General features: G+C 42.9%; 5 protein-coding genes across 10 annotated transcripts; 3 read left to right on the top strand and 2 right to left on the bottom strand.

The window, feature by feature from the left end:
• Positions 1-5713: 5713 nt before the first annotated feature.
• Positions 5714-44619, bottom strand: ZC3H7A (zinc finger CCCH-type containing 7A). Its single transcript, XM_072120699.1, has 23 exons — positions 44492-44619; positions 36957-37060; positions 34656-34695; positions 33860-34057; positions 29882-30040; positions 28808-28888; positions 28700-28738; positions 27060-27093; positions 25903-26174; positions 22591-22738; positions 22437-22504; positions 21527-21725; positions 19051-19212; positions 17882-18078; positions 16856-16956; positions 13656-13837; positions 12067-12140; positions 11684-11817; positions 11489-11594; positions 8087-8195; positions 7327-7445; positions 6896-7059; positions 5714-6047 (listed from the first exon to the last, which is right to left on the bottom strand). The coding sequence occupies exons 2-23, from the start codon at positions 37022-37024 to the stop codon at positions 5858-5860; spliced, it is 2844 nt and encodes a 947-aa protein (XP_071976800.1). The 5' UTR covers positions 37025-37060; positions 44492-44619; the 3' UTR covers positions 5714-5857.
• Positions 44620-53813: 9194 nt separating this feature from the next.
• Positions 53814-70068, top strand: NAGA (alpha-N-acetylgalactosaminidase). 2 transcript variants are annotated; one of them, XM_072120697.1, is made up of 8 exons: positions 53814-53923; positions 57423-57587; positions 62098-62272; positions 64206-64383; positions 65137-65231; positions 65321-65482; positions 65635-65832; positions 67410-70068. In XM_072120697.1, exons 2-8 carry the CDS (start codon positions 57433-57435, stop codon positions 67689-67691), a joined length of 1245 nt encoding a protein of 414 aa, XP_071976798.1. In that variant the 5' UTR covers positions 53814-53923; positions 57423-57432; the 3' UTR covers positions 67692-70068. The 2 variants fall into 2 exon arrangements, with proteins under 2 accessions (XP_071976798.1, XP_071976799.1); XM_072120698.1 differs by having other exon boundaries at positions 53814-53933.
• A 4193-nt stretch (positions 70069-74261) lies between these two features.
• On the top strand, positions 74262-94717 carry LOC140075154 (phospholipase A2-like). Its single transcript, XM_072120696.1, has 4 exons — positions 74262-74472; positions 80625-80790; positions 81896-82002; positions 93515-94717. Exons 1-4 carry the CDS (start codon positions 74436-74438, stop codon positions 93667-93669), a joined length of 465 nt encoding a protein of 154 aa, XP_071976797.1. The 5' UTR covers positions 74262-74435; the 3' UTR covers positions 93670-94717.
• A 7153-nt stretch (positions 94718-101870) lies between these two features.
• On the bottom strand, positions 101871-122601 carry BFAR (bifunctional apoptosis regulator). 3 transcript variants are annotated; one of them, XM_072120694.1, is made up of 9 exons: positions 122389-122601; positions 120757-121085; positions 116695-116902; positions 115371-115540; positions 113319-113463; positions 112524-112694; positions 109888-109932; positions 107927-108129; positions 101871-106309 (listed from the first exon to the last, which is right to left on the bottom strand). In XM_072120694.1, exons 2-9 carry the CDS (start codon positions 121008-121010, stop codon positions 106117-106119), a joined length of 1389 nt encoding a protein of 462 aa, XP_071976795.1. In that variant the 5' UTR covers positions 121011-121085; positions 122389-122601; the 3' UTR covers positions 101871-106116. The 3 variants fall into 3 exon arrangements, with proteins under 3 accessions (XP_071976795.1, XP_071976794.1, XP_071976796.1); XM_072120693.1 differs by having other exon boundaries at positions 122420-122600; XM_072120695.1 differs by lacking the exon at positions 109888-109932 and having other exon boundaries at positions 122420-122597.
• Positions 122602-126707: 4106 nt separating this feature from the next.
• Positions 126708-143386, top strand: LOC140075152 (fibroblast growth factor receptor substrate 2-like). Of its 3 annotated transcripts, none has more exons than XM_072120692.1 (6): positions 126708-126848; positions 127021-127091; positions 137346-137532; positions 139623-139736; positions 141137-141273; positions 141353-143386. In XM_072120692.1, exons 2-6 carry the CDS (start codon positions 127026-127028, stop codon positions 142184-142186), a joined length of 1338 nt encoding a protein of 445 aa, XP_071976793.1. In that variant the 5' UTR covers positions 126708-126848; positions 127021-127025; the 3' UTR covers positions 142187-143386. The 3 variants fall into 3 exon arrangements, with proteins under 3 accessions (XP_071976793.1, XP_071976791.1, XP_071976792.1); XM_072120690.1 differs by having other exon boundaries at positions 141134-141273; XM_072120691.1 differs by having other exon boundaries at positions 126788-126936; positions 141134-141273.
• The last annotated feature ends 793 nt before the right edge of the window (positions 143387-144179 follow it).

Here is a 144179-nt window from a genome sequence, read left to right as displayed (position 1 = left end):
ATTTATTTAAATTTATTTTATACAGTGATAATTTAGAGTAGTTTTGCAATTCAGCCATCAAATTAGGCAGTGAGATATTTGGTTTAGCAATTAAAAAATAATAAATCATCCGCATAGGCGGATACTTTGTGGTTCCTCTGTCCAATTTTAATACCCTCTATGTCTACATTAGCCCTGGCAGCGCACAGAAGTGGTTCAATAACCAAAGCAAATATGAGAGGGGATAGGGGGCATCCCTGTCTGGTTGAAAGGAGGAGGGCAAATTCAATCCTGTCTGGTGAACTTCATTCTGGGGTGATAGCCTGGGTGCCCACAGAGATGGCTCCGAGTGCCGCCTCTGGTACCAGTGCCATAGGTTCTCCACCACTGGCCTAGGGATTTGATCTGATCGAAAATGTGTTTCTTGTATAAGTGCTATAGAGGCTTTTTGTTTTTTGAGCAAACGTAACAGAGATATTCTTTTCTCAGGTATATTTAAGCCCTTTGTGTTGGAAGAAACTATATGTAACTGATCCATGACCATACAATATTCTTATTAAGACTGAGAGGGGACACAGCAGATGCGGGGTAGTGAGTATAGTAATGGGGGAGAAAAAGAGGGGGGCTCCAAGACAAAAAAAAAACAACACAAGACCCATTTGCCTCTCTTAGCCTTGGCTAAGTTCAGTAGGTAGGTAGCGCCAAAAAGCGCTCAACTAAAATACCAGACTAAAGGGATGATATCTCACCTAACCAACTAGAGAGGTGTATTCTTTTTGAGCGGTACCAAAATTCCATGAGTCTGAAGAGACTCGAGTCCCACCCCTCCCCATACCTCATAACCTCCCTTAGAATATCTATTATTTCATATATAGAGAGTGGGTGATTCTCCTATCAACCATAACAGTTACCACAATCTCTGAATTTCATTTGAAATGTATGGAAAGAAGGAGGGAAAGAGAGAGGAGAAGGGGAAAGAAAGGGAGAGAGAGAAAAAAAAGGGGGGGGATACTTGAGAAAGGGAGGTAGAGAGGGCAAGAGAGGAGAAAAGAAAAGAGGGAAATAAAAAAAATAAAAAAAATCTATATATATATATCCATCGAGAAAGAGAAAATCTATTTTACTTTCTCTATTTAGCTAAGCATTCATATGTGATAACCCCTTATTACAAAAGACCATGCAATCCATTTTTCCCATAAACATATATTTTCCTCTGAGTATTATACATGAAATTCATATACCCTTATTATTAAGAAACGTGTAAGGGAATCTTCTTTCCTTTTTAACCCATTTATGTTTCCCACAAATCCTACCTATTAAATAATGTGTATTTTTATACCTCCAAGATTTCTATTTTCACGGCTAATTCCGCCTTCTTTAAATTGTGTTCACCAATTCTAATCAACCTTCCCATATAGTGAGTTATACATCATATTGTTAGTTAGACATCCTATTGAATGGTTAGGGCCACCTATACTTGATGTTCGCTTGGGGTCCACTGGCAGGAAGGTCCGTCGCTAGCCAGAACAGTGGCCCATTGTCGTCCATGACTAATGAGCCTAACACTAAAAGAATATGGGGTGTGGTATATGAGGGCGGTTCAATAGGTACCCGTATTTGACAACATAGGGCGTTCCTGATGGAAGTTGGTGTTATCATCGTGTGCTGCCATCTATCAAACGACGGCAATAAGACGTGTTTCGTGATTTTAGCTAAGATGGAAAAAAAGAGCAGTATTGTTTGGTGATTCGCTTTTTGTTTTTGGATGGGAAAAAATGTGAGGAGATAGAAGCAAAGTTGGATGCTGTTTATGGGGACACTTCGCCATCTATGACCACAGTTAGATATTGGTTCAACAAATTTAAACGTGGGCGAACATCTGTTTTTGATGAGGAGCGGCCAGGACGCTCCATAGACGTGGTTACCAAGGAAATCATTCATAAAGTCCACGACATGATACTTGGCAAACGAAAGTGTGCAAAGTAGCAGAGCCCGTAGGTGTGTCGACCGGAACGGCAATTAATATTTTACATGATAAGTTGGTCGATGAAAAAATTGTTGGCCCAATGTGTGCCGCGATTGTTCATGGTAGACAACAAGCGGATGCGGCTGTTTACTCCGAAGCAGTATTTGGAGCAAAGTAAGCGAGATCCAAAGGAGTTATTGCTTCGAGTTGTCACCGTTGATGAAACCTGGATTCATCATTACACACCAGAAACTAAGCAACAATCAAAACAATGGATTTCTCCCAGTGAATCTGCTACAAAGAAGGCGAAGACGGTCCCATCGGCCCACAAAGGTCATAGCGACAATTTTTTGGGATGCGAACAGTGTCATCCTCATGGATTTTTTAGAAAAAGGATGAACGATCACTGGACAATACTACAGGGAGTTATTTGACAAAAAACTGAAGGAGACACAGCATTTGGCGAAAAAGAAAGTGCTGTTTTACCACGATAACGCACCAGCACATTCATCCGGAGTTGTCACTGCCAAACTGCATGAATTGCGTTAAGAATTGCTTCCGCACCCCCGTATTCACCCGATCTGGCTCCCTGCGACTTTTTCTTGTTACTTAACACAAAGAAATAGCTCGCCGGGAAAAATTTTGCTCAAATGAGGAAGTCATCACCGAGACAGAGGCATATTTTGGAGAGATTGACAAATACTATTTTTTGGAGGGGTTAAAAAAAAACGGCAGGAACGTTGGGAGAAGTGTATCTTTCTAAAAGGGGACTACCGTATATATTCGTGTATAAGCCGAGTTTTTCAGCACAAAAAATGTGCTGAAAAATGTCCCCTCGGCTTATACACGAGTCTAAAAAAAAAAAAAAAAATTACCTACTTAAAAAAAATAAACTTAAATACTCACCCTCCGATGTCGGCGCGGTTTACCGATGTCCCCAATGTCAGCGCATCCCGTCTTCTTTCTTCTCCGCGGCTCCTCTCCTCTCTTCTATCTTCCGTCATGGACGCGGCCATGTTTTCTTAGTGGCTGCGCATACTATGACGTCAGCAGCGGCCGCGTCATAGTATGCGCCTGCTAGAAGATAACATGGCCGCGTCCATGCCGGAAGAGAGAAGAGGAGCCGCGGAGAAGAAAGAAGACGGGACACGCTGACATCGGGGACATCGGTAAGTCGCGCTGACATCGGAGGGTGAGTATATAAGTTTATTTTTTTAAGGGCCGTGGGGGCAGGCTGGCTGTATACTACTAGGGGCTGCTGTATACTACTGGGGGCTGGCAGGTTGTATACTACTGGGGGGGGTTTGACCAATGCATTTCCCACCCTCGGCTTATACTCGAGTCAGTAGTTTTTCCCAGTTTTTGGTGGTAAAATTAGGGGTCTCGGCTTATACTCGGGTCGGCTTATACTCGACTATATACGGTATGTTGAAAAATAAAAAAAAATCTTTTTTTAAACACGGGTACCTATGGGTACTTATTGAACCACCCTCGTAGATACAAATTATACATTTGGGTCTATGTTATTTCCACAAAGCAAACAAATGACTCTGGTATATAATCATATTAGGTTTATTTACGGCCCATCAAATCGACACATACAAGATGATAAAAGGTTAATATATAAAAATACATTAAAACACTGCAGCAACCAATCAACACTTCACAGGTTATGAACAATTTGGCAAAATTTGGAAAGATACTAAAGGTTTAATGGAAAAATAAATAAGGTTTCTTAATATGTTTGGTCATTTAACTTTCAATTAAACAGTAACATATTTGTGATTTTGGCAATTATTAGTTAATGTAGGGGGTGTATATGTATATATTAATATATATATATTACATGTGGATCCCAATAGTGTTGTTAAAATACAGATGTGGTCTATGAACATCCACAATGGATTTCTAGCTTTAGATACTGTGCTGCCCGGGAAGCAGAAATACATAGCAGAACATTTGTAAATTGTATTCATGATAAGTTTGTATCTCTGCACAGCTGTCTATGCACTGCAAGAATCTATAACAACTAAGAACAGGTCCACATGCAGAGGAATAAAGAAAATCTCCTATAACAGTATCTGATAATCCTTAAAAAAGATTTCTGCCTCATCAAATCCTTTACAAACAGTGTATAACGGAATTAAAAAACAAAGAAGGAGTGATAGTTCCCTTAGGAATCCCCTGTATGGACCCTTATGGGTCCTGAAGCACCAGGTTTATTTGGCTCATCAGTAGGTGACCACTATAGTGATCATGTGTGACCCAGAGACAGGTAAACCAATAGGGGAAAGCAAGGACATGGGATTATTTTTCCTTTTGTTATTTTATCCCATTTTCTCTTTATTTGTAAGGAGCCCCCGACTGGATAAAAGTTACAATCACGAGGCCGACAATCACATGTACAGCACAGTGGAATATATTAGACACAATACATTGAATGGACAGTTTATTCAAAGGTAATTAAAAGAGAAAATATGTGTTATTCAAGCCACAATCAGAATGGTCAGAATCAGGCAGAGAACACTGAACACAACAGAATGTAAGGTCAAATAATGGCGTGAATAATAAGCACAGGATGGTGGAGAATTTATTGAAAGTAGGGGGGGGGGGTTTCAAATGCGGAACCATAATACCCCTGGGGGGGGCTCTGCTCCACTTCTAAGTGTGGGGCTGTTCCATAGGACTAATAGAAGTAAATAGAGCGCTGGCTGGGTATGCACACTGGCTGTCCATTTAATAATGTTCTCACGAGGACTCATAGACCCCCATTCTAATGATCACTGGGGGTTTCAGCAGTCTGACCACTAACGATAAAACACATTCTCAATGTAATAATTGGGAATGGCCATTTAAAATGAGGAAGATAACCATCTTCCGCACAGAAGTGTCATAAATCCCAATCCCATGCAGTGCATGTGCGGTCACTCCTCATTTATGTCTGTGTACGCTTGGATATTTTTGGCACTTCCATTGGCATGAATACAGAGTGGCCGGGCATGCATGTCAAACTCTTCAATCGTTCCAGCCAGCATCTGGTTTCAACAGATATGTGTGGGTCGTAGAAGTGGGATCGCACTTATCATGTATTTATGGCCCATCCTATGGAATAGGTTTCTGTTGGTGTAATGAACTATTAAAAGTAATGTCTCAAGCTGCACTTATACAAATCCATGTCACAAAACATTAAACGCAAGTCAAGCTCATTAACAATACAATCTTAATACAATGTCAAAAAGCTAATAGACCCCCCCCCACCCTGAGGGTGGGCTATGTTAGGCACATGCCAGGCACCTATACACTTGCAGGCAATGCAATCACTTGGTCACTGTCACAAAAGAGGTGATATGTCAATAATTAAAAATAGGAATGACGGAAATATAGAGTCCTACACGGGAGCTAACAAACATCCTGACATTAACACAGTCCCTACCAATACTGCCTGTCTCACCTCCATTTGGAGACTAAACTGAGGGGCTGAACCAGGATAATACAATTATGTTATTACGTGTGTATTTTTTTTTCATAAAAATATATGCTCCGAAATATCTGAAGATCATAATAAGAGGATTTGGCCAAAGCCAAAATATACAGGACAGTGAGAATATAATCATTAAAACTTAATCTTCAGAAATGTTCAACCCTTTCCCATTAAATGTGAGATTAGTTTACTGTAATAATCATCCATTATAATATAGTATCAGCCTGCGATGCTGACATATCAGTACACATCATTATCGCTCCTTTGCCTTCTTATTTTTTACTCTGAGACCATAATCTATTCCGTGAGATCTACATCCACAAAATGCTGTTCTGCTTGACATGAGGAGCAGGACCTGATGTTCTAACAACTCCAGGACCTTGGTAACTCTTACACCGTTTTATCCAGATGGGATTTCATTCGTCAGGCGCTTAGTTGAAATCCTTAATCAAAAAACTATATTTCCCAAAGTCATTATCATCAGGGTTAATGAGGTGATCATTGCGAGCTTTCATTAGTTTTTGGCATAAGACTTTTCTCCTCTCTTCCCATTCCAGAAGTTCAGCGTTTCCATGAGCAAAACTGCACTGGTCTCCATTGGGACAGGAACCAGATATGAACCTGATTGCAAGAAAGGTAAAAGGAGAAGGTTAATTTGATACTTAAATAAAAAAAAATTAGAACATTTTATATATATTAAATAATAATAAATAATAATAATTCCTTTATTTATATAGTGCTCACAGATTATGCAGAGCTTGCCAATTGGTACCTGTCCCCAATGGGGCTCACAATCTAATCAACCTACCAGTATGTTTTGGAGTGTGGGAGGAAACCGGAGGAAGCCCAAATGTTGACCCTAAGACTTGAACCCAGGTCCCCAGTGCTTTAAATTGCTTTAAAATAGCTCTGAGCATGTCCTGAGCTGCCTAATGCTGCAAGAAGAGTGTGAAGGTCAGATTATTAATGTACCTCCTACACCGATCCACGTATTTCCTACTGTATGGGGACCCCGGAGAGAATCTCCAATCATAATCTTCTCATTGTTCGATCGATCAGAGCAGAGAACAATTATAAACTGCTTTAATAGGCATGTTGGCACTTTCAGATAAAGCAGTGGGTCTTAGGTTGTAGTATTTGGTCTGTAAAACGTCCACCACGAGGGCCGCTTCACACGAACACGTGCAGCCCGTGTAAACGTGCTGTATTGTGGCACGATCCCGCGAGCTGCACACATAGTGGTGGACATTCCCTCTCCTGGATGTGCAGCTGCGCCCCAACTGTAATATTTTATATAGTTCTGGCGCAGAGACCCCCGTCCTATGTTGTGTGCACAGCCTGTGAGATCGTGCCGTGATACAGCACATTTACACAGACTGCACACATTAGCGTGAAGCACCCCTTACCGTTATAGGCTGAATGGATAAAAATACATTACCATTACTGTCAAAGCAAGCATGCGGACCTACCTTTTACATATGCTAAAATGGCCGGTAGGGAATCGATGTTGCCAAATGTTTTGATCATCTTCAGAGTGGAAAACCTTCTCTTTGTGCTTTTCTGATGAGATGTGCATCTTCCACTGACGCTCACTATTGCAGTTTTTACCACAAAGCCAGCAATGAAAATCAACCTGCGATAAATAGAAAGGTGGGTGATATTTGTGACCATAGCCCTATGTAACATAACAGTTACGCCAGTTTGGTGAATGGTGATGACATATTCGTTTAACAAAAACTCTCTGATATATTAGTCTCCATACAGCAATACCCTTCATTATTCTTTATTTACCTGCAGAACAACCTGCTACTTGGATGTTAACATCTAGGCAGAAATTATATTTCACTTTTTAACACTGGAAATATCTTTTGTAAAAAAATAAAACTAAATAAAAACTTACTGCAGTCTCTGCATAGTCAGTGGGCAGGTGAATTTGTTTGTTCGCTTGACTTGAAGCCTCATTCCCTTTTACAGTCTTCTTGCTGTGTAACTTGTCATACAGCTGATCCATGTCCTGAACTGACCAGAAAGTGAGAAGATCACAATGCAATCCACTGCAGTAGAACAAGCACTAAACAAAGAGCCCGCTCTGGGGTGGCAGAAAGTTTTATATATTCTTTCTTTTGTTTGTTTTTTAAGGAGGTGGTCACATGTGGCATTCAAAATAGTGTTTAGCATGCATGCTCATCCTGCCACTTCACCCATTAGTGAGAATGGGATCCCCATTCTCTGGAGAGCTGGGGGTCACGTTCTTGTGATTGGTGGGGTATCACAAGTTAGTCCCCCACCAACAACTAGTTATCCCCTATTCTGTAAATAGGGGATGACTTTTATACCTTGGACAACCCCTTTAAGCTGCTGCCGGGGGGTTTAATTACAAAAAAAACATTCAGCCAAGTCCACTGTATATGGAAACTAACAAACATCCGGCCCAAGCTATCTTATATGTATAGGATCATTTGGTCAGTGAATGCTCAGTATTGTAATAAGTTTATTAATAATAATCATTATAGGACAAATTGAACAATCTCCAATAAGGGATAGAACGGTCATGTTCTTCAAATTACTAAGTATTTGTTCTAAAGTTTTAGAGTGTCATTTAATTACCAGGAAAAACAAGCAATGAAAGTAACATTCAGGAAGCGCTTAGATTTACTTACTGCCGAGATCTTTCATGAAGGTCCAGATTTCTTTCTCCTCCTGGCTGTGAGCAAATGCACAATTTCCTATATACTGACATTTTTTGCCATTCAATATATGATGACACAACTGTGGGGAGATAAAACATACACTAGTTTATTAAGTATTGATTGAGGCTTTACTGCGATTCCCACCTTTTACATAACGTATATACTCGATTATAAACAGACCCAAGTATAAACCTAGGTATCTATTTTTTAGACAAAAAAAACTCGGAAAACCTATTGACTCGAGTATAAGCCTCGGGTGGGAAATACATTGGTTACAGCCTCCACCCAGTATATAGCCACCCAGGCCGTGCCCCCTGGTATATAGCCACCCAGGCCGTGCCCCCTGGTATATAGCCACCCAGGCCGTGCCCCTTGGTATATAGCCACCCAGGCCGTGCCCCCTGGTATATAGCCACCCAGGCCGTGCCCCCTGGTATATAGCCACCCAGGCCGTGCCCCCTGGTATATAGCCACCCAGGCCGTGCCCCCTGGTATATAGCCACCCAGGCCGTGCCCCCTGGTATATAGCCACCCAGGCCGTGCCCCCTGGTATATAGCCACCCAGGCCGTGCCCCCTGGTATATAGCCACCCAGGCCGTGCCCCCTGGTATATAGCCACCCAGGCCGTGCCCCCTGGTATATAGCCACCCAGGCCGTGCCCCCTAGTATATAGCCACCCAGGCCGTGCCCCCTAGTATATAGCCACCCAGGCCGTGCCCCCTAGTATATAGCCACCCAGGCCGTGCCCCCTAGTATATAGCCACCCAGGCCGTGCCCCCTAGTATATAGCCACCCAGGCCGTGCCCCCTAGTATATAGCCACCCAGGCCGTGCCCCCTAGTATATAGCCACCCAGGCCGTGCCCCCTAGTATATAGCCACCCAGGCCGTGCCCCCTAGTATATAGCCACCCAGGCCGTGCCCCCTAGTATATAGCCACCCAGGCCGTGCCCCCTAGTATATAGCCACCCAGGCCGTGCCCCCTAGTATATAGCCACCCAGGCCGTGCCCCCTAGTATATAGCCAGCCAGCCCGTGCCCCCTAGTATATAGCCACCCAGGCCGTGCCCCCTAGTATATAGCCACCCAGGCCGTGCCCCCTAGTATATAGCCACCCAGGCCGTGCCCCCTAGTATATAGCCACTCAGGCCGTGCCCACTACTATATAGCCAGCCAGCCCGTGCCCCCTAGTATATAGCCAGCCAGCCCGTGCCCCCTAGTATATAGCCACTCAGGCCGTGCCCCCTAGTATATAGCCACTCAGGCCGTGCCCCCTAGTATATAGCCACCCAGGCCGTGCCCCCTAGTATATAGCCACCCAGGCCGTGCCCCCTAGTATATAGCCACCCAGGCCGTGCCCCCTAGTATATAGCCACCCAGGCCGTGCCCCCTAGTATATAGCCACCCAGGCCGTGCCCCCTAGTATATAGCCACCCAGGCCGTGCCCCCTAGTATATAGCCACCCAGGCCGTGCCCCCTAGTATATAGCCACCCAGGCCGTGCCCCCTAGTATATAGCCACCCAGGCCGTGCCCCCTAGTATATAGCCACCCAGGCCGTGCCCCCTAGTATATAGCCACCCAGGCCGTGCCCCCTAGTATATAGCCACCCAGGCCGTGCCCCCTAGTATATAGCCACCCAGGCCGTGCCCCCTAGTATATAGCCACCCAGGCCGTGCCCCCTAGTATATAGCCACCCAGGCCGTGCCCCCTAGTATATAGCCACCCAGGCCGTGCCCCCTAGTATATAGCCACCCAGGCCGTGCCCCCTAGTATATAGCCACCCAGGCCGTGCCCCCTAGTATATAGCCACCCAGGCCGTGCCCCCTAGTATATAGCCACCCAGGCCGTGCCCCCTAGTATATAGCCAGCCAGCCCGTGCCCCCTAGTATATAGCCAGCCAGCCCGTGCCCCCTACTATATAGCCAGCCAGCCCGTGCCCCCTACTATATAGCCAGCCAGCCCGTGCCCCCTAGTATATAGCCACCCAGGCCGTGCCCCCTAGTATATAGCCACCCAGGCCGTGCCCCCTAGTATATAGCCACCCAGGCCGTGCCCCCTAGTATATAGCCACCCAGGCCGTGCCCCCTACTATATAGCCAGCCAGCCCGTGCCCCCTAGTATATAGCCAGCCAGCCCGTGCCCCCTAGTATATAGCCACTCAGGCCGTGCCCCCTAGTATATAGCCACTCAGGCCGTGCCCCCTAGTATATAGCCACTCAGGCCGTGCCCCCTAGTATATAGCCACTCAGGCCGTGCCCCCTAGTATATAGCCACCCAGGCCGTGCCCCCTAGTATATAGCCACCCAGGCCGTGCCCCCTAGTATATAGCCACCCAGGCCGTGCCCCCTAGTATATAGCCACCCAGGCCGTGCCCCCTAGTATATAGCCACCCAGGCCGTGCCCCCTAGTATATAGCCACCCAGGCCGTGCCCCCTAGTATATAGCCACCCAGGCCGTGCCCCCTAGTATATAGCCACCCAGGCCGTGCCCCCTAGTATATAGCCACCCAGGCCGTGCCCCCTAGTATATAGCCACCCAGGCCGTGCCCCCTAGTATATAGCCACCCAGGCCGTGCCCCCTAGTATATAGCCACCCAGGCCGTGCCCCCTAGTATATAGCCACTCAGGCCGTGCCCCCTAGTATATAGCCACTCAGGCCGTGCCCACTACTATATAGCCAGCCAGCCCGTGCCCCCTAGTATATAGCCACTCAGGCCGTGCCCCCTAGTATATAGCCACTCAGGCCGTGCCCCCTAGTATATAGCCACTCAGGCCGTGCCCCCTAGTATATAGCCACTCAGGCCGTGCCCCCTAGTATATAGCCACTCAGGCCGTGCCCCCTAGTATATAGCCACTCAGGCCGTGCCCCCTAGTATATAGCCACTCAGGCCGTGCCCCCTAGTATATAGCCACTCAGGCCGTGCCCCCTAGTATATAGCCACTCAGGCCGTGCCCCCTAGTATATAGCCAGCCAGCCCTTACCCCCTTGTATGTAGGGGGGGCCCCTAGTATACAGCCGGTCAACTCATGCTCCCTAGTATCATATTTGTGCTTAAAAACTTGCCTTATACTCAAGTATATATGATATTTCATTCAGAAAGTGTCCAAAATAACTGAGATCAAAGGCAAACTAGAAATAATACCACAAGCTATTAAAGAGTCAATCACTAGTTTTGACCCCCCTTCTGCCAGTGCTCTATAGGTGACTTTTCCTTCTCACTTCTAGGACAAGAATTACAAATGGCCTTTTAAAGTAGGCCACATTTCAGCCCCAGATGCTCACTGCCCACAGAAATCTCAATAAAACAGATAAACATAAAGAAACGGGGGAGGAGTGGGCAAATGCATAATTAAAAGAATTAAGATTCCAATCACCTCAAACTGAACCGGTAATGGCTTCTTTGTGGGACACGGCCGGATAGAAATCCACTTTTTGCGCTCATTGGACATTACAAGAACAACCTGGCGATCTTTAGACCACCTACAATACATGAATAATGCATTAATGTACATCCGGGCTTCCACAGAATTATTTATTAGTCTAGCGAATTATCCCTCATCTCTACTTACGTGTGTCTGGCCTTGGCACTACAGTATTTGCGGTTGTTGTCTGATTCAATCACTTGGCCATTTCTCCAGCATTGTCCGCAAACAAATTTGATGTTGAATTTTGGGTGTCCTGGACTATTGGCAATACTCAACAGCTTCAAACACATTTATAAAATCAAATCAGTTAAATAGAGTACAAGACCTGACAGATTATACAGAATATAGAGAAAACAAAATAACCTTGGTATGATATGGACTTAAAAATGAAAATAACATCAGTCTTTGCTTTTTTAGCTGAACCAAAACATATTCTTTCCACAAATGAGAAAGCAAATTGTATAACATAGAATATATAAGCCACATAGACAATAGTAGAAAACAAACATCAAGGCCGAAATCTTTACCTGGGGCTTTAGTGAAACGGACTCCTTTGACCAATATGACTCAGACTCCTGAACAATTCTTTCAAAGGAAATTCCTATGTATATAAAAGTAATACATATATTTGTGTGTCCATAGAAATTAATGTTGATGCAGTCATTTCAATGCACAACAAAGTGAGAGACATGGAAAGAAAGAGGCTAATGAGCCGCCAACATAAGCTTAAATTTATATCTGGATGTGTAAATAGATGAAAGCTGAGAATCCTCAGTAGTTGATAGCAAATAAAAGTTAACTAAAAAAAGGTGATAACACTTGCAAGCTTTCCAGACTACTCAGGTCTCTTCATCAGGTACAAGACAAGACAACATCCGTATAGGACACATATTTATACACAAATGGACGCAGTAATACTATGGTTGAGGAGTGATAAGCAGCAGAACAATCAATCAAGGTAGATAGAGAAGAGTAAGAGTGAGATGGTTGTATTGTTCCTTGATTGAGATCTGGCCCATGGCAGTGATGACCCCACCAGGTCTGAGGAGCAGATTCCTTAAGGCTACATTCACACGATAGTGTGCCCGCTGTACCATAGCATGGCGGGCACACGTCGGCCGCCCATTAGAAGAGGAGGAGGTGAGCACTGCTCACCCCCGCCCCTCTCCACAGCGATGTATGGCGCGTAGCGCCTTATTCCGGGGAAATATAGGACATGTACTATCTTAACAGTACAGTGCCGCTCCCGCAAGGCAAGAGCGTCCATTACCGTCTATGAGGGACATATATACGACATATATACGTTGGTAGTATATACGTCCCCCATACGGCCATGTGAATGTAGCCTAAGAGTCATAAAAAGAAATAAATCCATGTGACTCATTTATTCCTGTTCTGTGAGAGTCAAATGTTATCATAAACTTTTTTTAAAAAATTACAAGTACTGTACTTTAAAAGTTTCAACTTTGTGGTGAGGGCTGCAAAAGTGTTTTGGCACAGGAAGATCTTGTCTTTTATGCTGTGACAATGAGAGTTTATCCTTGTTCTCAGTTGTTGCCCTGTTTCCCCCATATAGAGGCTCCCAGTAGGACATCTAGCGAATGTGTCACGTGGATTTATGTCTTTTTATGACTATTAAGGAATCTGCTCCTCAGACCTGGTGGGGTCATCACTGCCGTAGACCAGATCTCAATCAAGGAACAATACAACCATCTCCCTCCCCAAGTGCTACAATATTTACAGCTAATAGTGTTACTGTGTCCATTTGTATATAAATTTGTGTTCTATTCAGATGTTATCTAGTTTCATGCATAATGAAGAGACCCAAGTAGTCTGGAAAGCCACAAAGAAGAAAGCAAATGTGTAGATTATACAGACTGCCCTTATCAATGCTCACAGCATTGCACAGGAGAGACTTTACATACCATTTTTGATATAAAAGGTACAGAATATCTTAACGTAAATTACAAATCCTTCCAACGCAGAAAATGAAAAATTTTCTAATTGATAGTTTACCATTAATGGCAATTTTCTGGAGTGCCGTTGTTCTAGTCCCCATTTTAGGGCAACATCAGCCAGGAGGATAGATATCTGGTGCATTAGTGTACAGGCTCACCTGTCTTTTCTTGTATGACCCAAACTCTAAGTTCCACCAAGCTGTGGGCATAAAAGCAATTGTCATCTCTTATGCATCCATATCGGACCTCATGTCGACAAAGATCAAGTACAAGATGTTTGTTGAATGGACGGATCTTGTAGTATTTTACAGAAGAATCTCTGAATATGTGAACAAGACACCTGTAGGAAGACATACACATGATGAAAACACTGACATTTAGCATATTCAGGCAGTCCTGGGGTTACATACAAGATAGGTTCCTTGGGTTTGTACTTAAGTTGAATTTGTATGCAAGTCAGAACTGTATATTTTATAATTATAGCTCCAGACAAAATTTCTTTTTGTCCTAGTGTCAATTGGATTTTCAAAATTTTTTGCTGTAATGGGACCAAGGATTATCATTAAAACTAAATTACAGACACCTTACAGCTGATCAGTGCAGTCTGGGACTATAGTAAAGCATCCAGAGAGCTTCATCAGGGTTCACAGTGGGCAGAGGGGTCCGTCTGTAACTAGGGGTCGTCTGTAAGTCGGGTGTCCTTAAGTAGGGGGCTGCCTGTAGTCGCGTTTATTTTATTAGTGATGAAATATGGATACAAAATTTTTTCACGTAAGAGATTTCTTATTTGGCTCATGTATTTTGCTTTCCCGCTCGAGTTATTGTAACACATAAGATCATCCAAATGGAGGGCGAGGGCTTTCTAATCACTTAAACATGGATTATATATTATGATTATTTTTATTATTATTTTATAGGTGCACAACATATATAGTAATACTACAAGAGCAGCTCAGCACAATGTCTGTATAAATGCAGATGTTACATTACTCTCCCCATCTCCTTAAAAGGGTTGTCCAAGTTTAAAAAAAAAACTATATGTGGCCGGAGCGGGCTGCCTAAAACAATAAAGCTGTACTTACCTTCCGGTGCCCTCCGGTATCCAGCACTGCTGTTGCTCCGGTCCGGGCGCCATGTAAACAAACATGGCCGCCGGAGCAGCGCTGCATTCAGCTTCCGGCCGGACCCGACAACCTTCCGGCCCCCATACACAATGCTGTGTATAGGGACGGATAGGCGTACCCGGCCACGGCCAGCCGGAAGCTGAATGCAGCGCTGCTCCGGTGGCCATGTTTGTTTACATGGCTGGATACCGGAGGGCACCGGAAGGTAAGTACAGCTTTATTGTTTTAGGCAGCCCGCTCCCGGCCACATATAGTTTTTTTAAAACTCGGACAACCCCTTTAATTTGCTTGTTTTGTTGATTTTATTTATAGTTAGATACAGTCATGTGCTATGAGATCAATGTCAAGCATTAGTCCTATTTAGTCATCCCACAGATGTATAACCCCATGCCAGCATATGATGTAAACTCCCCCCTGTCCACTGTATAAATCGGGAGGCTCTGCTGTCCTCCACGTCTACTTGTGCAAAGAATTGCAATTATATCAAGTCTTTCAAGGTTTTCTGGCATACAAGCATTGATAAATTTTCCTCTGTCAATGCGTTGACTTGTGGTGTTTGCATGACATTTACAAACGCAATTCAAACGCCAAGGCTTCTGGCCCAATCCAATCTGTTCTTTCAGTGAAACGCATGTGATTGGTAACCAGCACCTAGTGTTTTGCAGGTACACAATGCAAAACACCTGTTGCTTCTTGCTGATTGATTGGTTTCACTGGAAGTGCAGATGCGATCGGGCTGAGCCCAGCCCCCGGGCGTTTGCATTGAGTCTGAAAATGCAATGCAAACCCTGTGGATGCATTCACACGTTCAGTTTTTCATAGGCAGTTTTCAGAGTTTAAAAGCAGGTATGGATCATAGTGGGTGCATAATGGGGACAATATCATTCAGAGTTAATTTGTAATGGGTCACAGAATTTGATGGCGCTATATAAATAAAGATATAATATTGTTATTATTGCTACTCCTTTTCTTCACTCCACTCCTGGCTTGGACATCGGAAACTGTATCTGAAAAACTGAACATGTGAATGCACCTAGTTTTTGCTTGATGGAGAACGAGCTGCTGAGACTTAATGCTCTCCCCTCTCCATAGAGTTCTATGTAATCTGACCTCAGTGGCATTCTGTCTGACTGTCTACTCAACAAAGAGTAAAAAGCGGAGTAGAAAAGGAGGTGGGAAGAAGGGATCAGGGGTGTAGTCAGCTGCTACAAAGCATGGCCTGAAACAGTGTCTCTTCAAAACCAGCATGGGTCAGGATGAGTGTGAGATACTGCATAGAGAGTTCAAAATAACATCTCTCTTAAATGGGGCAGAGGGGAGAACCATAGTTTTCCTTAGGCAGCAGTGATTATCCGTTCAGCGTCTCAGTGGAAGCCATGGAAGACTAAGTGTGGACTTTCTACCTGGACTACGGCATGCTACAACCGAAGAGGGGTGAAGTACTCATGCCAAATGTGCCTTTGTTTTTATTGCTTAAACTATAAAGTGTTTTGAAACTTCACGGTGGTCTAAATTTAACTTATGTATGGAGATTATCCGTTCACCCCTTTAAGGGAGGATAATAAAAGCCAAAGGAAGAAGAGAAAGATCTTAAGATGGTATTTTTTTTGTATCAGTTTGTACCATCAGGTAATCCATCTTTATTTATGCTGAGCATGCTGTAATTTACATTCTAGAGTTTCAATTCAACCTCTAATGGCCGAAGCAGAGAAATAATAATTTTTAAAAAAACGTATGACAATAATTAATGAAAAACGAAAATAAGGAGGGTATCCGTTTTTTTTTAACTGATCTGTTAAAGGTAACTGTAACAATTTTTTTTTTAAATGATCCTTTGATATTGATGGATCTGAACGCACATATGAACTGGCCGTGTGTGAACTTATATCAGAACCCTATGTTCAAAAAAAAATAATTTTTAAAGATTTTCACCTCAATAATCACTACCACTCGTTATTCTCTGAGGTCTCCTCTGGGCAAATGACTATTTAACCAATCACTGCTTGACGCAGTCACCCCCATCAGACAGTGATTGACCTAACAGGCACATTGAGATCAGCAAGGATTTTTTTTCTTTTAACTATTGCAATTTTCCTTCATTGTCGTATGTAAAAAAATAAATGAATCATTAATCCATTGAAGCCCTCTGACTTAATGATCACTATAACAACATCTGAAGAGGAAAGCCCTGGCATTTATAGCTCAGTTTATAGAAACTCTCCTTCCATACTCACTTATTTTCTTCAAAATGATGCCTTGCCACAGGATGTGAGCAGCTAAAGGGGTTATCCTTATTTTTTTCACTAATAATCCTGGGTTTGTGGTCAAAACATTTCTGGAATAAAAATATTATCAACTAACAATATGAAACTTCAATTATCTTCAAATACTTCTGTCCATACAGTAAATGTGCTCAGGTGCTTTCTGATCTTGTAATGTTATGGATGGATGTGCGGGAAACACAATTGTTAGGGTACGGTGTCATAGACTAGGTACCAAACCTGTAGAGTGGCAGTGCTGGTGAAGAACACTTTACATGTGCTAATGTTCTATGTAGTGCTAAATATGGCTTCCTTCACATCTCAATGTTCGGTACGTTCAGTATATACGACTGGAAAGCTTCCGGTGTATACGCTAAATGTGTACACAGACATATACTGGCAGGGGGGGAAAAATTTTTACCTCCAACTTCTGAGTATGGATAGAAAAATGAAGAAAGCTATGTCTTGCCATCCGACTTCATGCTGCAGAGCGTCCCATATGATCAATGAAGGCCAATAGAGCCTATGGGGGACACTACAACTGTGTAGCATCCATTCCCAGGGAGCTCCCCAGTGATGTAACTGTCTATATAAGGACACCTGGGAGACACTTGGACAACAGCTAATCACTGACTGCTTGTCCTTAAAGCAAAAGATGTGAACCCTGTGAAGCTATAGCACCTAGGGGCTCTCTTAACACCCCCAGGAGCCCTCCAGAATGAAGGAGGCCATGGATAACAAATATAAGGGGATAACTACAGTCATGGTTCCTGGATCTATGAGTAAGTGTCCCAAGGTTATAATGCTGGTTTTTGTTTAAAGGAGTTGTTCAACAAATTGGACTTATCCGAAAGATAGAAGTGTTTGTCTGCCGAGTCTGACCATTGGGAGCCCAGAGAAGGGAGGCTCACAAATTCAAATCTGCAAACAGGGAACTAAGCACAATGTATGATGTGACCTTCCCACAGTCTGTACATAAAACATTATATCACAATTTACCTCGCACAGAAAAACAAAGGCCCCAGAGTACTCCTGCAATAGATGAGGGATAGTCAGATTGACTTTGCTGTTGCCTCCAAATATGGTTTCCCTGCAAAACATTCCTTTTCTCTCCAGCGTCCACACGTCAATCTCTTCTTGACTATACGCAAATGTGCAGCACCCTGGGTAAGTGCACTCCATGCCCTGAGCAACATCTTAATAAAACAGAAGAAACATTTACAAAAGGTAACAACTACAATAAAGAAGTTAACCTAAAAATCCCCCCCCCCCAAAAAAAAAAAATGTAAAAAAATACATGCACCAATCAGAATAGTATTTTGTGGTTTCAAGGTGATGTCACTGTGGCACAGAGTGGGTTTGAGATGCAATGTATTTGGAAGTCAACTTAAAGTGTTCTTTCTAGTCCTAAACCCATTACTGACCAATCAGTAGGCTAGGCCATGGATTCAACTTGTGTAAGTGAAGCATCCATGTGAATCCCAGTACCCCCATGTTTTCCAGAAGGGCCTCAATATGCAAGCAATGCACTCTGATCCAGTCGTCTACATGATGCTAAATTAATTGTGACCCAGTAACCTTCTTTTAGTGCTCTGTGCTCCACTTCTGATGTACCCTTACAGCTGTATACACATTTTGATTAAAGATCGTGCCTGGGTAATGGGATAACCTTTATTCACTTGCCCTACTACTTTACAGTGCTGCCCAATCAGTGTATGTCCGCTGCCCATGCTGGGTGGTTCTCCCTCGTATGGCAACCAACACTACTGGCAACAAAGTAGGTGGTTTCCTATTTAGCCATGCCAAATGTGTTTGAACATATGCCACTGGGCACAGCTTGTTATACTGGTTTCACAAGTAACTGGAAAGGAAACCACAAGAATAGACACAGACAATATAAAGATTGTACTGTATCTAGTACACGAAGAACAGAATATCAATCACACAAGACAGGAACACCCAGGGGGAGACTGGCACTGCCACAGTCTGCTCTATCATGCTGCGCAGGGCATCCTCGTCTGCTCCAGACCATACTATGGGCTTAATAACCAAACTTAAGGCCACTATCTGTACAGCGCTGCATAATCTATGTGAGCTATATAAATAAAGGAATTATTATTATTAATTATTAGCTGGGCTAGTTCAGTTATTTAGCAATCTCCAATTACCTTTACATATGTAGTATTGACCCGCGTAGTGATTCTTGATTGGTCTCGGTCTTATTCTTTTCCATGTCTCGTCTACAGGACTCTTTATTCTTCCTATGAAAATGTCTTTTTTGCATTTGTGATCCAGTTTAGGTTGATAATTATAGCTCAAAGGCTTTGCTCCTAAAAATAAAAAAGGTCAATCCAGCATATTGTATGGGAAATAAACATAAGATAACGGGGGCGTCTGGTAGCTGGTGTCTGCGGGCAGGAAAGATGTGCAACTGCTCCAAATCATCTTTCTGGTTGTATAATCTGCTGCTACCTTCTACAACACCACAGTTTCTTCAGCCATGGACTCTGTACCCCCCTCACTCTCACTACAACTAGACAACCGGAAATCCTGGCACACCGACCTCATAGAACATCTGAGCCAAAGTGCCAGGAGTGCTGAACGGCGTTGGAAGAAATCCCTCTTGAAGGAGGACCTTCTGTCATACTAGCAGGGGGTCTTCCCCTACAAATCCGCACTTGCATCTGCCAAACAAGATTACTTCATTAATCCTATATCTCACAACCCCAGACAGCTATTTTCTACCTTTAATTCCCTTTTACGATCTCGGAAACCCTCCCCAATCGCTCTCATTTCAGCTGAGGGAGTTTCAACCTTCATTCCCCTGCAACCCACCCAGGATATCCGATTCCCGTCCCTGTTAAGTAAATTCTATTCCCTTGCTGACAAGAAAGTTTCCTCCATGCTGTCAAGCCCACATCTCACTACTTGTGCACTTGACCCAATTCCATCACATCTTATACCCACCCTCACCACTGTGCTCATTCCAGCCCTAACCCATCTCTTTAACCTTTCCACATACACTGGTATTGTTCCATCGTCCTTTAAACATGCAACGGTCACACCCATCCTAAAGAAGCCATTTCTGGACCCATCCACTCCACCAAACTATCGTCATTTGCTTCAAAACTCCCGGAACAACATGTTCACCAAGAACTATCTTCCTACCTTTTGTCCAACTTTCTCCTTGACAAACTACAATCTGGTTTTTGACCCAATCACTCCAATGAGACCCTGACCAAAGTCTGTAATGACCTTCTGTCAGCCAAGGCAACACACCACCCCTCTGTTCTTCTCCTCCTTGATCTGTCCTCTGCCTTTGACACGGTTGACCATTATCTCCTGCTGCAGACGCCATGTTCTCTTTGTATCACCGACCGTGTCCTCTCCTGGATCTCCTCATACCTCTACATCCGAACGTTCAGTGCATCACTCTCACACCACCTCTTCACCTCGGCCTCTCTCTGTTGACGTCCCTTTAGGTTCTGTCCTCAGACCCCTCTTCACCCTTTACACCTCTGGCCTGGGACACCTAATTAAGTCATATGGCTTTCAATGCCACTCCTATGCAGATGACACACAAATCAATATTTCTGATCCAGATATCTCCTCTCTTCTAGACAGAATTCCAGAGTGTCCATCAGCCATATCCTCCTTTTTCACATCCCGTTTTCTAACACTTAACATGGATAAAACAGAACTCAATCTTTCCTCTTCCTACCACCTCCCTCCCATCAGACCTAACCGTCACAATTCATGGCTCTACACTCTCCCCAATCCCTAAAGTCTGCTGACCTGGACTCATCTTTGACTTTGCCTTATCCTTTAAGCTTCACATACAGGCCCTTACTACAACCTGCCATCTTCATCTCAAGAACATCTCTCGCATTCCGACCCTTCCTCAATCCAGAGTCTACAAAATTACTAGTCCATGCCCTTATTTCCCGCTTGGGCTACTGCAAGATTCTTCTCTGCTGTCTCCCAGCTAACTCCTTAACACCCTTCCAATCTATCCTAAACTCTGCTGCCCGGCCAATCCATCTGTCTTTTATGCCTCTCCTCTCTGACAGTCTCTCCACTGGTTACCCATTGCACAGCAAATTCATTTTAAAATACCAACCATGACAGACAAAGCCATCCACAACCTGTCCCCTCCATGTATCTCTAAACTCATCAGGCAATACGGCCCCACAGGTAATCTCTGCGCCTCACAGGACCTTCAGCTTTACTCTACTACCATCTGCTCTTCTCTCAACCGCATCCAGGACTTCTCCCGTGCATCCCCCAAACTCTGGAACTGTCTACCAAAATATGTCAGACTGCCCCCCACTTTCCAAACCTTAAAACGTAACCTGAAAACCCACCTGTTCAGGATCGCATTCAACACAAAATAACTGCACTGCTCTGCTCCCTCACCTCATGTCTCTATCTTCCCTCCAATGTAGATTGTGAGCCCTCACAGGCAGCGTCCTCCTTCCACTTGTCTCCTGATCTCAGTTTTTTTTTTTATTTGTACTTACTTGGATTTGTTCTGGTCTTAATGTAATGTATGTGAACCCCTACTGATTGTACAGCACCATGGAATTAATGGTGCTCTATAAATAAATAACAATAATGAATATAAATCGCTGGAAATGATCTTACCTGCTTTGGTATAACACAGCTGACAAGCCTGTCTGAACTCATGGGTATCCTCCAGCGGATTGGGGCTCCTTGCAGTGTAAGTGATATTTGTCATAGATGATGGATCCTCATTAACACCATCTAATACGTGCGCTTTCTTAGGTGCAGCCGCAAAATCTACTGGGCTTTCTGATCTCAGAAAGTATGAGGAATTATTTACCTTCATATTAAAAAAGGGGACATAATGTCATTTTAACAGTCAGACAATGACAGGTGGAAAATGTGCAATGTATATCAGCAGCCTATAACTATAGCAGAGAGAACAAGGCAATTCACTCATGGTGTCACAATCAGTATAAGATATTTATATGTAATATGTATTACTTAAAGAGGTTGTCCATTATTGCAAAACAAAGTTTCACAAATGTCATTGAAGAAAACAGTCGCTCTACAGGTCGGGGAAAAAAACATTATGGTAATTGTGGCAATTATGCATTTTAAAAGGGGTTGTCGCAAGTTTGCAGTTATCAGATAGAAGATAACCATCTGATCGGTGAGGGCCCTGGCTGCTGGAACCTCCACTCATCAGGAGATCAGACCCCACACGGTCTCACTAAAGGGTAGAGAAGGAGAACGAGCTTGTGTCATGATGCTCCTTTCAATAACATGGGAGTGTTAGCAGAGTGCTGTGCTCAGCAAATTCAATCTCTAGCACTCACTTGAATGTGAGTGGGACGGAGATAACCGAGCCCTGTGCTCAGCATTTACAACACTCCAATGGGGTGCAGGACACATGCTTTAACACAGGGCTGTGGAGTCAGAGTCATGATAAAATGGACTCCTCAAATATATAAGAAACTCTAAAAAAATATATATAAAATTCCCTTTAAATAGTTTGTTCTTTTCCTGATCTAAGACCAGGGCTACTCACAGAATAATTATTGTGGTCCACTAAACCTGACTTCTGTATTCCATTCATATGATCCAAGATGGAAACATCTAAAAAGACAAAGTACATTGTACATTTTTATACTTCCACAAGCAGAGTCATTCTTTATATTGTTCCTACAAAGGTTTGTACCTACCTCTTTGGGAGCTTGTCGCAGCCAAGGGGTTTAGAGAAAAGCTATCCAGACTGGGTGATACCAATGGAGAAAAGGCATAACTCATCAGAGATGGTTCCAGTCCTGGGAAGTCGTTCAGTATACTGGATCCACCTACAGAACTGCTGGTCTGTAAGAGAACAGGACACTTGTGTAGAGGAGATAACAAGAGATAAATAAGTTGTGATGGGAAGAATCATCACAATTCATTATTCTACAATGAAAAGTTAGTAACAGATGCTGCTCAGTCCAGGCCTGAAATGTGATGTTCAGCCAAACTCTATGCAGAGAGAATTGGTAGTTTTTGGCCCCTATTCTAACCAGGAATTAATAAGTATCAGATGGTGCGCAGCCCCCATAAAACATTGGCTGCCATAAAAGGTAATCAGTTGGATGAACATCTTCTACTCTACTTCTCCGCATGTACAGTCTGAGACATGGATAGGAACAGACACAGAAGGAGTGAAATAAGGGGTTGTCAAGTATTACAAAAACTTGGCTTCTTTTTCCAAAAACAAAATTACCCCAGTTCACATTCAGTATGATGCATGGCAGCTCTGCCCCTTTAATTCAAGCAGAGTTGTAATACCCGACACAACCTGTGGATCTAGGAGAAAGAACAAGTTTTCTAACCTTGTACAATCCCTTAAACTTCTAACATGAACCACTATTGCACCTCAAGGACCTTTAAACCTATAAAGTTGCGCAAAAATTTTTAAATAGAAGCTAAAGTTTAAAAAATATAAGCATGGCTATGTCACAGCAATGCCTTTCTTACACCCCACTACCTATCCAATGCTTGAAGTATAGTTCTGGTCACAAAGGGTCTCGCCAATAGAAACACCACCAATCACACACTGTGGCATCCTGCGTCCTCCACCACTTTAAGTGTATGGGACTGAGGAAAATCGCCACATGCTGAACTCACCAATCTCCATCAGTCTTATAGAGAATGAATAGAGCAACAGTGTGCACATGCAATCACTTCTACATTGATCACTGGGGGTCTCGGCACTGGGACCGCCCACCGGTAATGGACACTAGTTGGACAGGTCATTGGTAGTTGATCCAGGGGGCAATATCATTCACCACAGTCAATCAGCTTCGGCTACACCATGCCCCTGTAGCCTCTGATGTCTCACCTCCCGTAGCTTCTTGGCAACGTGCCCACGTATGTATGTGCCCACGACTACAGAGCACATAGCAATAGCCCCGATACCCCTGAGGATGCCACAATAGGTGATGAAAGATGTCGGGGGGGGGGGGGGGGGGGTCCAATATAGGTTTAAGCACAGTAGGAAAAAGTGTGTGATAGTGATCAATGTTGGGGAGCTAGATAGGTAGCCTTAGGTCGTAGCAATAGCTAAGTGGATGAGAGAATAAATACAGATGTAAATTAGAAAAGGTGGAAGAGGGAGACTCTGGGTAGTAACCCTATGTAATCCCTACCCTAGCTAAGGGAGGGAGGAGATACATATCTCATACAGAGAAATACGGATTGTTGTGTCCCTCCCCCCAGATAATTTTAATACACAATGGGAGTTGGGAATGCAAATTGTCATATTAGAAAAAATTGTTTTAATGAAATAAAAGGGTTAAAATAGCGAGCTTGGCAGGTTATTCCTTATGGTTTGTTTTATTTAAATTATGCTAATGAGCCTGAAGAGCTCCCTTGGGTGTAACCAGAGCCACTCTGTGCAGGAACACTTCCCCCTCCCACTGTGTGCTGCACTGAAATTACATCAGAGAGAGGGGGAAAGTTCTGAGTGAACAGAAAAGGGGGGGGGACAGTGTAACAGCCTGTGAAGCTAGATCACAAAGGGGCTCTGGTAACATCCCACAGAGCCCTTCAGGTTCATTAGTATCATTTTAAAGTTGATTTTAGAAGGAAGGAGGCCATGGGTAATAAATATGGGAAGAGTATCGCAGTCGCAGTGCCTGGTTTTGATGGTAGATTTTTTTCAATAAGTTCCCTGAACACTTACAATTATTAATAGACACACAAGGATGATCGTTCATAAAAGGAAACTTAAAGTAGGTTTAAAGGTCCCTTGCAACAATGCATAAAACCACAAGGCTCTACAAATTAATCACTATAGAGCCTGGGTGCCATATATTATTACCTCCAGATTCATGGATGACCCAGATAAGAGCAGCCTAAGGAACAGATTGCACATTTTATTTCTCACTTCTCTTTTTATACTTGCAGCTTTAAGATTAAACGTAAAAGTGAATAAATCCAAGTAACGGAGGCTCCAGCGCCATTATCTGCCAGTGAGAAATTATGTGACCATTATAAATTATATAAAATGGCTCTTCACTGTAAAGATAACAGCGCTCCTGGAGAATTACTGCAAAGGAATATTTCCATCTTTTATCATACTGTCACGTTAAGGTCTGTGCTGATTTATTTCATTAAGGGCTGTTTTACTCATACAGATCTTCAGATCCTCTGTATGGACATAAGTAATAGATCCTTGATGGGTGATGCCAGTATATAAAGAACAGCACAGGATGCCTGAAGATACTGCAGGGTTTATATGTCAGACTGCCCCATTAACAGGCTGACCACTGGATGAGCCTCACACCTTGATAATAAAGTCCTATCTTCAGGTGGCATGCTATAGAGCAGGAGAAGCAGAGCTTAGTGTACAAGTGTCCACCTGCAGGCAGCATGTTATAGAGCAAGAGGGGGATGAGCATCATGTACAGTGTCCTATCTGCAGGATGTTAATAAAGCAGGATAAAGAGATTAATCAGACTGATATATAACCTTGTGGGAAAAGGATTTAGTACAACCTTTCCTTCAGATTTCTACTCTTTGTATTGTTAGCATCTCTCGTTAAAGGGGTTGTAAACTTTCAGCAAATAATTGCTATGGTTTGTGTAAGGAAAAGTTAAACAATTTTCAGATATACTTTATGTATCAATTCCTCATGGCTTTCTAGATCTCTGCTTGCTGTTCTTCTATTGAAAGCCTCTATGCTAACTTCCAGTGGATGTAAATCTGCCCATGGCCATGAGGTGTCACATAGGTGCACAACTCATTAGTGTTACACGGCTCTGTGATATAACGAGCCGTGCACCTGCATGTCCATCACATGACCATGGACAGATTTCTATCCAGTGGAAATATACATAGCGGTGTTCTATAGCAGAACAGCAAGCAGAGATCTAAACAACCGCAAGGAATTGACGCAAAAACTATATAGGAAAATTGTATCACTTTTCATCAAATATCAATGATAGTTCGAAGCTGACAACCCCCAAGTGAAATACATTGGTTATTCTCACCATGTTTAGCCCATTGCATGATGGCACAGAATCAAGCATTCGGTCCAGTTCATCGCCAATTATTTCATCGGGAAGGCTTGACAATGGAAATAAAACAGAAGTATCACCGCTCATAAGTGCTGAAGGGAATACTCCTGCCTCAGACACCAGGGGTAAACCTGGGGAGACTGAAGGGACTGGACCTGGTGATGCTTCTCTGATGGATTCATTGTTCAGACTCAGTGTGGAGAAAAGCAGATGAGGAGTTTCCAGGTGATTAACTTCAGGCAAATCTGCAATAAAATATAGTGTCAATTATTAGTTGACACTATTATTAGTGGTCAACCCCTAATAATACGGGCACGGCAATGTAGGGGGGTGCTTAGGATAGCTAAGTCTGTATCAGTTCAGTATGGGGGTGGTCACACTGCCCAAAGCCCTGCTAAAAAAAAAACATTAAACCTCTATAGTACAACTATGCACACATAGCATCCAGGAAAAGTATTGCAAACACAGAATGTGACCATCTTTCCCTGCTGCTAATAATGAATAGTTTTGCTGGTGGTGCTAGCAGCTAATACTATATGTATGAAACGTGTGCTTGGAGTCAGAACCACCACAAATCTGTAATAGATGACCCAAGGGTGCATACACACGCGAATCCTCTATGGAAAATATTACAAACCTCCTCATGTACATTGGAATCCACAGATAGCGGTGAACACTATTCTGCGCAGTATATGGAGCCGAAAGGTGATAGCTCCTTGCACTCGGCAGTGGTGGGGCTGTGTTACTGCAGATCCTGCCACTGCACACAGTTTAGAGCAGTCTACTTCTGACTCTATCCATGCTGAACCTGAGGGACCTGAACCGATCTTATACTAATGACCAATCCCAAGGTCATAGTGAAAACAAACAGGAGGCATGGGTGTAGCTACCGGACGCTACAGGGACACAGATCAAACTGTATTTAAGTGTGTAATTATACGGCACCAAACAACTGATGTGCCTGCATGTGTATGCGCATGTATGGGCTGGGTGTCATCCCTTATGAGCATAGACCTTCATTAGTAATTTCTTATTAAAGCGTAAAATAACAACTCTTGTAACCCGCAGTCTCACTGCGGTCCATGAACAGCAGGCCTTCCTGTAACATAGTAGACATGCGGAGCACTTACCTGGCTCTATTTGATCAGCAAAACTATCAGATATCTGCAATTAGAATGAAAATGTAATATTGGTTATGAAATGATGATACATAATGCATGTTCTTCCATATAAAATATTCTTACTACGTGGCCATTTGGTAAATAACACAAGTCATTGAGCTCCACTCTCTTACCACAAACAGAAATGTAATAGGAAGTACACTGTACAATTTTCTGTGTAATCCCAAGTTATAATTCTGGAGGACTTCAACATGTATTCCACAGTAAAAAAAAAAAGTACCGTATATACTCGAGTATAAGCCGACCCGAGTATAAGCCGAGGCCCCTAATTTTACCACAAAATACTGGGAAAACCTATTGACTCGAGTATAAGCCGAGGGTGGGAAATGCATTGGTCACAGCCTCCCCAGTATATAGCCAGCCAGCCCCTGCCCCAGTGTATATAGCCAGCCAGCCCCTGCCCCAGTGTATATAGCCTGCCAGCCCCTGCCCCAGTGTATATAGCCTGCCAGCCCCTGCCCCAGTGTATATAGCCTGCCAGCCCCTGCCCCAGTGTATATAGCCTGCCAGCCCCTGCCCCAGTGTATATAGCCTGCCAGCCCCTGCCCCAGTGTATATAGCCTGCCAGACCCTGCCCCAGTGTATATAGCCTGCCAGACCCTGCCCCAGTGTATATAGCCTGCCAGACCCTGCCCCAGTGTATATAGCCTGCCAGCCTCTGCCCCAGTGTATATAGCCTGCCGCCACTGCCGGACAGATCGCACAGAAGATATACAGGGGTCGCCGGAAAGGTGAGTTTAGATATATTTATTTTTTTGACTCGAGTATAAGCCGAGTTTGGGTTTTTCAGCACATTTTTTGTGCTGAAAAACTAGGCTTATACTTGAGTATATAAGGTAAGTAAAAGTATTTGGGAGTATTTAGTTAATAGTATAACTAAAAAATTTCCGAGAGCAATGTCAAATAGGCACCACAGCCTTAGTGTGCGCTTAGCAATAAACAAGGTGAGGGTGAATAATAATAATTCTTTATTTATATAGCACCTTCAGATTATGCAGCGCTGCACAAAGCATGGCAAATCAGTCCCTGTCCCCAATGGGGTTCACAACCTACCAGTATGTTTTTGGAATGTGGGAGGAACCCGGAGGAATCCCATGCAAACACGGAGAGACCATACAAACTCTTTGCAGATGTTGACCTGGATGGAATTAGAACCCAGGACTCCAGCGCTGCAAGGCAGAAGTGCTACCCACTCAGCCACCATGCTGCCCCTAGGGCTGATGGATAAGGTACAGAGACCCAAGTCAGAACTGTACACAAGGTTTTCCTTATTGCAAATCGGAATTACTTCAATCTAGTTTGCAGTATTATAAGATCCTCTTTATAAAAGGTAGAGATTCTGATGATAGAAAATGATAGAACATACATGAATTGTGCTCATTATACCACAACGTGCACAATGCACTTCTAGCATATGGTCACCATATACAATTGTGTGAAATGGGCCTTAGTCTGAACATTTTTTTTTGAGTATAGTTTATGAGGATCACTGAAAAACAGATGCTAAGCTAAATGGATGCAAATTGGCTGTGAAAAATGTCCATTTTTCACTGCTGAGAGTCAGTTCTTCAGCGTGCATCTAGCCTTACCTTTTCTGAAAGATCCACGGCTGTGGCCCGGGCATTAGGCTGAAACAGAGAAATGTTGTTATTATATTAGAACCAAGATAATATTAAAAAAAATATATGCACACTCACCTGTGTCCTAACATACGCCTTCCTAATTTTTAGCCCCAGCTTCACAGCCAACTCGTGTGTTAATTTTACCACACTCTCATCCTGTGGAAATTGAGCAAGTACATATTTATGGAGAAATATTTCTCAATGTATCTATTCAGCAAAATAATAATCTCACACACATTGCAACAGCAAAGAACAAACACACCAGGAAAAGGATACACTGTACACATATACTGTTTTCGCTAATGAATGATAGGGCAGGTTGAGCTTCCTGGTACTCCATCCAACAGTGTGGGAGCGCTCATTAGTGAGAAAAGGATGCCTGTTCTACGAAATGATAGGGGTCCCATTCCCCATGATTTATGAGGGTCCCAGCAGTCAGACCATCACTGATCAGCTTGTCCTATACAGGGATAGGGTAGACGTTGTAACAACCCCCTTTAATATTTAAGAGTTTAGCTAAGGGCGAGTCTTTGATATGAGATCAATATATAGGAAACGCCCCTCACCAAGAAGTCATACTAAAGGACAGACCCAATTTGTGTAATGCCCAGATCACCCGGGCTAACTGTGACTTAATTCATAGTCATTCATGATATTGCAAGGTCCAGCCCGAATGCAGGACTACCGTCTTGTACTCGCAGCATTCATGGGAGTACAGGCAGTCCTCAGGTTACGTACAAGATGGGTTCTGTATGTTTGTTCTTAAGTTGAATTTGTATGCAAGTCGGAACTGTATATTTTATAATTGTAGGCCCAGCCAAATTTTTTTTGGGTCTCTGTGACAATTAAAAATGTTGAGTTGTCATAAAAACCAGGATAAACAGCTTAATTTCAGACACCCAGAGGGCCGTTTGTAACTAGGGGTTCTCTGTAAGTCAGGTGTTCTTAAGTAGGGGACTGCCTGTATGTGATAATAATGTGATATGCAATGTTACACCAGGACAAACCCCACTGACCATAAAGTCATTGCATATCCTAGCATTGCCATCACTAGATACGATGAGAAAACCAGGCAGTGCAACATTGTTTAAAAAGTATATTTTATAATAAACTTACAATTATGCATGAATTTTCTTGGACTTCACTTACCTTAGGAGCAATAATTGAGCACTTTGCGATGGCTTCATAAGCCTCCTTGTATTTCTCTAGAGTAAATAAGGCTTTGGACTTGAAATACAAGGCCCTGAGGTTTTTGTCATTAGTATGTAAAACCTCTTCACAATCTTTCAAAGCGTCCTCAAGGAAACCCTAGACAGATACAAAATATTACACTCGTTTCATGATACTTATATATATATATATATATATATATATATTTGTTAAAGCGGTTCTTCAAGATTTCAATATGGAGACCGCATGGTCGTTAATACCAGATTAATGGGGATCCGATACGTGAGACTTCAACCAATCAGCTGAGAGATGGAGCAACACAAAATGTGTCACATGGTCTTCATGAATCTGACGCCCCTGCACTGCTCTGACAGAATGCACCATTTTTTTTTTGGTGCACTTTGCTGCAAAATTGTGGCGCACTGACTAAGGAGTAACTCGCCCCTTTTGGTGCACATTTTTTTTCTCTTGTCAAATGCAGTGCAGCCGCGACACAAAACCGGCGCAGACACTTTGTAAATACAGTACAAGCAGTCTGCACGTTCTTTCTAGTGCAAAGTCAGACAGAAAACTGGCGCAAAAAACACCTTAGAAAACGTGGCCCAACGTGCACTGAGCCAAATATAAAAGTGACCGAGCCAGTTTACTGCAGCTCTAACAACTAAATTCAAGTAGCAAATGATTGATCCATAGACTGTGTCTAAGCCATGATAAACACTGTATCCCTTTGCCTCATATGTTTTCATTCATTGAAACAGATAGATTAGAATAAGAGAGCTAAAAAGAGCAAATCTGTTGCAGTGTTAATGATTTCTTTGCTATTGTGCAATGTTTTATAGTACAATGATTTGTGATTATTACTTGTATGATATATTCTCCCGCAGTTATGTGACCAGAGTAGTATGGTGTGGTGAAATGATGAATGGTTGGGGTACGCTCACCTCCATTAGGCGCAGGTAATTATACCTTTGTTAGAGGCTGCTGCGGGCCCCCGTGATCCCTATTCATCTCTGGCCACTGGGATGAGGGTATTTAGGATATGTGATGGAAAGTAAAGGGGTAGCGGACGTGTTAACACAATTGGTAAGAAGTATCCATGTGTTAAAGGGGGCATCCAGGTTTAAAGATTTTTTTATATGGCTTCTGGGCTTAACAGAGAGAGGCCTGGAAGTGATGAGCGGCAACGATGGAGAATGGGAGCAGGGAGAGAGGCAAATATATGTTCTTTATAATGTTTTAAGCCCCCTAGTCATGTATTAGGGACTAGACCGCCCCCTTGATCAGGTATGAAAGTACAAGGCAGTACAGTGTTGAGGATTAGACGTGACCGTATTGTGTCCGGACTGTGATTGTAGGTGCCAATCCAAGGTAATGGCTCATAATAGCCAGGTCCTTGGCAGAGAAAAGGGTTAAATGCATTAAAGCTGCATTGACCCATTTAAAAAAAGGGTTAGGCCACAAAACACACGGAAGTATTAAGTATATGTATAAATAAGGCATTATATGTAATGGATCAAAATGCCGGATGTAGTAAACAAACAAAAAAAAAAAAGATTACAGCTTGCCCTGAAAAAAAAACACAAAATAGCCCTCCTCCAGACATCATGAAGAAATCTTAAATTTTACAATTATTTGACCATTTTTTATACATTTTTCACCAAATTATAAAGTAAACATAATGGTGCGGTGCGACAAAATAAAAAAATGCAACTCCACCCAGAAAAAACAATCCCTTTAACATCTCATCAACTGAAAATACTACATAATAAAAGGACACATTACAGAAATACTTTCACCTTGACGCAGTTACCTGTGTATTGCAGTGCTACATTCCTGCCTTGTACATGTGGTCATACCTTGCCTGAGGTCCAAGTCTTACCTCAAGTGAAGCCTGTAAAATGCACGGCTGTCTTGTCAGTCTTAGCACCCCTGCACAGCCATTGGTTTTGAATGTGTGCTATCCATTGTTTCAACGTCTAACGCGCATCCCATGTATGCAGACAAGGATTAATGGTGATGGATTCCCCGGCCCTGTGAATGAACCGGCTCCTCGAGCCACAAATTATAGAGCATGTCCTATTCCTGCCCAGGTTTGTGGCTCAGGCAGTTGTTTCTACTGTCATCAGTGTATGAGTGGACCTCATGTGCCCATTATTTCAGAGGCTGGCAACAACGGACCATGGGTTCTTTGTTTGTGGCCTCTAAATATAAGGTATCTTTAACCCCTTACCGCATTTGGACGTTATAGCTCACGGGCTGAGCCCTCTTCATACTCAGCGGGTGTTTGCTGCACAATGGAGCAAACACTCGTTGCTAACAACCAGTGTTAACCCTTTCATTACCGCCTGTTTGCCATGACAGCCTCGGGCCACACAAAGATCAGTGGCTGTCATGTTTTAGGCTAATCGCATATTGTAATAGACTATGTGCAAAATCCCCATATACTACTATACTTTACTATGGCAGTATATGGTAGGATCAATTAGACAACTGGGGGTTAAAGTACCCTAGGGGGTCTGAAAAATAGTAAAAAATAAATGTAAAAAAAAGTTTTAAAAAAATTCAAATCAACCACCTTTCCCTAGAACTGATAGAACTATAAATAAACAGTAAAAGTGATAAACATGTTATGTATCGCCACGTCCCAAAATGTCCAATCATATATAATAATGTTTTTCCCGGCACTTAACCCTGTAACTGAGAATCTCACTTTTTTTTTAACATTTTGCAAAATGGCAAAATTTAATAAAAAGTGATCAAAACGCAGTACAGTCCTCAAAATGGCAGCACTGAAAACGTCATCAAAAGTGACAAAAATTTACACCACCCATAACTCTGTACACCAAAGTATGAAAAAGTTATTAGCGCCAGAAGAGGGCAAAATGAAGAATTTTTTTTTTTTGAAGAGTTTTTACTTTTTGTAAAGGTATAAAAACATTATAAAACCTATACAAATTTGTTATCTCCATGATTGTACTGACCCAAAAAATGAAGTAGACATGTCATTTGGGGCGCACAGTGAAAGCAGAGGAGCTAGGACGGGGTAGAGACTCCCTTCCCCTTTTCTCTTCCTCTTTTTGTCTGTTCCTAGTTGTGATGTCGGTCTGTGTGATTTCCTCTGATACTAATTTTTTTACTTTTTACCGGTTTATTCTGAGTGTATGATGAACATTTGGTATTTTTCACCTAGTTTAAGGTATTTGGATTGGGGCCTATGGCACTTAACCCCCCCATGGGGCATTTATCTGCAGACTGAACTGACATCGCAAGTGACTATTAGCTAACTTTATGTGCTAGATACTTTCCACACTCTCAATTGGATTATTTAACTGTTATTGCTTGCCCTCATGCTGTTGGCTACCCACTGGGTTATTGTCAATGTCACGCTTGTTACCTTTTCTTTTATTAATGGTTTATTCTGGAAAAATGTTGATGCATGACCTGTACGTGATAACTTTTGATCTGTTGTTGAAAATACTTTAATATAAATACTATTATTAAAAAAAAAAAAAAAAAAAAAAAAAAAAGAAGAAGTAGATTTGATGGTAGATTTCTCTCGCATCTGCCCTAATCTGTAATATATTAATCCTGGAACCAAACCCAACTTGTTAAAAACTATATTTTAGTACAATGTAAATTAACTGAAGATGCTATTGGGGCTCCACACCCCAGTTGCCTCTGCAGTTAATGTGCATAGTACATAAGAAGAAAGGAATCTACCATCAAATATACCTTTAATGGTAGGTTTCCTTTAAAGGGATCTTTAAATTAAAGAGGTTGTCCATTCACTACAAGTTAGCTGATATCCACAGGATGAGGCCACCACGGACCACGAGAACAGAGTTCCGTTGCACCCTTGATCGACCACAAAATAATGGAGTGGCCTGTCACGCATTCTGTGGATTGGGGCTTAAGATTATTAATAACTGCACCATCAGACATAATTAATGCTCGTACCGTGTCTATATAACATGCAGCGCGGTTCACATGCAGCTTCTCCAGCGTCTCGCTGCTTATGGCTATCTCTTCAGATGAGGCATAACTTGCAATGTTTAGGCCCTCCGTGTACTGATTTATTGCCTCATCTTTAAGAGCCTCTCTGTATAGGTCATTTCCTTCATTGAAAAGGTTTCTTATTAGCTTCAGGATAAAAATCTGAAAAAGAAACAATACAACATTTTTAAAGTGGGAGAAAAAGTACTAACTTGTGTTTTTTTAGACTATAGGGCATATATGGATCAATGATGCACATCCTCCACTCTTTGGTGTGTCAGGTCTGATGCTGGAGCCCCTTGACACTGTTTGTCCCAGAGCGGCTGCTATGGCTGCTACCACTGTAGTTACGCCCGTGGCTGTGGGAATAACATATATATGAGGGCCGTTCCACACAAGCCCTGCACCAATTCAAGTCTACAGGGAAGCCTCAAAAAATGCATGGCCCTCTTACATAATTGCAAGTTCAATTGATATAAAACATAAACCACATATATAAACCACATTTATAACTGATCAAGTGACTAAAAATCTGAACAAAAACTGGCAGGAAATCAGATGCAAAAAAAAAAAAAAAAAAAAAAAAAAAAAAGCTGCAACTTTGATGAAATTGAAAAAACCTGGTATACATTTCCTGTACTTTTCAATGTTACTTACATAGTACCAAGTAACTGAGTCCTAAAAATGCACATGATTGCCAAGTGGCAAATGTCCAAAAAATATGAAATATAGATCTGTCAGATCATTTTTTAATCTTTACCTCATAATCTTTCTGGGGCCCAGGGAATGGCAATGGAGACCTGAAAAAAAGATGTTTAGATAAACTTAAATTAAATTTCAATGCAAAGAGTAAATTATGCTATAAAATCCTATGGGAAGGGACATCACACATGTTTTCCAATAAATCGAGAAAAGTCATGTTTTTGATGGATTCTTTTTTGTCACAGATGTCCAGGTATGAACAGGACTGTGTGACCATTGTCATTGCTACATAATGGGGGACATTTACTCGAGTATAAGCCTAGTTTTTCAGTACAAAAAAAAAATGTGCTGAAAACCCAAACTCGGCTTATACTCGAGTAAAAAAATATAGGTTTTACCAGGTTTTTGTGGTAAAATTAGGGGCCTCCGCTTATACTTGGGTCGGCATATATTTGAGTATATACGGTACTATGGGGTTTTCACTTTATTTGTGGCGCTCCCACCACCTTTTGTCCTTTGTGGTCGGCACCAAAAAAAAAAAATATGATTTTTACTGTCAAGGAAATATTATTCTTGAATGTGTAAGATTTGTTGAACTATTGGGCAATTACAAACTTTGTAGAAATATATGGCATCCATTGAAGCGTCCAGGCCTCATTTACAACATCCTGGAGATCCTTACAACCTGATAAACTCTGACCTGCAGAATGTTCTGTGGTGACCTCAAAAGCCATATGGTCACCTCTCCTCTGCACCTACCCCCACCCCTGCATCTAGGAATTTGGAAACAAAGAACTGTTTAAATATTCCTGGACTCTCCCCCCTCATTAACACTTTGCCCAATTGTGAATGACCCTCTGGACTAATTAATGAATGGGAGGTTCTGAAATCTGAACCAAACTGTAAAGATATAAAACAATATGAAATCCAGGAATTGGTGTTCACATTTTGGGGGCTGCTTGACAAGCTGAGTGTGTTCCTTATTTCTCCCACCTCCAGGGATCAGGATTTACTTTAAGTTGTAAGTTTCTGTTATTTTTCTCCCTTTTTATTTTATAACTGTTTTGCCGTGTTGTGTGTCCTTTGTAATTCTTTTGTTTTTAATATCTTTTTATGCACTGATCAACTTTTTGTAATTAAAGCTTTTCACTTTAATTTTGGTCCCTGTATGCTCTGCGAACTCATAGCCTTGTGAAGTGTGGTTAGCTGTGTAACTGCTGGAGTGCTGAGTGTGCATGTGTAGTGGTGTGACAAAGTGACTGCTTGAGAGCAAGAGTTGATGTAGAGTGGGATACTTATTGGTCCCAGTATAAATGCAATAAGTGGTGGCAGCGGGTCTGGTTCTGGTGCTGTATGAGGTGTGATTTAGGCTCAATTTGTGTCCTGAGTGAAAGGTGAGCGCAAGTTTGAGCAGGCTAAATTAACCCGTACAGTTGCAACCCACGTCACGTGACGAGGCAGCGGCGTCCTCGCCGTGACATTTACTTTTTCTGACTCCGCTCTAAAAAGGGGCATGGTTTTCATGCTGTGGGAAATCTGACACAATACTGTACTTTCAATTCTGTGGGCGCTGAAAAGTGGCACCCAAGAAAAATGGTCTAACAGAATAATAACTGGCGCACAGGACAGAAAATTGTCCCCAGGACAGAAATATTAAATACTTACCTCATAGTCGTAAACCAAGCTAAAGGAGCTAAGGGCTCTTTATTTAAATGTCCCCCAATGTTTTTATCACCAAAAAGTCCCTCAGACACCTTTCACAGTGCATTCCTAGAGAAATATGGGGAATGTCAGTCCATCACTAAATTCTGAAAATCTTGCTCAAATACTGCCATGTGAATGTACCCTTAGATCGGCATTTGCATGTCACCAGATAGAAGCACTCCCCACCCTGTTACTAGTTAAGATTATTTGCATATGTCAGCCTGAAACTCCATTTAGGCAGTGAAACATGATGCCCGATGTCCTGATCAGTGCAGATCCCAGCAGTCATACCACCACTTATCAGTATCTTACCAACTACTATAAAACTTGGGCTAGGACCTTTGGTGTTTATTAATAATAATCATTCTTTATTTATATAGCGCACACAGATTACACAGCGCTGCACAGAGTATTGCCAAATCAGTCCCTCTCCCTAATGGGGCTCACAATCTAATCAACCGACCAGTATGTTCTGAAGTATGGGAGGAAACCGGAGGACCTGGAGGAAATGCACACAAACATGGAGAGAACATAGAAACTCTTTGCAGATGCTGTCCGTGGGAGTTGAACCCAGATCCCCAGCGCTGCAAGGCTGTAATACTAACCACTGAGCTTATTGACTGGTTTTGGACAATATACGTAAAAGAAGTCTTACTGAATGAACTCCAATCCACTCTTTATATCTTCTCGTCGGCTGCGACGGTCATTCGACGCGTAGGACATGATGTCTCTACATCAAATTGTTCAACGGTGACAAATCTGTAAAATAATATAAATTACTACAAGATATCAAGCAAAGAAATAGCAGGATAGAAACGTCAAGCAGGATCCAAAAATAATTATAGTAGAAGGTCTATTCATAGAACAATACTAGAGGTTTACCAAACAAAATGTCACAAAGAAGGACTATGAAAGACAAAGAGTAAGAAAGACCGAGACATTTACACTGCCGAATATCACTGAGGGCAGAAAGTCCATAGTCATGTGGGGTTTTATTTTTAGACTTCTCATACTAACCCCAAATACAAATACACATCCATCACCACCTGCAACATCTGGTCTGATACATACTGGAAATATTGATCCTTATTCAGATTAATATAATAATGTGCAGGGAGGATCCCCACTGCCAGGATACTAGATATATCATGAAATGGCTCTTTGCTGATGGTTGTGTGATTTTGCTGTGGTGCGGTGCTTTGTAAAGACCCGAAATGTCAGGCTACAGGGTATTCTAATTTTCAGTGTATTTTCATCCTAGAACCGGCTCTGTCACATTTTTATGCAATTCATTCTAAACCTTTCCATTCACATGAAGGGCATCTTTACACGTGCCGTTTTTTTTTTAACAGGAATTTCCCCGAATTTTTCAGATGAATAAAAAATGTTTATATACACGCCTGAATTAGTGTCATATTCATATATACAGGCTATCCCCTACTTAAGGACTCCCAACTTACAGATGACCCATAGTTAAAGACGGACCCCTCTGCCCCCTGTGACCTCTGGTGAAGCTCTCTGGATGCTTTCCTTTACTCCCTGGCTGCAATGATCAGCTGTAAGGTGTCTGTAATGAAGTTTTATTGATAATCCTTGGTCCCTGTCCAATTGTCACTGTATAAAATATACAGTTTTGACATAGAAATTCAACTTAAGAACACACCTACGGAACCTATCTTGTATGTAACCTGGGGACTGCCTGTATATAGAAAGCTATGATGCTATAAATTTGTATTTATAGCCGATTGTTTCTCATCCATAAAGCACTCTTAAAATTTCAGGTTTTCAGCATAAACCCTAGTGACGGGTTGTGCAAGCATGTGCACCGTGGTTTTTTTTATATAAAAATCCATAGCTCAGATCTAGTTAAAAAATATACATATATTTTTTTTTAAGTTGCTGGCAACTAGCCAGGAGTCACTGTGTTACTCAGCTCAACTCGGTCATCCTTCAAGAATTCTCTTCAGCGAGTCACACACAGCCAACAACTGTCTCATTACTGAGAGAGGGGGGAATTAGGGAGTGGAACAGAGTCACTGAAGAGACACCATGCTCTTTGCAACTCTGTGAGTCTCCTTGCAAGGTGGCAGGTACAATGAAAATGCCGGACTGCTCTCAAAGCTGTCCGGTGTATCCATGAGGGGCGGTCTGAGGCGTTGCTCCATAGGCCGGTGGTGACTGCCGCGCGCCATGCCCCTAAAACCGGCCCCTCATATATACACCGGACAGTATTGAGAGCGCTCCGGCATTTACATTGTACTCCGCTGCAGCTCCTAGTGCTAAAACGAACTAGAATGATAGCGTAATCGGATAACACCGCAGCGTTCGTTTTAGCACTAGAAGCTGCTTACTATAGTAAGCAGCTACTAGTGCCAAATTTCTCGGTAACAGGTCCTCTTTAACACCAAAAAGTTCAATCTTCATCTTACCAGTCTTTCATATGTTTTTTTTGCAAACGGTATGCAGCTTTCATATGACTTGCACTGAGGAGAGGCTTCCGTCGGCAGATTCTGTCATAAAGCCCCGACTATCACTATAGGTGACTTTGTTGAACTTTCTCCTATATTTCTACTGCATCTCTAGAGCTCAGCCACAGTAATCTTGGGGTTCTTCTTTACCTCCCTCACCAAAGCTCTTTGGATTTGGCTTGACAGCTAGTTTGAGGAAGAGTTGTGGTCATCCTAAGCTTCTTCAATTTAAGGATTATAAAAAGCCACTATGCTCTTATGAGCCTTGAGTGTTGCAGAAAATTTTTTGTAACCTTAGCCAGATCTGTGCCTTGCCACAATTCTGTCTCTGAGCTCCTTGGGTAGTTCCTTAGACCTCATGATTCTCATGTGCTCTGACATGCACTGTGAGGTGTGTACCTTTCCTAATCAAGTCCAATCAGTTGAATTAAACACAGCTGGACTCCAATCCTCCTCATGGAGGATCAGAAGGAAATAGACAGCATTTGAGTTAAATGTGTGTCACAGCAAAGGGTCTGAATACTTATGACCATGTGATATTTTAGTTTTCTTGTTTAATAAATTAGCAAAAATATATATATTAACCCCAAATATTATGTCACACGTCGGCTGTGGGTGTTCAGGAAGAGCTCATGGGCTCAGCCCACTCTATACATGGTGAGCGTTTGCAGCATATTGCATCGTAACACCCACAATCGGTGCTAGAAGCTTTGTCGGCAACGGTAAAAAGCCGACTGCGCTATTGTTCATCTAAAGTTAGAGATCACATGACTCTGCATCTAGAAGACAGGAATCTTCACTTTACATATCAAGACAGCGGTGCAAAACTTTTAATAGATTTATATTGGTAAATTACCTAATATCGAATATCCTACACATTACAAAAAACATGAGGTAATGTGGTGAACCCCTTCAATGAGCAAAAAATGAACTTTTTTGATCTTACCAATTGTCTGCAAAGACACAAAGAATGAAGAACTTAAAGAGGGCTGAAGACTTTCCATACACACTGTATATGATCAATCTGACTACAACTCAAAAAAAAAAAAACTATTTTCGTTATCTTACTTTCTATGAAAACTGCACAGTCATTTGTGTGTGTGACACCAGATATACAAGAGATTCCAGCTGCATGCAAACATCACATTACTCTCAACATGGATCCGGTGATCCACACAAAAATTAAAAATTCATATTTGACAAGTTTTGTCTAGTTCAAATAGTCAAGTTACAAGTATCCAAAACACAAGCTAAGAATGGAGCAAAAAGAAAGAAAGTGATAGCTATCTCCCAAATCTCTCGCTCCAGTTCTGACAAACCATGGATCTTCCTCCAAACTATTTCCTGGCGGAGCAATACAGACGGACCCCGGGTTACGTACAAGAGAGGTTCCATAGGTTTGTTCTTAAGTTGAATTTGTATGCAAGTCGAAATTGTATATTTTATAATTGTAGCTCCACACAAAAAAAAAACATTTTTTTCTGCCAGTGGCAATTGGATTTTTTAAAATTTTTAGCTTTAATGGAAACAAGATTATCAATAAAGTTTCATTAGACACCTTACAGCTGATCATTGCAGTCTGGGACTATAATAAAGCATCCAGAGAGCTTCACCAGAGGCCACAGTGGGCAGAGTGGTCTGTCTGTAACTAGTGGGCGTCTGTAAGTCAGGTGTCCTTAAGTAGAGGACTGCCTGTACACCGTTTTTAGAGGTTTTGGAAGACAACCCATCCACCATCAGAAGAGCAGCGGCAGGGGATCAGGGAGGTGTAAGTATCAATCCTTTTATTATGATGATATTATTAAAGGGGTTGTCCGAGTTTTGAAAAAAAAAAAAATATGTGGCCGGGAGCGGGCTGCCTAAAACGATAACGCTGTACTTACCTTCCGGTGCCCTCCCGTATCCAGCGCTGCTGTCGCTCCAGTCCGGGCGCCATGAAAACAAACTTGGCCACCGGAGTAGCGCTGCATTCTGCTTCCGGCCGGACCCGACAACCTTCCGGCCCCCATACACAATGCCGTGTATAGGGACGGATAGGCGTACCCGGCCACGGCCGGCCGGAAGCTGAATGCAGCGCTGCTCCGGCAGCCATGTTTGTTTTCATGGCGCTCGGACCGGAGCGACAGCAGCGCTGGATACGGGAGGGCACCGGAAGGTAAGTACAGCTTTATTGTTTTAGGCAGCCTGCTCCCGGCCACATATATATATATTTTTTTAAACTCGGACAACCCCTTTAAGGGGCCGGATGGGTCAGAAAAAAAGAGGTACAAATACAGCTATAAAATAACAAAAATTTCAGCTAAACAGGAAGACTTCAGCTTTAGCTGCTGACACGTGTATTTATCCTCAAACTTTATTATGTTTTATGATCTCCTACAACATGATTTATATTACATGTAATATAATTGGGGTGACAACTCTTAAATCATGTCCTGTTGTGTCATTCCCCAGTATTATATGGTTTTACAGCTAGCTACACATCTGCCTCGGGTTTTTACTTTTTTTTTTTTTTAAGTGACGCCATGTATAGGTGTAACATTACACAATGGATACTCCAGGCAAGGGTAAAAATAAACTTAAAGGACACCTGTCATCAGGTCTGTGTCACTTGTCCTGTCACTACTACCTGTTGGAGCAGCTCACAAGGATCCCATCCCAGCCTTTATCTAGTTATTTCATACATTATTCATTATAAAATCATCTATTTTTTATCATGTAAATGAGGCTGGTCACATGGTCAGAGGCAGTGATGTCACCCCTGTTACCCCTCCCCTCTCCTCCCCTCTCCCTGCTCATGTCTGTGTGTAATGTATAGTAAAGCATTGCTAGTGTGTGCTGCATCTGCTGACATGCTGCATCCTCCTAATATACAGGTGAGAGACACAGACATCAGCTACACATGAATCTGACATGTTCTGCTGTAACATGGCTGCAGCCTGGAGCTGCTGTATCTCTCCTATACACACACACATGCACACACAGGCTGCAGGGGGCGTGGCCACCAGCACCAGGAAGCAGATCATTATACAGCCTCACATCATTATACAGGCTGTCAGTCATGCACTGGGGGTGTGGCTGTGCCTCCCACTCATGAATAAGCTGGACAGCTTGAATATGTTAATGACTCATTGGACATTTCACAGGTCATTTGCATACAGCTTTAGGACCTCATTGCTTAGGTTTACAGGCATGTAGAGGGACAATGAAGGGATAGAGGCAATGCTCTCTAATGGCAGTTTATGAAAATATATTTAGTTTAGGGGGGGTTATTTTGCATGGCGGGTTCTCTTTAAGAAAAGCAAAAGAAAACAGCATTGGCTACATCACGTGCACCTACACAGCATAGATCCATCTTTACACACACTTACCGTATATACCTTTATATATATAAAGGAAAAAAAAAAAAGTACTCGGGGACCTCTGTTCCCATGGTCAGTGGAATCCCCAGTAATGAGAAACACCTTACATTTCGTAGATATCTCCTTAAATGTGAATATACAGGCTGTCCCCGGGTTACATACAAGATAGGGTCGGGAGGTTTGTTCTTAAATTGAATTTGTATTTAAAGGAAACCTACCACTTGGCAGGTATAAGAAGGAACTACCGAGCACCAGCTCAGGGTGAGCTGGTGCCGGAGCTTATTTTTGTTAGTGTTTTAAACCGCGGTATCGCGGTTACAGCATTCTCGAGGTATGTTTGCTTCATAATGCATCAAATGGTAGATTTTCTTTAAGCTAAAAATAAGTTATTAGAAAAAATAACTGTTTTTTTTCTTTAAAGAGTTAATATAAGTTTGCCAGTAGGGCATATGAAACCCAAAATTGTGCTATTAAAAAACTGCATTTTGCCCGTGCAAGACCCCACACTTAAAGGGGAAGAATTAATCTCTGAAGTTAATTTTACATAACTGCAAGGGGTTGGTTGTTTCCTTACACATTATGGAAGATTTTGAGACCAGGAAATGACGAAAAACATGGTTTTAAAGGTTCTAGTTCCTATTTCTCTACGTATATTTTGTCGCTATTCAGCAACTTGTGATGTGTTAGAGGTTTATGTCCTAAGATCAGAAAGTAGGAGCACTGTAGCCCTTTGTATTTCAATGACACAATGGAATCAGGTGGATGATAATGTACAGGTATACAAGGACACTGCATTGGTTTGTGATGGTACAGTCTGCTCCATTATTTTATTTTTTTAGGGAAAAGATACCCCAATGAAACCCTGACCTGTCCTATCAGGAGTGATAGTGCTGAAAACATCTCCTATAAGATTCTGATTGGTGAGGGTCCAAGTGCTAGAACTGCAATAGAGATGAGCAGAACCAAAGTTTAGGTTCGGCAGCTCTGCTTGACCCAGACGTGTTGCGAGGATAGGCAGCTTTCACCCCAAGCTACTAGGCATGGCGGTTATTGTTCAGGCACTATGTCCGGGTTTGGCGGAGCTGCTGAACTGGATGGTGTGGTTACATGTACCGCTATGTTTAAAAACACAGCTCTAGGGTACGGGGACGGGCCTCAGCCCAATTGCGTATGCATTTCTATGGAAATGCATGCGATCGGTAACCAGAACCTGTTGTCTCGCATTAAAACAATAACAGGCAACGGGTTCTGGTTAACGATAGATAGGAATATGCGATTGGGCCGAGGCCCATCCCCGTACTATACATACGTGTGAACGCATCCTCAGCTTCGGGTCCGCTCATTTCTAGCTTCCACCTTTCACCATAATAGAACCCCCAGCTATCAAGGCTATGAAAGTGTTGGAGATTGCAGAGCACAGCGCCCGGGTATCTCCAGCACTCACATACACACAAGTGTATAGTAGTGTGGGGGATAATCCATCAATGTGCTCTGCAATTTCAAATACTGCCATACACTTAAATGGAGGGGCATGCTGCTCCATGCATTAGTGAGAACGGGACCCCCATACTCTGGATCACGGAGGGGATCGGGGGGGGGGGGTTGTTTTTGTAATTGCTGGGGATAAGGCAATCACTGATCAGCTTGTTATTCTCCGTCTTGTGAGTAGTGGATAATGTGCAAACTTACTACAACCCCTTTAAGCTAATTATATACTGTACTTTTGGTAATTGTTATTCAATTAGCACCTGTATCATTATCACAAGAATATGTTCATATCATGCAGAGTCCTGAGCAGTGTGCCAAGCAGGGGCATACACTGCCCACCATTAGATGCATCATGTGTGGGTGCCATACACACCCCGGTTTGACAGGCTGGGCTGTGTTCAGACTACAGTAGTATTCCATCAGGTTTTATCCAAAACAGCTCATGATAAACTGGACAGAAGCATAACCCTGTATATAAGTGATATCCTATGGTGGGCACCCTGGTATACTGGGCACAACCAGTGCACATGCTACACATGGCCATCACTTCCCTGATGTCACCACATGCAAAATACCTTCACTATACAGCAGCTGTATACTGGAGGGACTACAACTCCCAGGCACTGCTGGCAGTAGTAGTCCCATCACAAGGCAGCGCATAGGACATAGGACTTCCTATACCACATATTGAAGGTGGTGGTGGGCACTGGGCACCATCAGGACCAGGCGCCCCCCTCCCCACTATCAGCATAGGAGAGCAGTAACAATACACAGTCCGGGAGCAGCTCACTAAATATATATACATGGCAGCCCCGCTATCCCCAGCCCGTACACCCCGCACACAGCGCACCCTGCCCGGAGCCCGCTCTCATTACCTGGCGGTGCAGGCGCCTTTCTTCTGCCACTACGAACAGTGTATACGCCGGAGCCGCCAGCGCTCACAGCGCCACCTACAGGAGGAAGGACCGAAGCGCTGCGGCACAGTACAGCACAGCGCCCCCGGCGGCCAGCATGGGTATTGTGGGATGCATCCGGGAGAATCGTGTCATAGGAAGAGCGTGGCATACTAATACTACTACTACTACTATCAGGGCAGCCATCAGGAAATTCGGGGCCCCATACAGCAAAAGTGTCTGGGCCCCAACACACCCCAAAACCGAACAAGCCTCCTGCCCCCCGCAGTGACCTTTCACAAACAGGGTTTGAGGCCTGTTGCTACGACAAGGCACACTCTTCTGGTAGATTGCCAATAGGAGTCATACTATTGAACGTCACGTGCAATTTTTCACATTTTCATAAAAAAAGCTAAATCCTGCTATTGAGGGACCTGCTCAGGTTTCAAGTCACTTTGAGAGGCCTAAATAAAGTAAAACCCCATAAATTACTCCATTATAGAAACTACACCCCTCAACGTACGTAAAACAACTTTTATGAAGTTTGTTAACCCTTTAATTGGTTTACAGGGGTTAAAACAAAATCGGATGCAATTTCGAAATTACATTTTATTTGGCTAAATTAATGTGTTTTTCATAAAATGTACAAATTCTCAGTGGATAAAATTCCAAAACGCTCCTCAAAATTTGATCCCCCATCTCTCCCGCGTATAACAATACCCCATATGTGGTGGTAACCTGCTGTATGGGCACACGCCAGGGCATTGAGGGGGGAGCTGCGCCATTCAGAGCAGATTATGCATTGTCACTTTTTATTGGCTATACAATCTTTATTTTTTTGGTAATTTGGACATTTAAGGGCTTATTTTTTGCGACATGAGATGCACTTTACAAATACTTCATTTAAGTGGGTCTATAGCTTTTCGATGAGATTTTATTAACTCTTTAATGTATGGAGGAAAAGAAAATTGTCAATTTGGGGTTTCTTTTTTTTGTATATTTTGGGGGTCGTACACCATACACTAAAAATACTATAATATTTTCATTCTATAGATCACTACGATTACGGTGATACCTCATTTATATAGTTTTTCATTTATTTTTACAATTTTACTGGAGAAAAACTAATACAGAGGAAATCTTATTTGTTTCTGCATCGCCATCTTTTCGGGACTTAACCTTAATATTTTTTGGTTGACAGAGCTAGTTTAGGGCTTATTTTTTACGTGTTGAGTTGTTCTTTCAATTGGTACCATTTTGGGGCACATAACTTTTTTTGATCACTTTTTAGAACATTTTTGTAAAGGGATTTTATGAAAATTTATATTTTTGGCGAGTTTTTCGGGTTTTGTTTTTACGGCGTTCACCGTACGGGTCCAATAATGTTTCTGACTTATTGTACAGATTGTTACGGACGCGGTGATACCAAATATGTGGGGGGTTTTGGTGATTTTCAGGTATTTTTACTTTATTAGATGTGTATAGGGAATGTTTGTGTTTAGGGGACTTTAACTCTATTTAATTAATTATTTTTATTAAAAATTGTGTTTATTCAGTGTTTTTAACTTTTTTTTCTTTACTTTTACAGGTTAGCTTGAACAAGTGATCCACTGATCACTTGTTCAAGCTATTCTTCACCTAATACAGTGTAATACAGATGTATTACACTGTATTATGTGAAACACTGAGCATGCTGCGCATGCTCAGTGTGTCACAGCCGGGTCCTGCCAGGAGGCACGGACCCGGCACCCGGAAGAAGATCGCGCAGCCCCGGGCACCGGCAGTCCCGGGGCTGCGATCAGAGCAGCGGGACCCCCCCCCCGGTAAGCGCCGCGGGGGGTCCGAATCCTGTTAAATGCCCCTAGCACGCCGCGGTCAGCGCGACCGCGGCGTGTTAGGGGTTAACACCCGCGATCGGAGAAATCTCCGATCGCGGGTGTTAGAGGAGGGTGTCGGCTATAATATATAGCCGACACCCGCAGCTTCTGGCCCCGGCTCCATTCAGGAGCCGGGGCCAGAAGTTTGACGTAATATTACCCCACCGGCCGGGCCCCATAGGGCCCCTTAGAGTCCGGGCCTCATAGGGCAGTACCAGTTGTACTGCCCTATCGGCGGCCCTGACTACTATTAATAATAATGCTACTACTACTACTAATACTACTAATACTAATGCCCACACACTGGAGGAAACGGTCTGCAGCAATGACTGCTCAACTGTGTGGCATCTCCTCTGACCACCGCCTGACATATCAGCTGGAGATAATTACTTGAGGGGGGTGCAGACGTTGCGATCCCAGCGGGGCCCAAGAGGTTAGGGGGCCCTTATGGTGTCACTTTCCCATATGAGAAGACTATTACTATAAACCATACATTATAGTCGGGGGCCTGGGACAGACTTTGCACTGGGGCCCATCAGCTTCTTGTTTTAACCACTTCCTTACCAGGCCCTTTGCAGTTTTTGTGCTTTTGTTTCTCACTCCCTCCCCAATCCATTTCTTTTTCCATTCACAGACCTATGTGAGAGCTTGTTATCTTCGGAACAAATTCAAATTCTTTGGACTAAAATTCCACATGAAGGGGAAATTACAGAAAAAAAAAACAGTTGCGCCATTTTCTTACAGGTTTTATGTTGACCGATTTTACTGTATGGTCCAAATTATACATCTACCTTATTCTCTAGGTCAGTACAATCACGGAGATTACCTATGAATAAAGTTTTGTTGTGTGTAATACGTCTACGTCATGGAGCTGTTGAGGATGTATCACAAGGTCTCACGGGCTGAGCCCTATTCATACAGAAAGACTTGCAGGCACCGATCATTGATGTTAACCTTTTAAATACCCCGGGCAAAGCTGCCAACAACATTTAAATCTTCCGCTGCACGTGGCAGCCGCCATCTTGGGAGGATTGGCGCTCCCTGTGACATCATCAGTGAGTGATGATCCATTTCAGACTCCAGGACCTGTCTGGACCTGTCGTTAGCCAGAACAATCAGACTTTATAGGGTTAAAATATCCTATGGGGTCTAAAAATACAGTAAAAAAATATTAAATAAAAGTAAAAAAATTTTAAAGTTCAAGGTATTGCCACATCACAAAATGGCCGATTTATCAAAATATAAAATTTTGCACACTCTGTAATGACTAAAAAAATCCCTATGCACAAATATGTGGTGTGACAACATTTTTGTTTGTGTATACTGTTCACAACGATTTTTGTTCTGTGAAAGCTCAGCTGTAAAGGAAATTTACCATCAAAATCTGGCATGTTAATCCAGGGGCACTTCCTTTATAGATCCAGACACTGTGACTGGGGTAATCTTCTTACATTTGTTATCCATGGCCTTCTTCCTTCTAAAATCAACTTGTAAAATTATGTTAATGAGTAAGTAAGGCTTTGGGGGACATTACCAGAGCTCTACATGCTGTAGCTTCACAGGTTGTTACACTGTACTGTACAAGAGCATTTACCCTCTCCCACTGCGCTGCTTGAGCTATTTCCAATTGTAGTTGATGTGGAGCTTTGGGGAAAGGAGATGGAGAATAAAAGGATCCCTTTTTGGTCTGACAACGAAAGTACAGTTCAGGCCGTGAACAATCTCACGTCCAGCTCTTTGCGGTTATGGCACTTCTGAGACATCTGGTTTTACGCTGTTGTCAACTGAATATAGTTTTCAGCGCTTCTGGGATTTCCACCCCTTGGTGGACCTGGAAGGGTCTCGCTGCCCCCTTTTCCTGTGGGACCTGGTGGTGCGCAGCTGACATCATTGCTACAATCTTCCTTGGTGGAGAGCACATGGAGAAGTCATGGTATGGCGTGGGGCGAGTGGGGTAGTTTGCTAACAGTGGAATGTTGGGATGGACAAACCTCAGCCCGGGTCACCACACTTGGCTACCTTGCCCGCTTGCGCTCTGAGCGCTTGTCTATTGCAGCAGTCAGGAAGCCCCTAGCCGGGTGGCCTTTGTCCTTGAGTTATGGGGCATGCAGGAGATCACTAAGGACTTCCAGATCCACTTGCTGTCTGCAGGGATTACCGTAGGCCTATATCGCTTTCGTTATCGTTTATATGCATGGCCGCTACAGAGATGTGCTCCTCACCATTTGAGGTTTTGTTGCTTCAGAGCAGTTTTGCGCTGGCATTCTTTTTACATATTAAGAAATCGAAAACAGATATATATGGCTCTGGGATTTGGTTGTCAGTGGGAAGGTTGGGAGGCCCTTTTTGCCCAGTTCATTTCCCAGCATCCAAAAGCCCCAGCTTTTTTGACCCCCTTTATCAAATTCCAGTTCATATCGCTTTTTAAGTGAACACTGTCCGTGGTGGGAGTCCCTGCGTCAGAATTTGTTAGGCATTCTTTCCGTATCGGCGTTGCAACAACTGCTGAGGCCGCAGGGCTTTCGGATGCTGACATTATGGGGCTCATTTACTAAGGGTCCGCGGTCCACACTATCTTCGGAATATCCGCCAATTTCCATTTAGAAGGCATGCGATTGAAAATGTGTTGCAATCAGTCTGGCTTTCACGTGACACAAATCGGAGGATTTAACAAGTCAAATTGTGTTGCAAGACATGCACTTACAAGCACCGGGAAGAAGGTGGTGAACTCCGGCAGACCTCAGCAAGGAAGCGACAGATGCAGGAAATCGGGCGCACGAGCTACGTGAATCGCGCCACAACGTTGGATCGTCGGACAGTCCGGATCGGGGATAGCGCGCAAGATGGGTAAGTAAATGTGCCCCTATGTGTATAGGCAGGTGGAAATCAGATTGCTTCAAACGTTATGTGCTGGACTAATTGTTTTTCTCTTATAGGTTGTCCTCAGCCTAAGGCAGTGATGGCGAACCTTTTAGGGACCGAGTGCCGAAACTACAAGCAAAAGCCACATATTTTTCAGAACGGGCCAAATGTCAATTTAAAGTAACAGGTTTCAAACGTATTGGCGTCCTGAGGACACCAATACAGGAGAAAGAAGGAGAAATTCATATTATTATTGTAGTTTCCCTCTAAAGTCCCCTTAACAGGATGAATCACAGGTACAGAGAAAGGGCTACAATGATAATCTAGCTCAGTCCAAACCTCCTTGATTCAGGTCTTGAGTCCTGAATGGAGACCTTTGTTCTGGGTGATGGCCTGGGTGGCCAAAGAGAGGGCTCCGAGTGCCACCTCTGGCACCCGTGCCATAGGTTCGCCACCACTAGCCTAAGGTTTGGCTGGTCGGCCACTCTTATATTGAGCGGCTCGGAGGGCCGCTGTCTGTCCGGGAGGATTAAATTTGGGCTTCACTACTGCACGTCTCTTCTGGAAGGCCGTCAAGTGCCTTAAGTGGCTTCAAGTCTTTGCCGAAGTGATGGCAATTAGCAAGTCTTCCCCGGGTCCTACAGTCCTCGTGTTGCATTCTGTGGTTTGCCCAGAATTATGTGAAATGGCAGCCGTTACCCTGATTCCATCAAAAGGGCGTGGCGATTGCTGAACATGTGCATCGCCAGGTTTGTGAGGTCCAGGTGTGCCGTGGTCATCCACACAGACAGCTAGAAGGTGACAACACAGGCCTCAATGATATTGGCCTCGATATTTTTCTTATTGTCACGGGTCGATAAGGGGTTAACCTCCTACATTAGACAAGTTTCTGCATATATATGTATCTGTGGCTTTGCCTCATTTGAGAGATTCAGCCTTCCCTGTTCTCACCATGCTGCCCTCTGCATATAAACACAGCTTCCTCTCTCACTGCTTCAGCCCATCCTTCTGGCATCTACTATTGTTTCTCACTTTTCACTACCTCATTGACAGACATAGGAGATGGGGGGATGGGAGCAGGATGAGTCATGAATCTCCTCTTGCAGCTTCTCTTGTTTGTCAGTGCTCACACATGTAAACAAAGAATCATGGAGAGTCTGCACACAGCACAAAAGTAAATGACAAAAGACAGGAATACTGTATCACTTGATGAACATTCAGGGATTATTACTAAGGTTGTAAAGACACCAAAAAGCAGTTGGTGCACTTTGTCAGAGTATCATGGAGAGTCTGCACACAGCACAAAAGTAAATGACAAAAGACAGGAATGTTGTATCACTTGATGAACATTCAGGGATTATAAGTGTAAAGACACCAAAAAACAGTTGGTGCACTTTGTCAGAGTAGAGCAGGGACCACCAGATTCATGAAGAACAAGCGCCATGCAGTTTGCAGTTGTTTTGATAAATGTCGCCCCTTGCATCATAATTTACTATGATGTAAGGACTCCTGTCCACTGCACTGTGCTCAGTCCATCGGATCAACACATGGGTCTGTTTCCACGGACCAAGCAGGGGGTCTAAGCATATCTTGGGGCTTGTGCACCTGAAACAAACCTGGCAGCTTGCATTTAAAGGGGTTTTCCCATGAAAGAAAACTCTCAAATTTCAATCCCCTAGTGATGTTAACACAATAAAGATAATTTTTAACCCTTTACTTCACAATTTTACTCAGTTTTATTGATTTTTTATCACTCCCTAGGCAGTAAGTCAGTGTCTGTATCAGAGTGTGAGCTCCGTCCTGGAATGCATGGGGAGAGGCAGAGAGCAGGGAGCAGAGAGAGAGAAATCTTAGCTCCAAGCTGTCAGACAGATAACCAAAATGGCTTTCCCAACCCTAAGTCAGAAGTTACTTCCAGAGTCAGACCCTCTGTACCACCGCGGGCGATGACCTAAGCTGACACCTGGGAGCGGAGTCTAAGTGGTACCTGGTTTTCACCAGAGCCCTCCACAAAGCATGTTAAACGTGTTGTGGCATGGTACCACCAGGTCGATCCACAGGCTCTACTTTGTCCACGGTCCAGAACAGGCAGCATAGGATCAGAGTCGGGGATGTAGCGGAAGGTCAGGGCTGGCAGCAAAGTAGCGTAGGCAGGGACGGAACCGGGGGGCACAACTGGAATTCACAACAGAAGCACAGGGCAACAGGATTAAAGCTTTCTCTAAGGCTAAGAGGCACAAAGATACGGCAGGGCGTAAGGGAAGAGGCTGGCTATTTATTAAGTACCAGGTGGCCAGCACCAATTAGCAGTGCGCTGGCCCTTTAAATTTTACAGAGCCTGTGCGGGAGACCCTACTGGAGCACGGAGAGGAGACGTTTCGACATTTTGGCCCTTTCTGTATAAGAACAGCACCAGCACCAACTGATGAGGCATCAACCTGTAGCCGGAAAGGTCTCTCAGTATTAGGCCAGGTTAGAACGGATGCGGAGGCAAAGGCAGACTTCAGCTTGGAGAAAGCTTCTTCAGCCGCTGGAGGCCAGAGTTTTGGATCAGCGTTTTTCTTAGTCAGTGCCACAATGGGAGACACGAGAGAGGAAAAATGTGGTATAAACTGCTGGTAGTATTTAGCAAAGCCCAGGAACCACTGAATAGCACATAGTCGTACTGGGCGAGGCCACTGAAGTACCACAGATAACTTGGCAGGGTCCATCTGAAGTCCCTTGTCAGAGATGATGTATCCGAGGAAAGGAAGACTCTTTTGGTAAAATTGGCACTTCTTGAGCTTGGCATAAAGGTGATAGAGGTGAGGCCTTTAGGCGCCTGAGAACTTGAACCCGATGGGACTCAAGGTCCGTGGAGAATACCAGGATATCGTCTAGATAGACAACAACACAGGTATATAAGAAGTCTCTAAAAATGTCATTGACAAACTTCTGGAACACAGTTGATGCATGGTGGAGGGAACCATCCTTCTTGGCCACGAAGAAGAATCCAGCATCGGCAGGAGAAGAAGACTTGCGAATAAAGCTTTTCTGCAGGTTCTCCTTCACATAGGCCGACATGGCCGCGGTTTCGGGAACAAATAGGGTATATACTGTACCCCGTGGAGGAGACGTGCCCGGCATCAAGTCTTTTGGGCAGTCATAGGGTGGATGTGGCGGCAGATTCTCAGCTGCGCCAAAATCCGATCGTGTGCGACACAATCCCCTTCTAAATACCTGTCAAAGCGGCGCAAATCCCAAAAACGTTGGGAAGACTGACGGAAATGCGATCTGCCAACCCTTAGTAAATAAGCCCCATAGTCTCTGACAGATGAGTCCCCTTGATGCAAGTTCAGTAGTGCAGTCTCAGCATAAGACGCCGGGACAGGTTCCTCAAAGAACGAACCGGAATTCAGCAAGGAACGCGGTGAGAGTAGCTGAGACCAGGTCGTTCCTGCCCTAAAGGGGGGTAGCCCGTGCCAGTGTTTTACCAGAAAGAAGGCTGATCACAAAAGCCACCATAGAGCGTTCTATAGCGAACTGTGAGGCGTCAGTTCAATATGTAAGGAGAATTGGGTAATGAATCCCCTGGGATCTCCATCATATTTGTTGGGCATGGATAATCGCAGTCTGGGTTCTGCAAAGGAGCGTACAGTAGTCAGGGACGGACCCGGGGTCACAACAGGAATTCACAACACGAGCACAGGGCATCAGTAACAAAGATCTAGCGGGGCATAAGGGAAGAGGCTGGCTATTTACTAAGTACGTGGGGACGTGTGCACCGAGCCGGTAAGTCAGACTGCAGACGGGCACGGCTGCATCGCAGGGGCACCAGTAACGGTTACAGGGTCGTGTCTAGGGGCAACTGATATTGTGTACACCAAGACTGATAGAGACAGTAGGTACTGATAACTGTGAAATACTGTATTTTTGTTAATAACATTGAATTACAGAATGTGTTATTTTGTTATCCTGAGTACATTTAATAAACTTGTCTTTGTGGGAAAACCCTTTTAAGGGCTTACTCTAAATTTAATTGTTCTCCTCATATTCACCAATATGTTAGCTGTTCTCAAAAACTGAATGACGCATGCATCCTGCCGCAATTCCATTCAATTCTATGGAAACTGTCATTTCTAATGCTCTCATAATATTCAATGGACCAATATGATAACTGTAGGGGTTCCCCTGATCAGATTGAGGGTGAACCTCTTTAATTGATTTTGCTGAAAGGTATGGTCCGGGCACGGCTGGTATATATGGAAAGGCTGCTTGTTAGGGTTTATCTAAACTTTTTCACATCAGTGCATGTATTGTGTTTGCTTGAGTTTCCTCTGGGTCCTCCGGTTTCCTCCCACACTCCAAAACATACTGGTAGATTGATTAGATTGTGAGCCGCATGGGGACAGGGACTGATTTGGCAAGGTCTGTGCAGCGTTGTGTAATCTGTGTGCGCTATATAAATAAAGGAATTATTATAAAGGAATTATTATTTCAACACAAATTGTGAAAAATCCTCAGAGTGGGTGTTATTCCACAAAATGTACAGCAGAGGGCGGCAATGCAGCACAGTATGAGGTAGAGCTCACAATAGCAGAAGGAAGTCTCTGCAGTCTTGTGATCTCTGCCTGCAGTTCCTGCTTCCTGCAGCTGAATGTGTTTCCATCTCTAGGACTTGCAGCAGCAGACATTGGTGTGTACAGGTTGGTCGTGTTTGCATGAAATATCTTTTCTACCTGTCTTGTTTGTTTTGCATTTTGTGTATTCTTTTATTAAGAATGTAATACAACTCTGCCCATGATCCTGAGGTTATACAGATACAAGTACAGTGTATATGAATGTAAAAAAAGCTATAACAAATACTATTCCCTATATTGTGGTTGTTGCACTGCTCTAATTTCTGGAGATACTGAGCATATATAACCAATACGTGTCTATAGAAGTATATATGATTGTATGTATGTACATATATAGATAGAGATGCGCATTTGGGGACCAAATCCTACAAACAACATTACCAGCTCCCATCAAACAGAGATTATGCCTTAAAGGGGTGTTCCCAGTTCAGCAAATACTAGCATTTGTATACAATTCTCCAATATACTTTATCTGTTTTCTAGATCTCTGATTGTTGTCATTAGGTAGGAAGCTTCTTGTTTACTTACTGTTAATATAAGTCTGTCCATGATCATGTGATGACACACCTTGTTATATCTCCCGCTTATGATTACTTTCGGTGATACTAAGAAGCCGCGTACCTGATGGACATCACATGACCATGGACTTATTTCTATCTGCTGGAAGTAAACACTGAAAACTGTGAGGAGTTTATATACAAAGTGTATTGGAAAATTGTACAACTTTTCATGATACAAACAGTAACGTTTGATGAAAGTGGACAATTCTCATCAAAATCCGGCATGATAAATCAGGGACACAAAGGGTGCATGTACACTAATGTATGCCCGCACGGCTACGTCCGGCACCATGGAGAGGAATAGTGATCCACAGCGCTCTGCCCAAAACACAGGGAAAGATAGGACGTGTCTTGTAACGCTCTGTGCGGCCATTGCCAGTCTATAGGGAATGTATGTATGGCCGCAAGGTTGCAGCCGTAGATACGTCCCCCTACGGTTGTCTGAATGCAACCTTACTCTTAGATCCAGACACCGGGACTGTGGTAATGTTCTGATATTTGTTATCTTTGGCCTCCTTCATTCTAAAATTAACTTTAATAATTATAGCTAATGAGCCTGTAGGGCTCCTGAGAGTGTTACCGGAGCCCATCCATGTTACATCTTAATGGCAGATTACCACATAGGCGGTATAGGCTGCGGACTGAGGCCTCAGGTTCCCTTGGGGGCCCATGGCCCAGAAAAGGGGTATTCTCATTTCAACAAGTTATTGTTTGCATGATGAAAAGTTACACATTTTCCCAATACACTTTCTGTCTCAATTTCTCACAGTTTTCTAGATCTCTGCTTGCTGTCATTCTATGCATAATCTTCATTGTTTACTTCCCTAGAATGGCAGAAAGCAGAGATCTAGAAAACTGTGAGCAATTAATACAGAAAGTATATTGGAAAAATGTCTACATTTCTCTATACAAACAATAACGTTTTATTTGCGGAAATGGGAATACCCCTTTAGTGGCCCAGATTTATTAAAACTAGTGCAATCTGTACCATGTGCGCACATTTTTTTCGTTTTGTCGAACACAGTGCAGCCACGACACAAAACTGGCACAGACACTTCTTAAATGCAAGTGCAAGCTCCAAAGATGTTTTTTCTAGTACAAAGTCTAGATCTGTGTTTCTCCAGCCTAAGAAAGTTATACGATGTCACATTTCCTTGTGTCACGCCTAGTTCACAGCCGGACAGAGCTCAGCCAACATCCTACAATGCAGGAACTAGACTAGAACATATGACTATGGTCGTGTGACTCCTTGTAGGAGCCCTATTAGTAAATAGGTAATAGTAAGTTCTTGGTGACAAAACCAGAAAGTCAGGTTTTTCTTTTAATCTGCTAATTTCCTAAGGTAAATATATTGTGGTGAAGGGCTCTTGCACAATTCTGTTTATCTGTAATATACTGCAAGTTTCAGACTGACTTTAAGTCAATGGGGGTTATTTATGGGGCTTTGGAGTTGGTAAGCCAAACCTCCCACACCTAAATTTCCATAACTCTAAGACTCCCACATACACGGAGCATGTTTAAATTATACATTTACAGTAATAATAACCAAGTTATTTAGTCAGAACATAAAAAACGTAATGGAATCCAACCTTGGGGTGCATTCATATGCCTGTTATAAGGGCAGAGATCAGATCATAGCCCCCATAGAGTCAGGCGGCCACGACGCAAACTATAGGACATGTTATGTACTTAAGCAGATTTACAACGTGGCTGCTCATCTACCTATGAAGGAAGGAGGGGTGAAGAGTGCTCACCCCTCCTCCTAGCGGCCCTGTGTTTGCCGGGTCTGGGCGAGCACACAGCAATCTAAATCAGCCCTTAGGACTATAACTTTAATAAATTGTAATAATGCAAAACAACAACATTTACTAAGGGCCGTGCACCCGTTTCCTGCACATTCTTTTAGGTGGCAACTGCTTGCACAGGTATTTAAGAAGTGCCGGCACCACAAATGTGTCGCAGCTGCACGAGGCATCATTCAACATAAATTAGGGAGCTTTCTGGACCGTTTTCCAGGTTCAACATGCAAAGTCTATCACACGCCCTATGTTAAAGGCGCACCACAAAAAAGTTGGTGAACTCTTTTGGGCCAGAGCAGAGAAGCGACAGTTTCATTATTTCTGGCGCACGTTCTTAATGAATATTTTTCATTATTCAATATTTCTGGCACACCCAGCATTATACACAGGCAGAGCACCTTTAGTGCAGTTTCATCAATTTTTAGTAAATGTGCCCCAATATGTGGGGGAAAAAAACTGTTTTCAATAAAAATGTACCAAATAATATTTGTTTAGTGAGTCCCCTAACCCTACAAACATGAACTTGGAGGAAAAGCAAACTAAAACATAAAGCAGTATACAGTGAGAACATACACTGAACAATCCTACCTTAATCCAGTTTTCCTGATCACTCTAGCAGTTCTAAGATGAGCTGAGACGTTCCTACACCTCTTATCTGTAGGGGAGGAGCTTCACTACTATCCTACTATAGTAGGACTCAGTCCATTTTATTTCAACTCCACCAAAATGGTCTCCAATTCTACAGCCCTGGTTATTTATCATGGCTTATATGCTGTCCAAGCCCCGAAATAATCACAATTTCTGGTTCAATGCCTGTAATTGCAAATATTTCTCCCTTTACGCCAATGGGGACACAGCCAGCAGCAGAGTGGGGCAACACACACAGTTTCTGTCACCGCGCACTCGCTACAGGAGAGTGGACCCCTATTAATCTATTTATACATTTTTTTTTTTTATCAGACCTGTTCTTTTCTGGATTCTTTTCATGGACAATTTTCCATCACTGTTCCATCCATATAGAGAATGTACAGTAAAAAGAAGTGTTGACCAATTTATATTATGGAACCTCTATTTCAGATTCCATCATGTTTGGAGGGAAAAAGTATTTTAGTAAAAATACAATATGTGTAATATTATAACATTATACTTGTGTTTGTGTATATTCAATAAATAATAATTTGTAATCAATTTTTAAGGGTGGACAAGATGCACCTGGTCGTGGTGGGCATATTCCTTGCCTTGTCAACGCTCTGCTCATCCTTGGACAATGGATTAGTCCGGACGCCTCCCATGGGCTGGATGACATGGGAGCGCTACAGGTGCAACATCAACTGTAAGATTGATCCAGAGAATTGCATAGGGTAAGACCTGTTTCTTTATTGAAGCTAATTTTTAAAGGGAACCTGTCAGCAAGTTCATGCTCTACTCACTTAATAGAGCAAGACTAAGTGACCAAGGTCCACAATTTATTAAACTTTGTTTTGCCCAGAAGTCCTGTGAGCTATTTCAACTGTGGTTAAAAAGTAAAATATTATCTTTTGTTAAAGAGGTTTCCAGCTGATTAATACTGATGACAAACCAAAGGATATTTTGTTATATTAGGTTAGAGAGGGTCTAATACATACATACATACATACATACATACATACATACATACATGCCTCTCTGTTTTGTTTTCAACATGGGTAACTGCAAGTTATCACATTGCAAGTTCAATAGCCATTGTGTGTTAGTAGCAACAGGGCTGTGAAAAAAATGCATTTTATATTTCAGGATTGATGCTGGCCTTGGTGAATTCTGGTGCACTGGTGTGTGATATCAATTCACAGAACACTGCACAGCCCTTTCTTTGCTTTGAGGAGACTTGTCCAGTTCTCCAAGTCTAGCTACAAACATAAATGCATTTTCACAGTCCTGCTGCTACTAACACAGACAAACTACTTGGCACTGTCTGCAGCTTTGTATGGTCAAAACTGATGACAGATTCTCTTTAAACAAAGCTATTATTCTAGGTCTGTTTTTTGTGTTGAGCAATTTTTTTATCCCTTTTTTTTCAATTTTACTTCTTTGTATTTTAGACCTTTAACCACAGTTTAGAGAAATGTTTTTTTTATGTAGATTCTGGAAACTAAATATAAAGAAGTGGTGAATTACATTTGGAAATTCTCAGCTGTCTGCAAAAAGAAGTAGAATTGTTGTCATTCAGTCTTGAACCCATTTACTGCTGATGCTGATTCTCTTGCTTTACTTTATATAAATATGTAAAAAAAATCCACTAGGTGGCAGTGGATGGTAAGTACAGACACCACACTGTGTGATACTTTTTTTTTTCTTGTAGATTCTAATTTGCATCCCGCTTCTCTAAATGTTGCACACTGCTGAAGAATGTTGGGCACCATGGCCATTTATATTACCGGGGGAAACATGCAACTGCCCAACCAAAGAGCACAATGGGGGCCACAGTACAGAGATTGTAGAAATATACTGCTAGAGCTGTGCCGCTCCCTCTTCTGCAGTTGTCGAGTCACTGAGGAAGGGGGAGGGGCTCCCAGCTCTTATGTCTGCTGTGTTCTCAGAGCACAGGATGCAGAAACTGAGCTTCTTCTGCCAGCTGTGCGCCTGCCCTCCTGTGTCATCAGCTCTGAAGTCCAAACTGCTCCATTTATATCCCGGGGGGGGGGGGGAGTTGGATCTACCGAGAAGACTTCTGCCTCCGCCAGACAGCGTATAGAAGCAACTGTGTGCTGTATTAGAGTATTATATGTATTGTGTGTGTGTAGCATTAGTGTATTGTGTGTGTGTGTGTGAAGCATTAGTGTGTTATCTGTATTGGGCGTGTGTGTGCAGCATTAGTGTGTTTTATGTATTGGGCGTGTGTGTGCAGCATTAGTGTGTTTTATGTATTGCGCGTGTGTGCAGCATTAGTGTGTTTTATGTATTGCGCGTGTGTGCAGCATTAGTGTGTTTTATGTATTGCGCGTGTGTGCAGCATTAGTGTGTTTTATGTATTGCGCGTGTGTGCAGCATTAGTGTGTTTTATGTATTGCGCGTGTGTGCAGCATTAGTGTGTTTTATGTATTGCGCGTGTGTGCAGCATTAGTGTGTTTTATGTATTGTGCGTGTGTGCAGCATTAGTGTGTTTTATGTATTGTGCGTGTGTGCAGCATTAGTGTGTTTTATGTATTGTGCGTGTGTGCAGCATTAGTGTGTTTTATGTATTGTGCGTGTGTGCAGCATTAGTGTGTTTTATGTATTGTGCGTGTGTGCAGCATTAGTGTGTTTTATGTATTGTGTGCGTGTGTGCAGCATTAGTGTGTTTTATGTATTGTGTGCGTGTGTGCAGCATTAGTGTGTTTTATGTATTGTGTGCGTGTGTGCAGCATTAGTGTGTTTTATGTATTGTGTGCGTGTGTGCAGCATTAGTGTGTTTTATGTATTGTGTGCGTGTGTGCAGCATTAGTGTGTTTTATGTATTGTGTGCGTGTGTGCAGCATTAGTGTGTTTTATGTATTGTGTGCGTGTGTGCAGCATTAGTGTGTTTTATGTATTGTGTGCGTGTGTGCAGCATTAGTGTGTTTTATGTATTGTGTGCGTGTGTGCAGCATTAGTGTGTTTTATGTATTGTGTGCGTGTGTGCAGCATTAGTGTGTTTTATGTATTGTGTGCGTGTGTGCAGCATTAGTGTGTTTTATGTATTGTGTGCGTGTGTGCAGCATTAGTGTGTTTTATGTATTGTGTGCGTGTGTGCAGCATTAGTGTGTTTTATGTATTGTGTGCGTGTGTGCAGCATTAGTGTGTTTTATGTATTGTGTGCAGCATTAGTGTGTTTTATGTATTGTGTGCGTGTGTGCAGCATTAGTGTGTTTTATGTATTGTGTGCGTGTGTGCAGCATTAGTGTGTTTTATGTATTGTGTGCGTGTGTGCAGCATTAGTGTGTTTTATGTATTGTGTGCGTGTGGGCAGCATTAGTGTGTTTTATGTATTGTGTGCGTGTGTGCAGCATTAGTGTGTTTTATGTATTGTGTGCGTGTGGGCAGCATTAGTGTGTTTTATGTATTGTGTGCGTGTGGGCAGCATTAGTGTGTTTTATGTACTGTGTGCGTGTGGGCAGCATTAGTGTGTTTTATGTACTGTGTGCGTGTGGGCAGCATTAGTGTGTTTTATGTATTGTGTGCGTGTGGGCAGCATTAGTGTGTTTTATGTATTGTGTGCGTGTGGGCAGCATTAGTGTGTTTTATGTATTGTGTGCGTGTGGGCAGCATTAGTGTGTTTTATGTATTGTGTGCGTGTGTGCAGCATTAGTGTGTTTTATGTATTGTGTGCGTGTGGGCAGCATTAGTGTGTTTTATGTATTGTGTGCGTGTGGGCAGCATTAGTGTGTTTTATGTATTGTGTGCGTGTGGGCAGCATTAGTGTGTTTTATGTATTGTGTGCGTGTGGGCAGCATTAGTGTGTTTTATGTATTGTGCGTGTGTTACATAGCGTTTACATTGTGTCAAGGCTTCATGCACACGTTCAAGGCCTAACATTGTGTTTAGATTTTATGGTGCTGTAAAAGCTCTGGGAGTAATTCTTAAAGAGCTGATGTATTGTGCATCAGCTGTTGATGCTCACTCTGTCTGCCATACACATTGCGCCAGATATATTCTACGCCAGGTCCTGCCAGGTGTATAATTGTGCTATAATCGGTGCAAGGTCCCGGCACAGCCTTTACTATGTAGGTGTTGAGGGGTGGGGGTGACTTTATGATGAAAGAAGTCCCTGCTTTCCCCTCTAAACAGCAGACCTGAAGTGTAATCATTACAATGTCAGTGCTTGCATTTAGAAGGGAAGCTATACTGATATGATGCAAGGAGTCTAGTCCACAACAGAGTGGTTGGTCCTTGAAACAGGACACTGCATGGTCCAGGGTAATGGACCGACCACAGGTATTGTGAGACAGCCCTCAACCTGGCTACAATAAACAAAATAGGGAAGAATTTATCATATGTTGACGCTCCTGGGCTGGTGTATGATTGTTGTTGCCCCCCCCCCCCCCCCCCCGCTAGGCAAAGAAGGTAGGCCGTCACCCCTCTGCGCTCACTCTACCCCTACATGTCGTGGAGGTGGCTTATTCACTATTTTATATGCATATTCTGCACTGCGCAAGAATTTGCAATTATTTCACTGCTTCTATGGCAGAAAACTGGCTTAGAAGCAGTGATAAATCTCCTCCTATCAATTTATATGATAACACCAGACTCTGACTGGTTTTCTGCAGCAGCTGAGGTGTGTAGTATGAGGTTCTGCAGCAGCTGAGGTGTGTAGTATGAGGTTCTACAACACTTTATAAAGTTTATTAATCTTGTAAGCTGTATGTCTTAGGGAAGGGTTGCTTTTCTAGAATCGGCTCTGTTAACTAAAAAGCCTAGGAACTGACGTGTTGTGCACACTGCAACCTGTCTCATAAAATTAGATGACATTTGAAGCTTCTAGGTGACACAGAACTATTTTTTTTCTTTCTTATTTACGGTACATTTGGTAATGGAGAGCTGTGTGGGGAAAAAAAACCTTTTTGACTGCAGTGAGTATCTCTGATTCTGTGACACCTAGAAAGACAATCCCGAGCAATATTTAAGGGGAGATTCTTTCTTTAAAATGACAATAGAACTGTGTTTGTAAGTTTCACTGTTCAGAAGATGTAGCCGTTTGAAGTGTTCCATTGTCAAGAAGTCTATGCATGTGCACAGGGGATTTATATATCCATGTGATAGTATTGAAGGGGTTAAATTATGATGAAAATATAAAAACCACAATCCATTAAATAGTACGACTCGTACAGACTCCAGGACTCGATTATTTACAGTCCTCTCTTATGTTATATTTTCTAGTGAGCTTCTGATTAAGAATATCGCAGACAAAATGGTTGACAGTGGATGGAGGGACCTTGGTTACGTTTACATTAGCATCGATGATTGTTGGTCCTTGAAGAAAAGAGATTCTAATGGACGACTCCAACCTGACCCAGACAGGTTTCCAAGTGGCATTAAGGCCCTTGCCGATTACGTGAGTAAAACATGCACTGCATGGAAACATTTTATTAAACTTTGATGAAAAATAAAGGGAGTATTACCGTAAGTGCTGACTCCTTAAAGGGGCATTCCTTTATGGACATATGTCTGATAGTTGTGGTTCTTATGGGCTTCTCTCTTGAACAGGGGTGCCCCGTCTCTTTGGAGTTGGAATCCTTAGGATTTTATGCATAAGATAGAAATAGGACTTTCTATCTTAGGACAGGGAACCTGTCAACAGGTTTTATCCCACTAAACTACTAGTCCCCTTAGGTAGAGTATGAAATGTCCTTTCTAGATTTCCTTTTTTAATGTAAAATCTCACACGTTTACACACAAAAAAAAATCTCCGGCTTTAGCTTCTAAATCTCGTTCAGCTGTGCTGCAACATATTTTTGAGTGCGCTTAAAGGGAACCTGTCAACAGAAATTGACCTCATAAACCACTCCATTACCAGTATGTTGCCAAGCAGCTAAACACCTTCCAGATCATGTTTTTTTTCATCCTCCCCTGTGGTGGCATCATCCAGAAAATCTACTTTGAAATCAGAAGTAAACACTGAAGTCAAGCTCTCTCTTCCTCAGAAAGCCCCCATCACTGTTATTGATGCTCCTGCATCCAGAGGCATCACTAACCAGATCTCCTGAAGTCCGATGCATGATGTCAATCACTGAGGAGGAGGCATTCAGAGCTCCCCCATCTTGACTTCAGTGTTAAAATCTCCTCCTCCTTGACTTTATACAACCAATTTACATCTCACTTCAAAGTTGATTTTCAGGATGATGCCACCACACGGGGCCATGAAAGAAACAAAAACTAGTAGGTGTAAAGCTGCTCAGCAATATTCTGGTAGTGGTTTATTAGGCCAATTGCTTATGACAGGTTCCCTTTAAGAATTAAGCATTTTTTCCTATGACATGGGCAGTCCCCATAACTCCTTTTAACCTATTTAAAGCGAACCTTTCACTAGGATCATAATTTTTAGCTGCTGACAGGTTCCAATAGCCTATGCTATGCTAATTTTAGAAATGCCTTTGTCAGCATTCAGAATCATTGTAATAGTTTATAAGTTTATTTTACATTACCTGACTCCCTGCCAGCAGCAGGTGGTGAGTTCCTTGCAGCTGCAGCCTGTCTGTGCCTGTGTCAGTCTCCTCTCCTCCACACTCATCCAACACCTTCCCCACTACCTGTTAAATGCATTGAGCAGGTGGGAAGGGAGGGGGATGGTGTGAAGGAGAGGAAAAATGTATGAGAAGACACAGGAACACACAGGCTGCAGCTGTATTCCTCCTGGACTTACCACATGCTGCTGGTAGGGAGCCAGGTAATGTAAATCAAATTATTTTAAACTACAAAGGCTTTTTAAAAATCCTCGTAGCATAGGCTATTGGGACCCGTCACCAGCTAAAAAATCACATTCCTGGTGGCAGGTTCACTTTAAAACTGTTAAGTGCACACATTTTTGGTCTCAGCAAGATGCACAGAAATGCTATTTAAAGGGAGTCTACCAGCAAATTTGACCATGACCATACCAGGTTTTGGCCCTGGACATCTAACCTGGACATGTAACCAATCCTTTTTGTTTGTGAAAAATTATATTTATATTCCAGAATTGCAGCTGGATTCAGAACACTCTGCTGCACTGATGTTTAAGATCTCTTCAGTGTACTACAGCACAGCTTCTCCCTCTGCTCTTCTGAATGAATACTTCAGGAGTTTCTAACTGCAAACCATACTGTGCTCCGTGAAGAGATTTCATGCCCCAGTGGACCAAGTTCTCCAAGTCCAGCTACAATCCTGGAACAGAAATGCAGTTATGCTGCTTATAATTTTTAGAGACTAGTTTCCATCAGTTGTTTCCAAGTGAAGTGATGTAGAATACAGCACTGTTTATGGCATTAGTTATTTTCTTTTGTCATTTTTAGATCCATGCCAGAGGTCTGAAGATAGGTATATATGCAGATATGGGGAACTTTACTTGTGGTGGCTATCCTGGGACAACGTTGGACACTATTAAGATTGATGCTGACACTTTTGCGTCATGGGAAGTAGACATGTTAAAATTTGACGGCTGCTATTCAAATTCCACTGAAAAAGCATTAGGTATGTTCCCAGTTTCAGGTAATTATTCTCCTACAAATATTATAAATGATCCTGCCGATGTGTCATTAAAGGAGCTATTATGTTGCAGAACATTTCATTTCCCTGATGCCTGGCAGTCTCATTTTCGTAGGACATGAATAGAACAGTTGTTCTCGATGGGGGTTGCTGACAGAGTGGCATCGGTTCTGCAAATGAATTTAAAGGGGTTTTCCAGTTACAACAATTTATTCTCTACCCACTGGATAGGGGATAACTTGCTGAACAGTGGGGGTGCCAGTGGTCAAAACCCCACACATCACAAGAATGGGGCTCAGTTGTACCCTGAATAAATGTGATCCTTGTGGGCCTTAATACTGGGAACCCCAGCAAGTTATCCACAGGATAGGGGAAAACTGGAATTTTCACTTTAGTGGCTGGAGAATCCTTCTAAAGGGGATGTACCATGTTACTTTCTATACCCAACTCAGGAGATAACAAGATGATCTATGAGGGACTCCCAGCACCAGGAGAAAGTGACCCCCCGAAATATAGGGAGTACACTTGGGGCGTGAGCCCCTGGGCCCCCACTACTGAGCAGGAGTAGGGGGCCCTCACCATCCTGCCTGCCTCCATTCCTGCTTTGTGATCAGCAGTATTGGAAATAATTGCGGTTCCCCGTCAGTTCTTTTACCCAGGGGCCCCCAACACCCACAAACCGGCGCTGCTGGAAAAATTTAAATCTGTGCAGCTAAAATTATGTATATTTTCATGCAGGATATCCTAAAATGAGTGCAGCTTTGAATGCAACTGGAAGGCCTATCCTTTATTCCTGCAGCTGGCCTGCATATGAAGGTGGTCTTCCACCAAAGGTAAGTATAGAACACAATTACTTAAAAGTCATTGACTCACCAGGCTGAAATATTTATAAGATGATAAAAACTTTATAACATCCCCATAGGTGAACTACACATTATTAGGAGAAATCTGTAACATGTGGAGAAACTATGATGACATACAAGACTCGTGGGCCAGTGTGATGGACATCATAGAATGGTTTGCAGACAACCAGGATGCGCTACAGCCGGCTGCAGGTCCTGGCAGGTGGAACGATCCAGATATGGTGAGCAGAACAGAAATACTGAAGGCTTTACTTGTACCATGTATTGTTTGTGTAGAATAAGAAGTTACATTGACAATGAAGAATGGCCATTTCCATCATTAATCTCTAGGATTCTTCAACTAATTACATTTTTTACCCATTTTCTATTGTAGCTGATTGTTGGGAATTTTGGTCTGAGCTATGATCAATCTAAATCCCAGCTGGCCATTTGGGCTATGATGGCAGCTCCACTTATCATGTCCAACGATTTAAGGACCATTTCTGAAGATGCAAAGGAGCTTTTACAGAATCGGCTTATGATCGCTATTAACCAGGACCCTCTTGGAAAGCAGGGGAAAAGAATTGCAAAGGTGTGTGTGGATGAAATAACATCTTGTCTTCATGCATTTCTGTTTTATTGCACATTACATTGTTTTAATTCATGTAAATTGAGCCCTGGAAATGCTACACACATGTCCAATATATTGACTGGAGACCCCCCCCCCCCATTATTATTTGCATTGTATCCATCCACTTCCCACCTTTTTCCTGCCCAGGGCTTCACTTAGTCGGAATGTCACTACTAGGGTGAGTCCAAAGTCCCAGGAGAGACTTTTATTTCAGGACCGTAAGGTTAAATAACATATCTGATATCCAGGGATTAAAAGTAGGCCGCTCACCGGATGTTGTTGGTATTGAAGGCACATCTCTTGTGTAAGCGTTCGTGTCCATATGGGGGCAACTAAAGAGCTTCTTGCCTCCAGCTTGCGGTGCTAAGCCGGGTGGAGTTCCAGGAATGTGGGAATAGAAGAAAGGCGCAACACCATACGTGCAGATTGCAATAATGATACATAAAATAGACTTTATTGTTACCAAATGTATAAAATTACAACGTGACCCCTTTTTTCAAGTGGAATTTTGTTATTGTCATCCTCAGCTTCTTTATCATTCAGAATTTTTTAATTTGCCCATACTGATCCATATTGTTTTCAATTAGAATTGTTCTCCCTGATAGATGAATCCTCAGCTGTGCTGAGGTATATATTTTTCCGGCCCGGATGCCTCAGCAGAGGATTCATCGATCAGGGAGAATATATTTTCTGCCTCCTTTTACCTTGAGGAACCATGACTGCCTCTCTCAGGCTCTAGAGAGTCGGTGGACAATTCAAAGTTCAGCAAAGGGTTATACACCACCCCCATTAAACACTGTAGTCGGTATAAGTAATGTATTGGTTTTTTCAGGATTGTTCCTTTAAGAATGACATTAAAAGGAACTTGTCATCAGGAATCTCATTTTTACATGGTGACAGGTTCCAAAGCTTCTGGCATGCTGATTTCAAAAATGTCTATGTCGTACATCTGAATAATTCCACTGCTCCTTAATAGTTTCTTTAACATTACCTGGCTCCCTGCCAGCAGTGTGTGGTGAGTCCCAAAGATGAGAGGGGGCGATTTAGTTGAGAATTGCTTGTGGTGGCGAGCGGACGTAAGCAGGGGGAGGGAGCAGGGAAAAGGCTGAGGGAGGGGGAGGATGATGAGTAAGGAAGAGGAGGCATTGAGGAGAATGCTTCCTCTCTCCTCCTCAGGATGCATCAACTACTGCTGGCAGGGAGCCAGGTAATGTTAAAGAAACATTTAAAAAGCAGTGTATTAATTGAGATGCAAGAGGCTATTGCAACATCAAATAAAAATGTCTTTCTTGATGACAGGTTCCCTTTAACCCTTGAGAAAAATTGTGGGCAGATAAAGTAAAATCAATCAAAAGATCACCTTTTCCTTATGTGGACTCAAAGTCTAAAACCAGTTTTTTAGTTCCACCATATTTAATATTTACTGGCCATCTTCTTTGGGTAGGTTTTTTTTAGGTGAATGTCTCAAAGTAATTGTATTGTATATAATCTTTGACATATGACAATCCTACTTACTAAGCATTTCCTCTTTTGTGCAGAGTGGCTCTTTGGAGGTTTGGGTGAGAGAACTGGTGGATGAACAATATGCTGTGGCAGTGTTGAATAAGGGAACGGATGGTCTGCCAAAACGCTTCACCACAAGCCTCGCCCTACTCAATATAACCAAGAGCACTTTTGGTTATAAACTTTTTGATGTCTTTGATAAAGAATTCTTGAGAACGGTGAAACCAGAAACTGCTTTTGATATGAGCATCAATCCCTCCGGTGTGGTCATGCTGTTTGTTCGGCCAGCAACTGGGCGACGCCACCACCATCTGTAATGTCACCAATGCAATATCTGAATGTGGGTGACAAGTGATGCCAGGGCCACTCATAATTGTGTGATACCAGAGCCTCCTGTGCCTTCTTCTATACTTGAAATCAATGATGGGCAAAAGCAAATCTGTGCTTCCTATAATAAATGCTGCCCTATACGACCTTTTCTCGTAACTAAAATACAGTCTGTTATGTTTACTTGTATATTGTACTTTATAAATGAAAGAATTACTGAATTTGACTTTCATTCTAGAAAGTCGCACATGGTATTAGGCTGAGGCTTCAGGGGTTATTGGGGCAGCTGAACGACCAGATACAAACTTATTGCTAAACTCCTGCTTAAAGGGACACTGTCACCAGATTCAGCTCATTAAAATACTAGACCCTTGAAGTAAGGTATGAAATGTCCTTTCTAGAATTCCCTCTTTTATGTGAAATCTCACCTGTTTACCTATAAAAAAAAAAAAAATCTCCTCCAAAGTCATGTGATTAATCAGGAGAGAAGAGTCATATTCTGACTGAAATGAGTCAAGTTTAGAGGTTACAGGGAGTGTGTCACTCCCGATGCCCCCATCTTCAGTTCTGTAGTACCAGAAACATGATTTTTTTAATATGTGGCATATTAAATATATGAATCTCATATTTCAGGTCACTTAAATCTTGTTGTTCTGCTGCTACAGACAGTTAAAGAAATAGGCAAAAACTGCCTATTCTGAAAGATGAGATTCGTATCTTTAATATGACACCAAAATAATTTTTCTAGGTGCTATAGAACCAAAAATGCTTCTGAAGTAACTCTCCCTGCAGCCTCTAAACTTGACTCCTCTCAGGCAGCTCTTCTCTGCTCATTTGCATATGACTTTGGAAGATATTTTCTATAGGTAAATAGGTGAGATTTAGTATTTGCTTAGTATCTAGCAGCTAAGCCATGGTCGGTTATGACACATGTAGCCCAAACCTATGGGAGATTTTTTTGTAATTCATAAAATTTGATGGTAAATTAGTAACATTTAATGTAATAAATGTATTTTTTTTTTTGCAATATTCCACTTCACTGGTGTTTAGTATATATAACTGCGGGTAAGCAGACACCGTTTAGAAGTTAGCTATGTGTCTAGTTGCTATAATTGTTCTGTGCCCCTCCTATGTACTTTATACATGTTTTAAGTCTGTTACATAATGAAGAAAGCTGCTGTTTTTACATTGCTGGTAAATTGGATTATATATGTGTTAGTGGTATAGGTACCAACAAGGGGAAAAAAAAAACTATATAATGATAACTTTATTAATTGTGCACTGAACCTGCCATTACTACAGTATCCAATGTATGGACAAATACAGCTAGTGACGGGTTCCTATAGAGCTTTAATAACTAACTGACACCCTTCTATTAGCTAAAAATTGTTCCCCTCACATCCCCAAAAATCAACTTTATCTCATATTAACTGGAATCAAAGGGGGTGTGTCCTGCTCAACCGGCCCCACCCATCCACACCTCCTATGCTTTTTCACAGAATGTCATTTGACCAGGTGACAACCTCACAGGTCCTTTAGCCTGCTACCTGAGCAAACCGTAGACCCTGCATATATCTGAAGACATGGCAGTATCATGGCATGATTACAGCTTTCCTCTGCGGACTTCTACTCCTCCTCCTTGGAGGCTGCTTTGATTTCATGTGATCAGATACATACATGGGCTAAACTGTGCAAATGTAATAGACCCTAGATGATCTCACCCTGATCACATGCCATGACGTGGCCAATGAGGTAACAGAGCTCAAACTCAATGTTCCACATAGCAGCAGTTCTGTAACACTGAGACTTGTCAATCAGGAACTTAGATGCAGAGCGATGCAAGTAACTCATGAATATGCTGGGCTTCATTGGACTCACATGAGTAGTGTAAGTTTACAAACTGATTTTTTAACATTGCAGCCAAGGAAAGGAACAATTTGGGGATCATAGGACCATTTAAGGAATCGTAGTTTTAAATGAAGTATTTATTTGGATGGGTTAATTTGCATGACAAGTTTCCTTTAAATCATGATATGGGGGTGATATTACATGTGAGTATTGTATGTATGTATGTATGTTTGTCTGTATAGTATTCGTGTTCCTGGAAATCAAATGTCTGACAATCATGAATGTGACACAGCAAAGAATAATCTGATTTAATTTACAAACCAATGAACCACTGCTGTATTTATCTCTCCAAAATTACCAATGCACAATTGTATACATATTCAGTGTACAAGATAATTGTCAAAATCTATCAGTGACCAGATGTACCTAACCTTTCCAGTGTCTTTGTATCGCAGTTTTCTGCCTAATCGCTTTGCATATTCTGTAATCATGTTGTCAATAAACAGATTCCATAAGAAAGTTCTCTGGAAAATGATGACATTTTAGGATTATAATTTTAGTTTGTAAGTAAATAATGAATCTGCTTTAGAATTAGCCGATGAGTCAAGCGTATAAAAATTATAGGTATAAAAATACCTGTCTCGCTGATTGTTAGGGGTCTCCACAGTCGTATATCTTAACCCCATCAAACTAGGCAGGCTCAGGCCTCATGCACATGACCATCTGGCCGGACAAATAGCGTCCACATCATGGCCCCCATAGAGGTCTATTACATTCGGTCATTGTGTGGTGCGCATGCTGTGTCACAGTGCATGACCAAGCGGGGCAGCTGTGCCGCAGAGGATAGAGCAGGTTCTGTCCAGATTTTCAATGTGAAAGCTCAAGTTCCTATGGAGCGGTGAGGGGTTGAGACCCGGGTGGCAGGGGCATTGCTAGGGTTGTAAAATATTCGGGACACGGGTCCCAGTACATGTGTATCGCACTTACAGTAATGCCCCCTCCTGTACATAACCTCCTCACATGTGGTTGTGCCAATAACCACTTTACTGCTGGTATATACAGCTACAGAAACACCGGAGAAATCCCTACTTGCATCCAGTGACTGCAGGTGACGCATCCTCCATCTTCTCCATTAGGCCTCACCACATCTTATGTTCCTCACTGTCACTATATCTTGGTTCCCTGACAGTGTTATCCTGCTGCTGCCCCTAACAATCTCTCCAAAATACTGTAAGGCTACATTCACACATTTGCCACCAGGTGCTCGTTACCCATCACATGTGTTTTCAATGGAAACGCAAATGAGATCAAACCAAGGCCTATCACAGCCCCCCAGTAATGTGCCCCACACAGTTACCCCCCGGTAATGTGCCCCACACAGTTACCCCCCGGTAATGTGCCCCACACAGTTACCCCCCGGTAATGTGCCCCACACAGTTACCCCCTGGTAATGTGCCCCACACAGTTACCCCCCTAGTAATGTGCCCCACACAGTTACCCACCCGGTCATGTGCCCACACAGTTACTCACATTTAGTAATGTGTGCCACACAGAAACCCCCAGTAAGTAATGTATCCCACACAGCTCCCCAATAAGTAATGTCCCCACACAGCCCCCAATAAGTAATGTGCCCCACACAGCCCCCCAGTAAGTAATGTCCTCACACAGCCCCCTAGTAAGTAATGTGTCCACACAGCCCCCAGTAAGTAATGTGCCCACACAGCACCCCAGTAAGTAATGTGCCCACACTGCCCCCCAGTAAGTAATGTGCCCACACTGCCCCCCAGTAAGTAATGTGTCCACACAGCCCCCAGTAAGTAATGTGTCCACACAGCCCCCAGTAAGTAATGTGCCCACACTGCCCCCCAGTAAGTGTTGTGCCCACACAGCCCCCAGTAAGTAATGTGTCCACACTGCCCCCCAGTAAGTAATGTCCTCACACAGCCCCCCAGTAAGTAATGTGCTCACACAGTCCCCCAGTAAGTATTGTCCTCACACAGCCCCCCAGTAAGTAATGTGCTCACACATCCCCCCAGTAAGTAATGTCCTCACACAGCCCCCCAGTAAGTAATGTCCTCACACAGCCCCCCAGTAAGTAATGTGCCCACACAGCCCCTCAGTAAGTAATGTCCTCACACAGCCCCCCAGTAAGTAATGTGCTCACACAGCCCCCCAGTAAGTATTATCCTCACACAGCTCCCACCCCAGTAAGTAATGTGCCCCCCACAGCCCCCCCCCCCCCCCCAGTAAGTAATGTCCTCACACAGCCCCGGATCTTTTAACCTAGAAATGCCGGGTGGATCAAAAATGTTAACAATTGTTCTATTCCTGTAGCCATTAGGAACAAGGAATGTCCCCATTGAGAGCCTTAGGGTTGACCAAAACTTTCAATTAAAGGGACACATTGAAATACTAGATGGGTAGTAAATGATAGTTCCACATTCTCATAAAACCATTAGTCGCATAACAAGGAGCCCACAGTCTCAGCGAAGAGATCCTATTGTATTGCTATGTTGTGTCATATACACTGTCCCTGGAAAATTCTAAAAAATTCTGCTTCCCATCTCTCTATTTATGTAAATCCACGTTTGCTATTCAATCTTTCCTTGTATACCTCCACATTGTGTGTATGGAAAGCTATTATTTGGCACTTCTGTGAGCTACAGCCCACCATGGGAAACCAAGACTGATTCAAGCCGAGATCGCAGATGAATGTCAATTTAGTAATGGGGTGGGGAGTGTACAATCGCTGGTCACCAAACTTGTCTTACTGTATACAGAACATTTTCTCCTTATCTTAGATTAACAAGGCGGTTTATGTTGGTGAAGCTGTACACAGTGAAACTATTTTCCGATACAAGTTAGATAGAAAAATGGAATGTGACATTGGCCTGAGTAATATCATCAGTAAATAATCAATCTCAGGCAACTGGATTATATCTTAAATTCCTTGGCTTTAAAAAATGCTTGTTCATTTTGTAGACTTTTGAACTACAGACTGTTTCAGTAAGAAAACTTGTTGATGGAGGGTGCGCTCACATACCTACACTGTCAGACACTCACTTTCCCTGCAGCTTGGTACCGAAAACAAAGAGAAAACCGATGCCTCAAAGGATCCTATAAATCTGTATTGGATCATTTCTGGAATCCAGCGCTTCAATTTTATTCACTTTTGCTAAGTGTTGCGCCGCATTTAACAGGGGTTTTTGCCGCACACGATCGTATTTTGGAGCATCGGACCTGGCTTTCACACAACATAAATCGGGGGGCGGCCCGTCGGACGATTCGACGGATTCGGACAACGCGTGGGATCTAACACTGCAAATTGTGTCGCAAGACATGGACTCACATACACTGGGAAGAAGAAGGTGAACTCCGGCGGACCTCAGCGGGGAAGCGACAGATGCAGGGTCAGATACAGGACCGGTTAAGTAAATGTGCCCCAACGTGTTTTTTTTTTACCTGACTTTAAGATGTCTCTGGACACTAAATACTTACATCCTATGTACCAAAATGTCATCACTTGTGTGGTAAAATAATATAATACTGGTGCTTATTTACTAAGGGTCTGCGGAATGCACTTTAGTCAGATTTTTGAAATTTTCAGGATGTGCACCGCTGTGACAGGTATTTAACTGGGGATTGTGTCGCACGTGATCGGATTGTGGCGCAATTGCGCTGGCTTTCAAGCAACAGAAATCAAGAGGCGGGCCGTCGGACGATCCAGCGGATTCGGAATAAGTGAGGGATTTAATATTCAAATTGTGTCGCATCCAATGCACTTACATGCACCGGGAAGAAGAAGATGAACTCCGGCAGACCTGAGCAGGGAAGCGACACATGCAGGAAATCGGGTGCACAATCTCAGTGAATCCCGGCAGAGTGCATTGATGCACTTCAGGTGAACTCTGGCGGCCAGGTAAGTAAATGTGCCCCACTATGTTCTTTCTTTATCTTCTAACTGGCTAGAAGATAGGAGCCGCTGAGGCGCATTTGCACAATTTTAAAAACTGATAATAGATAATGGAAGAACTGATCATGTTTCAGGGGACACACACTGGTGTGTAAGTGTACTTGGTGTACAATGTTGCCTTTTGAAGGAAATCTACCACCAGGATCAATGATTGTAAACCATGCACACTGACATACTGGTGTGCACCCCATCTGGCAGAATCCACGTTTCCTAGAAATAAAAGATTTAAAGATTATGCTAATGCATCTCAGTGGTTACAGGCTCCATGAACACCTATGAAGCCCAGTTTGGTCAGTTTGGTGAACTGAAAGGGTATTGGTAGGTTTGAGTGTGTCTGCAAACTGTGATAGTTATAACCAGCAGAAATAATGGAGGAATTTATTTAGTGCTTGAGCTTGATGTGAACCCTGCAGGTCATGGTGGATATGCTAGAATTGTGATACAATCTGCATCCGACACTGCTGCAGCCTACAGCTAATGCACGGGGCATTTCTTGGCTTCATATATCTCCTCCAATTAATTCCATACAATTTTTAACGCCAGATTTGTTTTGATTATCCATTTATTTCCATTTTCACTCACTTTTGTTACATTTTAAATGTGAACAAAAATCTACACCTGACAAAAGTATTGACGGATCTCCCTTATAGCCTTATGTTACCTACAGGACACAAAGGGAACTTTCACCAACCCATGTTTTAGCTAAAACTCATGGAATTCCTGGGCCACCTGCCAGGGGTGCCAACAGCCAGGACACACACAGGAAGAGACTGAGGCAGCCTGTGTCTGAGGAGACATGGGACAGAGAGTAGAGGAAGGACTTGTCACAGCACATATAACAAGGAACTCCATGATCATGAGCTCATAAGCACAGAGGAATTACAGAAGACAACATCATCTTGGAGCTTCATCCATGGAGCTAGAAATCCTCCTGTTTTTCCTGTGCAGCTGTGAGTATTGCTCTACTATATTTCATGTATTTTGGATGTATAATTGCAACATTCTGAAGTTGTTTTCTAAACAAAATATATTTATATATATGTTTTCAAAGACAAGTTTCCAAAAAAATGTGTTTAATATATTTGCAGTGAAAATATCTTCCAGGACTTTAGGCAAATTTGAGTTGATACAGTTTTATAATTGTGGGATTTTTTTTTGTTCTCTATAAATACAAGCAATACTTAAAGATCACAGGTTACAGTTTGTTACAGGTTTTCTTTTTACATTATTAGTTACTTATGAATAGGTGAATATTGCTTCATGATTTAGTTTAATCAAAACTTTATTGATCAATAAGAGAAAAGATGTATTACAATAGGGCAGGTGGAACATAGTATTGCTTCATGATTTAATACTGTTTTTACTAGTGATATTTAGTACAAGTACTTTTGATTGCTATTAACTTTAGCAACTTGGGCTACATTTAGTTACCTGTCCCGTAGCGTCCTCCGAACTGGAATGTCCGACGAGGATTCGGAGCTGCGATTCACTAAGATTGTGCGCCCGATATCCTGCATGTGTCGTTTCCCTGCTCAGGTCCCCGGAGTTCACCTTTTTCTTCCCGGTGCATGTAAGTGCATCGTCTTGCGACACAATTTTGAAAGTTAAATTCCGAATGTCCGAATCAGTCGGATTGTCCGACGGCCAGGCCCCCGATTTGTGTCACATGAAAGCCAGTGCCGATGCGCCACAATCCAATCGCGTGCATCAAAAACCCCTGTGTGAAATAATCGGGAAACCCGACGGAAATGCGTCTGACCGACCCTTATTAAATGTGCCCCAATATATCAGATTTTTTCTATAGCAACCATCATTTAAATCCCCTCTTGGACTGGTTTTCTATCCGCTAATACTGCCTAGACAGTTATACACTAAGTTATAGCCCCCAACATATAAATAACAGTCCCGTGGTCCATTTTATTATTGCATATTTATTTCCGTATTTCCTCAGTGTGTAATGAGTTTCTGTGTTGCATGTCCACAAAAAGTGTGTAATCCATTTTTGGGGATCCGCAAAAAAAAAAAGTCTGGCAAATTTTCCAGTAAATGTCCCGTGCGGACCCAGCCTTAACATTAACACTCATGGGGCTTAACTGCTTCTACTTTGTCACACAAGATCAGTTTATTACACTTTAGAGACTGTATAAATTTAAAAAAAACATTAAAAATACAATATTTTGGGTATTTTGCACTCTCAGGTCACTAATTGTTTGTATTTGGATCTCACAGTTAATAAGAATTGAATGTGGCATCAGTAAGTAAGGAATATTGTTGGTCAAACCAAATGTACATTGTATTTTTTTTGTCTACAGACATTTACTAAATGTGACTTTACAAAAAAAATGAAACCTCCTACTTTTACACTTTTAAAGTGAAAATAAAAAGCGGTGTATTTTAAGGCATTGTTCACATGAAAGTTAAAAAAAACATGCTGTGTGCAAAAAGAAAAAGTGCTGCTGTATTGCAAGTTTCTCGGTTGTGCAATCTCATCTCTTATCTATCTTCAAGATAAGAAAGAAAAAAAGGGACTGCTATCTTTCCAGAAACAGTGCTATGTCGCTCTATGGTTCACGTGCCGTGTTGCAGCTCAGCAATAGTCGCACCCATGAACAGCATTTGCACTCTCTGGACAATCTCTTTAATTGTACTCCTATTGGGTGACATCTGCCATCAAAATCCACCATGATAAACCAGGGCACTTACTCATAGATCCAGGCACCGTGACCGTCGCCTCCTTTCTTCTAAAAATCAACTTTTCAATTATGGTAATGAGCCAGAAGGGCTCTGGGGGAGTTGCCAGAGCTCTTTTCTAGAATTCTAGAAGCCAAATTAAGTGGTTTCAGGGGTAGTATCAATTTAGAAGCCATTATTATCTTTTCTAAACATGTTTTTTTTTTTGTGTTCATATTTTGCTCATGACCCCCAAAAGCCATAACTTTTTAGGAAATTTGGAACGTGGAGGTGCCCAATATGTTTATAATTTTATTTATTTTGGTATCGGTTCTAGGGAAAGGTGGGTGATTTGAGCTTTTTTTTTTTAAATCCCCTAGGGTACTTGAACCCAAGGGGGTCTGATCACTCCCACCATATACTGCAATATTACTGTAAGGAATGTCTGAATTGAGAATGGGGTTATAGATAAGGATCTAAACTTTCAGATGGCTTATGGCTTTGTGATTTACAAAACGAGATATGGACAGCTAAAGACACACGTTTGAAATGCAAGCTGCTAATAAAGATACAGATCTGAAAGATGAGATTCTTTTTTTAATATGACACTAAATGGATCTAGCATTTTTCTAGGTACTATATAACAGAACAGTAGTGAAACTACCCCTGCAACCACTAACCTTGACCTATCTCTTGTAAAAATGGGATGAGAAGAGTCATATTTGCCCGACTTTGGGGGAGATAGGTTCCCTTTAAACTTAAACTAGTGACTTAGGAATCACCCTATGGCAGTAGGTGCTTTTTTATCACCAAGGGTACAGTGGGATTTGTCAAGAAAACGTTAGGAATTGGAGCAATATCCCTTTAAATTCTAGCAAGCTGCCCATCCATCTTAGGTAGTTGTGTTTTTTTATGATTTTTTTTTAACAATTCTAAATACTTTTTTCCTTTTAGTACATAGGAAGATGACAGGTGCATTCACAGTTAAACCTCCCAGCTGTTGGGATGTGGGCATTGCCAATTTAGCACATAATTGTATGCTGCCAGACCAGACAGTACATGGAGAAACCACACAGGAAAATGTGACTGGTGTACCATTCATTAGGGAAGGGGATGTTGGGTTATGTTTTGGAAGCTTTATTCTGTTTTCCTTCTGGAGATTTCTGCTGGAGGCTACCCATGGATTGATGTGCAAATAACGTAATATTCAGCTGTCTGAAAAGATGCCAAGGTGACAATGCCACAATGTCTACGTGCTGCTCTGACTTTTCTTATTATGGCATGGGTTGGAAAGACTACATTATGGAGAGAGATTACCATCTGCAAAATTATTTGTGTTGTCTGAGTTACCAAAGTCCCAGATTCCCATCCAAAAGAACAGTGCGAACTGTAGTGTCCAGAGGGCACCAGATTCAGGATTTTTGGCACACTTTCTTCATGAATCTGGCTCTCCTGACAAAGTACACCACTTTTTTTTGACACTTCTTAAATACCTGTGCAAGCAGTTTGCACCTATAAGAAAAGAAAGTGCAAAGTCCATCAGAAAAGTGGCAAACGGCCTTAGTAAATGTGCCCAATAGTCCTAGGGAACAAAGGAGTAAATTAAGAAGCAAACATCATACTGGGCATCTCCCCCCCCCCCCCCCCCACCAAAAAAAAAAAATGTTCTAGCCACTTGAAACAATCTCTTTTCCACTCTTTCATTTCTTAATTATTCCTTCTACAAGGGTAGTCCTGCACAGGGCTTGTATAGTACATGGAATGGAATCAATTAGGGCAATGGCCATATAGTAGCCACATGATCTGCCTCTGTGGTGTGTGAATCCTTGGAAATCCTACATGAGACCATCTGATCACCAAAGGGGAATTGGAGTGTTGGAAAATTTTGGATTTGAATATGCTTACTCCTGTTATTCTCAATGGAGATAAGCGACCACCAGAAGTGTCTGTCCGCTCTTCACTTGCATGGAGTATGAATATGTATCAGGGGAGGTTCAGAGAAATAACTAAAGTCTACGGCCAACTAACTAATTCAGTGCACGCGCCAAGCTCATGGTAAACCCCCAAAGTATGATGGGACTTGCAGTCCCAAGGAGGCGCGGCACCACCATCTTCTTATAAATGGGGGTTTTGCTCACAGCCCAACACCGTGCAGGACGCTTGGCATTTGCTAGAGAACACCAGGATTGGCTAATTCGCCACTGGTGCCCTGTGCTATTCACAGATGAACGTAGGTCCACACTGAGCCCATGCGACAGATGTGACAGAGTCTGGGGACGCCATGGAGAGCGATCTGCTGCCTGCAACATCCTTCAGCATGACCGGTTTGGCAGTGGGTTAATACTGGTGATGGGTGGCATTTCTTTGGAAAGCGGATGCTTTGGTCCAGGTCTGGTAGGAGATCCCTCAGGAGACAATCCGCAATCTCACCAGGAGCAGGCCAGGGTGTTGTAGGGAGGTCATACAGGCAAATGGAAGCCACACACAATACTGAGCCTTATTATGTCTTGTTTTAAGGTCATCAGATCAAAGTTAAATCAGCCTATATTGTGTTTTCCTCTCTAACTTTGTGGGTGACTAAAAATTTAAGCCTCCATTGGTTAATATTAGATTCCATTCCAATATTAGTAATATTAGTTCCATTGATGAACTTTTTGTGATTTTCTTGTCAGCGGCTTTAATAATGCCCCCCTTATGCCATCTCTTTTTTGTCCCCCCATTCTTCCCTCCCCTGGGTGCGGTGTGGTGAATAGTTGTATAACAGGGAGTGTATTACTCTCTGCTCTGCCACGGTAATAATCGTGGGCCCCACTCTCCCTTTGGAACTAGTCCCGGATGCATACCCAATATTACCTCAGCATTCAGGTGCAAGAGCGAGCGGTCAGACGGGGGGAGCTCTTGCAGGCCAGTCAGAGACAGAGGGCTAAATGTTGCCCCAGGCAGTACAATTCCTATGTCTATTCTAAGAAAATGAAGGTATGAAAATGTCACCATGTAAGTTCAATGTGTAGATTTTCCATACTCATGACACATTGTCTATTATAAACAAGTCAATAGATAATTGTAGGATTACTGATAAAGAAAACTATCCAGACTGAATTGTACTTGTTCACTACCTGCAGGTAATCTGATCTAAAGACTTCATTTCATTGTTGAAAAGCATTGTCTTATTCTTTTGATAAAATCAATTTACCGTGATTGTGTTGTGTTTATCCCATTACACTGATTACCTGTAATAGTAACACACACACACACACACACACATATATATATGTATAGTTTTAGACTAGATAAGTAACCTCTATGTGGGTCTAAGCTAGTGTGTGTATTCTATTATCATCACCCATTTTCATTTATTCCACACTTTACTTGGTTTAGTGCCCTATCATTTGTCTTACAGTATATAAAATCTAACTTTAATTGATTGTGTAATACTATGACTCTTTCTCTTTGTATACAAAAACTATATATTCTTTAGTTACCACAAAAAAACACCTAATTCTCTGATGATTCATTAGACTTTCCCAATATCACAGAAGCCTGCCAACTTCCAAAAATGTCAAAGTTTCGCTTTTGTTTTCAAGAAAAAAAAAGCCTTATAGTTTACTGCAAAACGATAAAATTCCCTAAGTAACAAAATAACATGACATCCACGATGTTCCCATTCAGCAGAGAGCCAGGGACTAGGATGATCATAATTACTGAAGAGAAAGAAGAACCATTTTACCGTTAATAGTAAATTAAAAAAAAAAAAACAAGAAAACAATCCCTCGTGTATCTATGGATTAATATATGGTATGTATATAGTTCAATTATAACAGACCATGACTAGAGGATAGGGAATAAATTAGAGATTGGGGACAGAAGATGTATATATTTGTGCCAATCTTACCATATGTATACTGGTTCCTTGGCTGATGCCGGACCCTTCTTGAGTCGGATCAATCGGTGTGTTATATACAGTTTAATAATAAGAAAATACCGTATTTTTTTCGGGCTATAAGGCGCACCGGGTTATAAGGCGCATCATCAATAAATGCCTGCTAAAACATCTAAGTTCCTATATAAGGCGCACTGGATTATAATGCGCACCTGATTATAAGGATGAATGACCAGCAGATGGTCATATATAATGTGCACTGGACTATAAGGCGCACCTTTGATTTCTGAGAGTATCAAAGGATTTTTTGTGCGCCTTATAGTCCAAAAAATACGGTACTGTGACCATAGACTACCTGTATGGGTCATCTTCCATATCTGTTTGTTCTAGGCCGTGCACCAAAGATATGAAGGGGTCATTTTGCTTGTCTAGCACTGATAAAAGAAAGCACTGGTTATTCGTCCTGTCCTGCTTACCTCTTGCCTTTCATTGCAGACAGACATAATGACATAGTTCTGCGTATAACAAGTATACCTTGCTTCTCCATTGCAGGTTTGAATGCTGAATGGGTCGATTCACGGATACGGCAAAAAAGAGGAATCATTGAATTAGCTGGAGCCATTCACTGTGGAACTGGCAAGTCTTCTCTGTCGTATCTTGCATATGGATGTTACTGTGGTTTAGGAGGACATGGGATACCTAAAGACCAAACAGACTGGTATATACTTTCTAGCTTTTTGGGTGGGAGTTGTTTCCATGGTGGTCATCAATGTCAGATCAGTAAGGATCCAGTTAAGCTTCCAGTGCCAGTGATAGTATAGTATGGCTCAGAAAGGTACTGCATATACAGTATATATTTATATACATTCTGAAATGTAGTATACCACTGCCCCCCGTTAGGGATTTTTATGCAGGGCCCCAACAGCCCTCTTGACTTTTGTAAGGTGAGTCCTAATTAACCCTTTCATGATTGAACATAAAGACCAAGACATACACGTCAATCTCTTAGTCAAGATCTTCTCCCCCTTTAATAATCAAAATGCATAATATATAACAGAAGAATCATCAAAGGGGCGTGAATAGTATACTGCAAACCTATTGGTCATCAGCACATTCTGGGAAAAACAATTAATTAATTGTGCTCAGTTCTCAGAGACCTTGTACACAGATATTGTTTATACTAGTTTGCTGAGAAGGAGATGATAAGTGGCTCCAGAATCATATTATTATGCAGCTTCGAGGACATACTGGCTTCTCATTAAATGTCAAAGGGTATTAGCTGACAGGCGAGCAAACATGTTACATAAAATGAAGTTTGAATCATGACATTAACTTGACAATGGTCAGGGAACATGGCCGCTGTATCTAAGATGGCGGACAGTAGTCAAGATGGCGTCCGAAACCAGTGCGACCTCCTTAACACCCCCTAGATATTTCTACCGAATACATGTACATATAAGTCATATGACATCGTAATAAACACTGTACATGGCTGCTTTGGCTGTTGTACATGTCGTATCAGCACTTGTTGTTGGCAGTGAATATTTGCCTGGCTTTGCATTGCTACATAAGTAGGAATGATACGACTTCCCACAAATCACTATAATCATGTTTACATTTATCAGCGCTGCTGTTTAGTGAATAAGTGGGGACTCCTTGCATCATAGTTGTGTATGATGTAATGAGTGCCGTCCCCAGCAGTGTCGTTGGTCTGGGACACAGGAATCTGAATGGTTTGTGGTTCACAGACGACAGTGGCCCAATGAAAAAGGAAAATTTTTCATACAGACAACGGCCTATATCTCTTATATGTCTTTTTATAGGTGCTGCCATCGACATGACTGTTGCTACGGATATGCAGAACGTTATGGTTGCTATCCTAAGACCCATCGTTATAACTGGAATTGTGTCAGTGGCAATGTAAAATGTGGTAAGTTAATGTACCAAACTGGGGAAATGCAATACTAAGGGTGCGTCCACACGTTCAGTTTTTCAGATGCAGTTTTTCGAGCCAAAAGCAGGTGTGGATGATAATGGATGAGGCAAATAATTAAAAGATTCTGCTCCTCCTCCTACTTTTACTCCATTCCTGATTTGGGCATCAAAAACTGCATCTGAATGTGTGGTTGCGAAACATGGTCATGTGCATGACTCCTTTTTGGGCAGCTGCAGGTCATTCACCTTAAGTTTAGTCACTTACCTTGAACTTATATTTTAGGCTATGTCAGGGACGTGGCCGCCATCTTGAAAGCTATCATCAATGCTTAATAACCACCTTCCCAATGGAAAAACCTGATGACAATTTTCCCATTGGAAAAGCAATATGGCGGCCACGTTTCAGACATAGCATAAAAGATAGAGATGAGCGAGCACTAAAATGCTCGGGTACTCGTCATTCGAGACGAACTTTTCCCGATGCTCGAGTGCTCGTCTCAAATAACGAGCCCCATTGAAGTCAATGGGAGACTTGAGCATTTTTCAAGGGGACCAAGGCTCTGCACAGGGAAGCTTGGCCAAACACCTGGGAACCTCAGAAAAGGATGGAAACACCACGGAAATGGACAGGAAACAGCAGGGGCAGCATGCATGGATGCCTCTGAGGCTGCTTAATCGCACCATTATGCCAAAACTGTGGGCAACGGCATGGCCATGACAGAGTGACCGAATGAGGCTAGATAGCATCTAAAACATCCAATAATTGACCCTGACACTATAGGGGACGGCATGCAGAGGCAGCGGCAGCAACGGCAGGCTAGAGAGTGTCTTGGCAACATACCCCAAATGGACTCAGGCTTAAAACCAATGGGTGGCAGAGAGGAACCAAAGCAGGTGAGCAAGAAGCTCTCAAATAATATCGGTAAATGATAAAAGTTTGCCAGTATATTTTGTGGATTACACAGCAGGGTGGCGACAAAGTTAACAAGTTTGATGTGGAAGCCATGAAAACAACCCAAAATTCTGCCTGACACAGCTCGTTTGATAAGGGGACCATGTATGGAGGCAGTGAACTAGTAGTAGATTAAAGGTGCTACAGTTAAAACTATGTTAGTTGGATCTTGGGATGGAGCTGGCGCTCCGCTGCCAGGCGAGCTTTCGCCAATCCAAGCCCCTGTCTCTAGGCTACTCCCCAAACAGCACTTCTAAGAACCTTTTGTATAAGATCAAGTGTAGTAGCGTTCTTATAAGTTTAGGATATGGCGGGTGAGGGGAATGTAAACAGATGCGCAAGAAGCGCTGAAATAATATTGGTAAATGATAAAAGTTTGCCAGTATATTTTGTGGATTACACAGCAGGGTGGCGACAAAGTTAACAAGTTTGTTGTGGAAGCCATGAAAACAACCCAAAATTCTGCCTGACACAGCTCGTTTGATAAGGGGACCATGTATGCCTACAGTTCATGCCAGTCGCTGCACTGGCTGCCAGTCTCCTTTCGAATACAGTTTAAAATAATAACCCTCATCCATAAAGCTCTGTATAATGCTGCACCCCCCTACCTCTCCTCTCTTATCTCAGTCTATCGCCCAACCCGTGCTCTTAGATCCGCCAGTGATCTTAGATTAACCTCTACCCTAGTGCGGACCTCCCACTCGCGTCTCCAAGACTTCTCTAGAGCTGCACCAATTCTATGGAATGCTCTGCCCCGGACTATCTGACTAATACCTAACCTCCAAAGTTTCAAACGTGCTCTTAAAACCCATTTCTTTAGGCAAGTCTATAACACTCATTAACTGCATGAAGTTTTAACTCTTCTACTAACCCGTCCTGTGTCGTCCTCCCATCTGTTATCCAGCAACCAACAGGCACCAGACTTCTCTGCAGTCCCATTCACCCTGGACCTGGTATATAAGATGACGGCTGAGTGGTTCAAGCGACAGCAATTCCATTTATTATATTTTGTTCTATTCCCTAAGAAGAATGGCTTGACCATTAAATATTCTTTTACCTCGTGTTACCCCATCATCTTCATAAACCGTAAGCTCTGGCGAGCAGGGACCTCACTCCTGTTGTTCCATACAAATGTTGTGCTCTGTTACATTACATTTGTATTTGTTTCCTATGATATGTAAAGCGCTACGGAATATGATGGCGCTATGTAAATAAAGATTATTATTATTATTATTATTATGGAGGCAGTGAACTAGTAGTAGATTAAAGGTGCTGCAGTTAAAACTATGTTAGTTGGATCTTGGGATGGAGCTGGCGCTCCGCTTCCAGGCGAGCTTTCGCCAATCCAAGCCCCTGTCTCTAGGCTACTCCCCAAACAGCACTTCTAAGAACCTTTTGTATAAGATCAAGTGTAGTAGCGTTCTTATAAGTTTGGGATATGGCGGGTGAGGGGAATGTAAACAGATGCGCAAGAAGCGCTGAAATAATATCGGTAAATGATAAAAGTTTGCCAGTATATTTTGTGGATTACACAGCAGGGTGGCGACAAAGTTAACAAGTTTGATGTGGAATGCCCTGTAATAGCTCTTGGGCGGTGTGCCTTTTATCGCCTAGGCTCAGCAGTTTGAGCACCGCCTGCTGTCGCTTAGCGACGGCACTGCTGCTGTGCCTAGAGCTACCGACTGATGGCGCCATGCCCACGGATGGTAATTCGGAGGAGGAGGAGGTGGAGGAGGGGTGGGAGGAGGAGGAGGTATAGTAGGCCTTTGAGACCTGGACCGAGGTAGGCCCCGCAATCCTCGGCGTCGGCAGTATATGACCAGCCCCAGGGTCAGACTCGGTCCCAGCCTCCACCAAGTTAAGTGTAGTAGCGTTCTTATAAGTTTGGGATATGGCGGGTGAGGGGAATGTAAACAGATGCGCAAGAAGCGCTGAAATAATATCCGTAAATGGTAAAAGTTTGGCAGTATATTTTGTGGATTACACAGCAGGGTGGCGACAAAGTTAACAACTTTGATGTGGAATCCATGAAAACAACCCAAATTTCTGCCTGACACACCTCGTTTGATAAGGGGACGATGTATGGAGGCAGCTATATGGACGACTTTTGGAGGTAGCAATGGAGACAACGTGTGGAGGCTGCTATGGAGACAATTTAATTTGGATAGTGCCTGTATGTGGCAGTCCAAAAAAGTTTTCAAACCAGAGGAGCAGGTAGGTGGCGCTCCAGAAAAATGAAATAGATTGAGTGCCTGTATGTGGCAGTCCAAAAAAGTTTTCAAACCAGAGGAGCAGGTAGGTGGCCCTCCAGAAAAATGAAATAGATTGAGTGCCTGTATGTGGCAGTCCAAAAAAGTTTTCAAACCAGAGGAGCAGGTAGGTGGCCCTCCAGAAAAATGAAATAGATTGAGTGCCTGTATGTGGCAGTCCAAAAAAGTTTTCAAACCAGAGGAGCAGGTAGGTGGCCCTCCAGAAAAATGAAATAGATTGAGTGCCTGTATGTGGCAGTCCAAAAAAGTTTTCAAACCAGAGGAGCAGGTAGGTGGCCCTCCAGAAAAAATGAAATAGATTGAGTGCCTGTATGTGGCAGTCCAAAAAAGTTTTCAAACCAGAGGAGCAGGTAGGTGGCCCTCCAGAAAAATGAAATAGATTGAGTGCCTGTATGTGGCAGTCCAAAAAAGTTTTCAAACCAGAGGAGCAGGTAGGTGGCCCTCCAGAAAAATGAAATAGATTGAGTGCCTGTATGTGGCAGTCCAAAAAAGTTTTCAAACCAGAGGAGCAGGTAGGTCGCCCTCCAGAAAAAATTAATAGATTGAGTGCCTGTATGTGGCACTCCCAAAAATTGTTTAAAACAGAGGACCGGGTAGGTGGCCCTCCAGAAAAATTAAATGCATAAAGTACTATAGCTAGAGCCAGTGGGCCCTGTCAAAAAATAGCCAGTTTCCTCTGCTTTAGTGTACAAAGAGGAGGAGAAGGAGGAAAATGAGGAGGAGGAGTGCATAAATTATTCAGGTTGAGCTTCCTTCACCTGGTGGAGATTGGAAATTATGAGAAATCCAGGCTTTATTCATCTTAATAAGCGTCAGCCTGTCAGCGCTGTCAGTCGACAGGCGTGTACGCTTATCGGTGATGATGCCACCAGCTGCACTGAAAACCCGCTCGGACAACACGCTAGCGGCAGGGCAGGCAAGTACCTCCAAGGCGTACAGCGCCAGTTCGTGCCACATGGCCAGCTTTGAAACCCAGTAGTTGTAGGGAGCTGTGTGATCATTTAGGACGATGGTATGGTCAGCTACGTACTCCCTCACCATCTTTCTGTAAAGATCAGCCCTACTCTGCCGAGACTGGGGACAGGTGACAGTGTCTTGCTGGGGTGACATAAAGCTGGCAAAAGCCTTGTAAAGCGTACCCTTGCCAGTGCTGGACAAGCTGCCTGCTCGCCTACTCTCCCTCGCTACTTGTCCCGCAGAAGTACGCACTCTGCCGCTAGCGCTGTCAGAAGGGAAATACTGTTTCAGCTTGTGCATCAGGGCCTGCTGGTATTCATGCATTCTCACACTCCTTTCCTCTCCAGGGATGAGAGTGGAAAGATTTTGCTTGTACCGTGGGTCCAGGAGAGTGAATACCCAGTAATCGGTGCTGGAATAAATTCTTTGAACGCGAGGGTCACGGGATAGGCAGCCTAGCATGAAATCTGCCATATGCGCCAGAGTACCAACGCGCAAGAATTCACTCCCCTCACTGGCCTGACTGTCCATTTCCTCCTCCTCCAACTCCTCCAACTCCTCTTCTTCTGCCCATACACGCTGAACAGTGAAGGACTGAACAATGGTCCCCTCTTGTGTCTCGCCAACATTCTCCTCCTCTTCCTCCTCATCCTCCTCCACCTCCTCCGATATGCGCTGAGAAACAGACCTGAGGGTGCTTTGGCTATCAACAAGGGAATCTTCTTCCCCCGTCTCTTGTGACGAGCGCAAAGCTTCCGACTTCATGCTGATCAGAGAGTTTTTCAACAGGCCAAGCAGCGGGATGGTGAGGCTGATGATGGCGGCATCGCCACTGACCATCTGTCTTGACTCCTCGAAGTTACTCAGCACCTGACAGATATCAGACATCCACGTCCACTCCTCATTGTAGACTTGAGGAAGCTGACTGACCTGACTACCAGTTCTGGTGGAAGTTGACATCTGGCAGTCTACAATCGCTCTGCGCTGCTGGTAAACTCTGGATAACATGGTTAATGTTGAATTCCACCTCGTGGGCACGTCGCACAACAGTCGGTGAGCGGGCAGTTGGAGGCGGCGCTGCGCTGCCCTGAGAGTGGCAGCATCTGTGCTGGACTTCCTGAAATGCGCACAGATGCGGCGCACCTTCGTGAGCAAATCAGACAGATTGGGGTATGTCTTGAGGAAACGCTGAACTATCAGATTTAACACATGGGCCAGGCATGGCACATGTGTCAGTCTGCCGAGTTGCAGAGCCGCCACCAGGTTACGGCCGTTGTCACACACAACCATGCCTGGCTTCAGGTTCAGCGGTGCCAGCCACAGATCAGTCTGCGCCGTGATGCCCTGTAGTAGTTCTTGGGCGGTGTGCCTTTTATCGCCTAGGCTCAGCAGTTTGAGCACCGCCTGCTGTCGCTTAGCGACGGCACTGCTGCTGTGCCTAGAGCTAGCGACTGATGGCGCCATGCCCACGGATGGTAGTTCGGAGGAGGAGGTGGAGGAGGGGTGGGAGGAGGAGGAGGCATAGTAGGCCTGAAAGACCTGGACCGAGGTAGGCCCCGCAATCCTCGGCGTCGGCAGTATATGACCAGCTGCGGGGTCAGACTCGGTCCCAGCCTCCACCAAGTTAACCCAATGTGCCGTCAGCGATATATAGTGGCCCTGCCTGGCAGCACTCGTCCACGTGTCCGTGGTCAGGTAGACCTTGTCAGAAACGGCGTTGGTCAGGGCACGGATGATGTTGTCTGACACGTGCTGGTGCAGGGCTGGGACGGCACATCGGGAAAAGTAGTGGCGGCTGGGGACCGAATACCGAGGGGCGGCCGCAGCCATGAGGTTGCGAAAGGCCTCGGTCTCTACTAGCCTATAGGGCAGCATCTCCAGGCTAAGCAATCTGGAGATGTGGACATTAAGGGCTTGGGTGTGCGGGTGGGTTGCACTATATTTCCTTTTCCGCTCCAGCGTCTGGGGTATGGAGAGCTGAACACTGGTGGATGCTGTGGAGGATCGTGGAGGCGACGATGGGGTTTTTGTGCCAGGGTCCTGGGCAGGGGGCTGACTATCAGCTGACACAGGGGAAGGAGCAGTGGTGTGCACGGCCGGAGGTGAACGGGCTTGGTGCCACTGAGTGGGGTGTTTAGCATTCATATGCCTGCGCATACTGGTGGTAGTTAAGCTAGTAGTGGTGGAACCCCTGCTGATCCTGGTTTGGCAAAGGTTGCACACCACAGTCCGTCGGTCATCCGGTGTTTCCTTAAAGAACCTCCAGACTTCTGAAAATCTAGCCCTCGCGGCGGGAGCCCTCGCCACGGGTGCTTCACTACGTGACACATTTGGCGGTGATGCACCTGCTCTGGCCCTGCCTCTCCGTCTGGCCCCACCACTGCCTCTTCCAACCTGTTCTGGTCGAGGACTCTCCTCCGTCTCAGAAGCACTGTGTTCACCCGGCCTCTCAACCCAGCTTGGGTCTGTCACCTCATCATCCTCCGATCCCTCAGTCTGCTCCCCCCTCGGACTTCCTGCCCTGACAACAACTTCACCACTGTCTGACAACCGTGTCTCCTCATCGTCGGACACCTCTTTACACACTTCTTCCACTACGTCAAGAAGGTCATCATCACCCACAGACTGCGACTGGTGGAAAACCTGGGCATCGGAAAATTGCTCAGCAGCAACCGGACAAGTGGTTTGTGACTGTGGGAAGGGTCCAGAAAACAGTTCCTCAGAGTATGCCGGTTCAAATGCCAAATTTTCCTGGGAGGGGGCAGACTGGGGGGGAGGAGGCTGAGGTGCAGGAGCTGGAGGAGTGCCGATTTCGATGACATGGGTGGACTGCGTGGAAGACTGACTGGTGGAAAAATTGCTCGAAGCATTGTCAGCAATCCACGACATCACCTGTTCGCACTGTTCTGGCCTCAACAGTGCTCTACCACGAGTCCCAGTAACTTCAGACATGAACCTAGGGAGTGTAGCTCTGCGGCGTTCCCCTGCTCCCTCATCAGCAGGTGGTGTCTCACCCCGCCCAGGACCACGGCCTCTGACCTCTGCAGTAGTTGGACGCCCACGTCCCCGCCCTCGTCCTCTACCCCTAGCCCTCGGGTTAAACATTTTGAAAATGAAAGTTATAACTTTAATTTTTTTTTATTACTTTTTTTGTGTTTGTTTTTTTTTGTGTTTTTTAGTTTTTAAAACCAAACGATGCTATCCTATTGCTATGGCTATTTTCTAGCCAAGTATGAAAGCACACTGCTATGCCAGATGAGATGACGCTGAGTTATGAAAAAATAAACGTAAAATAAAAAGTAAATGGCAGACTGTGCCTAATTGAAATCCAACCCCTAATAATTTGTCCCACTTCGGTCTTTGCAATGGATATGTGCGTCACTAAGCGCTAAACACAACGGTCGCAAGTCTCCCTGCAAATTCCTCACAATATGGTAGTAGATGCACTACAGCAAGGCCAGCCACCAGCAGATCAACCAGAAATAAAATGTATAACGCTATTGTAGGCCTAAGTAAGCCGTTTGGATTCTCCTATGGCTATTTTCTAGCCAAGTATGAAAGCACACTGCTATGCCAGATGAGATGACGCTGAGTTATGAAAAAATAAACGTAAAATAAAAAGAAACTGGCAGACTGTGCCTAATTGAAATCCAACCCCTAATAAATTGTCCCACTTCGGTCTTTGCGATGGATATGTGCGTCACTAAGCGCTAAACACAACGGTCGCAAGTCTCACTACAAATTCCTCACAATATGGTAGTAGATGCACTACAGCAAGGCCAGCCACCAGCAGATCAACCAGAAATAAAATATATATAACGCTATTGTAGGCCTAAGTAAGCCGTTTGGATTCTCCTATGGCTATTTTCTAGCCAAGTATGAAAGCACACTGCTATGCCAGATGAGATGACACTGAGTTATGAAAAAATAAACGTAAAATAAAAAGAAACTGGCAGACTGTGCCTAATTGAAATCAAACCCCTAATAAATTGTCCCACTTTGGTGTTTGAGGTGGATATGTGTGTCACTAAGAGCTAAACACAACGGTAGCAAGTCCCCCTGCAAATTCCGCACAATATGGTACTAGCTGCAAATAAAAAAAAAAAAAGTATAACGTTATTGTAGCCCTAAGAAGGGCTGTTGGGTTCTTGTAGAATCACTCCTGCCTAACACTATTCTAATAGAACAGCCTAACGCTTTCCCTGACCAGCAGCAGCTCTCTCCCTAGCGGCATCCAGACACAGAATGATCCGAGCAGCGCGGGCAGCGGCTAGTCTATTCCAGGGTCACCTGATCTGGCCAGCCAACCACTGCTATCGACGTGTAAGGGTACCACGTCATGCTGGGTGGAGTGCAGAGTCTCCTGGCTTGTGATTGGCTCTGTTTCTGTCCGCCAAAAAGCAAAACGGCGGGAGATGCCATTTTCTCGAGCGGGCGAAGTATTCGTCCGAGCAACGAGCAGTTTCGAGTACGCTAATGCTGTGTCATTTTCCCTTTCATTTCTAAAATAAAATGGTGTTCTGAGACATCTGATTCATTCTGTACACTAAACTTGTAAGTCATCAGGTTCAGCGTGGCACTGCAGAAGTGATCCCATGGTAATTTAAGCTTTAGAGCTTATAACAAATTAGTAATTTCTCTGTGTAATTTTATCTCCACTGACAAAAACATAGTATTCTGGACTGTTTATAAAAAACGCTTCCGTATGGTTAGTTGTGAGAGGCGTCCAGTGTACTGAAGGAAAACCATACTTGGTAATTATAGTTCATTTTGATGAGAAACATGTCGTTTTCCACAAATGTGGTTCTACCCAAATATCCTCATCTACTACCTTTTTATCCTTTCATATAATTTTATTTAGTAAGATATAAATAGGCTAGGAAGCCTTACTGTGACCCATTCACCCTTGTAGAAAGAAACCTACTCCAAACAACCTTAAAGTTAACGTTGCAATTAAGTTATTTTACGATTTTTCATTGTAGTTTGGCAGAAATTAATCACTTAGCGATAGAAATTCAAAATATAGTTCTCCCAAAGGAAGATATCGTACTCAGTTCTACTGTTTGTGGCTCACTTGATGTCACCATAAAGTGTTAAAATAAAGCTCTTATATAATGGTGGATTCATTTTGTCATATGGTTCACAATCTCTGCTTTCATACAGCATTTATTTCATCCCATCATTATTCATAATTATACTAATTAATATTAGCAAATTATACTAAAAAAAGTAGACAGTGTACAATATGAGCCTGAGGGATTCTAGACTTCATAGGTGTTAATGGAGCCTGGAGCCCCGCAGCCTCATTTGCATATAGTCCTTGATGCCCTTTAAGGGTTGGAAATTTGGAAAGGGAGATTTTCACCACTTTCACCAACCCCAAATTTTATTAATTATTGTTACACCGATTGTAGCACAGCTGGATTTTTTTTTTGCTGTTTATACTGACTTGGAGATGGGTCCAATGAGGCACATTGGACCCACCCTTGGGGCTCCCCACACCTGCACAGTAATTCAATTAAGGCGGATCTGTACACTGCGGCTTCATTACACAATCGCCATACCCACTGCCCATGAGCTGTGCAGCCGAGGTGTAGTACGCAGGCTTCACTGTGCATCTGTGCAGGAGCCGAGTGCTCCAGACTGAGGTACATAATAAGCATAAAAGTTATTTTTTTATAGTGGTCACAGAGGGACTGCCTAAAGAGTGATTTGGGACACTAAACCACCAGTCCATAAGGACCTGTGAGTGATTCAGTGCCCCAAATCAAAAAAAGTGTCCCCGTAGCCAATAGTTACAGATCCCCCAGTTGCTAATAGTAACAGTGCCCCCTTATAGCCAATTATTACAGGGCCCAAGTTACCAATAGTAACACTGCCACCTCCCCTACCCCTTGTAGACTAAATAACATGACCCAAAGGTAGCCATAAAAAATACTCACCTCTTGTTGCTGAATGATAAATCGCACCCCATAGTCTCTCCCTTTGTACTATACAAAAATAATTTGTGGTAATAGCTCCATTAGACATATATACACTCACTGGCCACTTTATTAGGTACACCTGTCCAACTGCTCGTTAACACTTATTTTCTAATCAGCCAATCACATGGCGGCAACTCAGTGCATTTAGGCATGTAGACATGGTCAAGACAATCTCCTGCAGTTCAAACCGAGCATCAGTATGGGGAAGAAAGGTGATTTGAGTGCCTTTGAACGTGGCATGGTTGTTGGTGCCAGAAGGGCTGGTCTGAGTATTTCAGAAACTGCTGAGCTACTGGGATTTTCACGCACAACCATCTCTAGGGTTTACAGAGAATGGTCCGAAAAAAGAAAAAACATTCAGTGAGCGGCAGTTCTGTGGGCGGAAATGCCTTGTTGATGCCAGAGGTCAGAGGAGAATGGGCAGACTGGTTCGAGCTGATAGAAAGGCAACAGTGACTCAAATCGCCACCCGTTACAACGAAGGTAGGCAGAAGAGCATCTCTGAACGCACAGTACGTCGAACTTTGAGGCAGATGGGCTACAGCAGCAAAACACCACACCCGGTGCCACTCCTTTCAGCTAAGAACAGGAAACTGAGGATACAATTTGCACAAGCTCATCAAAATTGGACAGTAGAAGATTGGAAAAACGTTGCCTGGTCTGATGAGTCTTGATTTCTGCTGCGACATTCGGATGGTAGAGTCAGAATTTGGTGTCAACAACATGAAAGCATAGATCCATCCTGCCTTGTATCAACGGTTCAGGCTGGTGGTGGTGGTGTCATGGTGTGGGGAATATTTTTTTGGCACTCTTTGGGCCCCTTGGTACCAATTGAGCATCGTTGCAACGCCACAGCCTACCTGAGTATTGTTGCTGACCATGTCCATCCCTTTATGACCACAATGTACCCAACATCTGATGGCTACTTTCAGCAGGATAATGCGCCATGTCATAAAGCTGGAATCATCTCAGACTGGTTTCTTGAACATGACAATGAGTTCACTGTACACAAATGGCCTCCACAGTCACCAGATCTCAATCCAATAGAGCATCTTTGGGATGTGGTGGGACGGGAGATTCGCATCATGGATGTGCAGCCGACAAATCTGCGGCAACTGTGTGATGCCATCATGTCAATATGGACCAAAATCTCTGAGGAATGCTTCCAGCACCTTGTTGAATCTATGCCACGAAGAACTGAGGCAGTTCTGAAGGCAAAAGGTTGTTTGTAGTTGCTTGTTTGCTTGCTTACAACAAGGAATAGAAATTGATGTATAAAAGCAGAAAACACTTTTTCTTTGCCCCTTTATTACTACGGTATTGAATAAATATTTTGTTTTTCAGACTCCACAAGAGATTTGTGCCAAAAACTAGTCTGCAGCTGTGACAAAGAATTTGCAAAATGCCTCCGGAAAGCGCCTTATAATAGAAAATACATCGCATATCCAAATTTCTTATGTGGGAAGGAAAATCCACCATGCAAGTATTATGATGACTAACACACGAGGAGAAGATGACTTTTATACAGATATCTATAACATTCCTGCTGAGGAAAATAAATATATGGATCAATAGTGGTAACTGCTGGAGTAAATGAACTCCTATTTACAATGAGTGGAGCCACTCTAAAGGAATATCTGACAGTAGATGTGTATACTCACCTCCCCGTCCCGTGCTAAGGTGCACTAATCCTTTTTTAGTATGTCCAAGCAGTGCATGGCTTCAGAGAAATAAGGCTTTTAAAAATATGCCGAGCGCCTCTTGGCTCCTCCGAGTAGGAATTATGGCTCCTGGCCCGGCTGACTCCGCCTACACAGCAGAGAACCGGTGTGATGTCACCACCTAGCCTTTTGCAGTTCCCGCTCTAGCATTGCATCCATACACTTCGCTAAGTGCATAGTGCGAGAACTGTAGTGGGACAGACGGTGACGTCACACCAGCTCTCTGACCGCTGTGTGGGTGGAGACGGCTGGGCCGGGAGCTATGAATAATTACTAACTGGAGGAGCTAAGAGGCGCTCAGTAGAACCCCTTAGGCTCATTTACATATATTTAAAAACCTTATTTCCCTGAAACCGTGCACTGCTTAGACATACTAAAAGAAGATCACTGCACTTCGGCACAGGACTGAGTGGTGAGTATAAACATCTACCATCAGCTATTCTGATGGTAGATGTCCTGTAAAGAGAACAGAGTAATGTATAGGAGTCATAAATGGAGATAAGCTGGATTCATGTGTGTCTCGCCAACCCGGATATATTTCCGGATTGGCACCCCTGTGGCCAATCCAGACAAGGGTGTCAATTTGCAGGACTGAGTACACTATCGCCACTGATGAGAAGCTTGTGTGTGTGTGCTGGTCGGAGAGGAGACCACTTCAGACTGCTAACCTGAAAAGTGAGAAAATGGTGAGAACCATTTTTTGGAATTTCTGTTTATTCTGAAATCCTGAAGTTAAGGACATTTTTGTTTGTTTCATGCCAAAGAAAAGCTCCTATTGCTCCTGTTATTGACTTTTCTTTAAATAAACCCTCAAATTTAAGTTTTACCGCTGCCTGCATTTGACTGTTTGCTGGATTACAAGTCTACAGAAGGGTCCCTTTCAGAGTGTATAATGGATATATTTGACACACCAAAATATATAGGATCCGTCTTGAACCTCTTAGCTCTCTCCCCATTTCAGAATGCCCCTTTCATTGTAACTAACGGCAGTAACCGTCTCTCTTGAAATCTGGTGAATAATGTCAATCATTATTGATGAGCGGACCCATCAGTTTTCGGCCTGGTGGGTTTGGTCGAACCCCCCACCCACAGGTGTTGTCCTTTACATGTTGTAGTGTCATCCTTGGGAACCTAATGGTCACCAGAGAAGCTGCTTTGCCTGCCCTAGCCCTTTGCCAGCATCGACTGGTGTTACTGATAGGGAAGGGGGTGAACCAAGCCAGGAATTAAGTCCTGGTTTGTGTTCGGCATTTGTGACCACTCATCACAATCAATCACAAATGAGGGGATGTTCTCAGGTAGGGAGAGCTTGACTTCAGTGCAAAGTTGTTAGTAAATTGTTCATAAAATGTCATGGAGGTGGAGAGTGGAATTGTTTTTGTAAATTCTTGTCTTTTATAAATTCCAATCTTTAGGAGGGCGCATAACCTGTCTACCCACAATGGGAGCTATACCTGGCCTGGACCATAGCTCCCTGAGCCCCAAACTCATTATATATATGAAATAAGTAAGAAAATATAATCCAACATGGCAGAAATTATTGATTGTGATCTATGGTCTTATAGTTTTATAGGTAGTGATTTTATTTCTATTACAGGCAGTCCCCGGGTTACATACAAGATAGGTTCTGTAGGTTTGTTTTTAAGTTGAGCTTGTATGTAAGTCGGAACCGTATACTTTATTATTGTAACCCCAGTCAAATTTTTTTTTGGACTCTGTGGCAATTGGATTTTAAAAATGTTGGATTGTCATAAGAGCCAGTATTAACAATAAAGCTTAATTACAGACACCATTGATAACTATTAAAGATGTTTATTGTAGCCTAGAACTAAAGTACAGTAAATTACCAAAATCCAGAGATCCGTTTGTAACTAGGGGTCGTATGTAAGTCAGGTGTTCTTAAGTAGGGGACCACCTGTACTTGCTTTTTGTTTGTTTCTGTTTATTTTTTTCTCCTTCCATCATCATTATCTCGTATTGTTATTATGATAACAATATGAATGTTACGTAACAAGTATATGGATATTCACAATAACACGTCATATAGAACTATAGGCTCCATATGTGTTGTGAAGCTGTAACGATTTTGGGCAGCATTAATGACCTGGATATTGACTTTTTGTCACTTTGGCATCAGTCTGATAACAAGACCTTACTCCTAGAATAGGTCTATGCTGTAAGAAAGATAAAATGTAATATAATATACCAAGTCAGTAGTGCAAGGGCCATGCACGCAACTACATACCATTGTCATTGTTCATTTTTAGTGTTTATCTTTTATTCAAAGTATATTTTACATTTGAGGTATTATATTTAGAAATACTTTCCCTAGGAAATTGTCAGGATTCAGGATGCGTGAATCCTCTGGACCACCGAGGGAGATGGTACTAGCCGACACCTGGGACCGGAGTCTAAGTGGCACCTGGTCTTCACCAGAGCCCACCGCAAAGCGGGTTGGACTTGTTGTGGCAGGGTACCACCAGCTCATTCCACAGTGGCAGCCGAGGTCGAGGTACCTTAGCAGGGGACAGTCTCGTGGTAGGGTCCAGGCAGAGGGTCAAGGCAGGCGGCAGAGATGCAGGGTCAAGTCTAATCCAAGGTCAGCAATGGTAGGTCCAGGCAGATGGGAACGGGAACACAGGCACACAGGAACACAGCAACACGGAGGAACACTGGTAACACGGACTCAGGAGCAGGAATACACAGGAACGCAGGAATACACGCTTGGAAGCTTTCTCTCAGGCTGTGAGGCACAAAGATGCCGGATTATAAGGTGGAGGTTTTCAGCCAGTGCACCAATCAGCAGTGCGCTGGCCCTTTAAGTTTTCGGCAGCCTGCGCGCGCGCCCTAGGAGGCGGGGACTTGCATGCACGGCAGTCCGGAGAATAGCAGGAGCTGGGAGAGGTGAGTCCGGCGCAGGGGCTGAAGCGGGGGCACACGGAGGACCACGGGTGCACCCACGATCCGAGACAGGGATCGAGGGAGCACCTGTGACAGAAATATTTCTATTTAGAAGAAATGTATGTTTTTAAAGTTTTATTGTGCACAATAGATTGTTGTATTCAAAGACAAAGAAAATAAAACTTATGGAATCAGGTACAAGGGACATATTTTATGATTTATAGCAAAGGTGGAGGATTTTTGAGTGCCAAAATCGAGCGTTTCTGATATTCAGGTTCTATTTTATGTATATCTTGTTACTGCTAAACAAAAATGATAGTAATTACATTGATTTATACGATTGCAATGTATATTTTGATATGTGGAAATATATTTTCCTTAAAGCGAACCTGTCTCCAGGAGATCCATTTTTAGCTCTCCCCCAGTCCCCACAGAGCATAACACATACACTGCCAAAGTGTTTTTGTATAAAAAATAGGTTTTACAGAAAAAAAGATGTTACATTGTACCTTTCATTAGCATGTGCTGTGAGACTAGGCAGTTGCCTATTGGGAGGGGCTGGAAAGGAGCAGTTCCCCCACCTTTGGGAAATTGCTTCTCCATGTGACCTTTTCAAATATATGAAAACACCCATCACTGGGCTTAGCGACGCCCCCTGCTCCTCTACAGCCAATCCCGAGTGAGGGGAGTTATTTATATATTTGAAAAGGTCACATGTTTCCCAAGGGTGGGGGGAACTGCTCCTTTCCAGCCCCTCCCATTTGGCAACTGCCTAGTCACACAGCAGATGCTAATGAAAGGAACAATATAACATATGTTTTTTTCTGTAAAACCTATTTTTTTATACAAAAACACTTTGGCAGTGTATGTACTATGCTCTGTGGGGACTGGGGGAGTGCTAAAAATGGCTCTCCTGGTGACAGGTTCCCTTTAAGGCTGCACATATGTTTTTATTACCGACAAGAAGAAAATATTGACTTGTTCATAATGGAAAAAATGTGTTTGGCTTAAGTTCTGAGCGACAATAAATTTCAACACTTCTTTGTCTTTGTGCACTCAGTTCTTCGGCTAAACATGGTCATAAACATCGGCTCCCATAGTAACTGTGTCTAATATGAGAAACCAATGTATTAAGAGCTGAGGTTACATAAATAGCCTCATCAACATAAGTATGTTCAGATTTAGCCTTTACATTCAAATATGTTAGATACATCGGCTGGATACACATGACATATTTTCTATACACTTAGGGTAGGCTGAGCCTATCTATAGACATATACTGGGGGTCAGAGGTAATGTTTCTGCTCTGTCAGCACAATAGACAAGTTAAACAATGGAAAACACTGTATGCAAGATGCAGCAAGTTACGTGTTTCCATCGTGCTCGCCGAGGCTGAGTGGAGTACAGACAGTCCCCTACTTAAGAACACCTGACTTACAGACAACCCCTAGTTGCAAACGGACCTATAGTATTTGGTGATTTACTGTACTTTAGCCCTAGGGTACAATGATCAGCTATAACAATTACCACAGGTGTCTGCAATTAAGATTTATTGTTAAACATTTTTAAAATCCAATTGTCACAGAGACCAAAAAAAATTTGTCTGGAGCTACAATGATAAAATATACAGTTCCGACTTACATACAAACTCAATTTAAGAACAAACCTACAGAACCCATTTTGTTTGTAACCCGGGGACTGCCAGTATACACTCAGCAGAGGCCACTGGAATCTTTGGGGGACAGATGCAACATATCGCATCCACCTTAGTCTCTGCTGAGCATATACTCAGGGAATTCCCCAGTAATGTCACTGTTCAAATAAGAGAAACACCCTGAACGCCCAGCACCTTTTACTTTCTGCTCGTCTGATGTATTTGAGTGGGATTTTCCCCTAATTTATTGTTTGAGGACTTAACCCTTTAATGATGCTTTAATGATGAGGCCTGAAAAGGTTTTAATGACCAGGGTATTTTTAGCAAATTTTTGTATGCATTGATTTAAAGGCCATGAATTATTTTTTTGGTGTTCTACCTTAAACATTTTGGGCGTTTTTTTTTTTTTTTTGTGACAAATAGGACAAATTATAATGTACCAAATCATTATTAAAGGTTTTTTTGGGGGGTAAACATTTCAAAAGGTGAGAAAAAACATATATATATATATAAAATTTATAAAGCTTGATGTATGTGCTAAAGGAATCTGTATCGTCATGTTTAAAATCACCACATTTTGCACAGCCGCTCTCTGTGACTCAGGGAACGTCATATAATAATAGGTTTTGAGCTGAAATTTTCACCCCACACTGGCCAAAATCTACTTACTAACCACCATATACAGGAGCCATTGTCTGCTGTTGTGGTAGTTGGAAACTGAGCCGTGATTGGTTGTTGATCTGCCACAGGTCATTAATATGAGCTCTGAGCTTAGATTGGTTACTATCAGTGGCGTAACTAGAGACTGATGGGCTCCAGTGCAAAGTAGTAGTAGTAATAGTCTTCTCATATGGGAAAGTGACACCATAATGGCCCCCTAAACCTCTTGGGCCCAGGTGTGACCGCAACCTCTGCACCCCCTCAACTTATGCCCCTGGTTACTATAGACCATGAGTATAAGACAGCTTAGGTGTGAGGTAAGATGTGATAGATGTGCCACAAACAGACCTGATATATTGGAGGGATTTCTAATTGAGAAAGTAAAGAGCTGCTCGAGCAAATGATGTAAAGAACTCTGGGTAGTAAGCGCAGCTTTATTCAGCCATCCCAAGACATTTATACTGTTTAGAACAGGCGTGATCATTCATTGTTCATAAAATACATGTGTACCAATCATCAACTTTATTACAATACGTATGTGTCATTAGGTGTAACGATATCTTCCCTTGTTATATTTTGCTTTTTATTGATTTTTTACAGAGGAGCAACTTTGTCATTATTGATACTGCCGGGCGTCTAATCCCGCATTGTTGATTCTGCCTATTGACATTGCCAGGTGTAGCACAGTAGAGAAATCAGAATATGTGAGAGCAAGAAATTATATTTTTGACACATTTTTTTTTTTTTTTAAATTTCGTGATGGTCATTTTGATATATAATATGTAAAGTCTCAGCCCAATGGAGTAACTATTGGGGATTTTTTATTTATTTATTGGGAAATATTCATGTATATTTCTTAATATTTATTAAAATTGTTGTTTTTTTGTTAACTTTGTGTGTCCCCCTTTAGTTTTTTTTTTCCTTACCAGTTTTTAACTAACTGGGGCAACTAATGACCCCCTGTGGGGTTGTACTGATTAGACTCAACAGCTCTGCTTAACTCTTCCACAGCTAACTACTTCAGCACTATGCCATGAGGAAAGGAGAAGGCAGAAGCGGTAATAAACCTCTTTTGAAAAATTCCCATGGCAAAAAACAAGAATGTGGGTAAAACTCAGGCAACACTGCAGAAAGTTCCACCATGAAGAATTTTGAAAGGAAGGTTGTCTCCAAGTTGCAAGATGAAGATCAAGTCCTTTATTCACCCAGTATCATAGCTTATTTTTTTTATTTTTAAAGTTTGATAAATAAAATTTAAACGTCACTATGATCCCGGGTGAATAAAAGACTTGATCCTCATATTATGACCGAGTGCTGCAGCTTCTTCCATTTTGCTCATTACACACATCCGTGTAAGTGGACGTGTGCCATGAGCAGCAAGCTTGCGGCCGTACTTACGCCCCCCCCCCCCATAGACGGCAATGGGCCAGGGAGCAATATGGTGCCACACATATGACGCTCCGTACACAGGGAAAAGATAGGACATGCCATATCTTTCCCCGAGTGCACAGCCACACGGCGTGCATCTCTACAGAGAGGGGTCACCCCTGCTCCACTCTACGCTACGGCTGGGCATACGTTCATGTAAATTCGGGCACCAGGATTGTCACCTGTGTGCACTCATGATGCTGTGAACAAAACATGCAAGTCCTGGGATTTCTGTCCTCCTTCATTGCTAACAATGTCAAAGAACTAAACAAGCACAAAATAGGAAAAAAAAAATGTTGTAACAACACCCAGGACCGTTCCCTATGATGCACAGCTATTTGATGCGTTGTCCATGGTGCTGAAAGCCGCCCAATCTTATCACTGTTAACCCACATGGGAATCTATGGAGGATCTCTGTGTTGAGAACTTTTGAAGAACAAGATACATTGCAGTCCTGGTCTACATGACCACCTTCCCATTGGAAAAACTTGTCCTTGATCCAATATGGCGGCTTTCAAGACCATGGCAGTAATTCCAAAGTCTCCCCCACTTGATCCAGCAATCGTTTACATATGTGCGTATACACCGCTCCATCTTTTGGGTCTGTACTAGGAAGGAGCTGTATTCCGCTCCTCTTCTTGAGATCGGTGGACCCCCACCACTAGGATGGACACCTCTTTAATACTGGCCAATGGGTTGAAACAACATTTGTATCAAATCTTTAACTTGTATAAAGTGCAAGATTTCAACCAAATACTAAAGATACCAATCCGTTTTCTAGTTTGTTTATTCCGAGTACAATTGGTCAGTGCAATCGTGTGGTTATTACATTCCAGTCACTCCAAAAATTTCATTTTTATTAACTTGGTTATTACAAGGAAGGATTTCTCATCACACAACACATTCAAGAAAAGACCAAGAACTCACTTTTTTGATTTAATTTAAACCAAATTATGTAAAGGAAAATATATATATATTCAGAATTGTCGGTTTTGATCTTCACAGTACTTGTATACAAAAAGGAGACTAAGAGGTGGATGTGCAGTCACAGTGCGAGAACAATATGAAACCTAAAATAAGCTCATTTCATCAGTATTAAATAAATTACATATATACATCCAAAAGAAAATACATATTTACAAAAAAAAAAACAAAAAAAAAAACTGTAAATTGATGCAAGCTTTTATGAATTTGGTAAATTAGTGAGGGTCATGTGACCGCAGGATAACTTGTGATAAATGACATGACCAACCAGCCAGAATATTGCTATGGATGGGACTCTTCTTCAAGTGCCAAAAGAAGTAACGTTATGATCCATGTGGCTCTACTGAAACTCTGTGGGAGGGCAGAAAGTGGCTACCTTTTTTTTTTTTTTAAAGCAGCACCAAACCTGGCCACAGATTGTGTGAGGTATTGCAGCCCAGCTCAATTTACTAAAGTAATGCTTAATACCCACAAACGAGTTTGGCCAAACAAACTTCATTTGAGTGCTAACAAGATGTACCGGCCCAAACCGAGAATCGCTGAACTCAGCAGTCCGGATATTAGGTCATTTACCAAGATACATCTATTACATTTTTTGATAAGTGAACCCTCCTGTCTTTTTCCTAATCAGCCAGACATTCCTGTCCATAAAATGGGCGTATATGAAGGGTCATGTGAGCTCAATCTGTCCATGAACAATCACCCTGCCAGGATCTTGTATGCATGAATTCTAACAAATGGTAGGGCAGGGCAATTGTTCATGGACCCTGGAGATCATGGAGATCACATGACCCTCCTTCTGCGGCCATTTTATGGACAGGAATGTCTGGCTGATGAGGTAAAAGACAGGAGGCTTCACTTTACATGTCAAGAAATCAGAGCAGAACTATTAATAGATGTAAATTGGTAAATTACCTGCACCCTACACTTACGCACATATTACAAAAAGCATGAGGCAAAGTGGCCAACCCCTTTAATACAGAGCTGCAATACTAGACACTACCCATGGACTTGTGTGACGTTATTTGCAGTAGGAAGGAGCCATGTTCTTAGAATCCTATACAATCCCTATTCAAGTACAACAAACTACATATATAATGAATGGTAATATAGAAATTCAATCCACCCAAACATGTGGCCCATGAAAGTGTGTGAATTAGCTCTTACTAGCCAAGAGGATGGTAACCCATGGACTCTGGGCTGGGTCTATGTACGTAATATGAAAATATAAGGTCGACGCCTCTTTGGCTAGTAAGAGCTAATCTACATACGATTCCGGAAGCCATAGCTTTTAAATAGATAGACCGATTTTTTTTTTTAGAGGGCAAAACCGCAATCAAATGAGATGAATTTTGTACTTTGTGGCTTGTTCTCTTTAATATGTAAGTTGTACGAATGTTTTCAGAAGAAAATCTCTAAATTAAGAAAACAAAGAACAAGGACCATATATTATTACATAAAGGATCTCTGGAAAGTAACGACTCGAATATACAGGCTATCCCCTACTTAAGGACACCCGACTTACAGACAACCCATAGTTACAGACGGACCCCTCTGCCCACTGTGACCTCTGGTGAAGCTCCCTGGATGCTTTATTATAGTCCCAGACTGCAATGATCAGCTGTAAGATGTCTGTAATGAAGCTTTATTGATAATCCTTGGTCCAATTACACCAAAAATTTTGAAACTCCAATTGTCACTGGGGCAAAAGAAAAAAAATTGTCTAGAACTTCCATTATAAAATATACAGTTTCGACTTACATACAAATTCAACTTAAGAACAAACCTCCAGACCCTATCTTGTATGTAACCCGGGGACTGCCTGTAAAGGGAATATAAAAGCTTGGAAAGGTGAAGCGCTGTCTATTATTTGGGATGTGTGAGACTCAATATGTATTACCCAGCATTTAAAGGATACCTACCACCAGGATGAAGGACTGTATGCAAATGAGCCTGCTGGGCTACAGGATCCATAGATGTTAATGGAGCCTGGAGCCCCTCAGGCTCATTTGCATACAGTCTTTCGTCCTGGACATAGACGTCCTTTAATGAGCCGAATGCCCTGACTCGAGCTCTCATAGTCTTTATCCCACAGAAACTGGAAAGAATCTCTGATATTTGGGGTGTCAGACCATTGGTTCAGCCACGGATCACATGATCAGAGGTCGCTCAGGTCATATGAATGGAGCGCCAGTGTATATTACCACTACATTCACACAGGTGACCCCAGGGATTCATCAATCCATCAGCTAACCTATAAATTGGCAATAAATATTTTTTTTAATTGTACAACCTGTTTTAAAGATTTTTCAAGGCAATTTTGTTGCAATAATTAGAATGAAGCTAGCGCTGGATTAGGTTTGTATGAAACTACTGATAAATGAAAGCAAGAAAGAAATGTCATTCAATAAAAATAAGAAATATTCAGTTATATACACACATTATTCTTAAAAGGGGGTTATCCTAGAAAATAAATATCACATTTCTATAGATGACTGAATTTGGCAAAGTACCGGGGGATGGGGGCTCCTGCTTAAAGCCACAAAATGAGTAAAATATCCCGAGTCTTTTCCTATAGAACTTGCTATGATATAGTTTACACTATATCATATATTCATACTTACTGCATGTGCCTAGGGGTTTAAGCTCTTCACACAACGGGGACATATTTGGTTCAGAGATGTAAGAAAACTAATATATATTATATTAAAAAAGGAGACTTCTACCACGACTTCTACCATATCAAACAGTAAAGCTTCAAGGAAATTTGTTTTTTTTTTTTAATTATTGCACTTAGTTTTGCAGCCAAGATTTAAAATCCTTCATAATAAACTAAAAAAATTTCTATTTAAAGGACAAATGCTTAGATAAAAGGGATTAGAGGATGGGGGCGCCTCCCCCTGTAGTCACATGACTGGTGCAACCAGAGGCCTCAGCGGTAATAGGAGGAGTAATGGTGACATCACAACTAACCAGGGGACATAGAAACAGAAACCTGGAGCGTGCCAAGTATAACCCCATTTAATTTAGTGGTTAAACACTACATGACAGTATAGTGGTTCATGAATGCACCATTTTACCATAAAAATCAAGTAAGGATAATCCAGGGACACTTACTCATACATCCATGCACCATGACTGTGGTAATCTTCTTATATTTGTTATCTATGGTCTCATTCCTTTCAAAATCAACTTTTAAAATTATGCTGACGAAAGGCTAGCCTAAAGGGCTACCTTAGCCCCACTGTGGTCTGGTTTTACAGACTGCTCCCCAAGAGCGGAGGGAGCAGAAGACAATATAAAGCCAGATAACAGAGGGGTTAAGGTTCAGGGCTCATCAGCAGAATTTTAAAAGTTGATTTTAGAAGGAAGGAGGCCATGGATAACGAATATAGGAAGATTACCATAGTCACACTGACTGGATCTATGAGTAAGTTTCCCTGGTTTAATTGAAATTCATACTGATTAAAGGAAATGCGTAATCCTAAGTCTATGTTCCAGCCTAATTCTACAGCCCAGACTCCACGCAACTGAACTAATTCGGCTGTGTGGGGTACAGACCTGTAAATATAGTAGACACAGATTCCTCTATGTGCAACTGTGCTTAGTGTTTAAAAGGGGTTTTCCTCTATTCTATCTATATACATGGCGGGTCCTACCTCTGGGACCACCGATTATCTTATGAAAAGAGTTCCTCTTGACCCCTATTACTATAGCCGGGCTCAGCAGCAAGTGCTCAGCACATTCTTCATTCACCCCTCCTGTGGGGATCGGTGGACCCCACTCCCAAGATAGGTGCTGGTCCCAGAGCTAGGACCCATTTGGGAGTGGGAGTGTGTGTGTTTGTGTGGGGGAGGGGGGGGGGTCCACCGATCCACTTTCCCACAGGAGGGTTGAACAGAGAGATGGGCATTCACTGCTGAGCTGTGGTAAGGGGGGGTAAGCGGATCTCTATTTATGAAAAATCTGTGGTGGGTCTTACCTCTGGGATCTGCACCTATATAATAAATCTAGAAGGGAAAACCCCTTTAATTTAAATGATTGTATAAAATGAATCGCAAAATGTATTCATATTAAATGGGGGGGGGGGAACCTTCATTAGTGGTAGCGCAGGTTTAAAAAAGAAAAAAAAGTTACATGCCATACTGCATTCTAAAGTCAAAGAAAAATACAAAAATTGCCAGCTTTATTGATAAAAAAAAATTAGGGGAATCAACCTGGCTCCAAAACACACAATGCGCAAATGAGAAGCCATAAGCTCCCACTGACTTTCATATTCAAATACAGAAGTTTGTAAAACAACTGCAATTCGCCCTGTGTGAACGCGCTCTTAAAACGATTGCACTTGACGTAAGCGGCTGCACAATATTTCTATGGGCAGTAAACCAGAAATCCAATCACAATCTTTTTAACAACCAACGCTCTAAAATAAAACAAAAAAAAAAAAAACATTTTTACACATAAAAAAGTATGAAAATATTTTGACCTCGATAGTGCCTCGGGGGTTAACAGTCTTTTAAAAGAAATGGATCACACAGTGACTGTAGTAAGCGGAGGCGTCTTCCATGCTTCCCTTCAGTGTCACCACTCATCGCAGCTCAGAGCGCTTGCGTCTCCAATCTTCGGATCTTTTTCACCACTAAGTCAATGTTAATGATTGGGTTGAAATACAAAGCCCAGTAAAACAAGCAGTTACAGACAAACTGAGGGATGACAGGCCAGAAGATGGCAACAAAAAGTCCTTGGGTCGACATCTTCCAAAAGTGGCCCCACATAAGTCGAGGGAGGGACCTGAAAGGGCAAGTTGAGACGTATTAGCAACCTAGTATCTGTGCATCTCAAGATATGCACAGGAGCTGACCATACACTCCCTTGTTCAAACAACAGATCTAAAAAGGGAACCTGTCAGAAGGAATTTAAACAGTATAATGTCCAACAGGGAGACACCTTGCAGATCAAGTTTCTTTCATGGCCCAGTGTGGTAGCATCTTCCGAAGAAATCAACTATGAAGCGAGATGTAATTTGGTTTTATGAATTTATGGAGAAGGAGGACTTTAGTACTGAAGTCAAGCTCTCCCTGCTTCAAAAATGTGCACAGCATGGAAACAGGCTTAGGCCGGCGGCAAATGTGGCATTTTGAACCCGTTTTTAAGCAGTCCTTTAAAAAACGCATGCGTTTTGAAAACGCATCAGTTTTTTGACCATTTTCCAATTATCCTCATTACGATAATTGGAAAAAACTGTCAAAAACGGATGAGTTTTCAAAAAATGCATGCGTTTATCAGACTGGTTAAAAACGCCACGTGTGCCGCCGGCCTTACTTGTTGTTCTGATCTCATGGACTGCACAGGAGTGGAGCATGATTCAAGGACTCCCCCGTTTGCTGGTCAAAGATCACTGTGAACACTAACAGTTAGTAGAGAGCCGATGCTGTAGTTTGGCTCGCAGAAGAGCCAAACTGTATGATGCAAGGACTCCCATCCTGTGCAATGCAGGCAGTCTGTGGGATTGGCTCCAAATATGGGTCCGTTTTGATGGACCGCACACGTTCATGTACAGTCAGACCCAGAATGCCCACTTCACTGCAATGGATGGCACCAACAGGTTCCCCTGAAGTCTGCTAAATGATGTCAATTCAGCACCATGAGGTATGGAGAGCTTGACTTCAGTGCAGAACTCTCCTAGCTGGTTTTATACAACCAACCAATCTACATCTCACTTTATAGAGCATTTTCAGGATAATGCCTTCACACTGGGGCATAAAAGAAACAATCTGACATGTCCTAAGCTGCTTCACAACATACTGGTAGCGCTTTATTAGGTCAATTACTTCTGACAGGTTCCTTTAAAGTCCATTGCCCACAAACGCGTGTGGACCAACAAACTCGCTACATACTTGTCCAGAATTTACTGGACTGAACCTAGAATTGCTGAAAGTACATACTTATCAGTGATTCTAGGTCCATTAGAGTAAATCCCACAAGGTTACCAAGTGAATTAATTGGACCAATGTCCCTAGTGGGTGGCGGCTTTAGTCTCAGAAGATGACATCACATGTATCGTGCATGTGATCACCGATCCAATCCCAGTGACATCTGAATGAATGGCAGATGATCACCGAGACCTGATTTATGGGATTATCCCTTGTGCAGGGCCTGAAGGGTGAAGAGGAACTCTAGGTTCTAGGGATACTATGATAATGAGTCCTGCTCCTCCCTGCACCTTACATTATTCAATGACTTGGCTATAACTAGAGTATTCCTTTAAATAAACTACCAGTATTTGATTGTCAGAAGTTCTGACCAATAAAGTAGCCAAACCCCCTTCACCATGTACCAGGCACAGCCCTGTACTTTTAGCGACTACCACACCGGATCTGGTCTAGTGGATAACCACCATGCACTTACCTTAGTTGGCTGGTCGACCATATTCTCCAGAAAGAAAATAATTCCAGCACGGACAGCAGCATGGCATTTACTATTATAAATCGAGAGGTCCAGTAATGTACTTCCAGCCAGTCCCATGCAAACTCGGCAAGAAGTTGATATGGAAGAAACAAGTACTTGACAAGGAACTCCCGCCACTGCGGCCATGTTGGATCTTGCAAATCCTGAAAAAAAAAAATAAATACATTGCTTATTGGAAATCTACCATCAAAATCCATCATGATAAACCAGGACACTTACCCATAGATCCAGGCACCGGGAGTTTGGTAATCTTCTTATATTTGTTATTCATGGCTTCCTTTCTTCAACTTTTTTGTAATTATACTAATGAGCCCCAGAGACTATCCTACCCCCTCTGATATCTGGCTTTACAGACTGTTACACTGTCTCATCCCTAGCAGTGAGTTTAAAGCAGGAAGTGCTCACTGCACAGGTGCTGAGGAAGCAGGGGAGAGGGTGAGACAGTGTAACAGTCAGGTCACGGGAGCCCTTCTGGTTCGTCAACAGAATTATAACAATTTTAGAAGGAAGGAGGAGGGATGTGGAAATATCAAATATAAGTAGATTACCACAGTCACGGTGTCTGGATATGTGAAAAAGTGACCCTGGTTTATTATTTTGGATTTTGATGGTAGATTTCCATGTATATAAAGTTTCAGCAAATGTCTGCTAAATAGATGACAGCCATTTGCTTCTGTCTGTATAATATATATATATATATTATATATATATGCAAAGTTGTCAAAAATATGATCAAATATTATTTAAAACAAAAAATAAATAAATAAATGGATGCCTGCCTGCCGTGTGCATCCGCTGAGCGGTCAGCGAAACGGGGGAATCTGCCGACACGGCTCAAGCATTAAGGGTGCATTACATTGGAGTAAAGGTATAAAATAAAAGCTAAATAAAGCATTGCATTCTTTCACTTTTATAGTCACAAGCTAAAATGCAACAAGAGGTTGTCCTTAGAATATTAATAATTGTTTGTGTAATGAAAAGTTATACCCTTTTCCAATATACTTTCTGTATCAATTCCTCACGGTTTTCTAGATCTCTGCTTGCTGTCATTCTATAGGAAGCTTCATTGTTTACTTCCAGTGCATACAAATCCATCCGTGGATCATGTGACGTCACACAGGTGCACGGCTCCTTAGTATCACTCTTGGGGGCATTTACTATGGGATTTGTGCCTTTTTGTGGTGCTCTGAAAAGGGGTGTGGTTTTCATGGTGTGGAAACTCTGACCCATTTAATATGGATCTTTTTAATGATTTTGGTGCTGGAAAGTTGCACCAAAAGAAATCCTCACTGGTAAGTCCGCAGAGTTACAGCTCTCCGCCTGGGGCTCTGTCCTCTGGCTACTATTTTTCACACCACTTGTAGATGGCTTTGGGGTTTCTGAAGATAATTGATGGCCCACTTTCAGATTCCTGCTGCCCTCCATTCTTGTGCCAATTCCAACTGGACAAGTCGTTGCACCAGGTCAGCCAAGGATGCACGTTTTTGGCTGCAGTGGCCATTGCTGCGGCTACAGACGTGCACCTGTGTGACGTCACATGGCCAAGGACAGATTTTCACAGAAAGTGAAAAGACAATGAAGCCTCCTATAGAATGGCAGCAAGCAGAGATGTAAAAAACTGGGAGGAATATATACAGAAAGAATACTGGAAAAGTGTATAACATTTCATTACACAAATAACATTATTTGGGTAAAGTGTACAACCCCTTAATGATCTCATCATGATCCTCATGACCTTAATGCTCAGCATATCCTCCAAGACTTCTCATCTCCTGCTAGATTACGATTTGATCATATTTTGTAGCCATCTGCAGACAACTATGTTAGAAATCAGATGTTCAGAAAATATTAATATGTGTTAGTTCTCACAACACACTGGATTAGCACTAATACCATCTTACCGGTATCCCAGCATTGCCACGCAGAGCACTTAAGGCTACAGAAACCTGTAGATTATATAATATACAAAGTCCCTCACTGCCCCTCGTGAGATATAGGAGATATTACATTAGACTCTGCACCTCATATAATAGAGGTGCACATTTTGCAAATGCCATGGGTGGCCCTCGGCTGGAGCTACTGACACACACCGACTCCACTACCCGAGCTTGTCAGGATATATCAGTATATACCGTATTTTTCGGACTACAAAAAATCCTTTGATTTTCTCAAAAAGCAAAAGGTGTGCCTGATAGTCCAGTGAGCCTTATAAATGAACCGTACTTACAGACAACAGCTGTCTTGAACTGTGCACAGGTCTGCCACCTGCTGGTCATTCATCCTTATATTCAGGTGCACCTTATAATCCAGTGCGCCTTATATATGAACCTAGATGTTTTAGAAGGCATTTATTGATGGTGTGCCTTATAGTCCGAAAAATACCGTAACAGTTATGGCATATGGCGCCTGGGTCAGTGATATAGGATATATCTTGGTTGGACCGGATATGGTGCCGATCAGGTGGTCATTGCAGTCAATCGCAGACTCTTGGCAATGGAAGTCAACTGCAGACATCCCTGTTCTTGTTTATTTAAACACAGAAATTATGATCAGAAGATCCTCACTATTTCCGGACAAGACTGTATCCATTTATGCATGACAGTAAACCAAGACTGAGGAGGTTTCAAAACATTAAAATGTCGCTTAAAAAGCAGATGCACGCTCTCTTGGAAAGAAGAGCCGCTATAGAGGGGTAATCCCACAAAGATTCTTCAGTACACTGCTCAAAAAAATTAAAGGGAACACTCAAATAACACATCCTAGATCTGAATGAAAGAATGAAAAATTCTCATCGAATACTTTGTTTTGTACAAAGTTGATGAAAACAAATTTATTGACCAGTGGAGGCCTAGATTTGGAGACACCCACAAAATTAAAGTGGAAAAACACACTACAGGCTGATGCAACGTTGAAAAACGTCCAAACAAGACATAATGAGTGGCCTCCACGTGCCTGTATGACCTCCTTACAACGCCTCGGTAGCCCACACAAGTGGCTCAAGCAGTGCAGCTCATCCAGGATGACACATCAGTGTGAGCTGTGGCAAGAAGGTTTGTAGTGTCTGTCAGTGTAGTGTTCAGAGGCTGTAGGGGCTACCAGGAAACAGGCCAGTACACTAGGAGACGTGAAGGAGGCCATAGGAGGGCAACAACCCATCAGCAGGACCACTACCTCCACCTTTGTGCAAGTAGGAACAGGATGAGCACTGCCAGAGCCCTGCAAAATGACCTCCAGCAGCCACAAATGTGCACGAGTCTGCACAAACTGTTCGAAAAAGACTATTAGGATGGTATGAGGGCCCGATGTCCACAGATGGGGCTGTGCTCACAGCCCAACAACGTGCAGGACGCTTTTCATTTACCAGGATTGGCGATCAGCTGCTTGCAACATCCTTCAGCATGACCGGTTTGGCGGTGGGTCAGTAATGGTGTGGTTTGGCATTTCTTCCGAGGGCCGCTCAGCCCTCCATGTGCTCGCCAGAGGTAACCTGACTGCCATTAGATACTGAGATCCTCAGATCCCTTGTGAGACCATATGCTGGTGCGGTTGGCCTGGGTTCTACCTAATGCAGGACAATGCTAGACCTCATGTGGCTGGAGTGTGTCAGCAGTTGATGCAAGATGAAGGCACTGAAGCTATGGACTGGCCCGCTCATTCCCCAGACCTAAATCCGGTTGAGCACAAATAGGACATCATGTCTCGCTCCATCCACCAACGTCATGTTGCATCACAGACTGTCCAGGATTTGTTGGATGCTTTAGTCCAGGTCTGGGAGGAGATCCCTCAGGAGATCATCCACAACCTCATCAGGAGCATGCAGAGACATTGTAGGGAGGTCATACAGGCACAAGGAGGCCACAATACTGAGACTTTTACGTACATTACATCAAAGTTGGATCAGCCTGTATTGTGCTTTTCCACTTTTATTCTGTGGGCGACTCCAAATCCAGGCCTCCATTGGCTAATAAATTTGATTTCCATTGATTTCTTTGCGAATTTTGGTGTCATCTCATTCAACTTTGTACAGAACAAAGTATTCAATGACAATATTTCATTCTTTCAGATCTAGGTGGTCATTTGAGTGTAGATAAACTTGTACCCTGATAATCTAAGCACATTGTCAGCACTATCTCACGGCACAGAGGGATCATGAAGGGTCTACTTAGAGAGTCCCTGTTCACACACTGGAATTTTACACTGGCCATCACTGGGTGATAGGAGCTAAAACAGCAATAAAAACTGAATAAAATTGCAAATTAAGGGCTTAAAAATTTTCTTAAATTGTCTAAAATCACTAGGGGATTAAAATTTCAGAAATTTCTTTCAAAGAGTTGTCTCCAAGGATAGGTAATTCAATCTGAGATGTACATTGGAAACCAATGGATGTCCTACACTTAGGTATACACTAGTTGGCTGTGTACATTGGGTAGTGATCTGGCTGCACTCAGGGGGTCTTTCTCGGACTGTGGCATACTCCACAAGTGTATTTGAAATCACATGTTCAGTTTAGGTTCCAAATGTGCAGGATAAAACTTACTATGAATTTGGTTATAATGTCGTCTTCCTCCTCCTCTTGCAGGGGGCATGTTGTGTGGATGAACGGTAAAAAGGTTTCCGTGTAATCAAACAAATACATGTACAACATGCTGAGCCGCGGCGAACTCTTCAAAGCGTACAACAGAAAGAGCGATTTGCCAGGGTTTACAGCCTAGAAGAAAAATATGAAAGTTTTCTATTATTGTAAAAGAGCCACACAGCAACATGGCACAAGTGTGCCCCAATAATCTCATCTGTACCCAACCAGAGAGACTTTATACTAGTATCATGATATTGTATCTGCATGCTTACGTTACTATAGCCTGCACCAGGATATTCATTAAGTTGTAGATGGAATCCAAGCCAGGTTGGACCTGCCATAGCTTTCATTTGGGTGCCAGAATTATCATAAATATTAAAAGACCAGAAACTCTTAAAAATTCTGGCATGTCATACACAGAGATTAAAAAAAAACAAAAAAAAAAACACAACACACAATGCGCAAGCCTTATTGCAGGAGACTTGGGGGTGGGGAGAGAGAATCATGTTGCCTAACGATCTCAAAATAAAGGCAGAACCTTATTAATGGCATCATCATTGATGACCCAGTGGTATGTAACTATGACATGAAGCCCTAAAAAATGAAGAAAAAAAACCATAGGTGTTAAAGAAAACTTGCTGAGGACGTGCACTATCCAAGCCTTATGCCATCACTACTAATTAATGGGAAACTGAGCTATTCACATAATAATAAGTACAGAACCTATACTTGTACAGTATAAGAAAAGCTCCATACCTTATATTCCCACAGGTTCTGCGGTGGCTTCACCCCAAGTGTCTTCACTCTCTCCAGCTCCATGATGATGGCTTTCCTATGGCTGGTGCTCTCTATACTGTACGGCTCTTTGGAAAATTCCTCCTCCGCCAGGGTCAGCAGGAGCCTGTCCACATGGGTGGTTGTCATTATTTCACAGAAGTAAAGGCTATACCCTACGCTCCCCCACCCCACCCACAACCTGTAGGTGTGCATGTTATCTGAACCCCAACATTAGCTCTACTCCAGGCCACTGCAGTAGATAGCAGGGGAATAATCACAGATAAAAAGAGAAGGATAAATGAGCAGATTCACATTTTACTACATTTCATTGTTTTATCCCAAACTCTAAATGAGTCGTGCTGCCACATCACATCAAAACTACTGGCAAAATTGTTTCTCTATCTTAATTGCAGATTCCTCCACATACTGAAATTCGAGTGGAATGTGAGCATCTTGGCTTCACTTCATACAGGGGATACATGTACAGGTATACTAAGCTGCCAAAAAAGCAGCTTTGTATAAAAAGGTGTGCAAAAAAGGGGTCACAAAAATAATATATACATTGGGGAGACAACAAAAACTTCAGAGCAGGATGAATTCTCACAGACACACCATAAGTGAGGGGATGGACACACCTGTGGGAAAACACTTTTCTGGACCAGGCCACAGCGAGGAGGATTTAAAGGTCCTAATACTGAAAGGTGACTTTAAGGACAACAGAGTTTAAACTGATGATGACCTTCCAGTCACTGACACAAGGCCTCAATATTGCACCTGGGTTTATGGCTCATTACATGGACTCACTTCAATCCCCACAAGAGACTGACTCCAGACCCCTGCCATCCTAGGCCGCCCCATCAGCCTTCTCTGTGTAACAAACTCCACTTTTATTGCCCCAGCTTATCTTGAGTCTCACCGTATGTACTAATTATCTTAGTGTAACATCCCTCAAATATTGTGTTTTTCTCTCAGTGCTTCATTTGTATCCATGCCTGAAGAAGGGGCCTGTGTGCCCTGAAAGCTTGCACCAAATAGAATTTTTTTTTGTTAGCCAATAAAGGTCTCATTCCTTAAAGGAAACCTACCACTGCTCATATGATGAAATCATACAAGCACACCACCCTGTAGGCTATTTAATACGGATGCCCGCAGATACTTTGGTTAGGCACAGTGATCTTTAGTTTAGCTCAAAAAACGATTAACTCACATATGTAAATTAGCCCTCCGCTGCTTCCCCTATGTCATCAGTCCTCCACCAATGCCTTCCAATTGTTAATTATTCACGCCTACGTCTTTCACGTCTCTCGGCACCTGAAGGAGGGCGGGTAGAAAAACCCATAAACTATCTGCGGGCATCAGTATTAAATAGCCTAGAGGGTGGTGTGCTTGTATGATTTCATCATATGAGCAGTGGTAGGTTTCCTTTAAGCACTTTTGTAGTCTTTACACAAATTTTTTTATTTTTCCTGGCTAACACGGTACATCAACAATTTTCTCAACATACTAAAAAGGCCCCCGATAAAGGGTTGTCCCAAGGATATAAAATATCCCGACAGGATTGGGGATAACTAGATGATTGGGGATTATCCTACTGCTGGGACCCCTACCGATGTATCCTGACACTCTATTCATCATCTATGGGGTGTCGTAGATAACAGAGCGCTGTTCTCCGACAGCCCTATAACACTGAATGGAGCAACAGGACACACGCTGGACATACCGCACCACGTGTTAACGAGAACGCGACCACTGTTCTCTGGAGACCTGGGTGTATAGATTTCGTGATCCAAGGGGATCCCAGCAATCAGCCCCTCAATGATCAACTAATTATATTAATAAATCTTTATTTGTGAATATGAGATAACCCCCACGGGTTGTCTAAAATCATAATACATTTTAGGCACAAAACTGTTTATATTACAAAATGACAAAAAGTCAAAAAGGTAAATGATCTCAGACAATTATAGTAAATCTCTACTTGCCAATGTGAATGCCCACATCTACAACAATACCAAAAGCCAAAATTCTTACCGTCCATTAACTCTTCCTGATAAAAATCTGTCTTTGTAATGGGACGCCCAAGGACCCAACTGTTCGAGCCAAAGCACTACCTCTTCCGGGCTCCATTTAGACACTGGTTTGTGGACCAAGAGGTCGTGTTCAGATTCCCGGCTGCTCCAGTGATACACCAGCAGCACTACCTAAGGCACAAACAGCGACAAATCGTGTAAAGAAAATAATGGATAATAAGGCCGGTGCAAAAATTGCGGATTTTTGGGACCGGAGTGAAGTGGTTTTCAGTGTGGAGTAAATATGGATTAGCATTCTTAATGGAATGGACTTGATGGGAACCTGTCAGCAGAGAGCAATTTTTAACAGGGGGCAGGTTGCTATAAATAAAGTACTGTATATGTCAAATATGTTTTTTTTTTAAATGTCTGTGTTATATGGCGTTTTAAACAAAGTGTGTGAAACTTCCCCTGGCTCCCTGCCAGATGCCTCGGGGCGAGTGACAGAGAGAAAAATTTCAAATGACATTTTCTGTCTGCTCTATAATATATTCACTGCTCTCCTGGTCACTCCTGCACCTTGCCCCCCTAGATGTGTCAGCTCAATGCAGACTCTCTCTCTGGCATATCAGTGATGTGTGAGATGCAGGAGTCAGGAGTGACCTGGGCTGGGAGCTTGGAGAGAGGCGAGTATAGCAGCTTTACTGGTTTTACTTACAACACCCCCACACCCACCACCCAGCGGTGTATAACATTTTTTGCATTCTGGGACAACCCCTTAAAAGAATTTTTTGGGTTTTGACCCATCCACTAGATGAGAGGGTCATATTACAACACCCAGAAGCAAAACAAGTTTTTCTCCAAAAAAAAATAATAAATAAAATACTGTGCTGTTGATGTATAAAATAAAGTTTGTCCACGTCATATGTCATCCTGTAGATTAGTTTAAAGGACCTGAAAAGTTTAGTGAATCCTCTGCACACAGTCTCACCTACCCCTGGCCCCATACCACCAAAATGCACCGGTGTGGCACCAGTGACTGCTGTGGGCAGCACCGATTGGCCCAGTGTTCACAGAGGCCTCATCATTGCTTGGGGGATGAAGGAGGCACCAGTGTTATGCAGCGCCTAGGCAAATGGTGACATTTTTAACGCCTCCTCCACCACCAAGAGGTTTTTAATTAGCCACGAAAATCCTTTAATCTACCTAACAAAGCCACACATATAGCCCTGTTTATGTATCGTGGTGGGCAGAGTGCCTCCGCTTAATGTGTACAGACACGAATAGACAGGAAGTCTATAAACAGCATACATAAGGAAAGAGTGTTATACCGGAGCGTCACTTACTGCAACTCCTGTTAATGCAGTCAGCACCCCTGAGAAGAAGCCACCTCCACCCCGCTGCTGGTTAGCCCGCCCGTCCCTGGAAGACGACTGATTCTGTTCATTCCCATACTTATTGAAGGCCTGCAGGGCCCGGGCAATTTCGGAGTTCTGCTCAAGGTCCTCGTATTTTTCTTTTATGGTATCGGGAAATAGTTTTTCAATGACATCTCTGAAAGACAAAGTAGCGATAAAACAGTTACCAGAGATACAAGGAAGCCCCTTGAAACAATGTAACATCAAGTAGTAACACACAGTACCGGTACTCAGTCAATCTTCTATGTGACACAAGACTTGATCTGACTCCCAGTTCTCCATAACATTGGGTAATTTGGGGTCAAGGACCCAGTACCTTTTTGATACAGAACCAAGGATTCTGCTCTCTTAGACTTCCCTATAGACATCAGCAGCGCCGGCCAATCCAAGAATAGGGGGCGTGTCTCAGACTACACTATGCATCAGAGCTTGCAAGCCATTGTAAATTATTACAGATCAGGGGATCGGGGGAATAAAAAGAAGAAAAGCAGGTATTTTAAAGTTCCTCATAAGTTAAAGTTTTATAAAGGAGTGGAGAATGAATAAAAATAAAATCATTTAAGCCAATCAGTTATCATGTTCAATTCTGTAATATGGGCTTTGAGCTACATTGGCCAGTAATCAGCTGAGCAGAAGTCTCATGTATGTACTGGACCCAGGGGGTGGAGGTCGGGGGGACCCAGGCAGCAACTGGACTAATGTAATGAAAAGCGAGCGTCATTTTGTTACGTTATCATTTTATTCCCATTAATTATTTTTCATTGCTAGAAAGCCCTTTAAGAAGCCGGACATCTAGAAATTATATCAGAGCTCACAACTAACATTCCGGATTGTACTGTAAATTACATTGCAGTGATCATGGGATTATACTGACACATGACCCCATTTTTTGCCTTAAATTAGAGATTTCAATATGACTCAATATGTTTCTACAATAAGTAGAAATGCAATTAGGGACATTAGATAATCTACGTTCCTGCCTGCTGGTACATTATCATGTGTAGGCACCAATACAAATATTTTGAGTACGACGCTGATACCCAAAGTAGTATCACAATATCAATAAGATACTTTATACAGGCGGGTCCCTACTTAAGAAGACCCAACTTACAGACGACCCCTAGTTACAAACGGACCTCAGGATGTTGGCAATTTACTGTACTTTACCCCAAGCTACAATAAACAGCTATAACATTTATCACATGTGTCTGTAATGAAGCTTTATTGTAAATCCTGATTCTTATGAAAATCCAACATTTTTAAAACAAAAAGTTTGGCTGGGGTTACAATGATAAAATATACAATTCCGACTTACATACAAATTCAACTTAAGAACAGACCTACAGAACTAATCTTGTACGCAAGAATTCAAAATGTCTACCACCCTTCCTTACCGGGCACGGGGAAAAGAAAGCAGACTATCTTTCCTTGTATTTACGGCCTGGCGCCATGAGTATACATGAGTATAGAAGTGTATTATCACTGTCAGTCTATGCAGATGCATAGACTGACACAGAGACTGTAAGATCCTGTCTGTGTGACAGGATCATACAGCCTCTGACACTCGGAGCAGGGCATCCCCGAGCATTAATTAGTAGAGCTTAGTGATGGATATATCCCAATAGACACCACACCACGGAGCTCCACAGCTGAAGAGAATAGCCAACACAGGTCGGGGAAGTGCAGGAATGTTGATTACCTCAAGAGCTACCACAGTGACTGCACACAATCTCCCCGCTTGTCTCACTGACCACTCCTTTTCCTGTGCTTTCCCTGTGATTGGTGATCACGTGGGGTATCAAATAGCAAAAAGTTCTGGAATAGAACAGTTTTTCTATGAAAACGGAAAAGGTATCTAAATCTGGATACATCATCCAACCCTAGTAGACACAGGTTCTTAATATTCCTTAGATGGCACGGTTATGTTTCTGTTTATTCACTAAGTAACTACCAAGTTGTGAAACTTATTTTGTTTCAGTTTTAAAGAGAACCGGTCACCAGGTTCTATCCCACTAAACTAATAGCCCCATCAGGTAGGGCAGTGATGGCGAACCTTTTAGAGACCGAGTGCCCAAACTGCAACCCAAAACCTAATTACTTATCGCAAAGTGCCAGTACGGCAATTTAACCAGAAAACTGACGGTAAAGTTTAGAATCAATTTACACAGGACTGCCTGAGCTCGGGTTACAGCAGTCCTATACACACTGAAACGCCACTTTTACACCATTTTACATCACATAAAAGAGTAATAAAAAGTTATCAAAAGGTCCCGCAGTCCTCAAAATGGTAGCAATGAAAACAACGGCTCATTAAGCAAAAAAACTCACACCTCCCCAGCTCCGTGCACTAAAGTTATTAGCGTCACAAGATGGCGAAACTATTTTCTTTTTCGTACACTGTTTTAATTATTGAAAAAGTATTAAAACACAATAAAACCTACAAGTCTGGTATCACTGTGATTGCATCAAACCAAAGAATAAAAGGAGACAAATGATTTGGAGCGCACAGCGAAAGTATTAAAATCTACAGCTTCCCAGTGCACGACATGGAATAGTAAATGAGAAGTAAAATATGTTACGCAAAAAATAAGCCCTCACAGAGGTATATATAAATGCACATATAAATATATAATATAATATGCACATACATGAATACATACATAGAAATACATATGTTACTTACTCTTTGGTTGTCCAAGGTGGCGGCCATGCTGGCGGGCAGAAGTTCAGGTGTCTGTTGTTCCGGGGGAGGGGGGGGGGTGTCAGTAGGGTAGATGGGTAGAGGGTGGGCGGCCAGAGTTAGGGCTGGGGGGGGGGGGGTAATGCAGCATCTGGAGTTCGGGGCAGTGGGGTTATGAGGTATTCGTTTCAGGGGAGGGGGTGATGGGGGGCAGTGACCAGAGTTGAGGGGGGGGGGGGGGTAGTGAGAACGGCCGGAGTTCGGGCAGGCAAATTGCAGTAGTGGGCGGAGTTTGGGCGGGGGGGGGTTGGGAGAGGGGGTGCGATAGCGGGCTCGGGTTCGGGCGCGGGGGGGGCTTGTGATAGCGGCGTTTCGGGCCGGTTGCTTAGGGCAGGGGCGGGAGCGGGCAGGAAATCAGCCTCCTGCTGATCTATGCCCCGTGGATGCGCTGAACAAAAAAAAAAAAAAACTCACCTCAGACTCCGCGTTCCTCTGGCTGATCACTGCAGCGCACACGGAGTAAGGTGCACAGCGCTGGCAGCGTAATGACATCATTATGCTGCCAGCGCTGGGACGCTTACTGTCCTGTGCGCTGCAGTGATCGGAGTGACAGAGCAGGAAGTGTCAGCGCCCTGCTCTGTCATGGCCGTTAGCAGTATCGGAGCATAGCTCCGATACTGCTAGCTGCCATGACAACCAGGTGTGGACAGTGGTTGTCCGCACCTGGCAGTGGTTGGGAGGATGGGGCGCGTGCCAGCAGTGAGGGCTCTGCGTGCCCTCTCTGGCACGCGTGCCATAGGTTCGCCACCGCTGAGGTAGGGTATGAAATGTCCTAGAATTCCCTCTTTTATGGGAAATCTCACCAGTTTACCTATAAAAAAAAATCTCCTCCCAAGTCAGACAAATATGACTCTTCTCATCCCATTTTTTACATGGGATGAGTCAACCATCTCTGGACCTTGGGACACAGAATCCTATTTCCAGCCGGTCGCATCCCAGGTTTTTATTTTCTCCATAGATGGAATATGACAAATGGACAGGAGAACTCTGCATCAAACAGCTGACCGGCGAAATGTCTGGTGTCAAACCACATTAAAATTCTCTCCGTGTTTGCGTGGGTTTCCTCCGGGTACTCCGGTTTCCTCCCAAACATACTGTTGTTCAGATTGTGAGCCCCATGGGGACAGGGACCAATTTGACATGCTTTGTGCAGCGCTGCGTAATCTGTAGGCGCTATATAAAGAATTATTATAAAATAATTATTATTATTAAAAAATGATGAATCCCATGTAGTCTCCGCCTCTACTTACCTAAGAAGTATGTTCACTTTGGGAAATCCCTCCCACTTATCTCGACATTCAGGACACTCCGTCTTCTTTGAAGACACCCACCACAGAGCAAGACAATGTCTGCAGAAGCTGTGGCCACAGTTCAGGGTGGTGGGGTTCACTAAAATATCATAACAACAATTGCAGGAGAATTCGCTGACGGATATGTTGCGGTCTAACTTCGCACTGGAGCTCCCGTCATCGTTGGCACTTTCTAACTTTACATCCTCCTCCATGGCTGGCGTCTATGAACCGTCTGCCGCTACTAGGAAGCCTTCAAGATCATTGGAATCCTCGAGTCATTACTAACCCTGCAAAATGGCAAACGTGGGAACTCTTAAAAGGGGCTGTCAGATTAAGCAGCGGAATAAAATACATTAAAACTCACTTGTTCACATGTTTTAACATCTACAAAACCACCACAAATCCCATCCAATAAGATCCAGGGGTCTACGGACTCACCACAGTATCTGGGTCTCAGGTGTTGACAGTTCAGGCAGTAAGACCCGCAGTCAGGGCCGGATATGCAGCTGTGATGTAGTCACTAAAATATGATCTGGAAAATTAAAGGGAACCTACCACCATGAATCTAACTATAAAGGTAGATCAGGCGGTAGGTGGAGGTAGGACGTGAGGATAGCCCTTTTTTGATAAATTTTATTATCCCTATATGTAAATTTTGTTATGCGGCTACCAAAACAGTGCGCGGACGTGAGGATTAAACCTTAAAAGGGATATCCTCACGTCCTATTGATCCACCTACCACCCGATCTACCTTTATAGGTAGATTCGTGGTGGTAGGTTCCCTTTAAACTATAGCGCCCCCGCCATTCCGATCTAAGGCAAGATATCAAGATTACTACTTGCATCCCGTTATAATCTTCCAGTTTTAAATGTTACTAACAGAAGTCAAGCAGATCCGTTAAATAGACCATTGACCTAAATGTAATCGTTTCCATTACTATCGTTTTTATCTCTTCCATTATTGGAGCGGATGAAACAGAGGTATTTTTAAAAAGAGCAAAGGTAAGTGAGGTCATTTTCATGAATGGAAAAAAAAAAATAATACTTTTCTATTGATGGATTCATCCATCTCACCTTGTCACCCGGATCACATCTGTTTATAGACCACAACTGGCTATAATATATATACTAAGTGTATAATGCACCCAGGACAGATACTGACACCCCTGTCCTGTAATATATGTATATAATATGTGTATAATACACCAAGGACAGATACTGACACCCCTGCCCTGTAATATATGTGTATAATACACCCAGGACAGGTGCTGACACCCCCTGCCATGTAATGTATGTATATACTATGTGTATAATATACCCAGGACAGATACTGACAACCCCTACCATGTAATATATGTATATACTATGTGTATAATACACCAAGCACAGGTGATGACACCCCCTGCCATGTAATATACGTCTATAATATGTGTATAATACACCCAGGACAGGTGATAACACCCCCTGCCAGGCAGAGGTCCCAGGTTGCCAGCTGTGGGTTATAAAAAGAAGTGATGCAGATGCCAACAACTCATCCGCCTCCACCTGACGTGATAAGCCGCCATAACACTGATGGCAGCACTGCCTCACCTCATCCTGTCACCCGCAGCGGCAGAATTACCTTGTTTCGCTCCACTTGAAGCTCCCGAGGGTGCCGCCATCTTCCCCAGCGTCAGCGGATCACTCTTTCTCCTTCCGCCTGTCCTGCCCGGCTATTGGCAACCTTCTGCGCATGCGCGGGGCGGAGGGCCGGCGGCTGTCAGTCTGTGCGGTCACGTGACCTCCCCTGACACACGTGACCGCCCCCTATCACATAGCAATGATATTCACTGCTCAGTCTGATTTGTAGAGATGAGGGCAAAAGAAAAAGTACAGTTTTACAATAATAGGTTAGAAGTGAACATGTTGTAAAATGCTATTTACTAATAGAAACTTGGAAATGTGCAGTGGATTCTAGAGCGATCTTCACAACCATAAGATTATCTATTAAGATAATTGGGAAAAATGGACAAAAACAGATGTGTTTTTTAAAAAAAGCATGCGTTTTTAAAGGGTCTGAAAACGCATGCTTAACCCCTGCCCTTTTTCGTTTTCTTTATTCTTTGGGTCGGTACGATTACGGGGATACCAAATTTGTATAGGTTTTATAATGTTTTCATACATTTAAAAAAATTAAAACCTCCTGTACAAAATTTTTGGGGGTTTTTGCCATTTCTGGCGCTAATAACTTTTTCATACTTTGGTGTTTGGAGCTGTGGGTGGTGCCGTTTTTTGCGGATTTTGATGACGTTTACAATGTTATCATTTTTAGGACTGTACGACCTTTTGATCACTTTTTATAGAATTTAAAAATTTTTTTAAATGGCAAAAAAGTGCCATTTTCGACTTTGGGGGCGATTTTCCGTTACGGGGTTAAACACAGTGAAAATATTTCCGTGGATCGTCGCTCCCCGTGACGTCATCGGGGAGCGGCGATCCGTTGCCATGGTAGCTTCGGGTCTCACGAAGACCCGAAGCTACTTCGGGTTAACCCATTCATTGCAATGTGCTGTCAGCGCATGGTAATGTATGAGTAGTAAAACCCCCATATACTGCTATACTGTAGTATGGCAGTATATGATAGGATCGTACAGACACCCGAGGGTTAAAGTACCCTAGGGAGTCTGAAAAATAGTAAAAATAAAAATTAAAAAAAGTTAAAATAAAAAAATTATAATAAAAAAACCTAAAAATTCTAATCACCCCCCTTTCCCTAGAATTTATATAAATAAACAGTAAAAATCATAAACACATTAGGTATCGCCGCGTCCGAAAATGCCCGATCTATCAAAACACATGCGCTAAAATACGCGCGTTTTTAATCGCGCAAATTCGGAAAACTGGACAAAAACGCATGCGTTTTCAAAAGACGGATGCGTTTTTATGATCTGAAAACGCACTTAGTAAAAACGGCCCAAAAACAGCCTAAAAACGCCACGTGTGTCTTCACCCTAAGGCCGTGGTCACACGTACCGCTAGGCGTCCGTCATAACGCGACGCTAGTGCACAGGGGGAGGTCCTCGGCCCGAACGCACATGCGTTTCCAGGGAAACGCATGCGATTGTTAAGCCGATCAGGTGCGTTTCTCTGGTGGTACGTGTGACCGCGGCCTAAGGGTGATGCCACACATGGCGTTTTGAACCCGTTTTTGGTCCGTTTTTAAGCAGTACGTCCAAAAATGCATGCGTCAAAAAACGCATCTGTTTTTGATCAGTTTTAATTAAGAGAACTGGTAAAACCTGAGAAAAACGCATGCGTTTTTTAACGGAAACTTTTTTTTAACAGACTGCTTAAAAACTGACCAAAAACGGGTTCAAAACGCCAAGTGTGGCATCACCCTAAAAGTCGACTTAAAACGGACTAAAAACACCGTGGGGGGGATTTATCAATGTGTCCCAAGTTCCGTCAGTTTAGTGGAGGAAAACCCTAGTCATTTTCTGTGCCAGATTTATGAGATCTGGTGCAGGATAAGACTGGCGGTTTCCAGTTTAGACCTTCTTTAAAGTGATCTAAAATCTGCAACACAATTTTTGGCGCACGGAACATTAAAATAGGTTACGCCCCTTTTAGACCAAGCCACACCCCCTCAGTCGGACAAGTTGGAAACTGCATCCCAGCAAAACACAAATGAAAAAGCACATCACAAAACGCGAGACAGTGTAATTAGACGTTTGTGTGCTTTTTAGAAACTTAACGCAAAGGCAGAAACGCAATATAGAGACAGGAGGGACGCGAACACATGCATTTAAATGGAACAGGAATTATCACTGTGTAAGGCCCCTCCTACACTTGCAAGTGTGATGGGATGAACTCGCATCACACTCACAACACATGCTGCTCAGATCGCACGGCCCGAAGGCTGCAAATCAGGACTGAACTGACATGCTGAGTTCAGTTCCGGTTTTCAGCGTTCGGGCCGTGCGATCCAAGCAGCAAGTGTGGAAACAGCCTTAGGGTGAAGACACACATGGCGTTTTTAGGCCGTTTTTGGGCCGTTTTTAGTTAATTTTTTTTTTCAGTTCGTTAAAAACACATGCGTTTCTGACAGGTTTGAGCAATTATCTTAATTCAAACTGGTCAAAAACGCATGCGCTTTTAACGATCTGAAAACGCACTAACTAAAAACGGCCTAAAAATGCCATGTGTGTCTTCACCCTTAATGAATCTGGTGCAGGATCAGACTGTCGGTTTCGAGTTTAGGGTCCATTCACACGCGGTATGCCCGCCGTGCGGGCATACCGCCGTGTGCTTTAGAGGAGGAGGAGGTGACCCCTCCTCCCTCCTTAGAGAATAGCGGCGCATGGCCGCACACACGCCAAAAGATAGAGCATGCTCTATCTTTTTGCGGTGTGCGGGCTGGATCGGTGCCACACATGTGTGGCACCGTATCTGCGCCGCTATTGCCGTCTATGGGGACGTACATGCAACCGCAAATTTGCGGTCGCATGTATGTCCCCGCAGACGGCCATGTGAATGTGCCCTTAGACCTACTTTAAAGTGGTGTAAACTCTGTGCAGATACATTTCTGGCGCCGAGACCATTTTTTGTCCCAAGCATCAGAAATGTGTCCAACAGTTGGAGAACAAGCAACAGTGCAATAGCATTGTTTTGTGTCCCTGCTAGACCAAATTTCTTTTGGTCTAGTTTACGGCGCCCAAAAATGGCTGTGACACATAATAATTGTGTCTGAGTTTCCGCTCCGCCATAGCTAAGCCCCTTTTCAGAGAAGAGTCGGAGCAGGTGGAAAAAGTATTTTTTTCTGGCGCCGCCAGCTAATAAATAGGTTGGAGTGCTACAAAACTGGCAGAAACACCATCGAAAATGTCCCCCACTGGTTTTTTTTGCACAGAACTGCCAGAATTGTGGCACAAGTCCGTTAATAAATTCTGCCCATTGGGTGATGCCACACATGGCGTTTTGAACCCGTCCAAAAACGAATGTGTTAAAAAACGCATGCGTTTTTTGAAAACGCATCCGTTTTTGACCATTTTCGATTAAGATAATTGGTAAAACCTGTCAAAGACAGATGTGTTTTCCAAAAACGCATGTTTTTTTTTAACGGACTGCTTAAAAACGGACCAAAAAACGGGTTCAAAACACCATGGGGGACATTTACATAAAGTGTCGGTGTCTGCACTGGCTTTGTTACCGACCTGCTCTTAGAAAGAAGACACACATTTAATATTGTGGAGCTGTGCAGAGACATTTCTGGCGCCGAGACTATTTTCTGTCCCGGGACCAAAATCTGTCCCGAACACCAGAAATGTGTCCAACAGTCCCTGCTAGACCAGTTTTCTTTTGGTCTACTTTCTGCCAGTTTACAGCGCCCAAAAATGGCTGCGACACATATTAATTGTGTCTGAGTTTCCACTCCGCCAAAGCCACGCCCCTTTTCAGAGAAGAGTCGGAGCAGGCGGAAAAAGTCATTTTTTCTGTCCCCGACAGCTAATAAATAGGTAGGAGAGCAGAAGATGCGGTGAAAGCGCCACAATACTGGCGGAAACACCATAATAAATGTCCCCCCATGTGTGGCATCACCCATTGTGTGGACGTGACCTTCAGGGCGCGTTCACACGTTGCGTTTTGGTCGCGTTTTAATTGCGTTTGAAACGCATATACAACAGCTGATGAGAGGTGATTTGCCTAATTACATTACTGTTTACCTTTGTAAACGCAATGTTAACGCATGCGTTAACAAAACACATGCGTTAACATCGCGTTTACGATGCGTTTTGTAAACGGAAATGTTAACAGTGATGTAATTAGGCAAATCACCCCTCCTCAGCTGTTGTATATGCGTTTAAAACGCAATGAAAACGCAGGTCAAAACGCAACGTGTGAACGTGCCCTCAAAATTCTCTAAACATGCTGGGAAGGATTGTGTAATCCTATTGGAGGTCTCCTATGGGTGGGCTCACATCTACAATCAATATAAACCTGTGCACATGGAGCTGTTATTCCAGGAAGTGGCTGACAAAGTGAACACATAACTGATAGCTTTCATCCAAAAAGTGATTTTATTTGCCTTTTTACTATTTTGTGTCTAGTGTATGTGACTGTTTGCTTGTTTTACCCCTGAAATCTTTGCTGGACAAGCAGGTTTTCCCTTCTTAATGATTCATTAAATGTGTAACAGATTAAGCTCCAGGCACGATCCTCAGTATCTGTCTCCCTTCTTTGCAGGAGACATGGGGCTTTGTCACTGCAGCCGGGCTAAACGCTCTGATCCTGAAGATGGAGGAAACCGCTTTCGGGTAAGAGGATCTACTGGAATACGTTTTTTAGGGCTTGTTCACAAAGTATAGCTTTGGTGTGATTTAATATCAATTTTAAAACACTGCCCCCCCCCCTCCTAAAAATGATGCCCCATTGACTGGGGAGCTTGTAGTCTACTGCACCTCACCTGGCTGATACACTGGGCAGGTAAGAAAAACTCCAAGTACTTGAGATCTTATGCACATGGTGCAAGGGAAAGGATGATGGCACACGTGACGTTTTGAACCAGTTTTTGTTCCGTTTTTAAGCAGGCTGTTAAAAAAGGCATCCGTTTTTGACAGGTTTTACCAATCCTTAATTTAAATCTGGTCAAAAACTGATGTGTTTTTTTTTTTACGGACTGCTTAAAAAACGGACCAAAAACGGGTTCAAAACGCCGTGTGGCATCACCCAAAGGCTTTCAAGTCCGGATTTAGTTGAAGAAATTACACCCAGACTGCACTGTGATGGGCGATGCCACACGTTGCGTTTTTGGACCGTTTTATAGGATGCGTTTTCAGTGCGGTTTAAAAACGCATGTTTTTGAATGTTTACCATGTGTTTGGCTGGTTTTAATCTGTTTCACTGCTGCCTAAACTTCCAGAACTGAAGATAAACAGGTTCAAAGCAGCCAAACATTTAAAACCGCATGCATTTTAAAAATGGACTGAAAGCGCATTATTTTTTTATTTTTTTAAAATGTGATGTGTGGCATCTTTTGATTTACTGAAATTAAATATTGTATGTCCATATAGTCTGTAGTGTATATTACACCACCAAATGTTTAGTATGAATGTTTCTGCGTATTAATGTATGTGTGTAGCTTAGCCAATGCTGAGGGCGCGTTCACACGTTCCGCTAGCGCCGCGTTCATAACGCGACGCTAGCGCGCAGGGGGAGGAGTTTGGGGCGATTGCATATGCATTTCCAGATAAACGTATGCGATCGAGTTATTAATCGCATGCGTTTCTCGGGAAACGCATATGCAATCGGCCCGAGCCCCGCCCACTGAGGGCCCGTTCACATGTGGCGTCCTGACGCATGCATTTTTATGTTACTATGGGTTTTCCAGCTATGAGGGCACGGTCACACAGTGCATTTAGGTTGTGTTTTGAGGGCGCTGTCCCAAGTTGCGTTTTGGTTGCATTTTCATTGAGTAAACATGATGTTAACACATGCATTAACAACGTGTCTACATTTGTGTTTTGTTAATATCAAGTTTACACTGCATTTTGTAAACGCACATGTAGACAGTAATGGTATTTAGGCAAACTACCTCTCAGCTGTTGTAATGTGTTTCAAAACACAGCCAAACCGCACCACGTGACCTTGCCCTCAAAGCTGGTAAACGCATAGTAGCATAGACATTCATGCAGCTAACTGCAGGTGTGGATCATCATGTTTTTATTGTGTTTTGAAACGCAGTAAGAAAGCTGAGGAAAGGTGATTTGCCTACATTACTATTAACATTTGTGTTTACAAATGCAGTATAAAGAGGACGTTAACACATGTGTTCACAAAATGTAAATGCAATGTTAACAGTAATGTATTTGGGCAAATCTCTTCTCAGCTGTTTGTAATGCGTTTGAAAATGCAATGTGACCGCTCAGATATAGCTATTTTACAGCTTATGGCTCAGCCCCATTTTTTGGATTCTGACTTGCGTCGCTTTACATGGTTATAACTTTTGAACACTGTTACTTTAAAAACGATGTATCAAAGATAAAGAAAAAATGAGCACTGATGGAGCGCTATAGGTGCAATCAAAAGAGCCAAAATGTGTCTAAAAAATCCTATTTATTTCTAATGTAACATGAATAAAAATAAAACATATTTTTATTCATTTTACATTAGAAATCAATAGGATTTTTTTAGACACATTTTGGCTTGCTTTTGTTTGCACCTATAGCGCTCCATCAGTGCTCATTTTTTTTTCTTTATCTTTGATATACTTATACCGACGCCTTTGGCGTTCTGGTCCTTTGAGCATTGGACGCTGCTCTGGTCGCTTGTAGTAAGCTAGTCTAAATCCACCTACCATCGGACTCTGGACCCCGGGTTGGGATCTATGCTTTGTATCAAGAATCCATCAGGTGAGCGCATACTGGTTATTACTCTTGGAGCACTGTTGATAAACGTTATCACCCGAGGCGCTGTCCTCTGTGTTTCCCATTTCTTTATAATGCCTCACTTATCAAAACGATTCTGAGATTCTTTCCTCACATGTTTTTGTTTTGAATGAAATCTAACATATTTTACCCCTAGGCGCACCGGGACGTTATAGTATGTCCCTGCGGGTAGATACCTCGCTCAACAGGACGTGCTATAACATCCTGCATCTGGCACCGGCTCATGAACATATCACAGCTGACACCGCGCTGTAGCAAGCATGACCGCAGCGTGTGAGGGTCTTCCCCCAATGGATCGGATCCCCCATGCCGTTTACCGGGGGATCCGATCAACTTCTGGGCAGCCCCGAGGTCTGCCAAGTGCCCCGGGGCTGCACGATGTTCTGAGCAGTCAGATCCCTTCCGGGTCTGACTGTAAACTGTCTGTGCATGCGTCAGAGCATTGCTGGTTCAAGTATGATAAAGTAAAAAAAAAAAAAAAATGGAAAAACACTAAAGTGTACAAATTAGAATGAATAAAAAATAAATACATAAATATATGTAAACACCCCCCTCCCCCCAAAAAAAAAAGCTTCAGAAAAAGATAATTTTTAAAACCCTATAAAAAAAGGCTCTAAAGTGATTAAAAAAAAGTTATGCACTCTAAACTAAGAACACTAAAAAGTACAATCCTTCTCCCAAAAATTAAGCCCTTAACCAGATGAGGCGAAAAATAAAAAAGTTATGCATATGAAAAGATGCTAAAATTAACATTTTCACCAAATTACTTTTTATTCAGTAACAATGGGGGGGGGGGGGATAGAAAAATCTATATAAATGAGTTATTTTTGTAATCGTGGCGACCCATAGAATAAAAATAAACTATTTCTGCTTCGTCCCCCATGACGGCCCAACCTGGAGGATGCCCCTTGACCTCTGCAGGGACAGGAAGAAGAGAGGTTAAATGCTCCCCCCCCCCCCCCCCCGCATCCTCCCGCCAGTGTTCTTCCTGTCCCTGCTGAGGCAGGACAAGAGAGGTGCCCTCTCTCCTCCAGGGGGGGGGGGGGGGGGACAAAGCTTCCATAGGGAACTTACGGGTAGTCCTGGCTGGCTAAATCCCGGCGGGCTGGGGCGTTCGGTCGGCTTCGTGCCTTCCCTTTCGCCGCCCTTCCAGCCTGTTTGTCCTGGCCGCCGCTCCGCGATCCTTGTGTGAGCGCGCGGCGGCTGAAGAAACTACAATTCCCGGCGTCCTCGAGGTCCGATGACGACTTCCGGTCGCGACCGGAAGTAGCGGTTCACAGGACCGCAATGCACTATTGGGACCGGGAGCACGGCGTGGTGGCCTCTACAGGGGGATGGGCTCCCCATTAAGGTATTTAAGACACCTAGAGCGGGTTAGTCATGCTGATCTCAGGTCTAAGATCTGTGTGTGACGCTGCGGTGCTGTGCTCCCGTGTGGTGTGTTTCTGAAAACTTTCCTGTGTGCTTCCCTGGCTTTATGATGGCTGATGAGGCAGACCCTACCTTCCTGCATCCTCCGGTTTCTGTAAGTGGGGTCATTTGTGCAGGTTGGGACTTTTACTGTGTGTAAAGATAGCGGGTCATTTATTATCCTCCGCTTGCCTTTTCAGGAGAAAGACCAAGGGTCTAAGGGGAAAGGCAAGGAGGATAAAGGGGATAAGACAAGCAGGTCTGAAAAACCCGAGAAAAGTCGACTTAAGAAGTGTAACATGTGTGCCCACTCTATGTCCGACTCATACAAAAAGCCGATTTGCAAGTCTTGCATCGACAATTTTATGAGAGAGGAAAAGACGTCCTTCTTAGATGAATTAAAGGGGTTTAGTGAGGAGAAAATAAGTTCTTCAGTGGCCGCTGCTACGTCCAGGCCCCCACCGAGTAAGAAACCTAGAGTGGAACCGGATTCTTCTATATCTGAGGAGGGGGATGACTCTGAAGCTCCCTCATGCTCATATGTGGAAGATGAGGATCCTATGGACTCACAAAAAACAGAAGATACACGTCATCTGTTTCAGTTTGAGGAACTCGATGGTCTCTTAAAGGCAATAAGACAGACCCTGGAAATTGAGGAGATTCTCCCCCCCAAGTCTAAGGAGGAAGAATTATTTGGGGGATTAAAGGCAAAACGCCAGAGGGTGTTTCCCCTGAATGACACCTTAAAGGAGCTGGTTTCAGAGGAGTGGCGAGAGCCAGAAAAGAGAGTCATTGTGTCCAAGAACTTTAAGAAGAGACTTGTATTTGAGCCAGAGGAGTCCAAGGTGTGGGACACTTGTCCAAAAATGGATGTGCAAGTCACAAAGATAGTGAAGAAGACTGACCTTCCATTTGAGGACGCGGCACAATTAAAGGACCCAATGGATAGGAAGTCTGACTCTCTATTAAGGAAGGCCTGGGAGACATCCATGCTCAGTCTGAAGACTAATTTAGCTTCTACTTCAGTGGCGAGGAACTTGCTGTACTGGCTAAATGAACTAGAATCGCACATCAAGGAGGGAACTCCAAGGTCAACAATCTTGGAGAACTTCCCTTTGCTAAAATCAGCAACAGCCTTCCTTGCAGACTCCGCAGCCGAGGGAATTCGTTTTGCTTCCAAGGAGGGAGCACTCACTAACTCTACTCGACGGGCACTGTGGCTGAAACAGTGGAGCGGTGATATCAGATCCAAAGCAAAGTTGTGCAGCCTCCCCTTCTCAGGGGAATTTGTGTTTGGACCAGAATTGGATGCTATACTCGAGAGAGCATCAGATAAGAAGGGCTTTCCTGAGAGATCATTACCCAAGAAGCAGCCCTTTCGGGACTTCAAAAAGGATTCCTACAAGGATAAAGGGAAAAGGGGACGCTGGAGCTACCCGAAAGGCGGTAAAGGGAGAGGGTTTCTGTTCTCCACCCCAACAGACCCTAATAGAAACAAAAAACAATGATGCCATAGTAGGGGGAAGATTGCTAAGATTCAGAGGAGAATGGACAAAAATCACTTTAAATCCCTGGGTCTTAGATATATTACTGCATGGTTACAATATCGAATTCCTCAGGCTTCCCCCTACAAAATACATGCCACCTTCATAATCTGTCACTTACATCTCACAACTTAATATGGCAAGAAGTAGCTTCCCTTTTGTCTTCTGGAGTAATTATACCTGTCCCACAAGATCAAGAGAAATCTGGGTTTTACTCTTCTCTTTTTTTGGTAAAGAAACCGAACGGCACAAACCGGCTAATCATCAACCTGAGAGGTCTCAACGATTTTATCGTCTACCGAAAATTCAGGATGGAGTCGGTAAGATCAGCCACACACATTATTCACCGAGATGCATTAATGTGCACTATAGACTTAAAAGATGCATACTATCACATCCCTATACACCCTTTCTCACAGAGATTCCTAAGGTTTTCTGTCTTGTCTCCAGAGGGTTCTACACTACACTTTCAATTTTGTGCACTTCCCTTTGGAATATCATCTGCACCAAGAACCTTTACAAAGGTGATGGCAGAGGTGGTGGCGTCTCTCAGACTACAGGACGTACTGATCGTCCCGTACCTAGACGACCTGCTTATTATTGGCCAAGACAGGGAGAACTTACTCTTTTCAAGAGATCTCACCCTAGAAACCTTGAAAAAACTGGGATGGATAGTAAATTATCAGAAGTCAGAACTTTCCCCAGCTACTGTGAGGAAATTCCTGGGAGTAAACTTGAACTCAGTTTACCAAATGTCGTTCCTTCCACAGGACAAGGGAGACCACATCAAGGATCTGATAAAGAGGTTCAGGAAAAAATCGGTGATCTCCATCAGAGAGGCAATGAAAATCCTGGGCTCTCTAACAGCCTGCATCTCCTCGGTAGCCTGGTGCCAGGCCCATTCCAGAACACTCCAGGGATGGATCTTAAGATCCTGGAACAGAAAACAGGAGGATCTGGACAGGAAAATCCTGATTCCACCTGCCGTCAAGAAAGACCTGCTATGGTGGTTGGAAGACGGAAATCTGAGGAAGGGAATATCTTGGTCAAACAGCCCTTACATTCCAATCCAAACAGATGCGAGCCAGAGGGGCTGGGGGGCAGTGATGCCTCAGCATTTTTCCCAAGGTACCTGGACAGAGGAGATTACAAGAAGATCCTCAAACTTCCGAGAGTTGCAAGCAGTATGGGAAGCCCTCAGCGCGAACACCCCACTTCTTACCCACCAACACCTTCTCATCTTGTCGGACAATACAACTACGGTCTCCTACATAAAAAGGCAAGGGGGAACCAGGTCTCCTCTCCTGAGTACCCTAGCTCGAAAAATATTTTTGTGGGCAGAACAACACACCCTATCAATATCTGCCACCCATCTAAAGGGCACGGAAAACTCAAGGGCAGACTTTCTAAGCAGAAGAAAGATCCTACCAAACGAGTGGAGTCTCAAGGAGGAGATCTTCCAGGAGCTAACATCTTTGTGGGGCTATCCTCTAGTGGACTTGTTCGCAACAAGGGAGAATACCAAATGCCCGCGCTATTTTTCTCTGGAAAAAGGGGAGAACAGGGAACAGCTGGACGCCTTCTCTCACTCCTGGGACATTCCACTGGCCTACGCCTTCCCCCCCCCAATTCCCCTGATCGCCAGGGTTCTGAGAAAGATATTCCAGGAAAACACCAGAGCCATCTTCATCTGCCCAAACTGGCCGAAGAAAAGCTGGTATCCACTCTTGAGGAAAATGTCGCCACAGGATCCAGTCATCCTTCCACTGTCCGAGGACCTACTACATCAGGGTCCAATCCATCATCCAAATCCGGGAAAACTGCAGCTGTCGGCCTGGATCCTGAATCCAGTTTTCTAAGTTCTCAGGGACTCTCGTCTGAAGTCATCAAGACCCTGAAGGCAAGTAGGAAACCGGTCACTTTTGCCATCTACCATAAGATATGGAAGAGGTTCTGTTCCTTCTGTAAGGACAGTCCACCTTCCCAGGCTAACCTTAATATTTTGCAGGTGCTCGAATTTCTTCAAAAGGGTTTGGAGTTGGGATTGTCCACCAGCACCCTGAAGGTCCAGGTGTCCGCGCTTAGTGCTTTCTTCGACCAGCCTCTCATCGAGCACAGGTGGGTCAAAAGGTTTATTAAAGCAACTTCGAGGTTAAAGCCCCAGACTGTTAAAAAATCATCAGCATGGGACTTAACTCTAGTCTTGAATGCCTTAATGAAGGAACCATTCGAACCTATTGACTCCTCCAGTATAAAGAACTTAACACTTAAGACGGTTTTCCTGATAGCCATCACTTCTTCTAGAAGGTTGGGCGAACTTCAGGCTATATCTATTAGGGAACCCTACATGAAAATTCTAGATGATAGAATTGTATTGATGTTGGATCCAAATTTTGTTCCCAAGGTGGTTTCTGACTTCCATAGGAACCAGGAGATTATCCTGCCCTCCTTCTGTGAGAACCCTTCTTCAGCAAGAGAACGAGAATGGAGTTCTTTGGATGTAAGACGTTCTGTCCTAAAATACTTACAGATCACCGAGACCTGGCGTATTGACTCTAATCTTTTCATCCAATTTCAGGGGAAAAATAAGGGGAGGAAGGCGTCGAAGGCGACTATCGCAAGATGGCTGAGACTGGCGATTGCCTCATGCTACAACCTACAGAAAATACCGATACCATCGGGAATCCGAGCTCACTCGACCAGGGCTATGTCCACATCCTGGGCGGAAAGAAGAGGTGCGTCACTGGATCAAATTTGCAGGGCTGCAACGTGGTCTTCATCTACTACATTCTCTAAACATTATAGACTGGACTTGCACTTATCAAAGGATCTATCATTTGGGCGCAAGGTGTTACAGGCTGTAATCCCTCCCTAAAAGCTTACTAATTTTGTAAGTCTCCAGGTTGGGCCGTCATGGGGGACGAAGCGGAAATTGTGAATTAGATTACTCACCGGTAATTCTATTTCCGTTAGTCCACCATGACGGCCTATATATTTTCCCTCCCAGTTGAAATTTTTTATTTCTGTATTATTGCTTTCAGATGAGTTTTGTATGTGGAGCAAACATACTAATAAATCTGATTGTATCTTCCTCAGCATGGTTATTTTGTAATCACTGGCGGGAGGATGCGGGGGGGGGGAGCATTTAACCTCTCTTCTTCCTGTCCCTGCAGAGGTCAAGGGGCATCCTCCAGGTTGGGCCGTCATGGTGGACTAACGGAAATAGAATTACCGGTGAGTAATCTAATTCACAATTTTTATTGTATGGTAAACGGCAAAAAAAAGCCCACAAAGAAATCTTCTGAAAAATTGATGATTTTCATTTCCTCCACCAACAAAGAGTTAATAAAATCTCACCGATTAGCTATAGATGCCCCAAAATTACGTGCCAGAAAAGTGCATCTCATGTGGCAAAAAAAAGCCCCTATAGTTTCACAATAAAAAAAAAAAATAATAATAATAAATTATAGCCTGTACAATGTGACATAGCAAATCTGCTCTGCATGCCGCATCCTACCCTTCTATGCCCGGCCGTGCGCCCATACAGCAGGTTACTACCACATATGGGGTATCCGTGTACTCGGGAGAAATTGGGTATCAAATTTTGTGGAGCCTTTATTCATTTAATCCATTACAAATGTTTAATTTTCCACCCAAAATTAGTGTATTGTGAAAAAATATTACAATTTGTAGACTGCAGCTCCATTTTGTTTTAACCCCTATAAAACACCTAAAGGGTTAACAAACTTCTTAAAAGTGGGTTTTCACACGTTGAAGGGTGTAGTTTCCACAATGGGGTCATTAACAATTAACAATTCTAGCTATTATTTAGGCCTCTCAGTGTCAATTTGAAGTTGAGCAGGTCCATCTAAATATGAGTTTTGGTGATTTTCCCAAAAAATGTGAAAAATGGCACCAAATTCTGAGCCTCATAACATTCTAGTAAAATATGTGGAATCTTAAAAAACCATGACAACATAAAGCAGACATTTGGGAAATGTAAGTTATGAATTTATTTGAGTGCTATGACTATCCGCATCAAAAGTACAGAATTTAGTACTTTGAAAATAATTTTTCCAAATTTCGTTTTTTTTTCTCATAACTAAACACAAGATATCATCCAAATTTTTAAACGAATGTGAAGTACAATGTGTCACAAGCAAACAATCTCAAAATCCCCTGGATATCTTATAGCGTTCCAAAGCTATAACCACTTATAGTGACACAGGGCAGTTTAGAAAATGGGAGCGCGTCCTAAAGGCCAAAATAGCTCGTACAGTAGGGGTTAACATCACTAACCCCTATATATAATCAATCCATTTTCAAATCTGCACCCCTCAAACTATCAGAAATGGCTTTTCAGAAGATTAACCCCTTTATAGTAATTAAATCAAAATGGAGCCCTAAAATCTACACATTTCCAAAAGAAAGGAAAAGAAAACCCACCTTACAATTTGTTCTGCAATTTCTCCCGAGTACAGAGACCCCCCCCCCCCCCCACCCCACATGTGGCCTTTGTTTATATGGGGCGCAGAAGGGAAGGAGCGTCCTGCAGCTGCCAGGATTTTAGTTTCCTCATTGGCTCCTTATGCAGGCTATAACATTTTTAGCGTTTTCATTATTGGGGCCATGTGACGGTACTTTTTTTTTTTTTTTTTTTTCATTGTGCGGGTTCTATAATTATTTACTTTTATACTATGGGTTGTTACGGACGTGGTTATACTATGTGGGGTTTGCTGCCCTGTGAATGGCCTCACCCACCCAATATTACTCGCAGCGCTGTGTAAGACGTCCAAAGATGGGGACGGATGGGCGTGGCTTTCCAGAAGCTGTTCACAGCATGGCTTCCGTGTCCTTGTAAACAAATGGGTGCATGGCCACCGGTATATAAAAAGGGTGTGGTGTTTTTTTTTTTTTTTTTTTTTTTTTTCTACATATTTTCATTAGGATCTTGGGAAAACCCATTTAAAGAATCTCATCATTCGGGGAATTCTAGAAAGGACATTTCATAACCCACCAGAGTGGGCTAGAAGCTCAATGGGGTAAAATCTGGTGTCTGGCTCCCTTTAAATTTTTGTTTTGGGTGTGTTCTTGGATAATGAAGTAGTTTAAGTCTGTGCTAAAATGTTGTGATTTTTTTTTTTTTTTTTTTTTTCCTCTACTTTTTAAGGTGGTCAATGTGAATGACAGCGGCAAAAATGTCTGCCCAGGAATCATGGAGCTCACAGAGACTTCCCTCGTTTTTCATATAAAAAGAGGAGGGTTTGTAAAATGGCCTTACATCAGCCTGATGAAATATGGCTACGACTCCGATCTGTTTTCCTTTGTCTGTGGCCGGAGATGTCAGACTGGAGAAGGTAAAATATGAAACATATTTTATGCTAAACTATTTTGCTAACCTTTTTGTGTGTCTCGCCAGCCACCAACATGAACTTACTTTCTGGCCCTAACTAACACAGGATTTTTGGCAAAAAGAAAAAAAAAAACCAACAAAATGGCCTGAAATCTACCATAAAAATCAAGCATGATAAACCAGCGGTGCTTTCTCATAAATCTAAGTACTGTGATTTAAAACTTTTAAAATTATGCTAATGAGCCTGAAGGTACTGTGGGTGTTACTAGAGCCTCTCCTTGTTGTAACTTCATAGGCTGTTAAATTGACTCGCTCTCCCTCCTCCTGATGTAATCTCATTGCAGCATAATTGGGGAGGTGGGAGAAGTTCTCCTTGCACAGTGTAACAGCCTTTACATCTGCAGTATGGAGGGGCTCTGATAACAGCCCATGGAGCCCTTTTGGCTAATTGGCAGAATATAAAAAGTAGATTTTTAGAAGGAAATTGGCCATGGATAACATAATACGGGTTATGGGTATAAAACATTTAATTAATTCTTAAAGGTTGGACTTGTGTCTTTTTCCAGCCTTATATACTATGATACTATGATACGATGATATTTTATATCATCATTTTCTATATAGACACTGCACACACTGAACAGCATGGTGATCCAGGTTACGTCACCTCTAGTTAATGAAGCTTTTACTTCTCGATTACTTAACAATAATTACACAAGGATTACTAGAGTTTAAGAACTTAAAAGCCAAAGGTCCACGTTTTATCTGCATTCCCATCTAGGATTTAAACTTCAAACATTGGGGCAGATGTCTGTCTGGAATTTCCTGGAAGATTTTCAAACATTTTGGTGAATTTATTAAGCAAAATATTTTAATAGACTTTTTTTTTTCTAATACATGAATGGTGCATGGCAGTTATTCTGTACTTTACAGTGATATTTGCCATACATCTCCTCCACTTCATGCATTAGTATAATATAAGAAACCCTCCCCAATATATTACTCACATATGCTCACTCTCTCCATAATTGGCGGTTATTTTTGACCCAATTTTAGTATTTTGCACCATAATTTTATCATTGTAGCCACAAACTAGGCCAACCAATAGATGGTCTAGCTTCCAAGGGGATACGCATAATTGATTTTACCTTAAAGGGGTTGGCCACTATCACAGAACTTAAGAATATGTATTCTATAGTTTACCAGGGTACATACAAGGCCCTAATAGTAAAGTACTGCTGGCAGAGGGTCCAATCGTAGTAGCTATGACTGAGGAGGCAGAGAGTAAACATAAAGACGGCAGACGGGATGTCACATGATAGCCCAGGGGTCAAAAGACCAGACAGTCCTGATGACTTCACCAGGGTAAGTACTATGTAGTTGACCCTATTGGGGTATTTTTCGTACCATGGCCAACCCCTTTAAGGCTGGAAACCTATCATAAACTTTGTGAATGGCCTCAGAAGGGAGCTGTCAAATATTTTGGTCAACTTGCTGATCTTTGGGGGTTTCAGTGATGAGACTCCCACAGGTCACAAGGGGATGTCCTAGGTACCTTTGTTGGACCCCTGGTGGCTCCCCAAGATGAGTGGAGCAGATCACCGCGCATGTCCTTTCATCTTTATAGCAGGAATGGTACTTGTCACGGTTAGTGCACACGGAATTCTCACATTAGGTGAAGGATTTTTTTAGTCGGTATCTCGGGTACACTCGGGCACACTATCTTGTGTACCCGAGATACCAAATAAAAAATCCTTCACCTAATACAGTACTCTGTGTATGTGAGAATTCCGTGTGACGATCCTTGTTCACAGGCAGCACCAGGAAACACTATATATGAAATTCATCATACCTACCTTAGAGTTGTGCCTAACGGAGCACAACCAAACTCGGTGAGCCTCTCTAATTGTCCTAACCATCACCGCAATCCACAACCTTACTACTCTATGAGCGCTATCTGGTCTCCCCTTGTCCGCCTTTCTGTACCTCACTTCTTTCATCTTTATCTTCAACAGCCTATAAATGTGAGCTTTCTTGCTGAGCTTTTCAATGGTTTATCATGATAACCAGAATAATTTTTTTTTCACCATTTAGGAATATTTGGGTTCAGATGTAACCGTTCAGAAGAACTATTTAACTTATTACAGAACTGCATGCAGAACAATCGAATAAGTGTAATTTCGGATATAGAAGCTGATGCCCCAGTAGGTAGGTTTATGGTACTAAATAGTGATGTCTGAAAGGGGAATACATGTTTGTCCCATCCTAGTAGTTGGTGGTTGATGCATCGAAGTCAGCTGATATGCTATTTCTATTAACTCTTGTAGAAGTGAAGGGGCACTACAGAAACCCTGCTTGTTCAAGCAATGCGGCCTCTGTTTATCTGTGTACATCAATGAACATGTTAGCATTCTCTTATAGAGCAGGAGGAGCTAAAAACATCAGGTTGCCTACAGGTTGGACACTATTTACAAAGAACAGGGGGAGAAGACTATACATAGTTTCCTATTGGCAGGCGGCTTGTTATAGGGCAGGAAATATAATAATGGATAATATTTCTTTATTTATATAGCACGCACACACATTACACAGCGCTGCACAGAGTTTGCCAAATAGGTCACAAAACTATCAATCTTCTCAGCTATTCCTGGACCAAAGGTTCTGAATAACGTGTATCTTAGCCTTCCTGCAGACAAATGTGTGCTTTTGAGGAGCTATAAGTAACAGACCCCTGGTATGTTCCCAGTTTGTCATCAGTGACACTGATGACTGAAAAAAAAAAAAAAAGTACTGACTGAAAAGATGCACAGGAATAGGACCTGCACTATAACTTGTATCTTTTGCGGTGGGCAGTGAAAACCACAGCTGTGGTTATGAGTCCATAAAGACATGTGGACGTGTGCTACCTATCAAATGTGTAGCACTCATTGGGGCACATTTACTAAGGGTCCGAACACCGCATTTTCCTCCTGGGTTTCCCGACCATTTACCATTTTGCACTGAATTTCCCTGCACACGATCGGATTGTCGCATCAGCACCGGCTTGCATGCGACACAAATTGGGAGGGCGTGGGCGTCGAACAACCGGACTGATTCGGATAAACTGCGGAATTGAAAAACCAAATTGTGTCGCAAGATCAGCACTCACATGCACCGGGAAGAAGGTGAACTCCGGCGGACCTCAGTGGGGGAAGTGACACATGCAGGAAATTGGACGCACGATCTTAGTGAATCGCGGCAGCTCCGAATCCTCGTCGGACATTCCGGATCGGCGGCGTCAACGGGACGGGTAAGTAAATGTGTCCCATTATGTGTTAATTTGCAGAAGGTCTTTATCATCGAAATCCTGGCTTGTTTAAGGCTTGGGACTGTGACTTAAAGATGCTTTGTTTGGTCCCATACTCCTCTTGCTTTATAACATGCTGCCTGCAGATTGTACATGGTGTCCGGTCTTCTCGGCTCCTCCTGCTCTATAAAATGCTTCTTGTAGATGGGACACTGTACAATACGCTACCCTTCTCTATAATGTACTACCTGTAGATCAGACTGCATTTTTAAAGCGTCCTTTTAAGGTACTGAATCTTATGCTGTATATTCTTTACCAGAAGCAAAGAGAAGATTACCTTATCGGTATGAGGCCTATCCATCTTTCCCAGAAGCCTCATCTGTCTTATCATCATCACATAGACCTGAGCCTATTGGAGGTGAATTCATCCCTGATCCAGTGTCTTCGGGCTCTTCTGAAGTGAGAATCTATTCCTTGGTGAACATTTTTATATTCTTTATAATCTTCAACTTTTTGAATGTTTTGTTTTTCTTCGCAGTGTTGCACATCTACTGACTGTAAAGAGAGAAGACTATGTGCTCCCCATTTACCTCTGGAACATAAGGTTTCAGATGGTGGCACAAGCCAGGTGTCTACGCAGAGTTACCTTGATGTGGAGGAGCGTCGTGGAATAAGACTTGACCAAGCCCGTGTGCTGAGGAACATGATGGAGAATGAGGAGTTGGAAACACTTGGTAGTATACAGTCTGGAGATGTAAATGGTCTCATATGGGATACTGGTTATGACAGCGATGACCGGCGAGAGACTTGCGTGAGAAGAATGGGGTATGAGAATGTTTCGATTGTTCCAGGAGCACGGGTCAGCGTACGGAGCATGTTGGTCTCTGTCAGTAGCTCAGACTCTCAAAGCCCTAGTATTATTCCAACACACATTACAACAGGCTGTGTTACCAGTCAGCCATCTTCTCCTTCCATCTTTGAAGAACATTACGGCTTACAGCAAAATTTACCCATCATGAATGAAAATGGCCTTCCATTACACGCATCCAAACAATTGTCTTCTGCAAGAGACTCCATGCCACGTCCAGACCGCGTACCTCTCTATTTTAACTTTGACCTGAGGCAGACTTCTCAGGAGTCCAAAACGCTCAATTACATCCAAGTGGAGCTGGAAAGCGGCTGTGATTCTGACAATCCTCAAACACCTCAGAGTCCGGATGGTTCTGTGCAATGGAGCACGTGTCAACAGTCTCAGTTTTATACTGAACTGGACATGGAAAAAACTACAGCGTTGTCACTTATACAGAGAAACCGACCCAAAGATGACGGCACGAGGAAAACTAGACACAACAGCAAACGTTTCCCAGTTTGACCATCTAGTATTTCTAGTGAAGCGAAGCTTTTCTTATCATTACGCACATAGTTTTGTATCAGGAACCAGCAAGCTGACTTCAGTCTCTCAATGGATCTTATGGCTTTTTATTTTTTTTAATTCTTTATTTAAATTGTAGCTTTTTTTTTTTTTCTCTATGGACCAAAAGCCTAATAGGCTCCAACAAAACATTTAGTGGCTAACATTTGAGGTATTTAATCTTGTAGCTAGAAACCACAGACCCAAATAACAAAAATATCTACAATGCCCCTCAACACCTGAACATTATAATTCTACAAAACTTGTAGAACAATAAAAAAAAATATATACAAAGTTATTCCAGTCTTAAATAACTACATAAAACCTACAAAGTCAAAAAAGAGCACATTTTGTTCAATATTTGTAAGTTAAAACAAGTAGCGTCCCCAAATTTTTTCCTTTTAACTTTCCAAATATTGATGGGGAAATTCTGATTTATGGGATTAGTGAGATCGTGATGCCATCTGTCTTTCAATCAGGGTAAAAATTCCTCCCAGTTATTTTTCATTTTTATGACGGTCAGAAGGTTACCTTTTTATATAATGCTGTGTTTTATAACCACCTTGTTGGACTGATGTCCTTACTCAAGATTATTGAGCACGGGACCTTAGTTCACCAGTGCAGCTGGGTCTGAATAGTCAGAAAGCGATCTTCAATGTAGAAAACATGGCGATCACAATTCCTGGACTGAAAAAAAAAAACTTCTGACTGCGGATCAAATCGACCTGAACCTAAAGCAGTGTACGTTTTATGAACCATGTAATAGATATGTATTACGGGTGTCTGAGTGCAGCCTTGCGATAAAAATATCAACCTAAGAATAACCATAATCCAAAGCACTTTATAATTCAGACATTACAGTATAACAAAGGTAGACTTAGGCCTTTAGGTTAAAGTGTTCTTCTTGTACAATGGTCAAGGTATCTTAGTGGATGTTGTATTTTATGTCTTAAAAAAAAAAATCCCTTGCATAAAAATACTTCATAATACAGAATGGGGCTTTTAACTGTATAAAGGTTTTTACACTGTCCTACAATTTTACATGACAAGGTACCCTTTTTGCATGCCCATTTATGTATATTGAAAATTTTTTTTCTGGAAGTATTTTACATTAACTGCATGCTAATTTGTCTTGTCATTAATACAAATCTAAAAAACAAATATTGTGTTATTTCACACTTGTCTGCATGCACACCTACTCCGGGGCAAAGGTTGATCTGTAATTTGGGGCACATGTCGGGAAATATAAATGTGCCAAGGTTGCGGAGATATCAGTTCTAGTATCTGACCTTTGTAGTGTGTGTGTGTGTGTGGTCAAAGAGGAGGAGATGAGGCTGGAGGGTTGTGTTATCCTAATCTTCTCTCATACTGACCAATCAGTGGCGGGCAATGTCCGAGAAGCTACTATGAACAGTAGTGAGCTGTGATTTTTTTTTTTTTTTTTTTTTCTATGTTCATCTAAGGGTAATGGCACACGTGGAGTTTTGAACACGTTTTTGGTCAGTTTTTAAGCAGTCCGTTAAACGCATGTGTTTTTGACTGGTTTGACCAATTATCTTAATTCAAACTGGTCAAAAACTCATGCTATTTTCAAAAACACATGGTTTTTTTTGATGGACTGCTTAAAAACGGGCCAAAAACCCGTTCAAAACTCCCGTGTGCCATCACCCTAAAGGGTATGTTCACACACAATTTGTTGTTGACACTGCTTAAACATAATCACAATGTTACGAAATTGTGTTCACATTGCATGTACATTCTGTTTACATCGCAAGCGAGTTGTGAAACCAAAGGCTATGTTGCCACAAATGCAATGTAAATGCTAACTTGAGGTGTTTGCACTAACATCGCATTTTTGATTGCCTTACATTTGTGTTGATGCGGAAAATGTGTGGTTTTTCGCTGGCGGTTGCGTTTACATGGCGTTTGCCTCTACTTTGTGTTGCGTAGTTTG

This window comes from Engystomops pustulosus, chromosome 8 (genome assembly GCF_040894005.1).
Source record: "Engystomops pustulosus chromosome 8, aEngPut4.maternal, whole genome shotgun sequence".
Lineage (NCBI taxonomy): Eukaryota > Metazoa > Chordata > Amphibia > Anura > Leptodactylidae > Engystomops > Engystomops pustulosus.
Note: the sequence above shows the minus strand (reverse complement) of the source record. Positions and strands in the feature narration are given on the sequence as shown.

Coding starts and splice junctions, on each gene's coding strand:
- BFAR (XM_072120694.1), bottom strand. CDS start 121,010: ATGGAGGAGGATGTAAAGTTAGAAAGTGCCAACGATGACGGGAGCTCC. Junction 115,541..116,694: donor CTGCATTAACAGGAGTTGCA/GTAAGTGACGCT, acceptor TTTGTGCCTTAG/GTAGTGCTGCTGGTGTATCA. Junction 106,310..107,926: donor TGGTCGACCAGCCAACTAAG/GTAAGTGCATGG, acceptor TTGCCCTTTCAG/GTCCCTCCCTCGACTTATGT.
- LOC140075152 (XM_072120690.1), top strand. CDS start 127,026: ATGGGGCTTTGTCACTGCAGCCGGGCTAAACGCTCTGATCCTGAAGAT. Junction 127,092..137,345: donor ATGGAGGAAACCGCTTTCGG/GTAAGAGGATCT, acceptor CTACTTTTTAAG/GTGGTCAATGTGAATGACAG. Junction 137,533..139,622: donor GAGATGTCAGACTGGAGAAG/GTAAAATATGAA, acceptor TTCACCATTTAG/GAATATTTGGGTTCAGATGT.
- LOC140075154 (XM_072120696.1), top strand. CDS start 74,436: ATGGAGCTAGAAATCCTCCTGTTTTTCCTGTGCAGCT. Junction 74,473..80,624: donor CCTGTTTTTCCTGTGCAGCT/GTGAGTATTGCT, acceptor TCTCCATTGCAG/GTTTGAATGCTGAATGGGTC. Junction 82,003..93,514: donor CAGTGGCAATGTAAAATGTG/GTAAGTTAATGT, acceptor TTTGTTTTTCAG/ACTCCACAAGAGATTTGTGC.
- NAGA (XM_072120697.1), top strand. CDS start 57,433: ATGCACCTGGTCGTGGTGGGCATATTCCTTGCCTTGTCAACGCTCTGC. Junction 65,483..65,634: donor GGTGGAACGATCCAGATATG/GTGAGCAGAACA, acceptor TTTCTATTGTAG/CTGATTGTTGGGAATTTTGG. Junction 65,833..67,409: donor AGGGGAAAAGAATTGCAAAG/GTGTGTGTGGAT, acceptor TCTTTTGTGCAG/AGTGGCTCTTTGGAGGTTTG.
- ZC3H7A (XM_072120699.1), bottom strand. CDS start 37,024: ATGTCCTACGCGTCGAATGACCGTCGCAGCCGACGAGAAGATATAAAG. Junction 22,739..25,902: donor CATGCAATGGGCTAAACATG/GTGAGAATAACC, acceptor GTTCTCTTACAG/ACCAGCAGTTCTGTAGGTGG. Junction 18,079..19,050: donor TCAATACTACATATGTAAAG/GTAATTGGAGAT, acceptor TGTTTTATTAAG/ATGTTGCTCAGGGCATGGAG.